The sequence below is a fragment of the Muntiacus reevesi genome, chromosome 12 (assembly GCF_963930625.1).
Source record: "Muntiacus reevesi chromosome 12, mMunRee1.1, whole genome shotgun sequence".
In the NCBI taxonomy this organism is placed as follows: Eukaryota; Metazoa; Chordata; class Mammalia; order Artiodactyla; family Cervidae; genus Muntiacus; species Muntiacus reevesi.
In genome coordinates, this window is record NC_089260.1 from 36,636,498 (window position 1) to 36,780,676 (window position 144,179).

Sequence of the window (144,179 nt, forward strand, 5' to 3'; positions counted from 1 at the left end):
CAGGTAATTCTGAGGTGGAGGAGAGGGCAGGAAGGCTGCCTGAGAGTGGAAGGGGTCTCCAAGCAGAAATGTCCATGGAGTCCAACTCCTGACTGTGAGGGGGAAGGTGAAACCATGGGATTGGACAGTTAGAATCAATGTCTTCAAGAGATGGGCACCCACTGGATGATGTTTGAATCTGGTTTGCCATTAGCTTGTTGCCCCAGGACTGCACGGCTGACAGTCTGCCGTGGAAAATGTCTGGTGCCGGCTGTCTGGTGCTGGCCCAGGTGAGTCAAGAATTGGCAACATCCACTTAGAAACTATGTCCAGCCAGGCTCAAGGATCATGGTCATCACAGTTTCCTGAATGTACTTCCTGATTCCTGCCTCATTCCTCAGCTGAGATTTAGGCTCATGCTCTTACATACCCTGCTTCCATTAAGTCTCCAAGCCACCCAGGTAGTAGCTCTGACCCCACAGCTCTGAGACATTGTCTCTGAGTCCCTCAGGGTTGATTTGGACATCCCTGAAGTAACTATGAGAATTCATGATTGATCGGTGGCTGCTGTGGCCCTAGACAGCATTTCTTAACTCATGATATGATTGAACCGGTGAACTAGAGTTTAATCCATGGTAGGAACATTCCTATGTGCTTCTGCTACTAAGATTGCTTAAATCCTGCCAACTCCTCAATTAACAATAAAAAGTATACTGCAGACTCAGTGGAAATCATAAGTCAAAGGCCAGTATATTTTTGCTCTTTTGTCACAGGCAGAGACCAATTTGTAGAAAAGTCTGGATTTTTAGGGTCAAATTCCTCAGTATTTAATAACAAAGATATCTCTTCCCATTAGAAATGCCAGACCACAAAGAGTTGTACCCTGGGAATCTCACACATCTGGATTGGAAATAAAATCATCAATTGCTCCTACATAGTTGGAGGGCTCACATAATACATATATGAGTACCACCATTCCTCCTCCTGATTCACCTGTAGAAAAATTTTAAACACTACTACAAGGGGCTTCCCACGTGACTCAGAGGTAAAAAATCCACCTGCCAATGCAGAAGATGTAGATTCAGTCCCTGGGTGGGGAAGATCCCCTGGAGGAGGAAATGGCAACCCACTCCAGTATTCTTGCCTGGAGAATCCCACGGGCAGAGGAGTACCGAGGGTTATAGTCCATGGGATCGCCAAGAGCTGGACATGACTGAGTGGCTGAACATGAGTTCTACAAGGTAGAGACTCCACTGGTCAAGATGGACTCTGAGCATCTAAGCCTTTCAGACTCTATTTTCTCAGGGTCAGTGCTGGGGAGTTTGAGTGGTAAAACAAGGATTTTTAATCACATGGGGACAATAAGAAAGGTCCCGTTGTGCAGGTGGTGTGCCTGCTAAGTCGCTTCAGTCATGTCCGAGTCTTTGTGACCCTATGGACTGTAGCCCACCAGGCTCCTCTGTCCATAGGATTCTCCAGTCAATAATACTGGAGTGGGCTGCCATATCCTTCCCCAGGGGATCTTCCCTACCCAGGGATTGAACCCGCATCTCTTATGTCTCTTGCATTGGCGGGTTCTTTACCACTAGCACCACCTGGGAAACCTGGAACCCAAGATTGAGTAAATGGAGCCTGGGGGGAGACTTTTGCCTCTGTAATTTTGTGAAACTTCTCTGGCAGATCCAAATATGCAGCCAGGGCCCGGCCCACTGCTGTAGCAGAGATCATGCTCAGGCCAGGCCACCTTCTAAATCTAAGCCACCTTGTTGGTAGGATGGGTTATTGCTCTTCTCAGTTCTTAGCGTGACCACGGCTCCTGGACTGAGCAGGCCACCTCTGGCCTTAAACCCCCCACAACTAGGTTGCTGAGAAATAGAATCATTTTCTTTGTGAAACAGGTTGAGAGCACCTGGTGGTTTAAAAATCAGTCCTTTCACTTACAGGAAGTCGGCATGAAGGTCATCAGGCCGCAGCAGTGAGTGTCGTCAGCCATTTGGGTCAACCCTGCAAACTGGCAGCTTCCAACAGGGCACCTGCCATGTCTGTGTTCTCTGTCCCTTTCACCCAACTGGCTGTGTCTCTGCCTGCCTGCCCACCTGTCATTCAACTTACTTGTTTAAATTATTTACCCAACAGTTTTAAAGGGGTGCCCTAAGAAAGTATTATCATGCATCTTGGTAAATAGAAGACATGAAGGATAGGCTGCTTAGATTCCTGTTCCTCTGGGTTCACTTACCTGATCCCTCATTCTGGAATGTCCTTACTTGTGCACTTTAATAATAATAATAAAGTTGATTTACAATGTTGTGTTAGTTTCAGGTGCACAACAAAGTGAATTGGTTCTATACACACACACACACACACACACATTTGTTGCTGTTGTTTAGTCACTAAATCATGTGCGACTCTTTTTTGACCACATGGACTATTGCTGGCTAGATTCCTCTGTCCATGGAATTTCCCAGGCAAGAATACTGGAGTAGGTTGACATTTCCTTCTACAGGGAATCTTCCTGACCCAAGGATCAAACCTGTGTCTCCAGCTTGGCAGGTGGATTCTTTACCACTGAGCCACCGGAGAAGCACATATTTACACACACACACACACATATACAGATAGATATAGATTTTTTTTTTCAGATTCTTTTCTCTTATAGGTTATTACAAAACACTGAGTATAGGTCCCTGTGATTTTTGTCCACGTTGGCTTTTGCACTTTCTTGTGTCTCAGGACTGACGTACTGTTCTTTTACTGGAACCCCCTTGCCCACATTCTTCTCTTTACCTGCCATCCCCATTCTTCATGGTCCACTATTAGTGATGCTTATTTGGCGTATCCTGCCATCAGAAATGTAATCTTCTGCATCTGAACTGCTGTAGCGCTTGCCTGCTTTGTCTGAAATTACGATCCCTTTGCACAGCAAGGAAGTGAATGTCTGAGGGGAGGACAGATCTCCTGGTGGTGGCTGTAACTGGTGGCCTAATTCCCATTCACTTTGTAGCAGACTGCATTCTCCAAAATAAGTCACAACAATCATCCCAATCTTGTATATTCTCCCAGAGTCTAGCCATGGAACTATCGAGATGTGGAATTTATGTTCCTTCCTCTTGAACCTGAGTGGGCCTTTGTGACTTCTTGTACAAATAGAATGAGACAAAAGTGAGGTTAAGTTAGAAAAGGCGACACAGCATCTCCTTTCTTGGGGCATGTGCCTTCAGAGCCTGGAGCTGCTCTGAAGAGATCCAGTGACTTGGAAGCTGCCCTGCCAGGCAGACCACGCAGCGACTACATGGAGACAGAGAGAGGTGCTGAGGACCCTGTAGTGACTTGTAAGCAGTCCCCTCCCCTAGAGGATGCCACAGGGAGCAGAGAAATGTCCTCCCTGGCCCCAAGTCCTGCTCAAATTGCAGACTAGTAAGCTAAATGTGATTGCTATCAAGATTGTTTAAGGCATAAGTTTTGGGTGGTTTGCTAAGAGCCATAAGTAGCCAGAACATTGCTTTTCCTCCTTCCTAACCCAGTTTCAGTTTTGTTCGGCTCTCTCACCTGTTCATGCACCCAGCCTGGAGGAAGCTTCGGATACCCCCAGTTCTGGGGGCAGGTGGCTCTATTTGGTCTAAGTGTGTAGGAACCTTTGTCCAATTTCCAGGGATTGTTTCAGGATTCAATTCAGGCCAAAGTACAAGAGAAGCCTTCCCTGGTGGCTCAGATGTTGAAGAATCTGTCTGCAATGCAGAAGACCCAAATTCGATCCCTGGGTGGGGAAGATCCCTTGGAGGAGGGCATGACAACCCACTCCAGTATTCTTGCCTGGAGAATCCATGAACAGGGGAGCCTGGTGGGGTACAGTCCATGGGTGGCACAGAGTCAGACATGACTGAGTGACTAACACTTTAGCTTTCACAAGAGGAGAGGTCTGTTAGGGACTTCTTGGTATATTCTTTGTCTCTCTTTTGGGAAAACTTCTAGAAACTACTTTCTCCCTCCCTAGATTTTCATCATGTGCCTATGTGAGGTCCAGAACCACTGCACCTATATATATCATTACCAGCTTGAGATGAATCTCCATCATGGAAGAGAGCAGAGGCCAAGGGTATCACAAAAGAATGGAGCTAGAACCACTAGATCACATCATTCCTGAAGAAGTATCATTAGGGTCAAGTTTTATGGTGAATCATGCAGATCTAAAGTAACAATAACTTAAACAGGACAGATATTTCTTTGTCACAGAAAAGTGTAGGAAAGCAGGTCAGGGCTAATGTGGAAACCTCCATTCCATGAAGTCCTCAGTGGCTCAGGTCCTTCCAGATCATCAGTCCTCTATCTCTAGGATATGGGCCTTACCCTTAAGGTCTAAGATAGAGGCATCCATTTTTTAGGAGGCTAGAAGGAGGAAGGCTTAAGAAGGCCAAGTATCTGTCTCTTGGGGAAGATTCTTAGGGGCTGCCAAAAACATTTTGGCTTATATCTTGCTGGCTAAAACTTAGTGTGTGGGAATCTGGGAAAGTAGTTTTTATTCTGGGTGGCCAGATGCTCAAGCAATCATGGGATTATATGGTTATGGGATACTGGGAGACAGTTCAGTCTCTGACATAGTGAGGCAATGAACTTCTTTACCATTTAAAATGAGCTTATGTCCGATGTTCTGTTAACTCGTAGCCAAAGAGATCTTGACTAATACATCCTCTTTCTAGTGTATCAATATAATCTAGAATACGTTTTTTTCATCAGTCTGTTTTACCCCGAAGTTCAAGTCCTGGGGACCTTGAATCAACAGAGAAAGAATATTTGTGTCTGTTTCCCTTCGCTTGTCTTATATCTTAAAAAAAAAAACAAAACAAAAAACAACAAGACTATTTGTTTGGCTGCACTGGGTCTTTGTTGTGGCATATAGGTTCTTATAGTTGCAGCATCCAACTCTTACTTGTGGGAAGTAGGATCTCGTTCCCTGACCAGGGATTGAACCTGGGCCCCCTGCTTTGGGAGCACAGAGTCTTAGCCTCTGGACCACCAGGGAAATTGTCTTATCTTTTCAAGGGAGAAAGTATAACAGCATGTGGGTAGGCTAAGTCAAGAATGGAGCAATCTTTTGTATTAAATGCCAGCCTCATCACACTAACCTTGCAGGAGGGCAGGGACCATATCCTGTATTGTTCACTGTCATAGTCTAGCACCCATTTCAATGTCTGGCACCTAGGAGGTACTTGACAAATATTTGTTGAATACATGAATGACTAGTTGAGTTCTGATAGATCGATATAAATTGGCTGTGTTGAAGAAGATTCCAGGGCTTCATTTTGGCTGAAAGTGAAAATGAAAGTGTTAGTCGCTCAGTCATGTCTGACTCTTTGTGACCCCACGGACTGTAGCCTATAAGGCTCCTTTGTCCATGGAATTCTCCAGGCAAGGATACTGGAGTGGGTTGCCTTTCCCTTCTCCAAGGGATCTTCCCAACCCAGGGATCGAATCTGAGTCTCCTATGTCTCCTTCATTGGCAGGCAGTTTCTTTACAGTCTGAGCCACCTGGGAAGCCCCTCATCTTGGCTGAGCCATGATCAATTATCAATATTTGTTGTGAGCTTATGATGAGGATATTTGCCGTTGTTGGTGATTGATGGAGAAATATCTCAGATGATTCTTTATAGCAAATATCTGTTATTATGCATCTTAAAAATATTTATTTTCAATAAAAAATCATCTTTCCCTATACAATTACATTTTTTCTCACATAAGAAAACCTCCCCCAAATAACTTGCCCATGGCAGGAATCAATCAATATTTGTTAAGTATCAGTCGTGTTTTCCCACAACAGTGCCGTGTACTCAGCATGCAATCAATCACCTGCCACTGATGGATACATTCAAATTCAATATTTCTACATATGCCTTCACGCATATTTACCCCAACGAACACCTTTTGAACTTAAAAAAGGATATAGCCAGTACCTCACAACTTTGAGGTTATGCTAAATTGAAGGAGTAACAAATACGAGTGAAGGACTTGAGCCAATAAATAAAAGCTATGTGAAGACGGTTTTTGTTTATTTTCAAGGAAAACAATTCAAAGTATACATATCAAGTTCTAGGAACAAGGACAAGGTCACAAATGTCAAAGTAGTCACCGTGATAAGAAGAAGCCAGTGAGGGACTTCCCTGGTGCTCCAGTGGTTAAGAATCCACCTGCCAATGCAGGGCATGTGAGTTCGATGTCTGATCCAGGGAGATTTCACATGCCATGGTGCAACTAAGCCCCTCCGCCACAAATACTGGGCTGTGCCCTAGAGCCCGAGAGCCACAGCTACCGAAGCCGGTGTGCCTAGAGCCTGTGTCATCAGCAAGAGAATGATCACAATTACAAGCCTATGCATTGCAGCCAGAGAGTAGCCCCTGCTCGCTGCAACTAGAAAAAGCCTGAGCACAGCAACAAAGACTCAGCACAGCAACAACAACAACAACAACAAAACGAAGTCAGTGAGACCCATGGGTGTGACCTGACCTCTCCGTGGGAAGGAGCAGGGTTCTTTGGAACGCAGTGCCTCACGGAGGAGAAAGGGCCAGTCCTCCTCTCAGCATCATTTAGGTACCGTGCATCTAGAATTTCAGGGTCAGAGTTTACATCCATATTTCCCATCTTCAAAAGAGACTCGTGTGAGTGGAATAAAGAGGGAAATGTCCATGAATAATAATGTTCATCATAGCTGATATTGATCAAGGTCTTCCTACGTACTGGGCAATACTCTAGTGATATTATGCTTATGTTTAATTTAGTTTTTTTTTTTTAATGTGGACCATTTAAAAATCTTTATTGAATTTGTTGCAGCATTGCTTCTGCTTTATGTTTGTTTGTTTTTTGGTTATGAGGCATGTGGGATCTTAGCTCCTAGACCAGGGATCAAACCCATACCTCCTACACTGGGAAGCAAAGTCTTAACCACTGGACTGCCAGGGAAGTCCTTTAATTTAGTTCTTATAAAAAGTCCATGAGGTGGCTACTATTACTTTAAGGAACTAGGGAATGTGTTTTGAGTAGAAATTTAGAGCATCATGCATAGCTCAGTTGAGAAATATCAAGGAAGAAGTCAGAGTTGCTGATTCAGGAATACACTGCAATTATTTCAGACAAAGCAGGGTCACTTGTACTTGCCTTAGAATATGGGGAAGTGGTGTGCTTCATAAAAGGAACTCAGGTTGCAGCCTGAAGATGGTATTATACCTGTAGTGGGATATTCCAAACTGGTCCTCAGAGTCTTGCCCTTGTGAAATGCTGGACTGTATTAGCATGGATGGAATAGGCAGTGTCTGAAGGTGTTTTTTCCCTTCAGTGGCATCACACAGGGGCTTCCCAGATGGTGCTAGTTGTAAAGAATCTGCCTGCCAATGCAGAAGACAAGAGACGAGTTCGATCCCTGGGTTGGAAAAATTCCCTGGAGAAAGGCACGACAACCCACTCCACTATTCTTGCCTGGATAATCCCACGGACAGAGGAGCCTGGTGAGCTGTGGTCCATGGGATCACAAAGAGTCAGACACAACTGAAATGCCTTAGCATGCAGCGCAGCATCACACATAGGCTATGCCCCCCACCCCTCCAAGCCTCTGCCAGAAAAACGATAAAGGAGACATAGGTACAAGAGAAATTTCTTTGAGGTGATATTTTATGATCTTCCTAACTCTTAGAAGTTATACATTAGAATATCTCCAACTATGGACATTTTATTTAAGCATTTCCATTTCTTCCTCTTTCTCTCCTTTCCTTCTATGCTTTCTTCCTTAAAAAGAAATAGGTTACAGTGCTGAGAAGAGACCTGGGAGCATATTAGGCAAATGCATTCTTGCCATCTTTCCCATCTTTATGATTTTTGTATCCATGAGTTACTGGAAAGAGACAGAATGTTACAGAAAAGTTGACAGAATTATCTTAGTGGTGGTGATAAAGAGGAGGCAGCAAGTAACAGAAAGTCTCTTATAAACCCTCTCGCTACGAGCAGCTCTTCCATCAGACTACATTCCCACGTGCCTAATTCTCCTTCTGCCTAGAAACTTCAGGAGGAACCCAGACGGTATTTTAAACAAATCTCCGACACTGAACTCTGTGATGGAATACTTCTGCCCAACAGTCTGGGAAAACTCCCAAGATGATTACAAGGATGAGGGCAAGACCTGTGGAATTTGTGTCATCTGGTTTGATTAAAGGCAAGGCCAGGACGGTCCTTGCAGCCCAGTTCCCTTTTCTTGAGGGAGCTCTGGGTTACTCCAGGCCAGTGTCTGAAAGTCCTTGGAGAATGTCTAAGTTGCTGTGGTCCATGAGATGTTAGATTGTGGAGGAGACTCAGCGATGGAAAAAAAGAAGGCACACATGATCAGGAGCAGAGGAAGTCACTTAACCCCTAGGAGGTAGAATGCTGGCTGAGTTTAAATCTTGCTCTTACCCTTGAACAGTTCCTCTCCACTGTCCCAGCATCAGCTAATTAACTGACCAAATAAGGGCTGGGGTTCCTTCTCATGATAAGAACTCTCGATATTCTCTGGTGAAGATATAGAGATACTAACATAAGGTGGTATTGGTACCACAGGTTCACAGGTCTTTGAACTAAAATTCATATAAAATGAAAGAGTGATTTGAACAAATGTATGAGATTCTTAAATGACTAAGGGGATAGATCTGATACTAACAGGAACTGAGTAACACAGAAGGGACGGTTGTGGAAGCAGAGACTTGCCTCCTGCCAAGTGACGTGAAATCAGGAATTCAGTATGAAGACAATGGGCTACTGAAATTATTTTGGAAACAGCTTACCAGCAGCCAAGCACGTATTAGGATCTCCTCGCTTCTGCTGTTTGGACCTCTAATCATTTGAGATCAGTATCTCCAAAGAAAGTTTTAAAATGCTGACCGACTTTTAGGACTCTGACTCTCTGACCCCTAGTGGAGAGAGGAAGGGGTGACCTTGAGCTATTTAGCAAGGCTTTGATGTCTTATATGCTCAAATGGCAACTGCAAAACTTGGTGCTCTGAATGAGAGCTTTCTGTAAGAAGAGTCAGAATAGTTAGGGGATTCAATTTTGGCACTAAAATTGCTTTCATTCCTGCAGGTTTTCCTCTGGAGATCTTGTACATTTCAGGAGCACTCTAAGGATTTGAACATTGGCAATAAAATCAGATCTTCTTGAAATCTACAGTGTTTCCCCCCAGTGATCTCAGTACTATGCCTGAGTCGTTTTGCTTTTTTCTTTCTTTATCTGCAGGCTTAATGTGACTTGGACATTTTCATTTTAGGAAAACAGAGTCTGTGTCAACCAGGGGATGTGCACGTTGTCAGGGGTCCTGGGGGCAGAGTGAAGTGCTGATTGACGGCCCATCTGTGGCCTGGGCCAGGACTGGCCCAGGGACAGGTGAATTTTCACAAAAGTTGTTTGAAGAGCTTGCTATGCTCATTTCCAGATTGTTCTTTAGGCCCAGTTCTGGTTTTTTCAGGGCTCCCCTGGTGGTTCAGTGGTAAGATTCTACCTGCCAATGCAGAAGACTCAGGTTTGATCTCTGGATCGAGAAGACTCCCCTGAAGAAGGAAATGGCAACCCACCCCAGTATTCTTGCCTGGAGAATCCATGAACAGAGGAGCCTGGTGGGCTGTGGTCCATGGGGTCGCAAACAGTCAGACACGACTGAGCAACTGAATAACAACCGCACCAACATGGTTCTTCAGATTTTAAATGCAACGTGCCAGGGCAGCTCTTCATTTTCCCCAGGCCGTGTTTTGTCTTTGGCACTAGGAAGGCCCCATGGCCTCCATTCAACCAAGAATCTAGATTCATTTTTCTTCCCCCCTTCTTCCTTCTCTGTCCCCTCTTTTCCTCTTATCCTTCCCTCCTTCCTTCTTTCTCTCTCTTTCTTTCCTATAGTCAGCATGCCTCAAACTTTATTCATCTTAGAGGTGAAAATCTGTAACCTTTTACCAATGTCTCCCCACTTTCCTCTGATATAGTTTCCTATATTTAATTAACTGGATAAGTTTCAAACTGGATTAATGACTCTTACAGCCTCTAACTTTAGCTAGGTTTCCAAGTTGAAACCTGACACTGATTCTATGATACAGGTAGTTAAAGTGAAAGTGTTAGTCGCTCAGTCCTCAGTCGTGTCAAACTCTTTGGGACCCTCTGAACTGTAGCCCGCCAGGTTCCTCTGTCCTTGGAATTCTTCAGGCAAGGATACTGGAGTGGGTTGCCATTCCCTTCTCGAGGGACTCTTCCTGACCCAGGGATCGAACTTGGGTCTCTTGCATTGCAGGCAGATTCTTTACCACTAAGCTACCACAGAAAGCCAATGATACGGGTAACTGAGAGGCAATGGGGAGGAGTGGGAATTAACTTCTGTGGAGAATTCAGAGGTTGAGAAGAATAATTGTGAGTCTGACACCTGGGGCTCCTCTGAACTGAGGAAGGAACTTGTGATTCTTGTCCTGGCACATTGCATTTAGACTTTGAAACCATTGATTCTGCCCCACCACCTCCCAAATCAGAGGGGTGATCCAGTGATGTCATTTCTGCTGGGAATCTATAGTGTTTTTTGTTTTTTTTTTTAAAAGAATTGATTCAATTTTCAAAATAGTGTAAAGATTTCTTTTCATCTTCCTTTCTTCTTCCTTTCCCTCCCTTCCTTCTTTTTTATCTCTTGCCAATATTTCCCAATGTAAAGAATCCAAGAAAGTTATTTCTTCATTGAAAAGTGGAGGATCTGCCCAAATTATCCATTACATTTTATGATGCTCTGGGTGCTCATATTTGCAACACATATATTGCTGTGTTATGGTGCCTACCATGGATTGTGAGTGCAGACATTAAGAAAAATTGCCTTTTACATTTATTCATTTCATAGTTCTGCCATCTACTGCCTCAGCTTCCACATTTAATAAGCAAAAAATAGAACCTGGAAAAATGTGGTGGAACCAGGCATTTAAAACTCAATGTAGCCACTCAGGGGGACTATAAGTCTGTCTCTGGCAGCAGAGGCCTTGCCTTTGACACTCTTGCCCTGAGGAATCCAGGTTACTGTCTCACATAAGTGACTTTCATTCAACTTTGTGGAAATTGGTGCTGTTAGTCTCAACTGACTGTCTCCCTTATTCTACTGTGCCTTTTTAGAAGGAAGGAACTGTGCCTTAAAAAGACCCCCAAACCAAAACTTCAAGTCCCCCACACTAGATATTACATAACACAATAATTAAACTATAGCATGATTTATGCTCAGTAAGTGATGAGAGAGCTGATCTGGGTGGGGTGGGGCTGTGACGCGTCTTCGTTGCCATGTGGTCTTCTTCCTACTTGTGGCTTAGTTACCCTGTGGCATGTGGGAATCTTAAGTTTCCCAACAGGGATCGAACCTATGTCCCCAACATTGGGAGAAGGATTCTTAACCATTGGACCACCGGGGAAGCCCCCAAGAGTCGACTTTTAGGTGTATAAGCAACTCTGGGTGCTTTTGAGAACACACACACAGTGTTAGATAACCTGTTTATTCTGCTATAATTTTAGACAAATGACAGAAGGACACCAAGATAGTTACAGCTTGAGCTGTAACCATCTAAAATGGGTGTGACTAGCTTGGGTATCATTTTACTTATAATCTCATGTTTTAGAATTCCCTGATGGCTGCTTATTGGCATTTCCCTGTAGAATCGTCCAGAAATCTTCCAGCCATGAAAAGCTAGTGCGTGAGCTTCAGCATTGAGCGAGCTCTATGTACAGCCTTGCTCGGATGCTGTATGTGAAGGGTGACCAGGGCGGAAGGAAGAGCAGACACCAGATAGACTGTCACAAGGCAGCTCTTTGGCTTCTGGAACCTACCATCTTGCTGGGTGAATATAAAACACACGCAAATGCATCCCTGCTCACCACCTGCCCATGCATATATGACTGTTGACTCATTCTTAGCTCGTCAATAACCCCAAGAAGCTGTGTTGAGGGTGTTAGAATATGTTTTCTCGAAGCAGTGAAAGGCAAACTCAGTTTTTCCAAGTGGAACTGGATTCCTATCTGTGTGGCTGAATTTTACACATGCACACACACTCATGGTTTTCTTGGGTTAGGGTGGGTCCCCTTTGGCCTTGTCTGAGGTTTGTCACATTCTTTCACACAAACAGTGACAACTAAAGATATCAGGTTTTCCTCACAGCTCCTGGCAGCCCTGCAGCTTTCAGCAGGTGTGGTTTCAATTTATATTTAGTCCCTTAGATACACTTAGCAGGCTCTTTCTCACCTTGAGGTGAGTGAGGGTGGAAGGCCGTACTATAAATCTCCTTCCTGAGCGAGTTCTCTGGGAACCACTTCTAAGGAAGTGGTAACGCGTGCAGTAATTTCTACCAACAAGTTCAAAGCAATTGCAGACAAAGCCCCATTGATCTCAGCTTGCCTTTTCTTGGGAGGAAGGTGGGGTATCCTATTTAAAAGGAGGGAAACTGAGACACAGGGGTGAAGTTACTTTCTCAAGGTCGTGGAGAGCTTGTGACAAGAATAGATACTTCCAACAGGCTGCTTTCTTGGTTCCAGCCTCCTGTCTCCAGCTTGGGTCCAGCAAGACAGATTTTGATGTGGAGTGGGTTTCCCTCATATTTTCCATCTGGCAATGAAAGTAAGCTCTCCTTAGCCAGCCTACTTCCCTTGGAGTCCAGGAAGAACCTTTACAGTTTGGGGCTTTTGCTGAATAAAATGAAAAGATTTGATCTAGGAGATCTGATTGCCCAGCTAGTGGGGCATCTTAATAGCTGTGTGATCCTGGAAAAGTCATTTGGCCATCTGAGATTCAGCTCTCTGTGTCAAATGGAGATGCAATATTTATGACAGAACAGGGTTTCTGTGAATGCCAAATGGGATAATACACCAAAAAGTGCTTTCATTAAAAAAAAAAAGATTGTTTGTGTTTATTTTTAAAATGGAAAATATCATACAAACAGAAACATATACTTATTAAATAGTAACCCACTTGGGAGCATGAACATTCTGTAGGAATTTATTTATTTACTACTCACTTCCTTTGCATTTCTTGGAATCAGGATTCTTCCAGATTCTTCTTAGTCACCCACTGACCTTCACTTTCCTGAGTGAAGTGTTTTTGCCCAGAACTTGTCCAGGGCTTTGTCTCCATGTTCAGTCTTCTAGAAGAATGCGGCTTCTGTTACTTTTCAGTTCTTCGTGGTTACAATTATTCATTTGTATTTTACAAAAAGAACAACCCCGCTCCCCCAAACCCTTAAGACACATGTACATTGTAACAGATCAAACTCTACCCAGAAATCATATAAAGAAAAAGTTAATAAATTTCCATTCCCTCTGCTCTCATCCCATTCCAGTAACCAAAATTAGCAAGTTATTGTTTATGCTTCCCTTGCAATCATTATACTTAAGCAAACGCATTCAACTGTATATGCATAAATAGAGGTTTACCGCCTTTATACAGAAAGGGGATCACACAATAAATATTGCTCTGCAACTTGCATTTTGCTTTAATACATAGCATATTCATTTAAATGTTTATATTCTTTTTAATGGAATATGGGATATACAATATTTCATGGTCTGAATATAGCATCATTTATTCAGTTATTTTCTTATTTACCTAGATTCAATTTTTCAAGTCTCTCCCCTCATTAAAAATGATGCAAAAAAACACACAATCAAATTCAAGGATCTTTAAATATATCAATGCTTTCACTTTTATGTGATAGGTTTTCAAAAGGGGTGTCATGGGGTCAAAATGATAAATGACAAATTTTCAAATGCCTTTGAAAATTTATGAATGGTGTCAGATGTTTGTCAAAAAGATTGTTTCAGTTCACACCTCTACATGCAATAAGTGATAAAACGTGACTCCATGGTGAACTCCTGGCCAGTATGGATGCCATCAACATTTCTTTTTTTTAAATTTTGTTTTTGTTGTTTACAGTCATGGCTTGTGGGCCCTTAGTTCATTGACCAGCAATTGAACCTGCACCCTCAGTGGTGAAAGCATGGAGTCCCAACCACTGGACCATCAGGGAATTTCTATAATTAACATTTCTGATGGGCTTTCATGTGCACTTTCTTGGTTATGGATGAATCATTTCAGTCGCTCAGTTGTGTCCGACTCTTTTCGATCCCATGGACTGCAGCATGCCAGGCTTCCCTGTCCAGGCTGAATATATACTTCACCCATCCAGTATATTGATAAATATACTTTTGATAAATATAAATATATATTTTTGATAAATATACTTTCATTTCCATTTCTGTGAAATTGCCATTCACGCATTTGCCCTTTTTCTATGGAAGATTCCTTTTGTATTGAAGTTAACTCATCTGCCATATGTAGTTCAGATGTTTTCTCATAGTCTGCTGTTTTCCTTCTGCTCTTATTATGGTGTCTCTTGCCACAGAGATTTTTAAAGTAATCACTCTACTTCCCTGGGACTCAGATGGTAAAGAATCACCCTGGTGGCTCAGATGGTAAAGAATTTGCCTGCAATGCAGGAGACCCTGGTTCGATTCCTGGGTCAGGAAGGCCACCTAGAGGAAGAAATGACAACCCACTCCAGTATTCTTGCCTGGAGAATCCCATGGACAGAGGAGCCTGGCAGGCTACAGTCCATGGGGTCGTAAAGAGTTGGACATGACAGTGACTAACACTTTCACTTTCTCTTATGTACTGTGGTTCTATGATCCTGCAGTATCTCTGTTTTTTCCATTCTTCTGGAATGATTCCTTTTTCACTTATTTCCTTATTTTCTTCCTCCTCCATCCCCTCTCTTCCTCCTCCTCCTTCATTTTGCCCCTAGCTATGAATTCTGCCCCCTTAGGTAGAATCTCAGATCAGGAGATTCTGAAGGTCGCTCCTTCAGAATTTGGAACACCTATTAATTCTTTGTCATTTCTCACCTTCCCACTGATGACATTCTTGTCTCTATCTCTAGCCTTAGGCATTCAGTTGCCCATCAAACATCTCTACTTGGGATTGCTCTCCCTCACCTCCCAGACAACTTGGGTAAGAACACATTCTTTGTTTTAACTCTCCAAACCAGTTCTTCACACCAACTTCCCTGAATGTCTCAGTACAATTAGTTCTCTGTCATCTGGACTTGAACCTTGGGGTTCAGCTTCAAGTCTTATAGCAAAGCACCGATCTTAACTCTGTCAAAGCCAATCTTTCCCTCTCTATGCCCAAATTCCCCCCTCCCTCCGTCTAACACCTGCCACTTTGTGAGGAAGTACTTTTTTACAGGTAGGTTATTCTTCCCATCTGGACACAATGTTTGGTGTCGTGTATCAGAAAATGATTTTGGAAGAGTGAAGACATACTTCAGGGTGAAGGTTGCAGGCACAGGGGTTCCGGACAAGAAATCTCACTGGTAGAATGAAGTCTCATGTGATGTCAGTTCCCTGGGGAACAGGTGGACCACATCAATCTGTGGAAATGAGGAAGGAGCTCCTCTAACAGAGAACTCTAAGTTAATGTCTTGGTAGCCGCTCTGTATCATGTGTTTTAAAGATGCTTTTACCACATAGAGCAAATTAAAAGGTGCGGATCTCAAGCGAGTGGTACACAGAGCTATCAGCTCTTGGAGTGAGTGTGGTGGTCAGAGAAAATCATGAGGATGAGGGCAAGCTAGTTAGAAAAGGATTGGAGACTTGTGTTTCACAAGTGAGATTACTTTTCTGAGCACTTGTTCTGCATTTTCACTCTATTCTCCCTTCCAATTTAGTAAAGACTTTTATAGGGGTTGGCTTGCATCAGCACAGCAAAGGGATAGAGCCCAGCTCCCCTGGAATCAGCATGCCAGTCATAGTGGGTGGGCTCAAGGCAAGGGACCAAGTCAGATCACCTACAGTACTTGGGAGACAAGGTAGTGAAATGGCTGCGTAGCCAGACCCCTGCCCCATCACCAGCTGGCTGTATGAACTTTATCAAGTTACTAGAAATTTCTATGTCTGTTTCCTCACCCATAACATGACAATAACAATAAACACTCAATTTGGTTGCTGGGAAGATGAAATATATTGATATACATAATGTGCTTAGAACAGTACCTAGCATATAGTATTATATCAACCTCTCTTTTCCACCAGGAATCTCTACTTTGGGTACTAAAGTTTGGAGGTTCTCTATTTTACTTTCTTAAGTTAAATGACATGCTCTCATATTCTTCATGCATTGAAAAATTTCCTAACCTGCCATTTGCCACTTTGATCCAGATTCTCTAAACCATGTATTTCACCTTATCACCAGGATACTCTTCCTCAGGGCCCAATTTTAACATGACCTTTCTGTCTGTGATTGGATTCAAAGACAGAATGGATTCTTTCTGTCGGTGAAACATCAGCTTTTTTCTTCCCCTTTGCTTTGTTCAGGGTGGTCTCATATACTGTGTTGTTCCTACCTCTTTGTTTTCATTAAGAATATTTCTTTACCTGGAAGGTCTTTCATTCCCCAGCTCTTTCCCTCTTCCCTACCCCTCTTCCACAAACTCTATTGGTTCTTTTGGATTAATCTAGTACCTTTCCCAAGAAGTATCCTATGGCCACCTCAGCTTTCAACTATTTATGGGTCATCTCCACTAGCTGGTTCACATACACCTTGATCTCAACATACTTAGACCTGAAATCTTTATCCTCTATTCCTCCCATTCATTTTCTTGCAGTTTTTCTTCTATGGCTGCAAGCCAGGATTTCTATTGTGTGAAACTGAACTCTCCTTCCCTTCTGCCCCCACTACCGTTCTCACCTCCCATCATAGTTCAGTTTTACCTTGACTTCCGCCCATTAAAGAGCCACCATGCCATTTCCTAAGTCTGTGCCTTTGTACACTTATTTCCTTCTACCTGGAAGACCCTTCATTCATGAGTCTATTTGGAAAACACTTCCAAGACTCTCCTTAAATGCCACCCTTTTGGTGGTGTTCTCAAACTCATCTTAAGCATTATATATTTGTCTAATCTATCTACTATTTATCTTTTTATTTATCAATAATTATAGGTATGTGTAGATACTTATCTATCCACAAGTAGTTCAATCTTTAAAGTAATAACAAGTACATTTATTACTACACAGGTAAATACACTACACTGAAAGTGAACCATGTGTTTACAGGTCTACATCCCCAACCAGCCTGAGTTCCTCATGAGTGGGACTGTGGGTTATTCATATTCTTCTTGTTTAACACAATGCTTCATATGTTATAGGTAGTCCATTAACCTTCATTAAATAAATTAATAAACAGAGGGACTTCCCTGGTGGTCCAATGGCTAAGACTCTATGCTCCCAATGCAGGGGGTCTGAGTTCAGTCACTAGTCAGGGAACTAGGTCTCTCAAGCCACAACTAAGACCTGGCACCACCAGATAAATAAATAAAAATATTTTTAAAAAGAATGGTGAATGGGACCCCTCACTCCCACTTTTTAAGAATTTGCATGCCATAACTAAAGATCCCACATGCTGCAACAAAGATTGAAGAGCTGGCACAGCCAAATAAATATTTTTTAAATTAATAAATAGAATGAATCATTCTCTTTACACCTAGAGTGGAAAGTCTGCAAGGGCAAGCACAGTGCCTTTTATATACACTCCTGTACCTCATCCATGTTTGGATCTTAGTTGATGACCAACAAATACATATTGACAATCCCCATTGAACTTCACCATACAGAAATAGAATCTTTTGTATTGCTATTAACAAATGTTTTTGTGCATGTACGTCATGCTCTTATAATTAGATCTAAGTTCCTTCAGGGTAAGGACAATATTTTACACCTTGCTATCCCCACAGTGATTCAGGCAGCGCTGTTTAATGGACATACATGCAAACGTGCTCAGTAGCTAAGTCATGTCCAACTCTTTGTGACGCTATGGACTGTAGCCCACCAGGCTCCTCTGTCCATGGGATCCTCCAGGCAAGGATACTGGAGCGGGTTGCCATTTCCTTCTCCAGGGGATCTTCCCAATCTAGGGATCGAACCAGGGTCTCCTACATTGCAGGTGGGTTCTTTACTGCTGGGCCACCAGGGAAGCCCTGCTGTTTAATGTGTGTCTATTAACTGAATAACCAGGTAGCAAAGCCTGGATTATTTCTTGCCAACTCTTACGGCTTTTTATTTCCTGAAACAGTATGTGGTCTTTCCCATGAATGCTGCCTAGTGAAGAAGTTGCTGAGACTTCTGGGACAACCTTCATTGGGCCAAGCAGGGGCTCTGAGCTCTTTACAAGGGCTCTGATGTGCCCTGACAGGAGTAACATCGCTGGGCGTCTCAGACAACACACTCTTGGAAGCACCTGGTCATTGGCTTCTGCCAGGAGATGGCAGCGCTCCAGGGCCTCTTCATTCTGGCTGGCAGCGAGTGGAGTGGGTTCTGGGCAGCCTGTCGGACTTGGGTCGCCATTTTCTGTTCTGCCTCAGCCAGCAGAGCCCTCCTCTGCGCTTCCTTATCTGCCAAGCAAAAGTGATAATTGCTTCTCATCTACCTCAATGAGTTATGATGAGGCTAAACCAGACTATTCAGCACGAAGGAAGCACGCCTTGGAAGTGCTTGAACAACATCAATGCGGAATAGACACCGGAACATTCCTTCTCACCTGATATTAATACCTGCTGTGACCTAGTGTGGAGTGATGAAAATTATAAATGATTAGGAAGTAGAGATTTGTTCCATTAGATAAGGGTAATTATAGAATTATGAATATGAAATGCCTATTTTTTCTTCCGTTTTAATACATTTTAATCCAATTACAATATTTGTCATCTTTGGTGATTATATATTTTATTAGTAATGTGAAAGGAATGAATAGCATTTTATGTCCACTCCCTTTATATTTTAATAAATGAGACAGACCCAGCAGGTCCCATACAAAATGAGTGTCTGGGTCAGAAGAGTTGTCACACGTGGTCAGATACTGCCCTCTGGTGGTCTAAAATGATCTCACATTTTCTCCAGAAAACAAAAATACACTCACTCCAAAGGGGAAACATACAATACATCCTAGCCTGAGGGATCTGAGGACCCCTCTCTGCCTCTCCTCCCTGTCACATACTTGCAACTTCTTTCTCTATTGTTCTCCCTATTACACCATGTTATTTACACCATCATAACTTGTTGTAGTTTTTATTTTTATATATAAACATTTATAACTTTTCTAATTCCAATGTAACTTTGCCACAGCTTTGAAGGTTAAGGAAACGTTTATTGAGCATCTGCTATGTGTCGGGCTTTGTTACCACCTCTGATAAGAGGTGGACAACTTTATCTTATGTATCCCTTTATTCTAACAGAACATGAACCTCATCCTTTTCATGGCCATTTCCCCAAGTTGTATGATTGTATGTATGTATGTTTTTACTTATTTGTTGTCAGTCTCCCCTCACAATCGTGGAGATCCATGGAAACAAGAATCCCATCTGTTTTACTCAGTATTGTGCAGTTAGCAGCTAGCCAAGTATCTGGCACTTAATATTTCATCAATAATGGAGTGAATGGATACAACTGGAAGAAATCATTTTAATTGCAATGTGTTAATTGTTTTTGTTTGCTTGTCTTTCTGGCTACATGGTGCAGAACATGGGATCTTAGTTCCCCTACCAAGGACCGAACCAGGTCCCCTGCAGTGGAAGTGCAGAGTTTTAACCACCGGACTGTCAGGGAGGTCCTGATAATTGTTGATAGAAGCAAACAGAGAGAGTTACAGAAGCTGAGAGGTGAGCCAGCCAACGTGGGGAAGATGTGTTCCAGATAGGTTCCTAAGGAAACAGCGGACATGTGAGCTACAGAAGGAGGCGGTTAAGCAAGCAGAGAGATCTACCTGAGCAAAGGCACGAGGCTGAAGAAGAACCACAGCTCTATGAGTTGTGATTATCAGTTCAGTCATTTCAGAGGCACCATGAATAGGACCATCAGGGGCCGGGGGGCAACTGACAGCCATTGTCAGATCATGAGATAGCTACATCTGCTTTTACTTTTTAAAATAACTTTTATTATTATTATTATTTTTCCCAGATTACAAGGCGTGCCAGATCTTTGTTCCCCACAGGGATCAAACCTACATCCCCTGTAGTGAAAGTGTGGAGTCTTAACCACTGGACCACCAGGGAAGTTTCTACATTTGTTTTTTAGGCAGATTATCATCTGGATGTCCTTACAGCTGAGGACCAGGTTCTATTCATGTATATACACAGGGCTTGGTGAGCAGGAATTACTCTCTAAATATTGAATGCAAACAGGAATCAGTAAGAACAAGGAGTAAGAGAAGGACAATCATGAGGATGATTAATGCAAGTAGAAAATAACCGAAGAGAATGGGCACAGGGTCTGTGTGTAGAAGAAGGAGCAAAAGCGGGAGAAGTCATGTGACAGTTTTCTCAGATTGTGTAAACTCCATGCTAGATCTTTAGCGAACGTTTGCTGAGTGAATCAGTGAACTGTAGGGCTCATTACCAGAGAAATAGCGAGCTGAATCTGTTGCAACTACAGACTGTGCAAAGTTTCATTCCACGTTTATCATGCGCCAGGCACCCGGCCAGTTGAATTAATCGCGTTCTACCTTAGTTCTCAGTTTGGTGTTCTGCTCGTTCTGTAGTGCCTTTGTTGGATATGCCATTTAAAGATGAGACCATTGATTTGCTTATGGCAATCCACTCCACTATTCTTGCCTGGGAAATCCCATGGACAGAGGAGCCTGGCAGGCTACAGTCCATGGGGTCGCAAGAGTAGATTAAATCACCACCAACCTACATTTTGTAATGTTTCAACTGTGAGATGAATGTGGGGAACCCCCTGAAATCTGGGTTTAACTTCTAGAAGTTGACCCCTACTTTAAAGTTTTGAAGATTTGTTCTGGATGTGTCACCATGAAAATTGTGTTTTGGCTTCTTCATAGTGTAGGATAGTACCTTAAACTCATAGACAGGACAAAACCCATTTTGTAGAAGTTTTCTCTCAGTGTTTTCCCTTTGCAGAAGCTAACTGAAATTCATGGGTCTTCTAATAAATATATTACTTGAGAGTAAATTCCATTGCATGGCAAGACCTTTCTAGAATTTATTGCAGTTTCTGGAAGATCTGAAAATTTAAGAGTCAAGTGCAACAATTTACAAGAGTTTTAGATTTTGTAAAATTTTAAAGAATCATCTGTTCTTACTGAGGTTTCCTGTATTCTAAAATTTAGTGAATTTTTTAATGATAAGATAGTATGGAAGGAGTCTGATAAGAGGCTTGGAAAGAAGCTTGATTTGAACTCCAGAGAGTTTCTCTTTTTAAATAACACTTTTTTTGGATACCATTTTCTGAAAAGTTCCAAATGGTTTTGAAATGGGCATTATTGGTAAAAATTCAATCAGAAACCATTTTAATTATGTCAAACAGAAAGAGATTTAAGGGAATTTGGTGTTTTCCAGAACTTTGGAAGGGCTGTAAGAGTGAAAGTCAGAGGCACTTTAGCTGTGTGGAAGAGAAAATTAAGAAGTCATTGTCATCACCCAGGAGGTGGGAGATGACAGGAAAGGCCAGTGTCCATGGTTACAGTTGTTCTGAAGTAAGGCATTGTCAAAGAAATGTGACTACTACAGAAGTCACAAGTATGACTGCTACAAAAACACGATTACTACACATTTGCTTAAGCCCACGTGTGTGTGATTGCTAAACCACTTCAGTCATGTCCAAGTCTGGGGCCCCATGGACTGTAACCTGACAGTCTCCTCTGTCCATGGGATTCTCCAGGCAAGAATACTGGAGTGGGTTGTCATTTTCTCCTCCAGAGGATCTTCCTGACCCAGGGATCAAACCCATGTCTCTTAAGTCTCCCACACTGGCAGGCAAGTTCTTTAGCACCGAGCCACCAGGAAAACCCACACATCCACTGCCAATTCCAGGGGGAAAGAATGACTTCTACTTCCCTTCCACCTTCCAAATCTAATGCAAGGACTTATTGACAGAATCTATAGAGTACCAGGAACTCCGCTGGCAAAGAAGATAGCAGTGTAGTTCACAGGCTTGTAGTTCCTGGGGAAAGCACAGAGGGGTGAGGACAACACTAAATGATGTTAGACAATACCAAACATATTCGTCAACAATAATTTAGCAGAGCTAAATCTTACTGGCTCCTTATATTGACAGAGTATATCCTTGAGTGATTTTCTCAGAAATTGGGCAATACCTTTTATGAGTTCTTACATGAATGAAAATATCTTTAGTTTTCCTTTGCATTTGGTTGGTCATTGGATAGATATAGAACCCTACATTGTTTCCTCAAAACTTTATAGATATTTCTCCTTTATCTTTTAGCATTCAGAGTTGCCAACAAGGAGTCAGAGGCAATCTGATTTTCACTCCTCTGTAGCTAGGTTATTTTTAACTCTGTTGGCAATTTAAAGGAATGGATGTTTACGATTTCAGCATTTGTGTGGGTGCGGTCTCTTTGTATTTAGCCTTTAGCACTTGGTACCTTCCGTTTCTTGACTCGTGTTGCTTTGTGCTCAATTGTTCAGTCTTGTTCGACTCTTTTGCAACCCTATGGACTGTAGCCGCCAGGCTCCTCCGCCCATGGATTCTTCCAGGTAAGAATACTGGGGTGGGTTGCCATTTCCTCCCCAGGGGATCGTCCTGACCTAGAGACAGAACCTGTGTCTCTTGCGTCTCCTGCATTGGCAGGCAGATTCTTTACCACTAGTGTGATGTGGGAAGCCCTATAGTGCTAGGAAATTTTCTTCTATTATTGTTTTTTTTTTTTTTTCTTATTTCCCATACAAACTGCTCCCACTCACCCAAGTAATCCAGAAGAGCTCTGAGATGAATTTTGGAGTCTTCAATCCATCTTCCTTCTGTCCTTTCTTTTGCTGTCAAATAAAAAATCATTGCCAAGACTGATGCCAATGAGCTTACCTTTGATATTTTCTTCTAGCAGTTTTACGTTCAAGTTTTTAATCTATTTTGAGTTGACTTTTGGTGCAAGTTAAGGTCTATTTTCACCCTTTTGCATGTGGTTGTCCAGTTTCCCCAGTACCTATTATTGAAAATACTATGCTTTCCTCATTTTATGTTATTGACTCCTTTGTCATAAATTAACTGACCATATGTACATGGGGTTGTTTCTGGACTGTTTTCCTGTTCCATTGGTTTGTTTTTATGCCAGAAGCGTATTGTTTTGATTATAACAGCTTTGTGATATAACTTGAAATCAAGAGATATGATGCCTTCAGATTTGTTATTTTTTCCATAATTACCCTGGCTATTCAGTGTCTTTTGTGGTTCCATACAAATTTTAGGGCTATTTGTTCTGTTTCTGGGAAAATGTCATTGGAATATTGCAAATGTCATTGGAACTGTATTAAATTGGTAGCTTGCTTTAGATAGTAAAATGAATGTGTTTCTTCCTCTTTAATTTTTTGGGGGAAGAACTTGAGTAGAATTTATATTAATTATTCTTTAGATATTTGGTAGAATTTGCCAGTGAAGCCATCTGGTCCCAGGCTTTTTTTTGTTGGAAGGTTTTGATTACTGAGTCAATCCTTATTTGTTATTGATTGGCTCAGATTTTCTTTTTCTTCATGATTCAGACTTGATAGGTGGTATGTTTCTCAAAATTTATCCATTTTTTTCTAGCTTGTCCAATTTGTTAGGATATAAGTTATTCATAGTAGTCTCTTATGATCTGTCGTATTTATTGTGTATCAGTTGTAATGGTTTCTCTTTTGTTTATAATTTTATTTAATTGACTCCTTTCCCTTTTTTTCTTGGTAAGTTTAGGTAAAGTTTTGTCAATTTTGTAAATTTCTTAGAAATGTTTTTGCTTCATCTGATAAGTTTTGGTATGCTGTATTTTCACTTTCTTCTATTAAAAAATTTTTTTTGCCTCTATATCCTTAGGACTTACACTGATTGCTTTCATTTGAATACATAGATGACTTGCTGCCTAAAGCTTAATAAAGCCTAGAAAGGAGAAAGAAGTCAGCTGGTCTAGATGCTCAAGATGAAAGTGAAAGTGTTAGTCACTCAATCATGTCCAACTCTTTAGCCTCTGTAGCCTGCCAGGCTCTTCTGTCCATGGAATTCTCCAGGCAAGAATACTGAGTGGGTAGTCATTCATTCTCCATAGGATCTTCCCAACCTAAAGACTGGACATGGGTCTCCTGCATTGCAGGCAGATTCTTTACCATCTGAGCCACCTAGGAAGCTCCTCCATACACTCTGAATTAAACACCCTGATGCCTGGTTACCTGGCACCTGTTACCGCTTGACTCTGGACTTAGTGCTCCGCTTAGCTGCACCTATCTTTGAAATACATGCCTTCCTCTAGCTGAATTTCTCTACAGATCTGAGTTCAACTAGCCTCTGTTTTTCAAAGGTTGCTCAAAATTTCTGATCCATTTCTAGCACTTCTATTTTCCATTATTGCAATGGAATTACTTTATCTTAATTACCTTTTATGCCATTTCACAAATTTTGGGCAAAAACAATGAGAAATGAGTGCATCCAATCCTCCATCTTTCTCTAATGGCTGACTTTTTAACTATGTTTTCTTAAAAATAATTGTTCTTTAAACCATTTATGCTGTTGCTCAAATTAGAGGAAACCACTCTTTGCTTTTAGAATTGTAATTAAGAAATAATTTTTGAAATATGTCTATTCAAAGTGTTACCCTAGATTCATAACACAACAATCTGTTCTGCTACATTATGTGCAGACCTGCCCAATGTCTGAAAAATCAGCTTGTTAATCCCTTGAGATTACCTTTGCTTCTGAGTTTTATTTTGTTTTTTTACCCTCCAGAATTTAAAATGTCATTAGTCAGGTTTCTGCACTGAACTGTGAAAGGAGGAAATGAATCAAATCATTCCCTTTGTTTCATCCATTTTCATTCATTTTTTCTCACTCCACAAATGTTTTTGGGCTTCTGTTATAAACCATGCACTCTATTAAATGTTGGGGAGAGAGAGTTATGATGTTTTCCAGAAAATAAAGAAACTAAGATTGTCACATAGATTATAGGGTTGTAATGATAAAAGATGAAAGCAGTGAGACCAAAGGTTTATAAATTATACTAGGGCATTTGGAATAACTTAAAGGCAATGAGAGTCCATCAAAATATTTTAAGTGGAGAAGTGACCCAATCAAACATCAAGTTTATGAATTTCCACCTTGACTATAGTACATAAAACAGATTAGAGTTGGGTAAGATTTTTTTTTGCAAAGAATGTCCTATTCTTACACTTTTTTTCTTGTTCTTCTCTTGCATTTGCGCTTAGACCATTTTACAAAGGTATTCCTAGGTGGCTCAGTGATAAAGAATCCAGTGCAGGAGATGCAGGTTTGACCCCTGGATGGTGAAGTTCCTCTGGAAGAGGAAACGGCAACTTATTCCAGTATTCTCACCTAGAAAACCCCACTGACAGAGGAGCCTGGCAAGCTACAGTCCATAAGGTCGTAAAGAGTTGGACATGGCTGAGTGACTGAGCATGCGCACACACCATTTTACAAAATTGAAACCCTGACAAAAGAATAAAAACTAGTTTAACAAGAAGGTTGCATGTGATTTTGTAATAGGCTTTCTATAATAGGCATTCTACAATCGCTCATGTTGTCAATGCAGGAGACACAAGCTCTCTCCCTGGGTTGGGAAGATCCTTTGGGGAAGGAATTGGCAACTTGCTCCACTATTCTTACCTGGAAAATCTCATGGACAGAAGAGCCTGGAAGGCTACAGTCTATGGGGTCACAAAAGAGTTTTCATGACTTACCGACTAAACAACAACAACAAAAATACATTTTCCCACTCCTTTTGTGATAATATATAACTAGGTTTGATTTGTAGCTCTGGACTAGAAATGATGTTTCTTTCTTCCGTAACCATCAATTTCACATTAATGCAGCAACATTAAAAGTTGCCCAGAGAGGTATTACTCAAATGTTAAACTCTAGGGGAAATCTTTGAGTCATTTTTTTGCTCCTTATTATTTTCAATACTGTATAATTTAGTAGTTAACTGTTCATCTCCCAATATATAATAAAAAGGACTTATAGGCAGAATATTGTGGCTACATGTGTGTTTGTTAATGAGTAAATAAATAAATTACAGACAAAATTGTTGACGACTGCTTTAATTTATAAGTGGTTCTTATTGTTGGGTTACATGTTGTGTTCCTTCAGCAGATTGTTTATTTTACTAATATGTTTGGGCTTTGTGGCTGCAATAATTGTGAGTGGAAATATATTTACTTATACCCTATTCTATACAACAGACTGTTCAAAAATGGGAAAGGAGTAGTCAAGGCTGTATACTGCCACCCTGCTTATGTAACTTATGTTCAGAATACATCATGCCAAATGCTGGACTGGATGAAGCACAAGCTGGAATCAAGATTGCTGGGAGAAACATTGATAACCTCAGACTTCCCTGGTGGCTCAGATGGTAAAGCATCTGCCTACAATGCAGGAGACCCAGGTTCAATCCCTGAATTGGGAAGATCTCCTGGAGAAGGAAATGGCAACCCACTCCAGTATTCTCACCTGGAAAATCCCATAGACGGAGGAGCCTGGTAGGCTACAGTCCATGGGGTCACAAAGACTCGGACATGACTGAATGACTTCTTTCTTTTTTCTTTCTTTCTTTCAGATATGCAGATGACACCACACTTATGACAGAAATCAAAGAGGAACTAAAGAGCCTCTTGATGAAGGTGAAAGAGGAGAGTGAAAAAGCTGGCTTGAAACTCAAGATTCAAAAAACTAAGATCAAGGCATCCAGTTCCATCACTTCATGACAAATAGATGGGGAAACAGTGGAAACAGTGACAGACTTTATCTTCTTGGGCTCCAGAGTCACTGCAGATGGTGACTATAGCCATGAAATTAAAAGACACTTGCTCCTTGTAAGAAAAGCTATGACCAACCTAGACAGCATATTAGAAAGCAGAGACATTACTTTGCCAGCAAAGGCCCATCTAGTCATAGCTATGGTTTTTCCAGTCGTCGTGTATGGATGTGAGAGTTGGACCATAAAGAAAGCTGAGCACCAAAGAATTGATGTTTTTGAACTGTGGTGTTGGAGAAGACTCTTGAGGGTCCCTTGGACAGCAAGGAGATCAGACCAGTCAATCCTAAAGGAAATCAATCCTGAGTATTCATTGGAAGAACATGCTGAAACTGAAGCTCCAGCACTTTGGCCACCTGATGTGAAGAACTGACTCATTAGAAAAGACCCTGATGCTGGGAAAGACTGAAGACAGGAGGAGAAGGGGATGTCAGAGGATGAGATGGTTGGATGGCATCACTGACTCGATGGATGTGAGGTTGAGCAAGCTCCGGGGTTTGGTAATGGACAGGGAAGACTGCCGTGCTGCAGTCCATGGGATCGCAGAGTCAGACATGACTGAGCAACTCAACTGAACTGATACCCTACTCTGTCCCCAAAATCACCATAGATATTTGTATATGTAAATATGACTTCCCAGGTGGCTCAGTGGATAAAGAATCCACCTGCAATGCAGGAGGCATGGGTTCAATCCCTAGGTCAGGAAGATCCCCTGGAGGAGGGCATGGCTACCCACTCCAGTATCCTTGCCTGGAGAATCCCATGGAAAGAGGAGCCTGGTGGTCTATAGCCCATGGGGTCAGAAAGAGTCGGATGTGACTGAGCATGCATGTATATGTAAATATAATCCTTCATTGCTGGCAGAGAGGTGTTTCAAAACTAAATCTATAACAAAACTTATATAACAATCAAAGTGGTTCAGGTATAACTATAAGATGTCTATCAAATAGCTCTTTGTGATGAGTTTAAAGTTCATGATAGAAAAGTTTGCATTTTGATTACTTCTAGATAAAAATAACCAAAGTAACTAATACTTTATAAATAGTATATACTACTTCCTAGAGGTTAGGTTTCCCTGGTGGCTCAGATGGTAAAAAACCTGCCTACATTGCAAGAGACTTGAGTTTGGTCCCTGGGTCAGGAAGATGATCCCCTGGAAAAGGGAATGGCTACCCACTCTAGTGTTCTAGCCTGGAGAACTTTATGGACAGAGGAACCTGGAGGGCTACAGTCCATGGGGTCGTGAAGAGTCAGACATGACTGAGCAACTAACACTTTTACTTCACTTTGAAGTTGCTAATCTTTTTTAATTTTCATGATACCTTAATAAGGTTGGTACTATTATCATTCTCCAAATTATATCTGAATAAACAGAGAGAGACGGGTTAAGCTGCTTGTTGTAGGTTGTAGGTTTTGAGACTGGTACAGAACACCAAGGGAGTAATAGTGAGAAGTAGATCTGTCCAGGGACTGATCCCTGGGGGAGCTCCAACACCTAGACGTTGGGTAGAAGCAGAGGGTCCCACAAAGGAGATGGAGAAGCAGCAACACTGAGATAACAGGAAAGCCAAAATAACTTAGGGCGGCAAATGCCAAGTGAAGAAAGATGTCATAGTGGAGAGAGTCATCAGTTATGTCAAGTAATAGGTCAGATAAGATGAGGGTTGAGTATTTACCATTTTGCGTCTGGCATCTGGAGATCACTGATAACCTGACCAGAACAGTGTAGATGTAGTAGAATGGAGGTAAAAGCCTTATTGGAGAAGGTTCATGAGAGAAGAGGAGACACAGGGTAGTGAGGGGACCCTTAGGAATTTTGCTGCAAGATGGAAATGTCAATAGCTAGTGGGAAAAAATCAATAAAAATTATTTTTTAGTGGGAGAAATAATAGGCCATTTGAATGTTGAAATTGTAGAAAGAAAAACATGATGAACTAGGAGGGAGAGGAGAGAATACCTGGAGCGATCTGTCTGAGCTGGTGAGAGGAGGTGGGATCTAGAGCACAGATGGAAGGACTGCCTTTGAACAGCTCACCTGTAGTAACAGACAAGACGGCTGAGTGGAATTGTGGAAGGTGGAGTGAGGTGTTAGTGGGAGTGTGTGGAAATGATCGTACAATTATTTCATCCGCTCAGTGAAGGAGACTTATAAGCTAAGTGTGAGGACAGGTAAGAAGAGGTATTTGAATTTTCAGGTGGTTTGAGAGAGTATAAGAACAATAAACTACTGTGCTTAGAACAGATAGCTAGTAGGAACTTGTTGTATAGCACAGGTTGCTCATCTTGGTGCTCTGTGTTGACCTAGATGGGTGGGATGGTGGGGGGATGGGTAGGAGGGAGGTCCAAGAGAGAAGGGATATATATATATATATATGCGTGTGTGCATGCGAAGTAGCTTCAAGTCATGTCTGGCTCTTCGTGACCCTATGAACTATAGCCTGTCAGGCTCCTCTCTCCAAGGAATTCTCCAGGCAAGAATACTAGAGTGGGTTGCCATGTCCTTTTCCAGGGGATCTTCCCAACCCTGGGGTTGAACCTGACTTTCCTGTGTCTCCTGCATTGGCAAGCAGATTCTTTACCACTAGGGCCACCTGAAAAGCACAGATATATGTATAGTTGATTCAGTTTGTTGAAAGGCAGAAAGAAACACAACATTGTAAAGCAATTATACTCCAATTAAAAAAAAAGAATAAAGCAGGAGAAATAAAGTGTGATTTCTGTGGAAAATTAAGGGCTCACTTGGGGTTCGTGTTCATGAATTTAAAGAAAGACCAGTGAGAGTAGCTGTGTGGTATCTACAGCTGTGTTCCTCTGCATGGGTCCAAGCATGGACTAGATAGAATTAATTTAGCTAGCATGTGAGTCTGGCCAACTGAGAACAACATATTAAGGGAGGGAGTTGTAGGGAGGTGTAAGGTAGAGATTGCAATAATTGCTCATGGAAAATAAGCTGGTAAAGAGGGAAGGGATGACTAAGGAAGGTAAGGAACATGGAAAGGTTCCATCAAGGATCTGGAGTCTCAGAATGAGTGAAAGATAGGAGCTCAGGTACCAAAGGGATTGGACTGGAAAGATAGGAGGTGGTGATCAAAGAGTGGGATGGTAGAATGGAGATAATGGGGGGATTATGATTATTGATGATAACTGATAATATGATTATTGATGAGGTCTAGGAAATATCCAGTAGACTGAGTGACTGAGGAGCAAGATCACTAGAGGAGGGAAGGTCAAGGGCCTCAGCAGAACGTGGGAAGTTCATCCGGAAGGACCTTACCATTAACACAGAAGTAGAGTTGAAGAGAGCAACAGTGATCCAGGAAATGAGGGAAACACCACCTGGGGGTTAGTAGTGAACGCTAGCAATGAAGATAAGAGGTTAAATAGTCTGGTGACATGAGATGCAAGGGGGCATCCCAGGTGGCGCTGGTGGTAAAGAACCCGCCTGCCAGTGCAGGAGACGTAAGAGACCCAGGTTTGATCCCTGCGTAGAGGGCATGGAAACCTCCTCCAGTATTCTTGCCTGGAGAATCCCATGGACAAAGGAGTCTGGCAGGCTACAGTCCATGGGGTCTCAAAGAGTCAGATACAGCTGAAGTGACTTAGCACGAATGCCCATGAGATGCAAATGTGGGTGCTTTAGGGAGGAGTTAGAATGATCTGAAAGTGGAAAACAAGAGCACAGTCCTTGAGAAGCCTACAGGGGAAGCAGAATCCTCAGGGGAGAGAGGGAAAGACATTGTTTCCACTGGGACTTTCCACTGGGAAAGACATTGTTTACTTGGGGAATTTAAAGCCTAAAAGGAGACAATGCTCCTACAGTACTCAGCACAGAAACGCCAGGGATTTTTTTTCTTTTTCTTTTTGTTACCAAACCCTGAGAACTGTGCCGGTGCTGGACTTTCCCATTTTGGAAGAGTTCAGTTCAGTTAGACTCCATTTCCTGAGGAACAAATGGTAGCTTCAGGCTTCAGAGCCCGGGATGAGCTGCTGACCGAAGTGGCATGATTAGCAAACAGAATCAAAAGCCTACGTGATGTGACCTGTTGGGACCAGTGTTGGTTTCATTGGTGCCAGTTGCTGAAAGTGTTACCATTAAACTCCTATGAAGGAGTTGCCTCTGAGTGATTTTATTCTGTTTTTCCTCTATGTGCATGCTAAGTCCCTTCAGTCAAGTCCGACTCTTTGAGACCCTGTGGACTGTAGTCCACCAGGCTCCTCTGTCTATGGGGATTCTCCAGGCAAGAATACTGGAGTGGGTTGCCATTCCCGCCTCCAGGGGATCTTCCAGACCCAGGGATCAAACCCTAGTCTCTTATGTCTCCTGCGTTGGCAGGAGGGGTCTTTACCACTTGCACCATCTGGTGTTTAAAATTTTTCCCTTTTCTGCAGAGGTTTATTTTTCTGATCATCTAAAATGATCTTTTTTATACCTAAAGCTTAATTTCATGCTCAAATAATTTGAAACCAAGAAGAAACTGTTAGACCATGGAGGAAGGAAAGAAGATAAGTGCTGACGTAAGCCAACCATTGTGGTAAGGATTTTCCTCATTTGAATTCTTTGATTCATTTGCTCATTCATTCATTAACTCACCAAAAGTGTGTGTGTGTGTGTGTGTGTTTGTGTGTATGTGTATCGAATCCTTGCTAAATACTAGGGATTCAGCAATAAAATAGACAGAGATTCTCCTCCTTGGAGGAGCTTATGGTTAAATGAGAGAAACAGCTAAGCAAACAGAAATTATAATGGGACATATGTTATTAATAATTAAAGAATATTCAGTAAGCACTACATACACTGTAAAGATCCTTTACATTGGTTCATTTAATCTTGTCAGCAGTCTTCTCAGATGCTATGTTAATCATCTCATAATAATGCTGTTATAAACCATTTCAAACCTCAGTGGCTCATGACCATAAATATTTACTTCTCTTGCATTTTTTTTTCTACTTTAGACTATTGGTCAGCTGGACTTAGCTCCAGGCTTCTGACAGGATTCAGGTCTGCTCATGTGTCTCTGTGTTCTCCCATTTATAGCAGTTCTTCCAGGACATATTGAAGCCCTCACTCATGGCAAATCCATTAGTACTCCACTGGTCAAGGTCTGATGCATGGTCAAGCCCAGCGTCAGCAGGTGGGGGATGTCCTCTGCCTCCTCCAGTGAGAGTTCCTGCAGTCACCAGGTGAGAGTGAAGAGTTGAGGACAGTGATTCGATCAAGCGTAGGTGCTGACTATTGTATCATCCCCAGCTTACTGGTGAGGACATTTAAAGTAAAGAACTTAAGCAACTTGCCCAGGATAAGTGAGCTAGGAACCTTAATCCTTGGATCCCATGCCCTTGACCACTACACTATTTTGCACAGGCTACTTGGGGAGGACATAGGGGAGGTGTCTTACCAGCCTGTAGAGGTATAAAGTGTTTAAGCAGGATCTGTAGGAAAGGAAGGGCCTGGAGCTGATCCTGAGTAGGATATGGCCTGACTGGCAGTTTCTATCTGGTTTAGCAGTGAGTGGGGTATGGGTAGTGGTGAAAGCAGTTTCACTGGAGAGGTGAGAGCAGAAGGCAGGTGGGTGGGTTAAATGGTACATGGGAGGTGTCGAAAGAGAAACAGGCTCTGGAAGCTTGGCTAAGGTGGGTAGGAAAAAAAATAAAACAACAGGATGGGAATAAGATAGAAGATTAGCATTTGGGTTTTTTCCTTCAGAGATCTGAAAGTTAGTAGAGAGGTCCTGTTGGATTAAGGTTTGATCTCTAGAATATCCATCACACCCTTGCCCTTCTGTATAAGATGGTCCTGCTGGATGGTGGGAGGTGAGGAGAGAGGAGTTGAATGTCACTCAAAAAAAGAGGGAGAGGGAATGATTTCAATGAGTGTGTGTGCTTTTGCATGTAACATGTAGTCCACCTCAGTGTCTGTCTTGTAGACTACAGAACTGAATTGATACATTTATTTAATTGGCATTAAATACAATAAATATGAGGTAACATGTATATTGCAAGCAGAATTGAAAAGACTTTCTTGAAGTCCCCATTGCTTGAAATGGAATCCTACACAATATTCCAAGCTCATGGTAGATTAGTAAAACTTACTCCTTCCTTTCACACACAAAAGGGTCTGCTGAAGCCTCAGTCATGGAACTATGTGGGTTCAGTTCAGTTCAGTTGCTCAGTCGTGTCCAACTCTTTGCGACCCCATGGACTGCAGCATGCCAGGCCTCCCTGTCATCAACAACTCCCGGAGTTTACTCAGACTCATGTCCATTGAGTTGGTGATACCATCCAACCATCTCATCCTCTGTCGTCCCCTTCTCCTCTTGCCTTCAATCTTGCCCAGCATCAGGGTTTTTTCAAATGAGTCAGTTCTTCACATCAAGTGGCCAAAGTACTGGAGTTTCAGCTTCAGCGTCAGTCCTTCCAATGAACATTCAGGACTGATTTCCTTTAGGATGTACTGGTTGGATCTCCTTGCAGTCCAAGGGACCCTCAAGAGTCTTCTCCAACACCACCTCAAAAGTGTCAGTTCTTCGGTACTCAGCTTTCTTTCTTTCTTTTTTTTTTTATTAGCAATAATCGCGCCTCGGATAAACCTCATTGGCTACGATACTGCCACTGCGCAAAGCTAGTTTTCTTTATAGTTCAAGTCTCACATCCACACATGACTACTGGAAAAACCACAGCTTTGACTAAATGGATCTTTGTTGGCAATGTAATGTCTCTGCTTTTTAATATGCTGTCTAGGTTTGTCATAACTTTTCTTCTAAGGATCAAGTGTCTTTTAATTTCATGGCTGTAGTCACCATCTGCAGTGATTTTGGAGCCCCTCCAAACTAGAGTCTGTCACTGTTTCCACTGTTTCCCTATCTATTTGCCTTGAAGGGATGGGACCAGATGCCACAATCTTAATTTTCTGAATATTGAGTTTTAAGCCAATTTTTTCATTCTCCTCTTTCACTTTCATCAAGAGGCTCTTCACTTCTTCTTCACAAGGGTGAAGGTGGTGTCATCTGCCATAAAGCTGGTGTCATCTACATATCTGAGGTTATTGATATTTCTCCTGGCAATCTTGATTCCAGCTTGTGCTTCATCTAGTCCAGCATTTCGCATGATGTACTCTGCATGTAGGTTAAATAAGCAGGGTGACAATATACAGCCTTAACGTACTCCTTTCCCGATTTGGAACCAATCTGTTGTTCCATGTGGGTTAGGATTATAACTTTTAGAGGTAGTTCGTATATGCATGCATATGAAGCTTTTTGCACGCCAGAATTCATACAAGGATTTTTTTAATTGGAGTGTAATTGCTTTACAATGTTGTGTATCATACAAGGTTTTGAACTTCTACTTTGTTATCTTTTAAAACAATGCAGGTGACTACAGCTCAAAATAAATCAATGAAGAAATTCAATTTGCCTTTCAGTATTTGAGATAAATAGTTCAGTAGGTTAGGTCAGGTTTGCTTCCCAATATCATAGCTTTAATTGGTTTCTTTGACATGTAGGATTCAAATGAATTGAAAATATGTGAGCGACTTGAAAGTGGTTGAAACATTCAATTTTGGACCAGGGATGATGTGCCTGGCTAAGAGATGCGTTATGTGATTGTGAAAAGAATTTCAATTCATTACTATTTATTAGTGAATAACAAGTAATCTCAAAGTTAAAGGGTCATAAAATAAAAAGAGCTCATCCCATTCCTGATATGTGTGTCTCACAGATGGGAGCTGTGTTCTGCTTTATCTTCTTCCATGTCACCGTAGGAGGGAGAAACCAGGCATGGTGAATCGTGACTTTAATTTTAAGGTTTCTGCCTGGAATAGGCACAAGTTACTCCAGCATATATTACACTGAGCAGAGCAAGTCACACAACCACACCTCACTAGAAATGTCAGGGAAGCGGAATCAATCCCAGAAGGAAAGAAGCCAAAAAGATTTAGTGAATAGCACTAATGACAAACAAATGGAAGATATCCTACTTGTCATTAGCACTATTCTCTGATTCTGACTGTGGTCTGGACTGCAGGTGGCCATGGCCTCTGCTCACCCCTCCTGATTCTCTTTCCATTTTTCTGCACTCTGCTCAGCTCCAGAGGCTGACTTCTACGCAATGCATCTCCTGGGCTCTCTTGCCCTCTGGTTTCTCATTGAATTTGACCACTGCAAGTCTTTGGCTACAGTTTGAAGAGTTAAGAGAAGAAAGATGCTGCGATATCTATTCTATGGATCCTTCCTTGCTGGGCTGCATTTGTTAGAGGCTGAATTCTTCTCTTCAAGGTCAAAGGCCCTAATCAGACAGGCTTCTTCTGTAGCTACAACTGTCTCTAGTCTTCGGATGGAAATGGCTTCTCTCTGGTGGTATACCCAAGGTCCTTCACCACCCTTTGTTGATTTCTTTTAATATGTCCACATCCTCATAAAAAGAGAATCTTCACTAAATACATGTCATTTACCCTTTATAGTATACTATCTGTTTCTTGCTAGGGGGTATGATCAGTAAAAGTGTAATGACTCTTGGATCTACGGTTTTGGTGGGCAGCAGGCTGGCTAGGAGCTGCTCAGATTCCACGGAGGGTGGAATGCCCCAAGGAGAATGAAGGAACAGGAAGATCTGCTTAGGTGACAGAGCAGAGCCATGGACTGGGAAGTTCCTCTCTGGGAGCAAGATAGAAGCAAGGAGTGTTCCCTATCCTCAAGGACAAAGGAGCCTCTCAATGACTGGTCAATAGCACACCAGAATTTCTATCATCAGTGAATGCCATGTGTTCCCTATTGTTTCCCCTTTGAACAAGCTTATTTATTGTTGATTATCTGTCCCCATTTCACCGTTGTATATTGAATGTGTTAGGGGAGATAAGCTATCTTTTTAATTTATTTGTCTCTGGTCAAGAGGACTCATGTCCACATCTGTTGGAGAGGGTACTGTGCATCACAATGGACATTGAGCTTGATGTCATGGCCAAATGTGACTTAGGGATTTTACATCTTAGGGACAGAGTGAATGTGTTTACATGAAGGGAGAAGAGTGAACCAGCTACTTGGTGAACAGTAGGGTGATAGTCATTGGTGCTGGCTTTCCTTCTGAGCTTATGATGGAATGACACTTTCCTGCTCTTTGGCATTAAATGTGGTTGTATCACTTACTTGGTAGAGCAAGTGGTAAAGAGTCTACCTGCCAATGCAGGAGACACAAGAGATGAAGGCTCGATCCTTGGGTTGGGAAGATCCCCGGAGAAGGAGATGGCAGCCCGTTTCAGTATTTCTTGCCAGGAAAATTCCATGAACAGAGGAGCCTGGTGGTTTACAGTCCAGGGGTTGCAAAGTCAGACACGACTGAGCACTCACATGCCACACCATCACTTACTTTGATCAATAACTTGTTCTACTTCTGGGTGGAAGCTTTAAGAGAACCAGTGTGTGAGTTGACATGTTTAAGTAACATTCCAGATATGGGTCACCCCACAGGTCTTTGGCCCCAGAGTGAGGAATACAGCAGAGAAGCGTCCTCCATGACTTACGTTGAATTTGTACAGCTGGAGTAGGAAATAAATCTTTGTGGTTTTATTTCACTGAGATTTGAAGGATTTTTTTTTATCACAGCTCTATCTAGCCTCTGCAGACTCATGTTGTAGGGAAGATGATTCTAGACGGAGTACAGTCTATGCATGGAGGCCAGAAATTGCATGTCATTGGTATGCCAGGATGAATAATTTGGTGTCTTAGGAGAGTAACGTACTTCAGAAAAGAAAGGAATGGTGAGAACACTTTAATGACACTTACAGAAATGCAGATTTTATCCTGATGATAAAGGGGAGGAGGTAGGGGATTATGGGAGAGATTTGATCAGAGTGTAGAGGAGGTTACAGATTGGAGCAAAAGAGACTTATTAGTTGGTGGCTTTGAGAGTCTAATAGTATCCAGGTTAGGGTGGTGGTCATGGAAGTCGAAGCGCAAGGAAAGAGGAGCAACTTGGAGGTCAATCTGTGCTACTTGATGATCATTTGGAGGTGTGTGGTGGGGACAGTGAAAAATCAAAGATGATCTGAGATGATTTGGGGGAGCTTGGGGATGTTAGTTTGCTTTAGCATCCATGTTTTCCTTAGTAGTTTTCAGCAAATTGCCTGATTAGAAATCAAGGACGATTGCTTCGTCTTATCCTGGGAATGATCCTTTATTGCTATAGTCAAGAGTGGCACGTCTCCCCCTTCTCATTCTCTCCTTCAGTGGGAGGAGTGGTGGCAGGGGTGGAGTATGGTGATCAGCACACTTTTACCTTTGCCTTCTCCTCTGAAATGTTGTAAAGTCTGATGCACCTGATCCAGGGAGGAGAATCACATTTACCAGTCCTCTACTGTTTCACACATTATTGAGACTAGAAGAGATGCGAGGAGGGTGAACGTTCAAATCAATGAGATTATGTGAGTTTTCTTTAAAGAACATTTCAAAGTCGTATGCACAATTTAAATGTAGTCCTGAGGAAATCAAGACTCCATGAAAAAAAATCTGTAAGTGTAACCAGGCAAATAAACTGTGCATATTTCACAAAAAGGCACCATCTCTAGAAAGAGCTCCTAGTTCATCTCTTAAAGGGACAGGAGTATCTTCAGGTGTTTCAGTGTGTGTTAGTAGCTCAGTCATGTCCAACTATTAGCGATCTCATGGACTGTAGCCTTCCAGGCTCCTCTGTCCATGGGGATTCTCCAGGCAAGATGGGAGTGTGTTGCCATGCCCTCCTCCAGGGGATCTTCTCGACCCAGGGATTGAACCTGGGTCTCCTGCATTACAGGCATACTCTTTACTGTCTGAGACACCACAGAACCCTACTGAAACCACATGTTGTATGAGAGACACAAGACCATTGGTTCCCTGACCTCACTTGTCTCTTAACCCTACTTCAGACCCTAGGTGCCTTCTTTCTTGTTTTAGTATTTTGCAAGTGTAGTTGTTCATTTTTTCTTCTTCTTGGATTCCTTTGTGTTCCACTCCCACTCTTTTGAATGAGATCGAATGTTTCATTTCATGGCCACCCCACTCCCCAATGGAACATGCCCTGACCGAAATAGATGCTCTGTGTGGCTGCCACCAAGAATCTCCACTCCCTAGGTCCATTTCATTGCTTGTCTTGGGCTTCCCAAGTGGGTGTGCAGACAAGGAGCATTAGTGTCCTTGAGACCTAGGGACTTAGTGTCCTAGGGACCGTGAGAGAGTGCACATCCCCAGGCTTCTACAGATTCCAGGAATCAGAAGCTCACCTGTTTTTCTTTTAAACTAACCTTCCAGATAGGACTCTGAAGCATAAATGAAGCTGAAATGAGGACCATTGGTCTAGGGAAGTCCATAGAAATAACCTGTCTGCTCCATTGTGGTGAGATTTGGGGATGGTCTGCTGATGAACTAATTACTGGTAAGGAGTTTAATTGTGAGAAGTGGATGTTGGGACCTGGAGCAAAATCACTATCCCTCTCAGGGCCTCAGTTTCTTCATCTTGAGACTAGGCAGCAGGCTGGCTGGCAGCTCCAGTTTAGGCACCAGAGAGGAGCACCAGGAGTTTGTTGATCATTTCTAATATTTCAGAAAGCTTCAGAGAACTGATGGGATTAAGCTTTCCCTCAATATGTTTCAAGAACTGAGCACTTCTGGGCTAAAACAAGTTATGAGACTATGAGCTTCTCGCAGTGATTTGTTTTCATATTCCCGGGGCTTAGTCATAGGCTCTGACCCAGTGGAAGCCCTTCAAGTAATGTTTTCCAAACTGAAATAAAAATCACTGTGAGAACTCATAGATACAGAGAACAAATGAGTGCTTGCTGGAGGGGAGGAAGTTGGGGGTGTGTGAAATAGGTAAAGAGGACTAAGAGGTACAAACCTCTAGTTATAAAACAAATAAACCACAAGGATGTAACATATAGCACAAAGAACACAATCAATAGTACTGTAATAACTTTGTATGGGGACAGATGGTTACTAGACTTTCTGTGGTGATCATTTTATAATGTATGCAAATGTCAAGCCCTTATGTAGTACACCTGAAACTAACATACTATTGTAGATCAAACTGTATTTTATTTTATTAAAGATAAAACTGTATTTTAATAAAAAGATAGTAAATAAATAAGGGAAAAGTAACACTGTGAAAATGCAGCTTATTTTCTGCTCATCAGAAGCTCTGATTGATTTCAAAGGAAGGTCACGGAATTCATGTTTTTAAGGATGCGTACCAATGGTTGCAGTATTAGATTCCCACAAATAAAGGATATTCAAGATAGGGACCAGCTGGCCTCCACCTTAAACTTGGCTTGTTAGCACTCCTATGGCTGAGAGCCCAGTTTGCTTATTCATAAGTCTGTGCGGTTTCAGTTATTTATGATTTTCTGCTGAAACTGGATGTGGTTCCTTTGGTCCTGCAGGATCCATCTGGGTCACTGACAGGCCCCCTGCTGTGTCCGTGTGTGCAGTGTTTATTGGCAGTGCAAAATTCAGCAGGATGGCGGGGAAATTGCATCTTAACAGGCTGCGGAAGGTGTCCAGAGGCTGCGTGGGAGAATGTGAGGCTGTTCCAGGAACCTTCCAAGCGCTCTGAGAGACTTACTGGTCTGAAACTGGGGTGTCTCCTTCAATCTTGACTGTTTTCAAGGGGAACAGATTGAAGACTTCTCCCGCTGTGTCGGGCTGTCAGAAGGAGAGAGAAAAGTGACGCTTCCTGCTGCTCTAGAAGGGAAGTGAATCCGCAGGGGCCCTGGTTTCCTCCAAACTCTAATTATTGTCTGTTTCTGAGACTGTCTAATCCAACAGCCACACTTGTAAAATCTGAACTCCAGGGTCAGACACGCAGAGGGGCAAGAGAAGAGACCAAACCTGTATTAGTTCACAGAACTCCAATTCTTTATTAATCACAGCTTGCTCACAATGACATACAGGAAAATAGCACTAATGAAGAGTAAATATGCAGGCAGCAACCTTCAGGAGTTGGGAGTTGGGGGAGAAACGACTTCAAAACTGCGATAGGTACTCACGGTGGGTATTTGGTGATTCTCTTAGTTGGCACAAACGCCCTGCCTAGCCCCCTCGACTGCATCAGCCCTCACAGATGGAGTAAATTTTTTTTTTTTTAATAGGCAGGAATGCCTCACACTGGGGAAGAAAGACCAGCTTAAGTGAAAATCCGCAGTGTTTTTGATTGTGTTTGTGTGTGTGTTTGAATGCAACAACCAGCTCACAGTTTCCAAGTGGAAAAATATTCAGTAGCATCATGTACTTGTACTATAGGTAAGAGCTTAAAATGAACATCATCAATCATGGCATCCACAAATAAGCCACCTGACACATTAATTCATTCCATCAAAAGAACTTAAACTAGAGAACTAAGCCCACTTCATGAAAAGCGATTTCACGGCTGCTTGAACCATTTGGGTTGGGATTTGTGTTCAGCACTCTAAAAGGCTCAGCTTTTTGCTTCTACCCAGATTGATCTCAGATCTGTCTTTTTCATCCATCCCTTTCTAAAGCCAAAGCACATTTGTAGCACATAATCCAGTAGAAGCAGAAGTAAATGCTACAAGTAGTGGTGTTACTTAGCCTGGTTTTGTAGTTTCTAGGCAGTTAGTAGATTATGAGCGAACAAACGTGGTGGTTTGTGTGGAGTTATAATACCTGTGATCTAAGTATGGCCTCAGTCAAGTCCAAAGATTACCAAGCTGTCTAGGTCATTAGGCAATGGTGGGTTTCTAGCACCAAAGACTGTCTACTGACCTCATTTTTCTGTTGGAATGTAAAGGGCAGAGAATGGAGTCAGACGTGGGGAGCTTCCAAAAGAACAGACCTAGCAAATTCATTTGAGTGGAAAGACACATCGAAAGCCTGTTACAGGGCATGTACGATTATGAAATAACTTGCATAATGCAATACTTGTATTTTTTAACAAAAATGTAAGTATTTACAAAATAAGATCCAAGGTATTTTTTAAACATCAAGCAAAACATTCTGCAAAGAGACCGCATTGATTTTTTTTTTTTATTTTTGATTCTGTTTTTTTGTTTTTTATAATGAGTTCTTTTTAAACCATGTCATACATTTCCCATACTGATATCGCATGATCCATTATAATATAGGCAGGGGGATTTACTAATGGTGGGGCGTGCCATACCCTCCGTCGCTTCAGCCAGACAGTTCGACCTGCAGCTCCTTGTTCCTGCGCACCTCCGCTGCATGCCTCTCCTGGAAAACACCAGAGGGAGGAGAGACGTCACAGCCTTGCGGGTCCACATAGAAGGAGAGCCCGCCCACTAATTTACATACTATGCACTTGACAGAAAGTAGCTCCTCCTCCCCAACCTCACCTCCTTCCCATTTAGTGTCTACCTTTAGGAGCCAACGTCCTCATTTCACAAGAAAGTAAAACATGGAACCCAGTAAGCATCTTGTCACAGAAGACCATGAAAGACTAATAGTGTCTCTAAAAAAACTATCCCTGTATTTGATTAAAATAGTGATCAAAAGATCACATGATTAAGACAATTTTCTTTTTCATTTTTTTCTTTTTTGATTGAGAGAATTTTGACTCTAGGACTGTCTAAATCTAGAGAACAGTAATAAAATACCATACAGTATCCTCTGTCTTTTAAAAAATTTGCCATTGTATTTGATTAAAATAATGACAAAACGATCATATGGTTAAGAGAATTTTGACTGTTAGGACTTCTGTATAAATCATCAGAATAGCAATAAAATAGCACACTGTTTTCTCTATTATTTTTGACGGTCTTTTTCCTTTTCCCTAACACTTTAAGGGATTTATAATTGACAATGGACACTTTGGGAGGATGAGATGTAGGACGAAGACCCTATGTATGCTTCCTAAATTCTTAACTTCTAATCAGCCTTTCAAAACTTGAGTCCTCCAAATGATCTCTCCAACCTTACCCTCTACCCTTTTCCTACACCTACTTGATCTCTTAGTTTAATGGAACTGTCATGAGATTTTCAATTGTTGAGATTCCTAGTCTTTCATCTCCATCCTCAGGAGAAGACTCTTTAAATCCCTGTAGTGGTTGTCTCTTTCTTCATGAAGATTTTCATGAGACTGAAAACTGTCTCACTTCTCATTTGTAAATGTGCATAAATCTTCTCTTTCACGGGGCAGCCATTTTATTCTAACCTGTACTTTGGGCATTGCTGCTGACGGGCCAGGGCTGTATTTTTTCAGTTTTATTCCATCTGCAGGGCCCAGCAGAGTGTTTTGCATATAGTATATGATCAATGAATGTTTGTTTAAATGAGAAACTGAGCTACTAAACTTATTAAACTTTCTAAGGAGGGAGTTGATAGGCAATGTTATTTTTAGTGGAATGCTATTTTTAGTACATCATTCTTCTGAGCACATGATTTTGCCTATTATTGTTTATTTTCCAAGTTATGTCTGACTCTTTTGGGACCCTGAGGACTGTAGCCCACCAGGCTCCTCTGTCCATGAGATTTTCCAGGCAAGAATACTGGAGTGTATTGCCATTTCCTTCTCCAGGGAATCTTCTCGAAACAGAGATTGAACCCACATCTCCTGCACTGGCAGGGGGATTCTTTATCACTGAGCCACTGGGGAAGCCCCTTGTGTATTATAGGGGCTAACTAAGTGTTGGTAGGTATAATTAATATTCTAAACAGAAAAATAAATGGTGATAATAATTAGTATTTTTCAATTTTAATTTAGCCCCTTGCCTATTATAGGAGCTAAATATTTATTAAATTAAAATTTAAAATGATAATTATTACTATTATTTATTTTCTATTTAGAATATTATTTATATTACTATTTCCCCCCTTTAGCTCCAGAAATTTCTTGTAGCTCTACAAATTCCTTTAGTTTAGGGATTTAGTTGACCAGCCATAAAGTAAATCTTATCATTAAGCTCTATTGATCTCAAGAAGTCTTTCCTTATAGATTCTTTCTAATACTCAGCATTTACTAGTCACTTAACATGTACCCGTTCTGTATAAGCACAGATTTTACCTGCATTAATTCCCTTGATTGTCACAACAATCCTGTGATGGAGACTCTGTTATGGCTCCCATTGTACAGATGAAGAAATTGAGGCACAAAAAGACTAAGTCACTTGCCCAAGATCACATAACCAATAAGCAACAGAGCTGAGACTTAAACTCAAAGAGTCTGGCTCTGCAGCCAACCCCACCCCTCAACCACTGCTATGTAGTCTTAGTGTGAGTGTGCAGAGAAAATTTCATAGTTTTGTGGGAGAAAATGTGTCTTTTCCAATGTAGGTTCTGGGAGAAAAAGGCATATATATAGCCATACACTTCCTTCAAAAATACAGAATTACAGTAAGCAGCAAGTTGATTCTAGAGAAAGAGTTTAAAAGCAATTTTATATAATTGGTTTAAATGAGCTTTTTGTCTGCATTCAAAAGCCATGAAGAGAAGGGAAAAAAGCATGCATAGAGAAATCATGTCCTGTTTGGAAATGTCACGGGGGAATTAGCATGGATGCAGCTGACTCTTCCTTCTTTTTGTTCTGCTCTGATGAGGAAAAAGATGCTGTAAAATCTTTTTCTCATGCAGGAAGAAACTAATTAGTAAGAGCTCAGTTCTGACAAAAATTGAGAAAAAGCCTAGACCATCACTATGCTAGGAAAAAACCAGCTTCAAGTCTAAAGATTCGTGTAAATCCAAATTTACAATATAACAGGAAAGATTATAATTAGTATTATTAGGCTACTTTGGAGCACACTTCTTACTCAACTTAAAAAATTAGTTGTAAAGAAATAGATTTTGCCATATGAGAGAACAAATATAATCTGTGAACTGAAAAAATAAAAAAGAAAAACAGGAAATTTAAATGCTGTGCTCTGAGGAAAAATATTGTTTATCTTCAGGTATTTTAGTAAGTCTGTTATTTGAAAATTTTATATTCAAATCATCAAATATATACTTAAAATTGTAATGCAATTCCATGTAAAAATATGGGAGAATCAAACAGAGATATGCAGTGGGCTTGTCATTTTCAGCATAGTCTGTTTTTTCAATCAGCAAAATGTTGGTAATTGTCTACAAGACTTTCTAGAACTAACACCCCCAGAAGATGTCCTTTTCATCATAGGGGACTGGAATGCAAAAGTAGGAAGTCAAGAGATACCTGGAGTAACAGGCAAATTTGGTCTTGGAGTACAAAATGAAGCAGGGCAAAGGCCAACAGAGTTTTGCCAAGAGAATGCACTGGTCATAGCAAACACCCTCTTCCAATAGCACAAGAGAAGACTCTACACAAGAACATCACCAGATGTTCAATACCAAAATCAGATTGATTATATTCTCTGTAGCCAAAGATGGAGAAGCTCTATACAGTCAGCAAGAACAAGACCAGGAGCTGACTGTGGCTCAGATCACGAACTTCTTATTGCCAAATTCAGACTTAAACTGAAGAAAGTAGGGAAAACCATTAGACCATTCAGGTATGACCTAAATCAAATCCCTTATGTTTATACAGTGGAAGTGACAAATAGATTAAGGGGATTAGATCTGATAAAGATTTCTGTCATTATAAAGGAGGCAGTAATCAAGACTATCCCCAAGAAAAAGAAATGCAAAAAGGCAAAATGGCTGTCTGAGGAAGCCTTACAAATAGCTGAGAAAAGAAGAGAAGCTAAAGGCAAAGGAGAAAGGGAAAGATATACCCATTTGGTAATTGTCAGAAGACATTAAATCAGAGGTTACTTAGGCAACTGTGATACTCTGAGAAAGCTCATCAAAAGGTCAAGTCTATTCTTTGATAATATTCATTTCATTATTGAGCTTGTCATACTTGCCAGGCATTGTCAGACACACTGGGTTAGACAGACTGAAACAGATCTAAAATTACAATGTTCTCTGCAGTTTATCCCCTCCCTCCCATCAATATAATAGTGTTTTACCATGGAATGCAACTATTCCTTTGATATGAAAAATGTGTAAAAGGTAGTTTTAGGAAAAATTCTGATTCTGTGGAGAAAATGTGATTAGAGAGATTTCTGTACTGGAAGCTAAGAAATGTGAGGTTTGGGGGGTTTTTTTGGTTGTTCTTTTTTTTAACCTTTTAATATCCCTTTTCCTTTCTAGTTATCAAATTTAAACAAGTACTTGAACTAGATGACCTAGTATATCAATTAGAATCCATGAAATCCTATTATGTGAATATTTAACTGCAAGATGAGATATCATCAAAATCCTTCTCTTTAATAATAACTAAGAGAGGTCAGGAGTGAGTCAGGAGGAAAGGAAAGTATTTTCATTCTTGAAAATGATGCTGATCATGGGAGCACTATAAACTTCCAATGTTGCTGCCAGTCTGCTTACTGTGCAGAGTTGGCACAGGTTAGTTTTAACTTAGCATAAACGTTCGGAGTCAGAGAGACTTGTTCAGGTTCTGATGTCCTTAGCTTTGTGATCTTGACTAAGTGGTTTGATTTCTCTAAGGACCGGGTTCCTTAGATGTGAAATGGGGATGACTACAGGATTTCCTTCTGGAATTAAATTCCATAGTATGTGCCAAATACCTGGCTTACAATGAGAAATCAATGAAGGATAGTTTTAATCCTTTTTCCTTTCATGATTCATTTATCAGACATATTTTGTAGGAAATAGTTATACAGATGTCACTTGTGAGTCAGAATGACAACCCCCCCCCCAAAAAAACCCAAATATCAGATAAGAAGGATGAAAGATTACAATAAATGGAAATTGATAATGGTTGAAATGTCTACCTAAACAGTTATCTGTTATCAAAATTATCTCTGAGATAAAAAATCAAAGAATCTTACTCTCTTAAAAAACTTTTTATCTTTTTAAACTAAGTCATATTAGTAACACCATTATCACTAAAATAGTAACTATAATGCTTTCACTTGACCTTTCATCCATTGTTAGAGGTGAAAGTATCAATTATATTGAAACAGTGTTTCATTTCTATACTTTGTGGTTGAATAAGGTATAGTAGTTGTCAAGGAAGTCTGTTTTCTTTTCTTTTTTTTTTCCTTTCACTCCTAAACACCTACAACTCCTTCAGTATTTGTTACAAAGTTTCAGGCTGGGAGGTCTTGGCACTGGCTAGTGAATGACCCAGTAAAATTTTGAAACCAAGACGTTTTACAAATTGACTTAAGAGAAGATTTCAACAAGATTCATTAGAAATCCTCTTAGATGACCTGCTAGGTTAGTTAGTATTCCCCATTCCCTTCATGTTCCTCATCCTATCTCCTAAATCTAGCTATCATCTACATTGTGTTGTTTGGTTGCTAAGTCATGTCCGACTCTTTTGCAACCCCATGGACTGTAGCCTGTCAGGCTCCTCTGTCCATGGGATTTCCCAGGTAAGAATACTGAAGTGGGTTGCTATTTCCTTTCCAGGGGATCTTCCAGATCCATGGGTTGAACCCAAATCTCCTCCATTGCAGGCAGATTCTTTACCGCTGAGTCATCGGGGAAGTCTTAATGAATATAGGTATTGTTAAAATGATTAGACCTGCCTTAACTGATTTTTCATGATTAACTATTCACTTCAGTTCCTGGCTGGGTTTGATAACAAAGCTGCTACTACTCATGATGCCTAATGTGTCAAACAGTGAACTTTCTGAGGGATATAGTCTAGTGCATGAGGGGAAGAAAGAAGTGTTGGGTGAGGGAAAAAGGGTCTCTTATCCTCTCTGCATGGTGTTCCCCCTCCCCCTCTTTTTTAGAAATAGAAATTCAAAGAATAAGAACATTTTCAATTTCACCTCAGTGTTTGTCATAATCCCCAAGTAACATTATTGTGCCCTGGGCATGACTGTTTATATCAATTTGAGTGACAAAAACATATCAGCCTACTGTAGGTCTTTGTGGCACAGATATCTTTTTGTCCACAGCCTCCTCATTTGACTCTTTTCTGTGTAAATGGGAGTGTTAAGATGTAGTGCTAAGGAAAGAGAAATGGAAACTTAGAAGGAGAGTAACATTCAAAACTGTACTGAGCACAAAGCTAATATGTGTCATAATATGTGTTTGGTAAATGTAGCATCATTACAACTACGTCTATTATCATTAATAATTCTTAACCTAATGATTAATAGTCATGAGGGTAAGTTCTCATACAGGTGATAGTGGAAATGGTGGGAGGCAGGAGGAATCCTGGGAAAAGAACAATGAGAGAAGAGGGAACCATGAGCTAAATTATGTATGTATGCATTGATGTGTATGTATGTATTCAAAAATATTTGTGCAGTTCTTCCTCTGTGTCAAGCAGCAGTCTAGGTGCTGTGTGTTCAGTGGTGAACCATATAGACACAGTATTTCCCTAATATTACTTACATGTTGGAGCTTTTATATTTTTATGGTTGCTCATTTATTTAATAAACAAATAGTAATATATGTAAAAAAGAGTGTAACATTATTCTTTGAAGGAAGAAAGAACACTTTTATGGAACAAAGATGAAAATATTTCAAGATAACTTATGACAAAAAATAAAACATTTAAGAAGCCTTTAACTCAGAGTTTCTTAACTTTGGCTAAATGCAAGTATCTACTTTGTTGTTCAGATACTAAGTCATGTCTGACTCTTTGCGACCCCATGGATTGCAGCATGCCAAGGCAGGCTTCCCTTTCACTGTCTCCCAGAGTTTGCTCATGTCCATTGAGTTGGTGATGCCATCCAACCAGTGTCTCCTGGTAAGCTTTGAAAATAATGCTGATCTCTGGGTTCTCCCCCAGATGATTACATCAGAAGCTCTCATTTAAAAGAGCTCTTCAGGAGGTTCTAAGGTACAACTGGAACTGCTTTTGTTTTAGGCTTTCAGCTAAAGGCTTTGAGGGGCTTCCCTAGTGGTAAATAATCCTCCTGTTAATGCAGGAGTTGCAAGAGACGTGAGTTGGATCCCTTGCTTAGGAAGATCACCTGGAGAAGGAAATGGAAACCCACTCCAGTATTCTTGCTTGGAAAATCCCATGGACAGAGGAGTCTGGCGGGCTACAGTCCATGGAGTTGCAAAGAGTCGGACACAACTGAGCAACTGGACATGAGCTTTGTAAAGGCTCTGAGTTAACGTGGCTGGGACTCTGAGAGGCTTGTGGGAATTCATGAGCGAAGGACACGGAGGACACGGTTGTAGCCACCACTGGGGGACAGGTTCTGTTCATACACTCAGTTCACTTCACTGAGGAGGAGGGGGCTGAAGTCTGGGTGGGAGGCAGATTGTTGCAAAACCTCATGTGGAATTTCATCATGTCTCTTGGCTGATTGGTAGGGCCAGGGAAGACTGTCAAAACGGTGGGCAATTAAAATGTATAAAAGGCACTTAGTGTGGTCACTTCATGACAGCTTACTAAGAGGTGCCATTTCAGTAATGACCATCTTTTGATGTGGGAGATTCCAGAAGAGCTTATGTTATATTGGTAGTTTCATACAGTTTCAGTATTATTATTGACCCTCTTTTTAATTCTAACTTCACTGTAGTAATTTCAATCAGACAAAAGGCTAGCTTTTGGCCATAATAAAAAAAATTTACTTTTTCTTATTTTAGGAAAAAGGAAAGTAGTTTTAGTATATACAAACATATATAGCATATGCAAACAAAAAACAGTGCATTTAAAATACATCAAATGGAAGTAAAGTTGGTATTCTCTAAGGAGTATCTCCACTTTACTGAGAAGATAACAGATCTTGGCTGTCTGTCACTGGTCAGAGGTTCCATTAGATTTGAAAAGTGTCACTAGCTGTGGAATACGGGAAAATGTGGCCCTACAGACGATGTGAGCTGCACAATTCAGCACAAGATAGAAAGCTGTCAGCCGAGATTTATATCAGAACAGACTACAAACCACTAGTTCTCAGACCGGGCTGTGCACTAGAATCATCTGGAGAGTTAAAAAAAAATATGGTTGCCTGAGTCCCACCCATGGAGATTCTGCAGCTTGATGTAAATATTAAGAATTCCATGGGCTGAATATTTATAGGACAAATTGCATGTATTCTTGCATATATGTATAAACGTATGTATGTATTCTGGGTGACAGTGGTAAGAGAAAAAGGAGTTGGTGGAAGGGGGTGGGTGGGTGAAGATAAATATGCAGAGAAAAATAAATTGCCCGTTAAAAACCAACACTTCTGGAAATACTAGTTAAATATGCAAATTTTATGACCTCTTTTACAATTGAAATCAAGAAGGATGTGCTGTGTGTTTGAGTGTGTGTGATTTAAAAAAAAATAGTAATGCTCCTGGATTGCCGTGGAGTGAGATGAATCTTGCACTGGAGATTAGAGGTCTAATTGCCAATCCTGGATAAGATCAGCATGCCCCATTCCTAGCAATGCCATTTTATTTTATTTTTTTAGGGCCTAGGATGAGAGAGGAAGGTTGATTCACAATTATCCTGAATAAAAGATATTATAGTTCTGAGAGAACAATTTCCAGAGGATCTTCAGTACTGCTCATCCTGACTGATGGGGATGGCAATCATATATTCAGACTGATGAGAAGAAAAATACCAGGGTGCCAGATCTGTGGGTAATGAACTTCCTCTACTGGTTTTCCATGTTTTTTTTTTTGAAAGTCGCTCAGTCGTGTCTGACTCTTTGCGACCCCATGGACTATCCTTTTCATGGAATTCTCCAGGCCAGAATACTGGAGTGGGTAGCCTTTCCCTTCTCCAGGGGATCTTCCCAACCCAGGGATCGAACCCAGGTCTCCACATTGCAGGCAGATTCTTTACCAACTGAGCCACAAGGGAAGCCCAGTTTTCCACATAGATTTTCCTACATGGGCTTTCCACTATTCATAAATATTCTGTCCTCTTTTGACAAATATATTTTTCCAAATGTATGGAAACATGTCCAAATATATTTTGACAATAAGTTACATATTTAATATTATATATTAATTAAACATTAGACAAAATATTAAATACATTATTTTATATTATTATTTTTATAATAATAATATTTTTAAAATATTCATTATATTATTATGTACTATTGTTTATATGAAATAGTTAACATTTCCAATTTAATATTTTTCCAGTAGGTGAGTTTCTAAGATTTGTACTGAAGCGTTTTATATATTTGAAAAGCAGTGATTGGCCTCCCTCAGTTTATTCACTACTGGAAAACCTGAGAGAATTCCACCTGTAAGTCACACTTATATTCCTCAACCACACTGCAGAGCGGGAGACCCTGCCTATGGGGTTAGGTGCCTTCCGCACCTGCAGCAGTTTGATTAAGTCTCTGATGCCAGGTATCTGAGAATTCACTCGCTGTGTGTTGCATATGAATGTGCATCTGCTTGGTTCTCTGTTACGATTACCTTTTCCTGCAGACGTTCAATAATAGCAGCTAGATTCGCCTCACGATTTTCCTTGATTTGTTCCATCTTCAGGATCAGCTTCTCCTCCGCCATCTTGCTGAAGTTGTTGTTCTCCTCCAAAGCCTTCTGGAGGACCTCTCGCTCATGTTCCCGCTTCTCTGCCAGTTGTTTCAGCACCTGAGCCTCCTGAGACTAGGGAAGAGAGACATCCATCTCAGAACCATCACAGCCATCTCAGAACCACCCAGACAGAAACCTGGCGGAACAACGGTCCACTGATTCAAAAGAGCATTCTTTTCAAATGAATAGTACTTCTAACCTTGAGCATTATTGTCAATTCCCTTCTCATCTTCATGCCTTTGAGTTTTCTGTAGAATATGTGAGTTGGGAAAAGTGGTGAGCTGAATTTTCAGCTGTGAATCTTTTGGACAGACTTTTAAAGAAGCATTTAACCCTGCTGGAAGAGCTCTTGTTTGTGTTTTAATGAGTTGCTGCTAAGCATTTATGCAACAGGGAATATAGTAATCAATCAGTGGATGACAACATCCATGAAAGCCTGGGGAAACTAGGCGAGGATTGGGGCAAGTTCTCATCTTTTCCCTGCCTCACTGTTTTTGATAAGCTGCAGGCTCCACCTTGCAATGAGCCTTTCAACTTTCCTCAGTAAAACTGTCAAATTCACTTTCTTGTTTTATTCTGCACTTACATGCACCCTTTCTTCCCCTGCACCAAACAGTCTTTGGTGACTTGTGAATACTGCAAACTTCATGGCCATGTGGCCACAGACAACAAAAAGTTCTTTTATGGACCCGTTTTGAACATGCCAAGGCCACGTGGGTCATCTTTGAAACCCTGAGATTGCTCAGGGATTACAGAAGAATCATCAGAGCCCTGTGTACCCCATTCCCTCACACCCCCCACATTCTGTGCACTGTAATTCTCCTGCAGCATCAGGAAGCTATGTTAACAATTATAGGGGTGCTTGGTAAATACACAGAAGCCTAGTGTCTACCTCAAGATTCTAACTCTGTGGTTCTTTGGTGAGACCCAGGGATCTGTATTTTTGATTAGCATCCCCTGTGATTGTAATGCTGGCAGTTCAGACTACTTTTTGAAAAACACACTGGCATGGGCTTTGGTGTCAGGCCTGTGTTTAAAAGTCCTATGTTGGTTGCCCTGGATATATTAACATCTTTCCACATTCTTCTTTTCCTCCACAATCAAGCAGCTAAGAGAAACCTTACCCAAGACTGAACTATCCAGGTTTAAGATTAAATTATTACACATCCATCATTCTGGGATAATTCCTTGGGATCAGCTGGTCCTCTGAGGTGAGCCTTCATAGGAATAATTGTACATGTGAATATCTAAACAATGGTAGATCAAAAATATTCCATGGGCTAAGTATTGATTACCATTAAAAACATTAATAGATATTTCAGTTGATGGGAGTGGTTGTGGGACCTTACTGGAGAGACCTTGATGTATAAAAAATCTGAAGTCTGAGAGGGGAAGAAACTTCTCTTCAGATAAAATTCTACAGGAATAGTAAAATCATATAACCTTAGGAGTCTTTGTGGATGTGTTTATTCTGACATTTACCAGGAATATATCTAGTGACTCACTGGAGATTAAACAGACAGTTTTGGGACTAGCCCCACTTTTTGTTTTAACCCTGTAGTAGTTTCACTGACATCTTCAGTAGACCCAATTTCATTCTTTCTTTGTTACAGCTTGCAAAAATCTAATATGAAAAATGATAAAAATATGAATAGAAATTCAAGATCTAATAGAATCCTTCTGGAAGAAACAAAAAATATTTTCTAGTTTATTCATCCTCCTGCCTCTAGGTGGGACTATTGGTAAAACATTCTACATTGATTTTGCTTATCTCTTGCTACCAGGATTACAGAACTGTGACATGGGGCAAGGGAGACTGGCTAAACGTGTGTGTGTTTCAAGTTTCTCTCTGAGAAAAGTCTTCATGGGATGATGATGATTATTATTATTTGCATACTGGTAAAGATAGTACCTATTTCATAGGACTCTTTGCCAGCATCAAATGAAATAATGTTTGCAAAGTATTCAGCATAGGGTCTCATATCAAGTAAGTGCTGAGCACATGGCAGCCATTATTATTGAAAGTAAAACTCAAAACACACTTGTGACTGGAGCTGATGGCAGCTGAGCTTCCTGCTACAACTAAACTCAAATGTAGACTCTCGGTCATCTCACATGTGCAGATTTGTTCGAATTCCCCTGGTTATCGCCAGTTAGTGCAGTCAGTGTCCTCATGGTGCCAGTCAGCCCTTCCCTGACTCCTTTGTCTGCTAGTACACTGAACGGGGCTGCGTTGATAGAAACTGTCACAGTTAAGGAAACATCACAAAAAAGTGAGAGGAAATGACTTGGACTTTTCATTTCAGAAAGTTCATTCCATCTATATAACCTCCAGTCCAGAAAACCTTGTAGAGGGAAAGAAGTCTGGGTTATCACAAAACTAGGGTGCAATGTATCAAAGAATTAGAGATAAGTTTAGGGCCTCACATTTCTCTTGTATGGGGCAGAAAACCATGTGGCAGCTTCAGGAAACCAAAGAAAACCAAATCAATCAAGATAAAGCAAAACAAAGCTTAACTTTTCAAAATCTGCTGCAGCAGTGCTTTTAGATTGTTTTCTCTGACAACAAAGTCTATCAGCCAAGGCTGCTGAAGGCAGTAGATATGTGAACCTTCAGCTCAGTGAGTTAGTAAGTTCCTTTCCCCCCCACCTCCTCCCATAGATCAGAGCTTCCAGCGCTGCCCAGAGAGGGTCTACCTGGACTTCTTTGTGTCCATTTCTCACGGAGAGAGTTACCATAGACAGTTATCAAGAGGCAATTCTGTCATTTCTAGTTTTAATAGTTATCAAGAGGCAATTGCATCATTTTTAAATTTCAGATGCTTACGTTTGGAACTTTGCGAAATTGCATTGTAGGTTGAGGTTTATAGTTGCACTTTTACTTTTCTTTTATGAAAGAGTTGAAAGCAGCCAGGAGACAGCAGGGGAATAGCATGGAGAAGGGAAGGCTTTGGCATTAAAAGGGTAGTAGAGCAACACATTCCTTTTCAACTCTGTTACCGGAATGGGACACATTTGGTCTGTGTGAACACAATTTCCCACGGGGCCCATGAACAGTAATGGAGGGAGGCTTATTGCCCTGAGAGGAGTGTGGCATTTGGCTCAGTTTGAAATGCCTCAATTAACAGTGTTAGTACTTTTGCAGTCCTTGGGGCTAAATGAGATTACCCAGCCTAGGTGTCAAATGCATTTCTTTAGTTCAATTAATGGGGTGAAGCAGCAACAGAAGGTAGAATAGAGCGTTCTCATGTGAGGCCGCTGCTAAATGGAGACCTGCCAAGCTGGGTCAGGAGACCCTTCAGGCCTGCTCACTTCTGTGGGGCCATTCCTTACGCCCTGGAGGGGTTGTTATAGCCACCATTGCCTCCACTGAGGTGTTCGTAGGACCTCGTAATTATATATGTTTCAAATATAGGATGAGAAGATTATGGAGAGAATTCCTCACTGAGAAAATGTCTTTCTCCCTATTTTGATCCTTCCTCATAAATACTCAACTCTTAAATTCTTCCATGGAGCTAACAGACCTGAGGGCCTCAAGCTCAGTTTCTAAGATTTCTGGAACTGCATTGCTGCAGAAAGTCATAATTCTTCCTTCTTACAAAGCCCGGCATTCAGATATCACTGCCTATAACTTTTCTAACTTTATTCCTGGGGATAAATAGCTTCTTTCATGAATATAGCTTAATCTCTCAATCACAGCCTTGCTGGTTCTGATTCTAATATTTCTATAAAGGAGAAACTAAGCATTTAGTCCAGAGAACTGCCCTAAAACATGACATGAAATGAGTGTGAGGACTGAGAACACAGAAATGGAAGCACTTTCCTTAATTTCAGTAGAAGTGAGGATTTTGCTACATGGTTGAGTGTGTGTGGGGGTGCTCAGTCATTTCAGTCATGTCTGACTCTTTGCATGCTTCCCTATGGACTATAGCCCACCAGGCTCCTCTGTCCATGGGGATTAATTAGGCAAGAATACTGGAATGGGTTGCCATTCCCTCCTCCATGGGGAACAGTAACTCATCTTCCCAGCCCATGGATCGAACACATGTCTCATGTCTCCTGCACTGGCAGGTGGTCTGTTTACCACTGGTGCCCCTGGGAAGCCCTGGTTGAGTGGGTATTCTTGTTTCATTTCTTGCTTGAGCACATTAGCAGAAAGGAATCTTGATTGCCTGATGGGGAAGCTGGAGAAGTGGGATTTGTTGAAAGTTGTTAAAAATAAATTGCTTAAGGAAAAAAGATCTGACCCTGGAGAAACATTTCTGAATAGCACGTACCTAATGTTGAAGGTCATAGAATTTTGGAAATAGAAAATGAGGGCATGATAATGATCAGCTGGTATAATGCAAATGTCAAGGCAAAGTATTTATAGAACTAAGACATCCAGCATGACGTTCTGGGAGATGAAGGGATGGATGGTCTCCATATTGCTATTGTGATAGTGGAGGCTCGTTAATGATGAACAGCCTATTCAACGCATAAACTTCCTCACACTGAACTCGGTACCACTGAAATAATTACAAGAGAGGTATGTGAAGGGAAAAATAATGAGATAGTGAGAAGAGTTATTGTACATTTAGGAACACTTTAACTATATAATTTTCCAAAGAGGTTCATTACCATTTCTTATATTACTGAGTATAAGCATTTAATTACTACATAAATGAAATGAAAGATAAATTTGAGTTAAGTGGTATAATAAAACTCATTTTACTTTGTGTACACAGAGGAGATTTAAGGCTATAGCTTAGAGAATGCTAGTGTCTATCCCTACATGTTCTGAAGTAAACATATTCTAACTCATTATGTTCCTGTCCCCTTGCATCATTGAGCTATATTACTATTCCTTGCTTTCTAGAACCATTTATCAGACATTAGATCTCCTAGTTCTTAAGTGCTTTTGTGGTAGTAGGTTAGAGGATGTGTATCTAATTATTTGCTTTTCCTATTAACAATGAAAAAACAGTATTAACCCAGCTAAAGTCACAAATGAAGCCTGGTTAAATATGATGATTGAATATAATTATGTAAAACAAGAGAGTTTACTATTCACTTTGTGTTGAAGAATCAGATGTATCAGATTAAATTTGAAATGATTAAAATCCAAAGACCTTTAGAATGAGCCCTTTGCCAGACTCTGTAATGCATTCACTGTGGTTAACTCCCAGGAAAAGAATCACAGAAGGGGGGAGGGGGGGCACTCTACATGGAAGGGATAACATGCATGAAGAGTCTGTAGGCCACGTGTCATGTTCTCTAAGGAGAAGAATACTTCCTGAATGTTGAATTGTGAATAATCTAATCCTTTGACTCACAATCCATTGTTATACAAAGCACCCCTTCTTTTTGTGACTTCGACTTGAGTTGCTGTCTGCAATGTGAGATGCCCACAGACAGAAGAGGCAAGCCTATCAGATTTGGTGACAAATAATCCACTTTGAGGCCATATTATTAAGAATAAGCAACACGACTTTCTTTCAGAGCTTCAGTGACTTCGGAGTTGATAATGCCGATATCGTCGGTGTGCCAGTTATAGCTTACTGGAGTGGTTGAGGGGCATTCTTTGTAATTTAATCTATGTTGTCATGAGATTTTATAATGTCATCCAATTCCTTAAATATTCATCATTTTTTTATGATATTAATCTTTTTCAAGCTACTTTTAGTTAGGCTGAACTATTTATATATGTTACCTATCAAACTGTTCTTATAGCTTGATAACTGGTATTTTACAGTATTTGAAAATATTCATGAAATTTATGTAACATTTCAATATCTGTGTAAATGAGAAAATTTATAAAATCATGAGTGTACTAGACTGTCATCTCTGTGAGGCTGGGAACTAGGTATGTTTTTACACAAATGTATCTCACACTTTCACAGTGCTTGTGATATGCCTTTATGTAGAGTAACTCTTCTAAATCACCAGTAACTCCAGAATGTAGGTCCTATTGTTAGTTTTGTTTTACAGATGGACAAAATAAAACAGAGAGAGGTTAGTGACTTGCCCAAGGTCACATAACTAGTAGGTGGTGAAACCAGGCTTTGACCAAAGGCATTCTCTTAACCATGTGTTCTTAACCATGATGTTTTTAAAGATATTCTTAAACACTATGCTTGGCTTACAATAATCATATAATTTATTGTTTAAATTGAGATCCTTATGCAACTGAGACAATATTGATATCTGCACAGCAGGAAGCAGCTGGAGTTGTCCTGGGCCAACTGGGACATAGGGTTGACCTAGCTCTGTTGCCTTTCACTAAATAAATGTTTGCTGTGTAAATAAATAAATGGATGGAGGGATGGATGACTGGAGTGTTCATATCATTTCATCCATGTGGGTAAGCTGCTGGATGGAATATTTAACTTCAAATAATGAGCTTTATGTTGACTTCATGAGGCAATGTGCTCTGATGGAGATGAAGACTGATTCTCAGAGATAATCAAAGAAGGAAGAAAAAAAATCAGGAAAAGGACTTCTTCTCTTTATAATAACCTTCTATCAGCTCACCAATGGAGCATTAATTCTGGTTCAGAGGAACCTGATGGGAGGAGCATTTAATGTAGTGACCAGATGGTCAGTGCTGCCATAGTATCAACAGATGGAGGGAGGAGTTGGGGAAACTGCCAAAGCACTGAGCACAAAGTGAATTTAAGCCCACAGGGAGATGCCCCAGAGGCAGCCCTCCAGCTCTAAATCCAGCAGTCTCCAGCAGCACAGCCTAGGTCACCGCTTCCCAGATGCGGTCCCTTGACTCAGGTCCCAGGAGCAAATCTTTCAAGAGTAACAATGGAGGGGAGTACCAATGAGTATCAGTGTTAATAGATCAGTCATGTCCAACTCTTCGTGACCCCATGGACTATAACTTTCCAGGCTCCTTTGTCCATGGGATTCTCCAGGCAAGATTATTGGAGTGGGTAGGGGACCTTCTCCACCCAGAGATCAAATCTGGGTCTCCTGCAGGCAGACTCTTTACTGTCTGAACCACCAAGGAAGCCCAATGGAGGGAGAGAGGTCCCATAGCCCTTTTGTTTTAAAGGCCATATCAAAAATCATATTTCACCTTTGTGTCTATATTTACTTTGAAGTAGAATTATGTCAGTGTAGTGAGTTAATGCTTATTTTATGATATTCAGTAATATTAATTGGTAGTTATAGATTGAAGGCAAGAGGAGAAGGGGACAACAGAGGATGAGATGGTTGGATGGCATCACCGACTCGATGGAACATAAGTTTGAGCAAGCTCTGGGAATTGTTGATGGACAAGGAAGCCTGGCGTGCTGCAGTTCACGGGGTCACAAAGAGTCGGGCATGACTGAGTGACTGAACTGAACTGATAGATCGCTTTGATCATAACCATGACAAAAGGAATTGTTTAATACCTATTTAAATGTCCTGTTTGGCCGGTGGAATCTTTACAAACTTTTAGCTTGTAGGAAAGGAAATGAACTAGGGCAAAAAAAATGTTGCTGGTCACTAACTAGGTTGGACATCTATGTATTTTTGAAAGCTTTCAGTGACTCCTCATTTCTCAGGTAAAATGGAGTTTGAGCACCTAACTTGGCATTCAAGGCCCTCCACAGTCTCACCTCACTACTCTCCAACTCCTTACCCAAGTCCACTAGATCAAACTGTTAGGTCTACCCACTGCCCTGGAAACAGACTTTCTGCACTCTACCTCTGGGTATCCTTAGTTCTGGAACCATTCTTTACATCTAGAATGCTTTCATGTCTTCTCTATTTATCTAAAACTATTTTTCTAGTCACTCAGGTTTTAAAAGTAGACATTTCTCTGTAAAGATGCTGTGATTCACAAGGAATGAACTGGTTTTTATCTTTCTAATGACCTCCTTTTTCATTTGAAGTCAGTCTTTTAAAAATGCTACCTTCTGACCTCAATTTCTACCATCTCCCCTTGCTCCTTCTGCTCTGCCATTCTGTCCTCTGTGTTATTTCCAGAACAGTCCTAGCAGATTGCTACCTCAGGACCTTTGCACTTGCTCTTCTCTTTACTTCAAATTCTGCCCCCAGAGAAGAGTCATGTGGCTTACTCCTTACCTTCCTGCCTTTTTTCAAATGTTCTCCCTCACTCCCTTCATGCTTCCTTTCAAATGTTCTCATATTCAAGAAGCCTTTTCTGACCACCTCATATGAAGAGCACTTTTCACCACAGAACTACAATTCCCCTCTGTCCTCCATTATTTAGTACCATCTTATTGGGTTGGGCATGTGACCCAAGACAGGTCACTGAGACTCAGCTCTATAACTTTTGTTAGAACTATAAAGAAAGAGAAGCTCTCTTTCTGCTGGAGTTGCTGATTTGTTAGAAAAATAATTTGGGACTGACTGAAATAAAAATTCCTTGATATTGAAACCAATTAGTTGCAGAAAGAAAAGAAAAATGTAAAAAGAAATATCAATCTCCTGGATCAAGCTGATTTTTAGTCCCATACTCTCTTCTGCTTTGGCTAGTTGGTGTTTGGTTATATGTTTGACTTTAGTAACTGAGATATATGCACTTGCTTTTGGAAGATAATTAGAAGTTCTTCAAATGAGTGCTAATTAAGTCAGCACAATCCAATAGAAAAAAAATCAATTAATGATTTCTTAAGTTGGCACTTTCTGTTAATTAGTTACATTTTCTTCTAATTTCCACTACCAGGATATAATCTATATAATAATTTTTTGCCTTGCAAATTTTAATAAGAGCAGAAATGTGAAGGAATACTGATGTTTAAAGGGTTCCAAAGAACTTTTTTCCTGGGTGTCACAATGTTGAAAGATTACATTTGTAGATGTCTTTTAGTCACTCAGCCAATTTTTAGTTCAATTTAATTATTTAAATGTAAAATTGCTGATAATTTATTGTCATCAGGGCACATGAATTTTACCATAATCAGTAATTAGTTAACTCAGGGAATTTTATGAGAATATCCAGTTAATTTTGGTCATCTCTGTGTTATTTTTCTTTTAATATTTTCCTTCTAATTAAATATGCCAGCAACACCTTAAACCATGATGTTGAATTTTCATCTCTAATTTTCAATTTCAGCTCAGTGAGTGACTTTGAATTCTAATCAAGTCATAGCATCCCTATATTTCAACCTATATCCTATAACTATACCTGTTACCTATAAGATGCCAATGCTTTGGAGAACTTTAAATTACCTTTACTGTAACATGTTCTCTACTACTGTAGTTAGTTATTAATATCTGTTGGAGACAGACTTGAAGGACTGTAACTCAATACTTTAATTCAGTTTTACTATGAGAACAAAGTTATAAATGACAGCAAAAAGTCTGATAAATTTTTCTAAAACAACTTCCTGTATATATACATTTGGGTTAGTAGCTTAGTTTTCTCCTTTTGAAATCCAACTGTGTAACAACAGCAATTGATCAAATATGATAAATAATATGTAAAATACTCATTGGATGTTAAGAGAACTTCACGAGTAAAAACTGAAATTGTGATCAGGATTGACTCAATATAGGAAGATTTTCCAACTATAAAGGTTAAGACAAAAAGTAGCTTTGGGTTCAGAAAATTTAATCAAGGATTTACAATCTTTAAGTCTTGTTATTTGATGATCTATGGCAACCCACTCCATATTCCTGCCTGGAGAACTCCATGGACAGAGGAGCCTGGGTGGCTGTAGCTCATAGAGTCTCAAAGGGTCTGATACAACTGAAGCGACTTAGCACACATGTACAGGTCTGTGCATTTGTGTGACTGTGTGTATATGTAGGTATATATAAGCACATAAACTCACACACACATTCGGGTTTGCTCTGCACTCCCTGTTAGAGAATTCAGGTTTTAGGAAAAGTGCTATCTTCATTTGCTTTGTAGGTATCCAACACAGAAATGTTTAATTTATTGGCTGACTTTTTACAGACATCTAAATGAAATTTAAAATTATTATAAATGCCATTCCCAGTCACATCATAAGGTCATGAATGCAGCATATTCTTAGTGATATGGTTCTAAAAATGTATCATGATAAAGTCAGTGAAAAGTACAACATAGTAATTTCATTTGAATTAATCAAGAGCATCTTGATGGGATGGACTTCCATAATCACAAAACTGGTCCACCCATATTCAAGCATAATTTCCGTCTCTATGTACATAGTCCTTGGGGCTTCTGAATGTCTTCCATTTTTAATACCCTTGGCTTTTTTTATTCAGCTGATTGTGGAAAATTAAAGATTTAGTTCTGTAAGGAAAAACTCTTGGATACAAATAAAGACCAATGGAAAAAAGAGAAAAAATCCATCAAGGCTTAGATATGAGTGCAGGAAGATACTCATAGATTCCAGAGAGGGTACTGATCTTGGATGAACCAACTTCAAGGATAGGGAGTGAAGCCTAGGGGACAGGGGCAAGCCCCTGGGGTGAACAGCATTTCTGGGCAGGAAACATCTCAGTGGGGGTATCTGGTGCTTTTTGGTTCTGAGGAAGACCATCCACCATGCAGACTCCAAGAGGGAGGGCTCACCACTTTGGCCCCTCGCCCCATGCAAACCCTGGAGGCATCTTGTCTAAGGCTGTGCTTTCCTGACAGTGAGGATAGGCTAAGGCAGGGAGGCTTTTTATCAAAAGCGACCAAGACAGGGAGCGGGCACTAAAGCATTGAAATTCGGTGTCTGAGACCTTTGGTTTTAACTACCCTCTAAGCAGCAGATTTTACTTGACCTAGTCTGGATCTATGTCTAGAAGACCTACATGTGTTGGAATAGTGCAGGTTCAGGCATCATTGTCTCTTGGAGCTTCTGCTAGAAGTGTGTGTGTGTGTGTGTGTGTGTGTGTGTGTGTGTGTGTATGTGTGTGTGTGAAAAAGGGAGGAGGCGGGGAAGGGAAAGAGAAGAGTAGAGAAGGCAAGAAGGGAGAGCAGAATATAAAAACCTGTGGATATTGAAGCTCCAACTAAATCTTAATTTATCTACTTAAAAAGTAATTGTAATAGATAGCAGAACTATATGTAACTTTGTTCTGTATTTTCCAGTGTTAAATAAGTGTTAGTTCACTCAGTCATGTCCAACACTTTGTGATCCAACCAGCCTATAAACCTCCAGGCTCCTCTGTCCATGAGATTTCCCAGGCAAGAATCCTGGAGCAGGCAGCCATGCCCTTCTCCAGGGGATCTTCTTGACCCAGGGATTGAACCTGGGTTTCCTGCATTGCAGGCAGATTCTTGACTGCATGAGCCACCAGGAAAGTCCTCTATTTCCCGAATCTCCTATAAATGTGTTATTATGCTTTCATAATTTAAAAAACAAACAAAAAAAATCTATGGAAAAGTTACCTTTCTTCTTTCCTCTGCAGCCTCCAGTTTTTTCTGGATCTCCTCCAGGGACAGGTCTTTCTTCTTGGGAGAAGCTAAAGTTCGTGGAGCTTCTGAGATGGGAGATGGTGGTTTTAAGATCAGCTCAAAAGCCTGGCCGGAGGCACGCTTGTTGATTTGCTTCACTTCCATATCTGAGAGAAGAATATTTGAGAAGGTTAAGCATACAGAACACAGGCACACATTTACTTAAATAATTTGCACTCTGGCAATTAAAAGTAGCCTTGTTATTCTGATGAGGATGAATAAAATGCTACATGTGATCATTTGCTCTACCTTATTTTGAACATATAAGACCTCTTTCTTTAGTATATTTTTGGATCTATTTGAACTGAATTAATATTTACAGTGTTAGGAAATTCAACAATGTCCCTAGGGAGTTAAATCATGGTAGGCATGCCCAGAAAACCATTAGCCTGACTCAATTTTAGATTCAGCTTTATTTTCCTCTTGAATAAGCACGAGCCTCATGTGAAAATCAAGTAGCAAAGATTAAGGTTTATTTATTTTTTTGGAAATCACCATAGTTGGAAACGTTTGCATACTAATTAATGAGAAAAATAGCAAAGTCCTCCAGTTCTCACACCTAATCCTATGGTTGGGAATCACAGGAGCTGGGTTACAGCTCCCTGAATGGCTGGAAATACTGGGTTGGCCAAAAAGTTTGTTTGGGATTTTCTGTAAGATGTTACTGAAAATCCAGAACAAACGTTTTGGCCAGCACAATTTTCGACCCATTCAAGACTAATGTGCAGGGTTTTCTACTGGTTCCTGTTTTGCCTTCTAGTGAGTCTGTTGATCTGAGTCATCAAGCAGCATAATGTAAGCCCTGGGGAGGACACTGTGATGGGAGCCCCTGTCTTCAAGATGCTTACAGTCTAATGAAGACAGTAAGGCGGAGTCCCACAGTAATGCCTTTGCCGGTACTTTGTTGCTACTTAGAATGCCTTCATCATTCCCCAGCTGTACACATGAGCTGGTGGGGGAAGAGGCATTGTGGTGGTTATCTAATTTATACACTCTGTATTTTTAAACAATATTTACATTCAATAACTGCATAATATGTATAATAATTCAAAGGGAAAAACCCTGAAAATAAATGTCTAATGTGATTTAAAATATAAAAACATAATTTATAAAATAAAATAGAGTGACAGCTAGCATCTGCTAGGACATTGGTGCAATTACACAGCTCACAGCTTAGGGAAATATACTGATTTTTAAAACTTATTAGATAACTCTCTTTTTTTCAGATGAGTGCTTTTGATTTTCATCCCCAGACTGCACCCCTCTCATTTCAGCCCCCTATTTCTTGTCCTGTCCTCTGAACCCACCCAAATTTAGGCTAGTCTCTGTTGTGCATCACCATCTTTCAAGTATTTGAAAATAGTTACGATCTTCCATTTCAATTTTTTCCCCAGGTTAAAACATCCTCAGTGTCCCAAAATGATACTGTTTTTAGATCCTTATTGCTACATCACTCCCTAATCTCACAGGGCTTGCTAATTTATTAATGTCCCTTGAAAATTGTGGCAACCAAGCTGTCCAGGTTTCCAGGCAAGTTCTAACTAGAGCAGAGCAAAGAAGAAATATCACTTCTCTTGATGTGACTATTGGCTTCCTTTAAATTCTTTTAGCAATCTGATGAGTGCATTTTGAGGTTGTGGTCTAGAGTGACCCCTGGTGAACAGGAACTGAACTTATTCAGATCTATGAATGTTGACAGATCATATGTGTGTGCTCAGTCACGAATCATCTCTTTGTGACCCCATGGACTGCAGCCCACCAGGCTCCTCTGTCCACGGGACTCTCCAGGCAAAATTACTGGAGTGGGTTGCCATTTCCTTCTCCAGCGGATCTTCCTGATCCAGGGATTGAACCTGCATCTCCTGCATCTTCTGCATTGGCAGGCATGTCTTTACCACAAGCACCACCTGGGAAGAGCGCTCGTATAGACAAAGTCAATTCAACAAGTATAATAAAAATGATGTGGGTTTTTTCACAATTATAAAAATATTCAAAATCTTCGTGAAGGCATCCAAATTTGTACTTATACTTTAAGTACAATTCTATAAAAAATATGTAAACTTATGGAAAAGGATTTCAAGAGAACAACGGCAAACAAAAATCACTTTGTTTGATAAAGTGATGGGATTTTAAATGGATAGAGTTAGAGACTCCAAAATCAGAACTTCCTGAATTTGCATCCATATAGTAATCCCTGGGTTGGGAAGATCCTTTGGAGAAAGGAATGGCAGTCCACTCCAGTATTCTTGCTTAGAGAATCCCATGGACAGAGGAGCCTGGCAGGCTACAGTCTGTGGGATTGCAAAGAGTTGGACAAGACTGAGCGACTAACACTACTGCTACTACTAGTAAGCCCTTCTTACTAGTAAGCATGTGATATTAGGAAGATGAATTCACTTCTTTAAGTTTTCATTTCCTCATCTAAAAGATGCAGATGAAAAGCACCTTTCTCACAAGACCATAGTGAAATTAAAAGATAAAGGATACTTGTCCAAATTAATCAAATTACATACATTAAATATGTGCAGACTTCTGTATGTTACTTCAATACAGCAGTTAAAAAAATTAAATTGTGAACCTGTTCCAAAAAGATTTATAAAGGATACTAAATGTAAAGCACAGGCTTTATAAATGTAAACAATTATTATTATTAATTCTTATTATAATTGTTGGTCTCCAGGAAATGCTTGTTATAATGTTGTCTACAGTAAATATTATCCAGTACAGAAACACAAGACAAGGTTAAAGACTTTGGGAATTTGAAATTCTCTACCAATTCTTTAAGGAAATAGTGCATGAGCTATGGTAAATTGTCTTTCTGACTTCTAAGACTCAGCTTATATACAACTTCTGATTTTCATTTCCCCCTCTCCAGTCCCTAAGAAGGCAGACACCATCACTATCTTCTGTGTCCTACCAGTAAATGTGTATAACCTCTGTCTTAACCTCACTGTGCTCCACTCACTGGCTATCTGCATGTTGTAATTCTCCTCTCCAAGGCCATGAGTGCCTGGAAGAGGCCTTGGCTGTACTTGTCATTGGTGCCTTCCTGAGCCATAGTCATCATTGAAGCCTCAGTGACAACACATGGCGACACATTAGTGTCTCAGAAGAGCAGTCCAGTGTATTTGTTGACTGCATGAACTTATACAAAGTAAGCATGGGCCTGCATTCTAATGCGAATTTGGTTGGAAACTGAACTTTATTTGCATGAAAGGCATTCCTTTGTGAAACAGTTAATTCATATTCATGATGGTTATGCCATAATAGAATCAATTTGGAAGAAAAACTCCTTTGAGTCCTGGAATATTTTAAAAGCAGAGAAGCAGTTAACTGCCATCCATCCCTTCGCCTTACCTGTAATGTATTTCCTTACACACATGGAAAAGAAAAAATTGTCATGAGCCAAACAGGTAGACAAACATCCTTCATTTTTGCTACACATATAACAGCCCCAAACATTTTGATAAATGGACAGAATTAAGTGAAGATGGATTTCCCCGGTGGTGCTAGTGGTAAAGAATTTGTCTGCTAATGCAGGAGATGCAAGAGACGTGGGTTTGATCCCTGGGTCAGGAAGATCCCCTGGAGAAGGAAATGGCAGCCCACTCCAGTATTCTTGCCTGGGAAATCCCATGGACAGAGGAGCCTGAAGGGCTATGGTCCATGGGGTCACAAAGAGTGGGACATGACTGCACTGAGCACATACACATCACATCAAGTGAAGATGGTATTCTTGATAATAAAGGCTACCATTCTGAATGCTTACAAGAGGACAGGCTCGGTGCTAAACGTGAAACCATTTAAATGACACAAACTTGCATTGAACCATTTAAATTCCACAAAAACACTGGTAGGAAGATACTAGAGTTAAATAAGGCTCAAAGAATCTGAGTCACCTACCCAAGATCAGGCAGATAGTGGCAGAATCAGGATGGTCATCAAACTAAGCAGATTGAACCAGAATAAATCAAACCAAAAGGTTTTCACTGCAAAATAAGATTCATAGCTATGCCAATCATTCAGGATTTTCATTTAAAATCCTCTTTATCTGGACTTCAGTCATAAGTCAGTTTTATTATTGGAACATATTAGGTTGTTGAGATGCATACAGAAAATATGGGGATTTTATAAAGACGGTGCGTACTAAGTTGTCTCTGTCGTGTCTGACTCTGCAATGCCGTGGACTGTAGACTGCAAGGCTCCTCTGTCCACGGGATTTCCATGGCCAGAGGAGCAATAATACTCCAGGTAATAATACTGGAGTGAGTTGCCATGTCCTTCTCCAGGGGATCTTCCCAACCCAGGAATCAAACCCACGTCTCTTATGTCTCCTGCATTGGCACCAGTGCCACCTGAGAAACCTTTATAAAGACTACATTAAAGCATAAACTGTTGGTGGCTGATTTTCTTTCCTGAGTTTTCTAACTATAAAGCATTTTCTTGCAAACTGTGATCTTCTCTAATTATAGCTTAGTGTATTATGTTATTTGCAAAGAGAAGCTTTGAACATATTGCGGATGTTGATATGCTGGATAAGATGGCTAATAACAACTCAGCCATCTTTCTTAAAAGACATGAATGTGCTGTCATTAGCATCATACTCATATTGTTTTCAGCAAATAGCAATCAATAAGACCCATTAGCGAGACCCGGCAAGTCAATAGCAAGATCTACAAAATATTGATTTCATTATATGAGGAGCTGTGAGAGAGAAGCAACCACATCCAAGCTTTTTAAGCTGGTTCAGTCAGCAGGGGCATTTTGTAGGCAACTCACCATCGTAAGTATAGATGTTGATGTTGCGAGGTTCCGGGTAGAAGCAAGAGCAGATCAAGGACAGCATGGACAGTTCCTTCATTTTTTCCTTGTAGGCTGAAACAAACAGCTCAAGATTAGCATGTCTCATTTCCTGAATTTCTTCTGAATGCTTCATTTCACCTGAGTAATTGTTATAGACTCTTGTAGAATGAAAGTTGGCAGGGACTCTCTTTCACAAATTCGATGGAAACAGAACTCTGGGGTGCATATTTCTTATTAGAGAGGACATAAAATGCAAATTACTGCAGGTTAGGTAAGAAGTTAGGGGAAGGGAGCTAGAGAAAGAAAGGAAGGTAGAAGGAATTGAGATACAGCAAGGTAGGAGGGAGAGACAGGAAAGATACGGAGGGAACGGAAACAGACAAAATGGACAGATAGGTTCATTCTATACACGTGTGCACAGGTCTGTTGTATGTAAGTCAGTTTCAGGAGGTGTGCTTTGTTAAATCTGAATGGCGACATATTCATTTGGGAAGAGGCAGAGAACTCATCAGGACAAGTGTTAAGCAAATACATCTTCCAGGGACCAGTGTGCTGTCTTCTCTTCATCCCCAAGTGCAGTTTCATTTATCTCTCTTTCCACATAACAACAAACCTGGACCGGATATCTGATAAGGATCTCCCTTCCTCTCTGCACACTCAGTTCGGATGCCAAGCAGCTACAGGGATTCGAACCTCCTTCCTCCTTAATCCCTCCCAACCCTTATTTCATTTTTCCCTTTTCCTCTCAAGAAGCCTCCTGCCTAGGTGACTGTGGGGACCTCTTATCACTGCTGGCCATCACTGAGACAACAGACGGGGATAAGGAGGTGGGATTCTCTAAACTTTGTTGATTCTTAATTCTCAAGAGTAATCAATTAAGGGAAATGAAAGAAGAATCATAGAGAGATTTTGGTCACTAACTCATGCGAACGTATAAACAGATGGTGAGGTCCTAACATATTGAACCTCACAGGGACCTAGTGCCTCTTGGCAGGATCTTCTGATGGTTATGCATCCCATGGGAGAGGAGTGCCTTGGGAAGGTGAGAACTCGCAGAAAACTGTTTGGGCATTATTGCCAGGTGCATCTGTGGTTAGCCAGAAGGAAATAGATTCAATATCTGGATGCTTTAGAAGTACACAAATTTAGGTTGGGAAGGTTCTAAGAGGTCATTTAGTCAACTGTCCACCCACCTTACCATCAATTTTGCAAATGAAATGGACCACAGAGGCTGAAGTCATATATGACTAGTGACCATGTTGGGGTCTTGATAAAATGTAGTAAATCAAGGTCTTAAAATTGCTAAGAGGATTCTAGCTCTACTTTCAAGATGAGCTTTAGTGTGTTAAGAGGGCTGGACATGCTTGTGAAATTGTCCAGGCAAGAATACTGGGGTGGGTAGCCATTCCCTTCTCTGGGGGATCTCCCCAAACCAGGGGTTGAACCTGGATCTCCTGCATTGCAGGTGATTCTTTACCATCTGAGTCACTAGGGAAGCCCTGTGAACTGCATACAAAGGTCAAATATTGCCATATTGCATATGGCTCAACCTAACACACCTTGAGCCTCTCTCTAAAAGAACCTCCCTCCCTATTTAGCTTATTTCTTTAAAATAAGCAACACAATTTGCCTTGTACCAAAACAGCTCTGCTAATACCCATTCTCAGAGATTTTATTGAATGCCTTTGGAATTTTAGAAGGCTGAAACTATATTTCTTTGTCTTATGTGTCTATTTAGTTAATAAAATTATGTCCCTTATAAAGGTTCAAGCCAATCTTCACAAGGATGTCCAGCGTGAATCACAATATCACATGAGAACATTCTCAGGTTCAATGCGTGTAATTCCATGAGCTGATTAAAACCAAATAGCAAAGCTTTGTAGCTTGTAAGTCTTTTAGTAAGAGGATGCCATATGGTATCTGAAATACTTTGCAAAATTAAGCATGTATTAGAAGCACATATTAAAGATATCAACCTTATTAAGGAAGGACAATCCAAAACCAAAATAAAAGATATTTTGTCTAGGAAAGGGAACCCTCCTTCATTGTTGGTGGGGATGTAAACTAGAGCAGCCACTGTGGAAAACAGTATGTATGGAGTTTCCTTAGGAAAAAAAAAAAAGAACTACTATATGATCCAGCAATCCCTCTCCTGGGCATATATTTGGAAAAGATGAAAACTCTAATTGGAAAGATATATGCCTCCCAAAGTTCATAGCCGCACTATTCATAATAGCCAAGGCATAGAAACAACCCAAGTTCTCATCAACTATATATATATATTACATTATTCTGATAATATATATTATATATATAATAAAAAAGAATGATATATTGCCATTTTCTGCAACATAGATGGACCAAGAGAGTATCAAACTAAGTCAGAGAAAGACAAATATTATATGATATCACTTATATGCGGAACTTAAAAAATAATACAAATGAATCTATATACAAAACAGAAACAGTCTCATAGGCATAGAAAACAAATTCACGGTTACCAGAGTGGAAAGGAATTGGGGGCAGGGGTAAATTATAAGTATGGGATTAACAGGTACAAACTACTACACATAAGATAGACAGGCAACAAGGCTTTACTGAATGGCACAGGGAACAGTATTCAATATATTGTAATAAACTATAATGGAAAGTAATGTGAAAAAAATATAATGGAATCACATTGTTGTATACCCGAAACTAACACAATATTGTAAATCAACTATACTTCAATTAAAAAAAAGACTTTCCTTCTTACAGCGGTAACAGATTAAAGGTGTAGAAGAAAAAGATTTTCTGCAAAAGAAAATACTCCTCACCATCAGTCCTTAGTTCCTTGGAAATGCAGTTCACTAATTTTCAGGAAGGTCACTCACTGCTCTAATTGTACTTGATATGGGTGTACACGTTGTCAGGAACCAACACGTTTGGCGCCCATGTGTAATGTATAACTGACTGATAGAAACACTTGTTCTTTCTTCTCTGAGGTGGTCTGGGGACAGCCCCAGTTTGTGGGTGATTTCTTTCTTAGCATCCTTCTTTTTCACTGGGGTATAGTAGCTTTAAAATGTTGCTAGTTTCTGCTGTAAAATTAAGTGAATCAGCTATATCTATACAGATATCCCCTCCCTTTTGGTCCTCCCTCCCTCCCCCATCTAGGTCATCACAGAGCACCGATGAGCTCTCTGCTGTATATAGTAGGTTCCCACTAGCTATCTGTTTTACACATGACAGTGCACTTTGATTATTTCTAAAAGTCAGGACCTGTGACTCTATATGGCATGATTGACTCTGTCTAGCAGTAGATATGGCGTAGAGTTTCACTCCTATAGTTGCTCTGAATCCTGCTGCTGCTAAGTCGCTTCAGTCATGTCTGACTCTGGGCGACCCCATAGACGGCAGCCCACCAGGCTCCCCTGTCCCTGGGATTCTCCAGGCAAGATCACTGGAGTGGGTTGCCATTTCCTCTTCCAATGCGTGAAAGTGAAAAGTGAAAGTGAAGTCACTCAGTCGTGTCCAACTCTTTGCGAACCCATGGACTGCAGCCCACCAGACCTCTCCGTCCCTGGGATTTTCCAGGCAAGAGTACTGGAGTGGGTTGCCATTGCCTTCTCTGTTCTGAATCCTAGGGAATCCCTTAAAGCCAGTTGAAACCACAACCCAAGCAAATTCTGATGGTTGCCAAGTAGCAAAGGCAGACTGTGAAGGGTCTCTTCCTCCCTGGCTCCATTACCCACTTTCCCCCAGGTGACACTGCCCTTTCTAATCCTCTCCTCTCATCTACATCCTTCCCAAGATCTGAATCTCAACTCAGATCCCTGCTCCTCACTGTTTCCCTCTCTCAGGGCTGCTATCCACATTGATCTCCTATTATCCTTAGTAGGCTGTGATACCTAATCTTTATTATATTGTTCTACTTGATTATATACTGCTTAGGCTCCTTCACTGGAAGGACTGATGCTAAAGCTGAAGCTCCAGTACTTTGGCCACCTGATGCAAAAAGCCGACTCATTGGAAAAGACCCTGATGCTGGGAAAGATTGAAGGCAGGAGAATGGGGTGGTAGAGAATGAGATAAAGATAGCATCTCTGACTCAGTGGACATAATTAGAGCAAACTCTGGGCTTTCCAGGTGGTGCTAGTGGTAAATAACCTGCCTACCAATGCAGGAGACATAAAAGACACTGGGTTTGATCCCTGGGTCAGAGAGATCCCCTCAGGGAGGAAATGGCAACCCATTCCAGTATCTTTGCCTGGAGAATCCCTTGGACAGAGGAACCTGGTGGGCTATAGTCCATGGGGTTGCAAAGAGTCAGAGATGACTTAGCAACTGAACAAGACTCCTTCATTACTACTTTTGATGTGTACTTTTTGTTTACTAAACTAAGCTCTTTAAAGGCAAATGCTGCATCTTACTCATTTATAAACTAATTTACAGCATAGTCCTGAATGGAACAGAAGGCAGTTGCTTTGTGAATCATTGTTGGCTATTTTGTTCATTGATTTTGAATGTCTCTCAATTAAAAAGTGTTTATGGTTACTATCCATGGTCAACAGTTTCTGTGAAGCATTATGAAATTACAAAGAGATATAATGTATGTGTCCTCATTCTTAAGGAGCTTTCAAGTCAGGGAAGTGAAGTATACAGATGTAAAAAGCGATAGTGTGAAACTCAACGTGTTATTTGCTCAGTCATATCTAACTCTTTGCGACCCCATGGACTGTAGCCCACCAGGCTCCTCTGTCCATGGAATTCTCTAGACAAGAATACTGGAGTGGGTTGCCATTCCCTTTTCCAGGGGATCTTCCCAACCCAGGGATCGAACCCTGGTCTTCTTCATTGCAGGCAGATTCTTTTAACATGTGAGCCACCAGGGAAGCTAAAAAGTGATAGAAACACATGCAAAATAAGCTAAGTGTCAAATAGAGGCACAGATGAATCGTACTAGAAATTCAAAAGAACCTCCAAGTCCTGGGTTTGTGGAGAGGGTGGTCAGGAATGACATTTTAGTTAGAGTTGCCGGATTTAAAGCAAATAAAAATACCAACATCTAGTTAAGTTTTAATCCAAATATTGCATGGGACATACTGAAAGCCATTCTATGCTTTTCTGAAATTCAACTTTAACTGATTATCTTGTATTTTATTGGGTTCACCAAAAAGCTTATTTGGGTTTTTTTTATAACAAGTTCCCAAATGAACTTTTTGACCAATTCAATGTATGGCGGCCAGAGCCAAATGGACTGTAACTGTAAGCCTGAGTAGAGAAGACGGAAGCAAAGAAGAGAGAAGGCAAATTTATTATTGTTGACATGGAAATGGTCTTCTAAAGAGACCATATGGAAAACTTTCATGGGTGGAACAGTGAGCTCACTTAAGTATGAATGAGTCAGCTCATTCCAGGGAGCATCTTTCACTTCCTAATCTTTGTGAATGGCATCTCAAAGACTCTGCCACAAAGGGGTGTTAGAAGCTGTGCCCTCATAGGAAGTCTTCTTTGAGGTCAGTTGTGTGCCAGGATTTTCGGTAAGATGTTTTGAATTTTTGCTCATGTAAAAGGACGGTTGTGACTTAAAACATTATATTTAAACAAACATGAATATATACTAAAATGTTAGTGTTTTAAGAATTTTAAATGTGTAAATTTAAAAGAAATTTGAACGTGAGAGTTTGATCCCGCCCTTAGGGATATTTACTTCTCTTGTGGCTCAGACGGTAAAGCTCTCCTTAGACTGATTTGGCCATTTTATTGCGGAAAGACACAAGGAGACGCACTGAATAAAGTTAAGAAACAAGTCTGTCTGCAATGCAGGAGACTTGGGTTCGATCCCTGGATCAGGAAGATTCCCCGGAGAAGGAAATGGCAACTCACTCCAGTACTTTTGCCGAGAAAATTCCATGGACGGAGGAGCCTGGTGCAGGCTACTGTCCATGGGGTCGCACAGAGTTGGACACGACTAAGCGACTTCACTTTTACTTTAGGAATATTTATGTGAGAAAGTTTGAGAAGCACAGAGTTGGCATTGGTTTGATTTTCGGTTAAGTCCTGGTTTGCCTGTATCACCCTGGTTAAAGCCCATTAATGACATCCTCTTTCACGGTTGGAAAATTTGTCTGTTACAAGTCATCCTAGCAATAGGCAGCCGTTGAACATTTTGAAAGTGGAATCACCTGATAAAAGGCTCTTCTTAGATCTATTTGGCCATTTTTTTCAGGAAAGACACCAGGAGACACATTGAATAAAGTTAAGAAACAACTGAATCAAGTTCAGTAGAGAATGCAGTGTGACTTTGGGAAATGGTAATGCAGAGGAACTGAACTGAACTGAATGCAGAGGAAAAGGAAAGAGAAGATGCGAGGGATTTTATGAAAGGTGAATTGATAGAAATTTGGAGTCAAGGGTAGATGGAAGAGGGTGAGAAAGCCTCATGGCTGGGTAGCCAAGGGAAGCTTTCCAGAGAAAGTGTTGCTAAAACTGAGTCCAGTAAGATAAGTTGGCTTTGCAGAAAACAGACCATGGGTTGAAGTACTGAAATATATATAATTTGGGTAAACTTTTTTATTACCAATAAAACAAATCCCAAGCAAGTGCAAATGCTATTAGAAACATGTTATTAAGATTTCACTATTGAAATTTCACCCTTTGAATTGACAATCATTTCCTTCATTGGTTTTTGGAAGTCAGCATATATTAATCTTTTCGCTATGCTCAACACCAAACAGAGTGTGCATGCTTGTAAGGATGTGGGCGGAGGCAGGTAATTCCATATAATAGTTTTCATTGTTGGCTGCATTTGCTATTAACTATTAATGTTTTCAAGTAAGTGTATTTCTCTAGTAAATTCATTTAAAATTCAACCCACAAGATGTATAATGATTTTATAGCAATATCCACTTAACCTAATGGTGTATGAACACATAGTTTTTCCATTTTTTCCAAGTGGCTACAATGAACTCTGAATAACAGCAATGTGTATGGTAAGTCGCTCCAGTCATGTCTGACTCTTTCTGACCCCATGGACTGCAGCCTGCTGACTCTTCTGTCCATGGGATTTCCCAGGCAAGAATACTGGAATGGGTTGCCATTTCCTTCTCCAGGGGATCTTCCTGACCCAGGGATCAAACCTGGGTCTCCCGCATTGCAGGGAGATTCTTTACCATCTGAGCCACCAGGGAAGCAGATGGTAAAGAATCTGCCTGCAATGCAGGAGACCTGGGTTCAATCCCTGGGTTGGGAACACATAACATTTATATTATATATGTATAAAATTGTTTCTCCCATTCTTCTAAATATATATCAGACTCTAGCCCTTTGCTTAAACTTTCAAATACATCTTAATTTTATACATATTGTGTTTCAACAAGAAAATGATGTATATTATTCATGGCAATATACTGCATTGCTTTTGAAAGGTCCAAATAATTAAAAATGAGTTTTTAAAAAACATTCAGTTTTGCATTTCACCTGGCTTGTGTGGGAGTGGCCATCAATATGACTTCTCATACTCACTTTGTTATTTGACTTGGAATCAGCAGTATCACAAAAATATTATTTGCTTACTCATTCTGAGAAAAATTTTATTTGACTCCTCAGTTTTGGCTAAAGCTGAGTGTAAAAAAAAGTGATATGTATTAGACTTTCTATTAACACATGATAGCCAGCTATGGAATGCTCTGGAAGTATCATTTTATACTATTTTGGGAGGAAATACTTCATCATCGCTGAATGGGCTGCTTGTGTGTGTCCCCACAGGACAGTGTTCTCAACATCTGTGTGAGCAGACATTCAGGGCATTGACCACTTGGCTATGGACTTGTGTTTCAGGGGCCCTGACGAAGGAAGCTCAGGGTCTGTTAGCACCTTCCTTTCTCATGTTTTTCCTGTGATCATCTTAGTCCAGCAGAGGGTTTTTGTTTTTTTTTTTTGCAAGTCCTAAAATACACAACTTGGAGTCAACCTAGATTTCTTCTTTTGAAAGGTCTCTAGGCAGAAAGTAATAAAGGGCCAAGGTAGATGATATACAGAATGTAGGATACAGTTCCCTAGCACTGGTTTCACAGCAAGCATATTTGTATTGGTTTCTAAGAGATTTCATTGACATTTGAAGCTTTCCAATTTGTTACATATAAACAGTAAATTAAAAGCACTTCTTTCTTTGGGGGAAAGAAGCCTAGCATTTCCAGGTAGGGGAATCTTTAGAGTCTGGACAATGGGGGTGACAGTTGAGGATATTCTTGGTAATACTCTGGGTGCTGGTGACACAGTTTCAACGACACAAAGGGAGAAACAAGGTCCTCGGCTAATCAGTTCTAAAAAGACTCAAGATTTATACCCACAATCATTAAACACTGAACCCACACTCTACCACTGATCTCCTAACTGTCTTCTTCTCTAGCCCTCCTGTTTTCTAAGTCTTCAAATAGGTGAGAATCAGTTAGCTATAAGCTCTTTTTTTTGATGCTTTATTCATGTCATAAATTAAGCTCGTGCTGCTCACTTTAACTTGATTTTAATTATATCGTGTGTGTGTGTGTTGCATTTGGTAGTCTGATTGTTTTGGGGTCTTAGAATCTCAGATCAGATTATTTTCTAAAACTCAAATTTATCATCCCATTTAGAAATACTTTCAAGAGCCCCATCACTGATTTTCCTCTTGAAGGATGAAATGCATGAAAATGACTTTATTTAAAACATTTGCATACTATATTGGCTTCTATTTGGGCCCTAAAAAAACTTTGCTTGATGAATACATAATTGAGAACTTAACATTTACATGAAAAAGAAATCTCAGATTTTTCAAGATCTATTTTAACATCCCAGAAGATCTCTGATATGAGGTAATGTTCTAGATATTTCTGCCATGATGATGTAATGCTAATTGGTTTAGAATAAATATGGATTCAGCTGGTATTTATTCCATGCACATCTCCCCATAAGAATTATGATCTCCTAAGCTATAATAGCCACAGAGGTTTTGAAAGGTTAATATTTTGATCAGCCAAAGCAGCATATTTTTTTTCTGTAGGAATAGATATAAAATCAAATCAAGGGACATTTAAGAAGGTCAAAGCTGTACAACCCATCACTGGATTTTACAGAAGCATATGAGACTCTTAAATTTCAATTCCATTGGTAACTGGTCAAACAGTTTTAACAAGGAAAAGAAACTGGGTGACCTGATTCAGTCCCTGGGGTCAAAACTGTAATAAAAGCAGTAAATTGTATCAACTTGGAACTTTACCTTACTCTTACATGCAAGTCAAACATCTGCTGAGTTTAATGAGAATTTAACCATGCAGGGTGCTATTCTTTTATCTTCTCCCGTGATGAAAGAAATTCTTGTAGTCTTACATGGAGACCAAACTACACTGTGGTTTACACAAGGGTAATGGAAGCACTTTATTTTGTCTGCAAGTCAAGATTTTATTACCAAACCTAATTTTAAGTATCAAAGGATATATTTTTCTTAAGTCTTCAGCAGTAGTCACAAGCCTAGGATGATAGCTAAATTGGTTGGGACTACAATGAGAGAAAACCAGAGTGAAAGAACAGAGTCTGTTCATGTGACTGAGTGAAGTTTTCATAGAGCAATGGGTTTTTTTCTCCCTTTTTTCCTCCTCTTCCCTGTGGTCTCCTAAACCAGAAAGTGTTAGTTGCTCAGCTGTGTCTGACTCTTTGCAACCCCATGGACTGTAACCCACCAGGCTCCACTGTCCATGGACTTCTCCAGGCAAGAATATTGGAGTGCTTTGCCACACCCCTCCGCAGGGGATCTTCCTGTTCCATGGGTCAAACCTGGGTGTCCTGCATTGCAGGCAGATTCTTTACCATCTGAGAACCAGGGAAGGGCCCTTCAGGGGCTGCCATGATGTTCTCTGCATTGTGTCTCCAAAATGGCTAAATGTGACACCCAGCTCATTTAAATCTTGTCCTATTACTTTTAAACTTTTGACTGAGAGTAGAAAAATACTTTGTACCCATTCTTAATTCAGCAAAACTCATACTTATTATGCAGACTGACTATGGTATAAATTCTAGAATCAAAAATATTGTGTCATCAATGAGAAGGATATTGCTTTCTTTATTCTTTTTGTTGTAACATGTAGCCTTTCTCTAGAAAATAAGCTCTGGGTTCCCCTTCCCATGGATTTTAGAATTAAGTCTGACTATGATTCATGTTTCTGAATTGCAAAAGGAAGTATAAAACTGCATATATGGTGAATTTCCTATTATATTCTCAGTCCAAGCAAGAACTTTCAGAAATGAAAAATGCAAGACTTTTCTGACAAGTGAGAAACAAAAAAAACTAATATAAGATTCACATAACTGTATCTCACTTAATAGGCCAGTTGACTTTTCTCTTGAATTGATCAGTGGTTTAGATGCTGAAGATACAATGAATTCAAAGGGAGTCCTCTCTGTCATTACAAGATGGAGGTGCCTATCTTCAGGTAATGAAATATGTTAATTTATACAGAACATTAAGAAGAAAACAATTTTATTAAGCAGGGATTCTGCAGTAATTTGTGCGGCAATTCCTATTAGTTGCGTGTGTGTGTATGTGTGTGTGTGTGTATGTGTGTGCTCAGTTGCTTCAGCCATGTCTGACTCTTTGCGACGTTATGGACTATAGCCTGCTAGGCTCCCCTTCCCATGGGATTCTCCAGGCAAGAATACTGGAGTAGATTACCATGAGCCACCTGGGAAGTCCCCTGTTAGTTATATCCTGATTTAATTCCTCTACCAATCTGAAAATTTGCTAGAAGTTGAAAGCATAGTTCTTGAAGTTTTCACACAAACCTCTACTCCCTTGGAACGGTGGAATGTTTCTATGCATTTGAAGAGTTCCATGTTGTTGTTTTAGTTCTGAACGGATCTTAAAAAATCCTTACTACTTGTAATAGTTACTAGCATCAACTGAGAATAAAAGAAGCATTTAACTTACTGGTATTGTTAAATACTACTTAATAAGTTTCCATTGACTAGAATTCCTATCTGGGTAGTATACAAACTGTATAGCAGTCTCCTAAAATTTTTCTTCAGAAATGAATGGTATATAAATGATTAATAGACAATATTTCAGGAAAAGGCCAAAAAAAAGCCTCATATAGGAGCCGGTATTTTGCTTGCTTCTCAAAACCTAAGGAGAATTCTAGAGTCTCAATGTATGTAACATTTACTCACTAGTGCTCTAAAAGTTGGATTTTCAAAGCAATTTTCTCAGAGTTCTAGTCATCCATTCAAAAACTGTGTATTAAATGCCTAGGTAACTGGAGGAGGGAACAAAACCTGAGCAGTCAGGTAAATTTCTTCCCCTCAGTGAAAACAAATCTTGTGACCTTGCTAGTCACACTTAAGTAATATGTCCTACAGTCATTTTGTGTCATAGAGAATAGAACAAACAAATATATATTTAAAGAAAAACAGAAAATAGACACATCATCAAAATTTAGAATTCCTACCAATATTAAAAGGCAATAACTGAGTGATACTCTTCTTGAATATCTCTGGGAATGGATGAAAGTATCAGAGCATTTGAAATGAATGTGAAGTCTCTTAATGGTACAGCTTCCACTGAGTGATTACCTTCAGCATCCATTTTCGAGGCAGCCAAACAGTATGGAAGGAATTTTGAGGTTAACCTAATATGCCATGGAAATTGCTTTCTGTTTTGAAAATCAAATGCTACTTCCTCAAGCTTGATCATGTAAAGACTCATTTTCTGAAATAGGATTCTTTCCATCATATACTTGAACTTATGTAAGTATAATTTTCTGCAAGGGATGAAAAGCAATATAAAAAGCAAATAAGTAAAATGTCAGAAGCTTCTGAATTCCCCAGTCAATTTTGGGTCATGACTGTTACAAGCAAGATCAAAATATAAAAGGCAACGTGGCCCAAGAGAAGTTTTCTAAGTTTTCTTTCTTTCACATCTTTTTGTTTCTTCTGGAAATAAAAGCTCTTCTAAGAAATGGTCATTTTCAGTGGCACAAAAATTTTATATGCCTATACTAAGATAACTGTAGCTTTGTTAAGTTATTGTTCTTTGCATGAAAAAATATCCTTTTGCCTTTTTTTTTTTTTTTTTGGTAATAAAGCAAATGGCTACAGAAAGGCTAAAGATACTGAAATTTGGGTTTTGATTATTTGAAATAAGCAATATATGTCACGAAAAGTCCAGAAATGTTTAAAAACTAACTGTGTTCTCTTAAGGGTGGATTTCACAACACATTTAACCTATAAGATACAAATAAAAATAACTGAGTTATCAGGAGAGTTTGTTCATACTTTGAGGAAATATATTATTACTGAGGAAATAATGTAACAAAACATTATTATGTTCTGGCTATGCATTGTTTTTCTGCTTCTATGAAATCTGGTTGACTTGAATTGGTGAGCACTATTTCTCAAAAACTTACTTTAAGATCATCAACATAAATATTATTAGGTCTGCATTTTGCTTAATGCAATTGGAATCACTAGCCACAGCATCTCAGAACTGGAAGGAAGAGCAGAACTTTGAAGTGGTCTCAGAACTTAAGATTTTTATGTTAAGACTTTGGAAAAGCTATTTAATTTCTCTGGACTTTTTTTTTTCCTTCTCATTGATAGTTAGTATTCCCAAGCTCTGGAATTGTATGATTCTACAAATTTAGCAATTTTGTCTTTAAATGGATTAGCTTTCTCATTACCTGCTGATTCATTCTTTTATGTTTTCTCCACTAAGGGTTTCCATTATCTACCTTCTTTTAAACAAATTATTTTAAGATATTACATTTTTAAAGAAAAGGAAAACTTTCTCTTCATATTTTTGCTTTGTAATTTTTCCTCTTACCAAAACTTCATATTTAATAATAAATATTTACATGATAGGCACAAAAAGTTATATATAATGTGATTCATAAAGCTACTCATGGTTTGAATTTCAAATTGTCTAACTATTTGAGCAAACAACTTTACCCCATGCTACATGGAAGATCAATTTTTGGCTTTAAATCTGTATCTATTTTCACAATGAGGCAGACTAGGTGATGCATAAAATGTAAGGTTTTGGATGCCATCTGGAGTTCTTCTTGAGTTCATAATACTCATTCCTAAGATATGAGAAAGATTACATATCATTATAACTGGTTGAGTGAGATCAGAATAAACTAGCATCTTATTTTCTTTATGTAGCAAGTAGCCCTTGACTTGGTCATAAACATTCCTAATTAAAAACCTGAAGGCAAAATGGTATCAAGTTTTTGACCTGTATAAATAAATATGAATTGAAATTTGGCATAATAAATTGTTGATATTATTTTAAAAATCACAGCTTGGTAATACATAATACTTAGAGGCACAATATGGGATTTCCTTTATGTTCTGTTTTCTCTAGATTTGTTCAGCCTAAACACATTCATAAAAAAGTGTACTTGTGGTTTGGGATATTATTCACAAGTTCAAAGAAGTGTCCGAGTAATAATATATAGAGCAGGACAGAGGATCTGAATACTAGGTTAAGGTGAAAACTCAGAAATGGCTCTAATGGTTGTGACTTCTGAAACACAGGAGGGACTCAAAATTGATGGTTTCCATTGCAAAGGGCTTTGAGTCTCTTCTCCTTTCAAAGCCACAGGCATATTCCTGGCTTGTTTCATAAAGCTTAGCCATTATTCCTCTACTGTTGTGTTTGCTGTTAATCATTTCTTCCCAATAGTATTTAAGGTTTGAGGGTGAGAGACGGTGTCTTATTTAATGTGTGTATACAGAGTTGTGTGAAGCAGTTGCGCTCAATTGCTCAGTTGTGTCCGACTCTTTTGCAAGTCTACGGACTGTAGCCCGCTAGGCTCCTCTGTCCTTGGGACTTTCCAGGCAAGAATACTGGAGTGGGTTGCCATTTCCTTCTCCAGGGATGTGCCAGTTAGTGTTCTATAAATGCTAACCTTTTGGTGGCTGAGCAGGGAGGAGCTGCCACCAGCTGCAAATGACACCAGCCTTTCCCCCCACTGTTTCCCTGTTCCCCCCCCACCCCATCTCTCTGTGGCTCAGCTGGCTTCCCCACAGAGAAGAGGTGAAGAGTGGGGGATTAAGAGCCCAGATGTTGGACCCAGACTGAGCTCATTGATTCTCTCCAGTAAATTGACTAACTTCCTTTTATGCTACAGACAGGAATTGCTGTGCTTTGCAGTGGCCTGCTTCTGTCACTTGGCCCTTATCCCACAGCTGTAACTATGGCGATAGTTTCAAATGGTGCTAGTTAGTAACACAATAATTGCTCAGTTTCCAGGCAAAATTTAAGCAACCCGCTCAGCCTGTCTTTCATGTCAGCTTCACAGCTGGTAATCACATCCCTCTATGTAAGGAGAAAAAAAGAGGTAGGTAAATGTTTCCTCTGCATTCATTTATGGTTCTGTTGCTTTTCTGGGCTTCTCCGGTGGCTCAGTTGGTAAAGAATCTGCCTGCAATGCAGAAGACCCTGGTTCGATCCCGGGGCTGGGAAGATCCCCTGGAGAAGAGAATGGCAACCCACTCCAGTATTCTGGTCTGGAGAACTGACTGCCAGGCTCCACTCCACGGGATTTTCCAGGCAAGAATACTGGAGTGGGTTGCCATTTCCTTCTCCAGGGGATCTTCCCGACCCAGGGATTGAACCTGAGTCTCCTGCATTACAGGCAGACTCTTTACCAGCTGAGCCACCAGAGAAGCCCATAATACTGACTAAAGATGAATAAATATTACCTTGGCATAATAGAAAAAATATGATTAAGAACTCAAGACTTATGCTCTAGTTCAGGATCTATCCAACTTTAACAAATTTATTAAACCTTCTAAATATGAGTTAATCCAAAAATGGGGGTAGGATAGGATATCACTGTAGATTGAATTAAATGACGTTTCGTGAAACCGAAGTGCTAACTAGTACAAGATATTGCTATAAAGATTAATCTTCTCTAACTTGTTCTTTATTTTTTGACTTTTGAAGTCCTGCAGAGTGTGGCTATAGTGAAATGCTGTGGCACCTTTCTTCTTGTAATTCTGAGACTTCTCTTCATCCTTATCTCATAATTACTGAACACAGATGGAGCCCCTGCTGTATCCAAGGGAGGCTGTAGGCTGTGTTGCCCACACAGGTTCCAGGGTCATATTGATTTGTTTCAAATCCTAGCCCAAGCACCTACCAGCTGTGGGTGACTTGCCCTCCCTCCCTTGCTCACCTGTGAAATGGGGATGGTAATAATCTTAAGGTATTTGGCACAGTTTCGCTACACTCAGCCCACTAAATACTCAATGCACATTAGCCAACAGTATTATTACTGCCAGCCGCGAGGGTGCGGTAGGGGAGATGAGGTACAGGAAATGAGGTTCTGGCCTAAAAGAAACCCTTAGTATAGTTGCATATAAGACAAATAATGTCTGTAGCAAAACACGAAGTCAACAACCACTCTTGGCAAGGCAGTTGGAGCAAATAGAGAGAACTTGAGACCTGAAAGCTGCCTCTGCCCTGAACAATGTGTGTGACTTCCACAAAGTTACAGAACTTTCTGTGGCTTCTTTCCTTCCTTGTCAAGCGGGGATAATGAAACCTGTTTAAAAGTTGTCATAAAAATGAAATAGGAAAAAGGGCAGAGGGGTATGTGACGTGTCACTGGTTTCTGCATAGTAGGGAGACAATAAATGACAAGGAATATGACAACCACAAAAAGGTGCTACCAGTCAGTATGTGGCTAATTGCCAAGCGCATTGCTAGATGGTAAACCTGTCGAGTTCACAGGAAGAAAGATCAAGGAGAGCTAGATGTGAAATTGATTTGCAAAGCCTGCTTACTTCTTTTTGTTTCTAGGAGACCAAAATCTTTTTCAGAAGCAGTTCTGAGAAATCTTATTTGACTTAGCTGACTGGTCCTTATTCCATGTATTCAATAGCGTTCACTTCTAAAATTTATCAAAAGTGATAAAATGTTGGCTACTTGTTCTCAGCAGCAGCAGTAGTAGGCATTTATTCTTTTCAGCCATGTAAGCAAGTCATAAAATTCATTGCTCTCTCCCAATTTATATATTTTTCTGCAGTTCTTTTACTGACAATGAAAGTGTGTGGGTGCGTAAGTCACTCAGTCATGTCCAGCTCTTTGCAACACCATGGATTGAAGCCTGCCAGGCTCATCTGTCCATGGAACTCTCCAGGCAAGAATACTGGAATCTGCTGCCATTTCCTTCTTCAGGGGATCTACACCACCCAGAGATTGAATCCATGCCTCTTGAATTGCAGGCAGATTCTTTACCATCTGAGCCACCAGGGAAACCCCAACACACACACAGCAGCAAAAATGGGTATGTGTTTATGCTTTTCAGCTCTGCAAGTAGGTCATAAAATTCACTGTTCTCTCCCAAGTTACATTTTTCTGTGACTCTTCTCTTGCATATGTTGGAATGTAGCTTCCTGCAACTCAAAACCAATACAGACTGCTACTGTGTATGCTTAAAAAATTCATTTTAAGAAAAATTACAGCAGATGGAATCCAATTCTTTCAAAGCCGCTTAATTCAATATTTCTTCAATGTCAATGCTGAGCTTATAAAAAATTTTCATCCTAGATACTGAATTGCATTTTCTTTTATTTGTTCTACTACTAAGCTCCTTTTAAAACCAAGTGTTCTGTTAATGGAAGAGATGTAGGTCTTTTCTCTGTACTTTCGTGTTTTGGTTAGGCATTTGGAACTTTGACTTTTTAAGGTGAGAGAAGATCTACATTTTCTTTACAGCCGAACTTTTCTACTCAGTGTAATATATTATGACCTCACGAGTGTTTAAATTGTATTGATGCTTTCATATAAAGCTCCTCCTTTGTCATTATTTCTTGTTTATGAGAAGGTAGGAGTATATTTTATCACCTGCATTTTATGGCCTATAAATGTGAACAATATGGGTTATTTTTATATGTATATGGTAATCATCAACAGTATCTAATTTGTAAAAGGACTATACTACACTTGTAAGTGTAAACATATTTCTATTAATATGCCTGCAACTATGTCATAAATATAATTTCAGGTTTATGTACCATATATTTATATGAATTGATGGTTTGGAGGCAAAACAAAATAGTGCCCCTTTAAGTCAGTAGTCAATTATGATCCCTTAAGTCTCTGTAACATCAGATGTCAGATGAATGCTAATCTTACTTATTTATCTTAATTATTTAAATAATAATATTTCACTAATATTTTACAATGTTTTACTGATCAGTACTTGGAAAGCTACTGATTGGAAAGGCATTATTTTCATGAATGACTTGGAGAACAATACCAAACTGTACATTTCTGTATCTTTTTCCCTACCAGTTATCTAAGGAGTATTCTGTTTTTACTGCTTGGCTCTAATTATTTTTGTTGTGCTTATTTACTAATGGGTGGAGAGTAGGAAGGTTAAATTGGTCCAGATAAGAAATATTTGGTTATTCCTGAAAGAAAATATCTAGCTGAAGGATGGGTGTTGAAAATGGAAGAGAGCAGGAGAGTTCCAGGTAGGGAGGAAATTGAAGAAACAGGAAAGAGAGATTATGAAACAGTCAAGTGATGTCAGATTTGGATAAAATTGATGGGCTGATAAGATTTTAAGAACAAGAGACTCTGTGTGTGTGTGTGGAATGTGATATAATTTCCCCCAAAACTGATAGGCTAATAACCTTTTTAAGAACAAGAGACTGCTCTCCCAGAAAATTCAGTGAAGACTTCTACATTTTAATGCTTCTAGAATCAGTTTTTATTTCTGTTGAATATGATATTTTATGTTGACGAGCCTTACTAGGTAGTCAAGAGGGTTAGTTTTATTGATGCTATATGTATATTTGAAGGAAGATGAGATATGAAATATAACAGGGAAACATGAGATGAGAAATAAATTCAAAAGAAATGGATTGGATTGGCCAAAAAGTTTGCTCAGGTTTTCTCTAACATCTTATGGGAAAACCTGAATGAGCTTTTTGGCCAACCCAATACTTTTGATTCTGGCATTTCCTGGAATGAATTTATCTTAGAGATATATGATATTGGCATCTGTTTCATAAATATTGTTATCAGTTCTCCCTCTACCACAAAGAATTATTGAGTAATGATCATTTCCTAAATTCCAAGTAATTCTAGTAGATTTGTTATTATATGTAAAATTTACAAAGTAAAAGAATTTAGTTGTTTAAATTAATATTTTTGTTTACTGTTTTCATCATCCATTTAAGGTGTCAGGGAAGGGGATTATTATTTGGATTGTGAAGTCAAAGTCACATAGTCATGTCCAATTCTTTGCAACCCCGTGGACTGTAGCCTGCCAGGCTCCTCTGTCCATGGAATTCTCCAGGCAAGAATGCTGGAATGGGTAGCCATTCCCTTCTCTAGGGGATCAAATCCAGGTCTTTAGCATTGCAGGCAGATTCTTTACTGCCTGGGAAAGCCACCAGGGAAGCCTGTGGTGGATCTGGATTATGAAGTGCTTAATATTGAATTGTTTGCTTAATCCTCTCAGCAACCATGTGATTTTCTAAAAATCAAAGTATAGTTGATTTCCAACACTGCAATAGTTTCGGGTGTACAGTATAGGGGTTTAGTATTTTTTCATATTATACTCCATTACAGTTTATAAGATAATGGCTGTAATTCCTTGTACTATACAGTATATCCTTGTTGCTTACCTATTTTACACATAGTCGTTTGTAACTGTTCATCCCACACCCCTCATTTGTCCCTCCACTCTCCCCTTTCTCCTTTGGTGACCATGAGCTTGCCTTCTATGTCTGTGAGTTTGTTTCTGTTTTGCATATACACAAAAAATATCATTTATCATTTGTACTGTTTTTAGATTCCACATATAACTGATATCATACAGTATTTGCCTTTTTCTGTCTGACAACAACTGTGTAATTTAGTGGTATTATTTTTCCCTGAGATATATTGTGTGATATAATTGAGAAAATGGCAGTATAGAGATGATAATTCACTCAAGGATTATCAGATAGTGAATAGATGGGGCAAGATTTAAAACTATGTCCATCTAACCCCCATATCCACTTCTGATCTGCCAGAGGTGTCTTAACAGTCTTTGGGTGTATCTCTGTGCTTCCTAATTGATGGTCTTAGTGTATCATGTACTGTCTTGTAATAATATTGCAGGGTAGTATAGTAAAATCGTTAAAATGGTGGACACTTCTATTTATAGTTATAAGCTAGTATTACTGGTTATTTTTTTTTTTTTTGTATGTTCAGGGGTCTGTTTTCTTTAAAAGACTAAATTCTCCAATGGTGAGGACCATGATTATTTATATTTTCACAACACCTAGCATAGGTTTCAGAATGGAGTGGGTGCTTGAATCTATTTTAATTAATGCCATTAACCATTAATAACTTTAGACTAAAGGCAAACCCACTCAATACCTGCCTTTCTTCACTTGTGCATATTTCATTACTGGACAGGAGAAAGTGCTAAACTTTATTAGCTTATTTAATCATATATTATCATAACATATCTTATATAGATGTAATATATATGATATACATCATAGATATCATATCTAATTTAATTCTACCTAATACATATAATATTAAGATATACAATGTATATTAGATATCTACATCTTTTTTTGAAGTATAATTGACTTTAATATTATATTAATGTCAGGTGAACAACATATTGATTCAATATTTTTACACATTATAAAATGATTCCCACAATAAGTTTAGTTACCATCTGTCATCATGTATAACAAAGTTATTACAATATTATTGACTATATTACCTATGCTGTACATTATATCCTTGTGCCTTATTTATTTTATAACTGAAAATTTGTACTTAATGTTTCTCACCTATTTTGCCCAATCCTGCACCCCCTCACCTATCTATGAATTTCTATTTTGTTTTGTAGATTTCATATATCAGTAAAATCATATACAGGTCTAATAAAGATGTGTATTTTTACTAGACCTGTGTTCTAATAAAGAGTTATGTATATAAAGGTCTAATAAAGATATATACATATCTTTATTATACATATATAAATATGTATAATAAAGATATGTATATTATATATGCCATATATATATGTTATATATACTATTACATATATAATGCAATGTGTTCTGGTTCTGTCTCTAAAACTTATCACATGTAAACTTGCTTAAGTAAATTTTTTGAGCATTTTTAAACAGAGTAACCTGTATATTATGCTCATTTCATAGGGACTATTTGCAAGTTAAAAAGGATGGAGTTTGTGAATATCTTCTGAGAACCACAAGGTCCCATACTGCTGGTCATGCTAATTCTTCTTTTGAACATTTTCAATATTCTATGTTTATCTGCTTCTTTTTTTAATTCTAAAAGGAAAAAGTAGGTCAGAAGTAGAATGAACAGATGATTTTTAAAGTGACAGGAGTCTGGGATCATGTAACCTGGGCATCAAAAGACTAGAATCAACTCGTGATGTTTCACGTGTTTGAACAACTACAGTGAGAGGGATGCTAACCGACACTGCTCAGATAAAGCTGAGACTTAAATGACAGTAGACATTAGCGTATTAGGGAGAAAAAGAACCACGGAGTAGTCAAGACAAGTCTGAAAGTTCTGAAGCAGGGTTCCAAGGCAGCTGCATAGCCTGCCTCCAATGGCTTGACATGATCGGTGCCCCTCCCCGTTAGAGTCTAGAACTGTTGAGAAGTAACATCTTGATATGATATTCTCATCTTCTCATCTCAGTTCTGAAACAGTCAGTACTTTATAGATTGAACTTTATCATGTGAGTTAGGCTTCTATTTACTAGAAAGCCCAAACTGAAAGACTGTTATTAGGCTTAAATGTAATCAGTTTTGTTCAGTGGAACAAAACTGGCTCCATTATTGTTGCTGTTAAAGGGAAAAAAAATCTTCCAAGATAGGGAGTAGAATGAAAATCTAACCTTTAAAATACCTTCTTGTACAAGTATTTGTGGAACTAAGTCTAGATGAATTTCATCAAATTCTTTTTATACTGATATAGACATACAACCAAAAGATTGACAGATTCATATCACTGATGATTTATTATTATACTAAGTACTTGTGCTAACGAATGATAAACAATCTGACATCCAGAGAACAATTATTCTGGAAGAATAACTGCTAAATAAGCATTCTTATAGCCACCACTTTACAATTTAAAAAATCAATTCCAGAAAGCATTACATTTAATGTACTATACAAGAACTATAATTATCTATTTTTGGTCACAAAAACAAATTTTTGGAATCTTATAATTTTTCAAAGTATTAAATATTTTAAACTGGAGGTCAACAAAATTACAAATGAGAAAAACCTTAAAATTTTGGTTATGGTTTTATGGTATAGTGTGTGGCTTCTTTTCTTAAGTACAATTCCTCTAGAAGCTATATTTCCAGATGACTAGCAAATTGATTGCTGAGATGCATTAATTAACCTTTACATTCACATAAAAGTGTTTTGCAAGAACAAATGAACACAAATTGTTATCTTTAATCACGACTAATAAAAATGGGCTATATAAACACAGATTTTACTACTGCAAATGTCTCCTTGACAAATGACAGGACCTGATTTTTTTATTAAAAGATAATTAAAAATGTTTCACAGGGGATTCAGAACCTTCTCACATCATTCCTGCCTGCCTGCCTGCTTTTGAGATAACAGGATGGAGAAGTCTTCAAGTAATGTCTAATGGTTATACTAAATGTGGATACCATTGCTGTATCTCTCTTTTAGCTCTAGACTTATTTTATAAAACAAAATATTAAAATTATACATCTAGGGCCTATGGAGACAGCTGAGAGTCCATTTGAAATGTGTCAACCAGGATGATACTGATTAGGTTAAGATTCTTTTTTTCCAGAAAAAAATCATTGTGTCCACATGAGAGGTCCCCGCTGGGCTCTTAGCTGAGCCTTCAGAAAGCCGATGGTTTCATATGTTCCAGCCCCCACGGTCTCATAGCTCTCTTCCTCCAAAAGCCTGAATCATGGCAATTACTGTAATAAGCCCCAGGCCAGCTATTATAATGAGTCATTAATTTGAAGGTGTTTCATCTTCAAGGTGCTTCTATGCTCAGAAAGGATGAGACCATTGGGCCTGTTAAACAAAATGGCGGTATCACTGGTTCAAACCCCATGATGAGAAAACCTCTGACATGTAAGGTTACTCATTAAAGATGAAGATTCTGGAGCCTGAACACCTGGGTTCGAATTCCAGGTCTGAGTAACTACGTGACCTTGGGAAAGTCATTCCTCTTCTCTGGGCCTCGGTTTCCTCATCTGTAATGGTACTGACTTTTGAGGATGCCTGGATAGTGAAATGTGTGAAGTGCATAGTGTCCAGCATGTTATATACGTAAGGATGAAATCAATAGACTAAAGTAATTTCTTATAGACACTCTGAAATTTACTTTTTTGCCAGAAGAATGACTCTTGAAAACAACCAGCATCATAGGAGAACTATTGATTGAAGGACCAAGCAGGAAGCTTTTTTGGCTCAGCTTTCAAGGGCCACTAGCTTAGATTTTTTTGTTATGTCTTGATGAATTACAACATACAGCTATCAAGACTGCTAGGATTAAATGTTTAAAACACGTATTACTTTAATAATGCTGTCTTCTTCCTTTTGAAATGTACTAGGAGTTGCAAAAATTGAAAGTTTCCTCGATTTTGAGGGACCCTAAAATGACAGGAGGAACAAAGGAAAGGATAACCTTGAGGCTTACTCCAATTTCATGGAGAAAAACAGTGTATTGTACTATATCTCTGGTCAGCTTTATTTTGAGACCATGTTTTTAATGCCCTATTTGGGAAATAGTAAAGCTATAATCTGAGATATTTCATGCATGGTATCATTTCTATGCATAGTATTTCATGCAGAGTATCAGGGTAGCATTTCCAGAGATGTGGTCATGTTTGCATGGTCAGCAATCCACTGTGTAGGAGGATTGACATAGGGTATCTTTGATGATATTCCTTGATGGCACATTTCTTTACCTCTAGGTCACCTTTTTAGGAAGTCAGTATTTAGTAACAAAAGTCCCTTACTAGTTTACATAGGCAGATAACACACACATAATTTGTTTTCAAATATCTATCCATACTCAAAAGATTATTAATAATTTGCTAATATGGTATCCAGGAAGAAATGCTCTTAGATGATTTGGTAAGTGATAAATGCAGCTGTATTGAGAGACAATTTTAGTGCTGCTAGATCCTCTTTGTTAATTTGTTTAGTGTGTGGAGTACTGACAATGAATTAGTCAAGGTGGTAAATGGGGTTACAGACTTTTGCACAACATTCCACAAGTGAAAGGTTCTGAATTGACATTTTTTTCCTGCATATTGTTTTGGGAATGACAGGAATGAGCATTATTGATTTGTCATCCTTCTTAACTGTACCACAAGTCACATTTCATTCTTATACACACAGAGGTACATACACATGCACAAATTCTTATTTCCACATTCTCCTGAAGGTCTTCTGCTGAGTCCTGCAATCCGAATATATTTTAAAAGTCCAATTAAAAGAAAATGATGGCACAGAACACATAACTCCCAGAGGAATAAAATCCCTAAGTGTATGAGATTGGAGGTGAAATATTTTGTAAAGATTGCCATAGACTTGAAAATGTTAGGACATAATGTCAGAGCTTACTGTGGATGGTACACATATATCACAGTTTTATATTTCTTAAATCAATGTATTTGGTGGTTAGAACCAGCATCTTCTGGGAACTTGTTAGGAATGCAGAATATCTGGCTTCAACCAGACCTACCATATTAAAATTTGCATTTTAATGAAAGTCAGGGGTAATTCACATGCACATTAAATCTGGGAGCATAGTAATATGAACCAATTAAATATTTTATGGTTGGACTATAGTTACATGAAATAGAAAAAGAATTCCCTACCAATGCAAACATTTAAAAAAATCCAATTTTGATAATCCTAAAAATTGGCTTATGCTTATCTGCTTCTTCTTATTTCATTAAAATTAACATCAATTTTCTGCTAAACTAATAAAACTACTACAAGGGAGTACTCAATAATTATTGAAAGCTAACAAAACATTAGATTTAAATATTCGAGCTGAAATCACACTGGATTTATTTAAAAGAGATATCCTTTAAATGGAAAAAAAGCTGAAAAAGTAGGAAACAGCCAATTGTGGGGGGGTGGGGGTGGGGGTGGGGTTGCGGGGTGGAGCTCTCTCAGTACCTGTCTGCTTTAGTCACTAACTTGCAAGATCCCTGAAGGTGGAGAGTGACATTAAAATGAATCCACAACAACGAGCACATTTTAAATAAATGAATAACTAAACAATATTTTTGTTTAATTAATTTATTTAAACATTGAAACATTCTGTACCTATATAATCTTGATATTACTACTGACCACTGTCTACTATGTATCCACTCCCCAAATAACATAAATGACATTACAATAACAATGTAATGATACTAGAAAAGTAAAATCATCAGAGAATTAACCAGGACCTATACCTACTTCCTGAACTAACACCTACTTTCAGATTGTTAAAATGGCTCATTTCATGTCTCCTTGAAAAAGTGCACAAACTCTTTTCATTCACTAGGTTAAGCATGGCATTAACTTATCCAATAAGCAAGTGAATGCTTTTACAATAAATAGCAAGTTTTTGAAACAGGGCTTAAATAAGCAAATCTCCTTTTTTGAGAACATGATTTCCCTCTAGTGGTGTGAAAAGTTAATGCAGGCACCAAGCTTTTCAGTTCAAAGAATCAGTAAAGAGCCTTGGTTCTGGAAACATCTGGGTCGCTGGCTAATTCTGTATTTTTTTTTCCTTTTTTTTAAAATTTCTTGTGTTTTTCATATAAGGTCACAGGTTGTGTGACAACAGAATAATGTGTGTTTGTCTAAGACCACAAGAGAAACTAGAGTGAATTGGAGTTAAATCAGCTGCCTGGGGTGACCACACCCAAAAAAGGTAGCCCTCGGCTCTGAGACCAGCTTCCTCCAGCCTCTGTGAGCAATGAGCTGGTGGGAGTGGGGCTGGGGTGGGATGGGTGTATAGTTGGCTGGAATAAAAAACACAGTTATTGATAAGTCAGGCATTTTCTTAAAAATGGTTTGGATTTATCAATGACAAAAATCCTCAATTAATTATGCAATTGATTTATCTTCCACTTCATTTTTAATTTTACAGATTTAGCTTACAAATTCTGCTTGATAGCTACAACTAGATAATCACAGAATTGAGTATTTATTTTGATCCTAAATTACAGGGAGGAAAACTATTTCACTGCATGAACCGGCTTTATGACACTGGGAGAGGACATTTCCTGAATCAGGGGAAAATGTAACCTCTTCAGCATTTCACCACTGAGAACGAGTTCTTTGATGGAAGACATAATCTGTCAAATGCTTATTCCATGATCTATCCATTAATAATTAAAAAATATGAAAGTAAGCAAACGCATTTTGAATGTAACAATACAATTCAGCTAAAAATGTTAATGATTAAGGGCAGAGACAATTGCTCTAACAATAAAAACACTCCTTTTCTCCTTAGGATAATTTAGTACAAATCTGTAAGTCACACCACAAAAGCATGGTTAATTTTAATTAACTTTAATTTAAAAGTTGTAGATTTTAATATGCCAAACCATCCAATCTTAATTATCACTGAAAAATTTATTTTCTTTCAGGTAAGACAACCACCAGCAAATGTATTAATTTATATCATTAAATCATCTACTTGCCTTTGGCTACACTGGGTCAATAATGCTTAATGCAGGCTCAGCTTACTCGCCTGGTATGAACTATACATATAAGATTAAATGATAAGCTACTGTTATTTCTTTTTCCATCTTATCCTAAAATTTTGACCAAATTCTCCTCTTTCCACTTCCAGTTATTTATGTATCCATTTAGAAGGTGTCCACTTCATTAGAGAAGATAACAGGGAGTATTATATGCACCTAGTACAATCATGCTGAATACAATAATTGTTTAATGAATCAGGAGAAAGCATCCGCCCTGGTGATTAATTGATTATGCGTTGCAACTGGAATGATTTCAAAATCCATTATTTTAATAATGCAGAGGTTGTACTTCTTTTCCTGATTTGCTTACTCATGGCAGAAAGGGCCCTTGCATTTGTCGTATTTGGGGTGGAATTTTTATTAATGGAACGATGGCTACCGTTTCACAACCCACGTTTCTGTGCAAAATTGAAGTTTCGAAAACAAAAAAGAAACCACTAAAATTCTGTGCATAACCTACGTTGAAATGTTTATAGATATGGCCTATAATACATAGGAATACAAGTGCTAATATCATAATATTTCAATTACATATGCATATTGCAGCCACAAACAATTCTCTGCGGAGAATATTCCAGCAATCTTTGGCACACAAGCCCTGCCCTTAGCAAGTACCTTCACTTATGAACATAGAAAATCCCTACAGCAACCAAACATTTACTTGTTTTATAAAGTATAATTAAAGAAGAAATGCATTCTTTTCTGGGGGGGGGGGTGGGAACAGGAGGAAGAAAAGCTAGCGCAGCAAGGGTTAATCCTCATTGAAAAGGGATCATTCAAACCGTTTGAACAAATATGGCACCTGAGTCATCAAACAAATAATAATTTGAAATAACAGCAGTAATACTGATGATGGTGATGAGTTTGCAGAAGCCCTCCTGCAGCAGAAACCTCTCAGTGGGGGTGCAGAGCGCAGAGCCAGATCGCCCCCATCCCCCATTCTCAGACCCTTTCCCGACTTGAGGGCGAAGCGCGACTGTGGGGAGCTGGGGTAGCTCAGGACACTGCGTAGAAACCGGTCTCCTGGGCTGCACCCGCGGGGGCGAGCGCCCAGCTCCGGGGAGGGGCGCGCAGGGCGCGGCGCGGGGCTCTGCAGGGCTGGCTGCGATCCACGCGCCTGCTCGCCAAGTGCGCCCCCACCCGGCCAGCCGCTGTCGGGTCTGCGCCCCAGTTGGGAAGGGTGGGGCCGAGCCCTCGCTCCAGGAGCGAGGGTCTCTCGCACCAAGACCACCCAAGGGGTCTCCACCTGAACAGGGCGCGAATCGTGTGCTTCGGCTGGGGGAAGCGATCCCAGGCTCCCTGGACTGTGGGAGGGCAAGAGAAGCGCCCCCCGCACTCCTGGGAAGGGGTCACCTCTGCGGCCCCGCGGCCGGCTGGGGTGGGGCCGCGCCTTTGTGTGGCCGGGCGGGGCTCGAGCCGGCCTCTCTGCGGATACACTCGGTGGGCTGGGAGCGGCTCCGAGCCCGGACTCCGAGCAACGCCCGAAGTCTGCGCACATCGAGGGGCGTCCTGTCTGTTCTAGACGGCCGGGCTGGAAAAGAGGGCTCTAGGACTGCAGATCGCTCTAGGGCCCCCTCCCCAAGCCCCCTTCCCCTTTGCCAAGAATCTGAGCCGGAGGTCTGCCCGGCTCCGCCTGGGAGGGTGGGGCAGGGCGGAGTGGTCCAGAGCAAACCTCTTTCGCCTCTTTCCCCTTCTCCGCATCCCGCTCCGGGGGAGGGGTGCTTCCAGCCGCCGCCCGAGCTCCAGCCCCTCCCTGCCTGTCCCCGGGGGCCTCGGAGGGGCCCTGGAGGCGCAAGACCCAGGCGCTGGGGTTGGAGGCCTTGGATCCGGAACCTCGTTTGGTGTCTGTCTCTTGATACCGGCTGAGCCTATGAAAACTGCGGATATTTGGCCCTGTTTGACCTACAAAACTGTTATATCACTCGGCTCAGTTAAAGACCTTGACCTCTTTTGTATCTGTATTATGATGTGTACTCATATCTAGCTTCCAAAAGGTTTTCCCCCCACCGCTCAAATGCGTGAAAGAAGAATTTATCGCATTTAAGTCTAAGCAACCCTAGGTGATGTGGTTTTGAAAAGAAAAATGTTTAACCCACTTTTCTCCTCTTCCCTCTACAAACAGAACAATGAGGCCAGGGTGCGGAGGGCGGGGGCCACGGTCAGGTCTCGCTCGGAAGCCGAGGCTGGGAGTCGGGAGCGCGAGGCGCGGGGCGTGGCGTCGCTGTCTACCCAGGGCTGGCTCCGGGCTTCGCGCTGCGCTCCGCACCCGGGCCCCGGGTAAGCCGGAGAAGCTGCACCCGGGGCGGGGCGGAGGGCGCCGGCGCGGCGCGCTCAGGGTGGGGCAGTCCGCATTGTGTGCCCCGCGCTGCAGGTGCCTTCCCCCCACCCCCGCGCGACGGCTCGTCTTCACACAAAGAAACCCCACCCCAGCGCCTGCGAAACCGCGGTCCCTCCCTAGCCGCGCGCTTCCCCGCCCCTGCAGCTGCCCACCCGCGCCCTCTTTGCCCTCCCGACTTCTCGCTCCATCCCCTCCCTCTCCCTAAAACAAAGGAGTGTAGGTCTCCCCGCAACCCCGCCCCGCGCCCTTACCTCCCCACACCGCGCCCCAGGACTAGCGGTTTTTGCCACCAGACAATACCATAAAATTTGCCCGGTTCTTCACCCGCCTCCCCTCGTCTCCACCCATCTTTCAAACAGCCTAGATGGGACCACTTGGACTTTACATTTTTCTTTTTCCTTTCTCCCATCCCATTTCCTCTTCCCTATTTTCTTACTTTCTTAATCTTTTAACTAGAGAAGAAATAAAGGACGTTACAAAGCACTTTCCAAAATGCCCCTTAACCCCATTTAAGGCATATAGTTAAGGTAGCCCCCTCCCCCAACGGCTAAGCCTTAATTTAAAATATGGAAACAGAATAAATTCACTCCCCATGGGACGGCAACTTACCTGCTTCCACCTTAAAAAAAAAATATCCTTAGCTTTAGATTTTCAAAGATCCCCTCTTTGCCCTCCCTCAAACCCCGGAGCTGCCCCCATCCTTCCCAATTCCTATGTTACCAATAACGTCTTTTCTTCTAGAAAATATCTCCGAATGCCTTCCAAGCTGTACGAGAAAAGGTAAGCGGTGGGCTTCAGGTGGAGCCGAGGAAGAACGAGGCGCGATGCCTTACCCATTGCCGTCTTAGCCATTGTAGGGATGTGCGGATGCTGATGTGGCGAAGGCGGAGGGTCCGGCTACAGCAGCGCAGAGAGCGAGAGAGAAGACTGAATAAGGCACTGAGTCTGCAGAGTGGGGCCGTGCGAGAGAAAGAGCAAGAGGCAGGAGCCCATGAATAATTATCACTCAGAAGCTCAAGCAGATTGGCTCCCAAGGTCCCCTGACATGACTCCCGCAGAGTCAGAATCTCCAAGCATTAAATATTGATCGGCCAATGGTGCTGGAGTACAAAGTACCAGAATGCAGTTTGAAGTGGAAATCAGTCCTTCCCAGGCAGCTCCCCCCATTTTGGGGGCCTGATAGTACAGTCCAAGTAGAGTGGAGCCTTAGCCCAGCATCCTTCTAGGAGCTAGCAACTGGGCTGTACCTACCTAGGAGCCAGGAGGCTTGACTTGATTCGTACTTGTTTCATTGCACAAATAGACACAGGAACAAGGAAAGGGTTTCAGAGGCCTGAGAAGTCTTCACAACCTGCTGACTGTTGGAAACGTCTATTTAAATGTTGTTTTTACTTGCTCGTGTTTTCTCTTTCACCTTTGGCCATGTCTTTGGTAGATTCTAGTCCCTCAGGGTGACCCCATGTCTGGCTGTGGTGACAGTTTAAAGCAGAAAGGCACGATTGTCATTTGTCTCCCAGCAGCTGAACTTAAATGTCTCTGGACTCCTGGGGATCCCTCAGCAGAGCAAGGCCTGCGGCTTTCTACTTTTGGCACCAAGAAAGGGGCTGCTGGGTTGTTAGGGAATAGGGACAAGTAGTTATCGTCTCCCTGGGGACTTTGGGAAGAAGATGCGAGTTACCGTCCTGTCCAGCGGGTAACAGGGCAGACCCAGACTGACTGGCTGACTTGAGCATTGGAGTAGCCACAGGTGGGTGGATGCTATGGTGCCCTGGAGATATAGGATTACACCGGTTGAAACCTCAGTGACCTTTCCAGGGCTCTAAGGAGAACCCTTTATACTGAAAGCTTAGTGGAGTTGAAAAGTATGATCTGGAGCAAAATTTTTTCCCTGAGATCCAGAGTCGCTGTTGATACAGGGCAGAGAAAGGTGCATCCATGTTTCAGACTGAGCAGTGTGAGGACCTCTGAGACCAGGTGCAGACAATGATTTTTGATTATGAGCCAGATATTCATTAATTCCTTCCTACTCACTAAATGAATGCCATTCATTAATTCATTCTTTCTCACTTGACTTCCATGAATATTCATTGAGCATTTACCATGTACCAAGCTCTGAGGACATAGCAGTGAGCAAGATTTTAGGACTTGTTCACATGGACCTCATGGACCTTTTTTTTTTTTACATTTATTGAAGTATAGTTGAATTGCAGTGTTGGGTTTATTACTGTTGTGCAACAAAGAAACTCAGTCATATATGTATATATATATATACAGCTATATATGTACACACACGTATATATATATATACATTTTTATATGATTTCCTTTATAGTTTATCACAGCATATTGAATATAGTTCCCTGTGCTATATAGTAGGACCTTGTTGTTTATCCACCTTATATATACCATTTTGCATCTGCTAATCCCAAGCCCTCTCTCCTACCCTCTCCCACCCATCTCCCCCTCAGCAACCACCAGTCTTATTCTTTATGTCTCTGGTTTTGTTTCTGTTTCATAGACAGGTTCATTGGATTCCTATTATGGTTTTTACTTTGTTTTTCTGACTGACTTCACTTAGGATGATAATCTCTCATTGCATCATGGAGTTTTTAATTATGGTTAATTTAACTCTTTTGTGACTTCACTGAAACTTCCTTAAACCTAAGTCCATCAAGGGTCTGTGGCTTTGACATTTGAAAAATAGACAAATAATGTCTAATTCTGTTGTATTTTAAAGCTAAAAGATTAGTGCATGGTTGAAATCAGATACACATACAAAACTTTGGCAAGTTTTAAATTTTATAGAAATGGTTAGAATTTTTCTCATAAGCTATCTTATGAGATAAGTTTTTTAGCAGCTTTCTGTCAAACCACCTTTCAATTTCTTTCTAGCCTCATGAACAATATGCAGTTTTGAATGCATAACACCATTTGAAATTAATAGGGTACTCTCCTTGGTGCTGAAATAAATTTCTTCCTCTCCTATTGTAAGACATTTTTAACTCTATGGATATCTTGCTGAATGATAGAAAGCTACAGGAGCACATGCAGTTCTGACCTGCTGAATCATAAGGAAAATAAAAGATAGAGTAGAGATCAATAAAATCATTTCTTGAACAGGAAGATTAGAAGTTATTCTTCCTGTCACTGTACAGGTCTGTGACTATGACACAGCAAGAGAGCAATATGGAAGTTGGCAGTGTCTGGAAATAAATAACCTTTTCCTCCTTCTTTATAGTCATCTCCCGTTTTAAATGTGAGAGCTGATTGCTTCTCAGCGAAGTAGTTACTAGTCATGAGATAAGCGATTTCAGTAGCTCTGTATGATTAATATCTTTAAAGTGTTCCTCTTCTTTCCACCACGCCCTTTCCCCTTAGACTGTGTGTCATCCCTACCCATTATTAGAATCCTTGGAGAAAAGGTCCCTAAATCATGGTGTTAATGCCTTTAACAACCACCACTAGCAGCTGAACAAGATCTACTGCACTTTTGATCACCATCAATAACACAAAATAAAACACTCATTGTACAGTCTAATCTCTCAATCTCTGTTGAACTTTACATACTGATGGATAGGAATATGAGATGGAGGTCAATATACACAGAGACAAGTGTCAAATGTGTAAATCTTTTCTATTTCTGACTTTCCAGATGCTAGGTACTTAACCTAAAGTTATGTATTATTTTCAAATAATGTCAAGCAGGCCGGGTAGTAGGTTAATATGACTTACTACAGAATATGGGCTTCCCAGGTGTCACTAGTGGTAAAGAATCTACCTGTGAATGCAGGAGACGTGTGTTAGATCCCTGGGTTGGGAAGATCCCTTGGAGAAGGAAATGGCAACTGCTCCAGTATTCTTGCTTAGAGAATCCTATGGACAGAGGAGCCTGGCAGACTGTAGTCCATAGGGTCAAAAAGAGTCAGACACAACTGAAGTGACTTGGTACTGTACAGCACCCAGCATTGTAGAATATAAAGATAGGAGACCGTCATCAACTGGCTAATAAAAACTAAGTTCAAAGAACTGAGTTGCATCAATTATTGTTTTGTATTTTTTTAGCATAACAATGTCATAGCGATGTTTTAACATAACACACCATAGCCTGAGAGGATAGGGGCAAAATAGGAACAGAGAAATTATCTCATAATCACTAGTTCAGTCATTACTCATTCTTTTGTTCTACTAATGCATTCAGCAAATATTTAATGAAATTTCAGGCTTTTATATTCTGAAATCAGCTAATTTTCTCCTTATTGTCTAAAATTTTAAAATATATTACAAAAATTATGAAATAAATTAGCTGCCATCTCTTTAAGAAAATGTTGCTAATTTTGGAGGATGATTGTTATGCTCTATATCACTTAGAATGCTTTTGGTTGCAAAGAATAGAAAAAAAATGCAAATTGACTTTGATAATAAAAGGGGGTTGGTTGGCTCATCTAACTACAAAGCCTGAGTGGGTCTCAGAGGTCAGAAGATAAGAATCAGTTTTCCTGGAAGCAAATGGTTTTGATGGGGATGTTTTTGGTGTTTAGTTGCTAAGTCATGTCCAACTCTTTTGTGACCCCATTAACTGTAGCCCACCAGGCTACTCTGTCCATGGTATTTCCCAGCCAAGAATACTGGAGTGGATTGCCATTTCCTTCTCCAGGGAATCCTCCTGACCCAGGGACTGAACGTGCATCTCCTGCATTGGCAGGCAGGTTCTTTACTACTGAGCCACCACAGAAGTCCTTGATGGGGATGGATGGATACCAAATGAAACAATAGGTACTAGATCTATGCCATGCAGATAAAGACAACAATTCTTTTGTTACAACATTTGGAGTAAATTGAAGGGTTGCCATGTGTCAGCTGCCTAAACCACCATGGGTATTTAATAAGTTATAGTTACTATGTTTTAGTTTTCAATACATTTAAACTTTTAAGGTTAAGTACTGGGTAGAGACATTACTTTGCCAACAAAGGTCCGTCTGGTCAAGGCTATGGTTTTCCCAGTGGTCATGTATGGATGTGAGAGTTGGACTGTGAAGAAAGCTGAGTGCCGAAGAATTGATGGCTTTGAACTGTGGTGTTGGAGAAGACTGTTGAGAGTCCCTTGGACTTCAAGGAGATCCAACCAGTCCATCTTAAAGGAGATCAGTCCTGGGTGTTCATTGGAAGGACTGATGTTGAAGCTGAAACTCCAATACTTTGGCCACCTCATGCGAAGAGTTGACTCATTGGAAAAGACCCTGATGCTGGGAGGGATTGGGGGCAGGAGGAGAAGGGGACGACAGAGGATGAGATGGCTGGATGGCATCACTGACTCGATGGGCATGAGTTTGAGTAAACTCCAGGAGTTTGTGATGGACAGGGAGGCCTGGCATGTTGTGGTTCATGGCGTTGCAAAGAGTCGAACACAACTGAGTGGCTGAACTGAACTGAGTGTGTATCTTTAGATCCCTTTTAGTGTTTGGCTTCGTGATTCACACGTTCAGTTCAGTTTGGTCACTCAGTCATGTCCGACTCTTTGCGACCCCATGGACTGCAGCATGGGTAGATAGTCAATAAATGTTTGTAAAATAACAACAGCTTTCAACACTGTTGAAAATAAATCAAGATGATTAAACCCAGTGAAGCTGTAGCAATGCTTTCAACCACCTTTCATTGCTTAGCTCATCTAGGGAGCAGGTACTAAGCTGTTTACTATTGTATCTTTATTCATATCCTACCCCACTCCCAAATGGACATAGAAGGATAAAGCTCATGTTAATAGAAGATCCTTGGTAATTTTTAAAATCTTTAGTAGTAGTCAGAGGAAGTTGTGAAGATCAGAAGTGTGCTAACAGAGATTTAATTACTGTGGATTTTGGTGTATTGTGTATTATCTCTTCAAGGAGGCCTGAGGTGTTGATATCTTTCCAAACTGAAGAGAACAGTTTCTTTGGAGTATTTAACTGATGTCATCTAGTATACTCAGGTGATTTTCTGCTAAGAATAAGCTGTCTGGGAAAGAATCTTAAAGTAATTATTAAAAGTGAGTGAGATAGGAAAAATATTGTGAGAATTGAGTTAATTATTTTGATTGAAATTTGGTTGATTACAAAGAAAACTTATGAAAAAAGTCATAGAATTTTTTTAGGTAGTTGGAAATTCAGTTAAAGCTGAAAATATCTAGAGATGTACCTAAAATAGTAACACATGAAAAAAGTTAATTGGCTAACATTTTGATGATTTTGCCATATCCTTGTAGATTAATGAAAAATGAAAAGGATTTGACATCCTTTATTATTTTTTGTTTTGTTTTTTAAAAAATTTTAATTTATTTATTTGGCCACACTAGGTCCTAGTTATGGCTTGTGGAATCTCTAGTTAAGGCATTCTAACTCTTAGTTACAGCATGTGGGATCCAGTTCCCTGACCAGGAATTGAACTTGTGTCCCTTATAGTGAAAGCCCAGAGTCTTAACCAGTGGACCACCAAGGAAAGTCCCTTATTTTTTATTTTATATTGGAGTATAGTTGGTTTACAATGTTGTGTTAGTTTCAGGGGCACAGCAAAGTGATTCAATTATATGTATACATGTATCTATTCTTTTTCAGGCTTTCTTGATGGCTCAGTTGGTAAAGAACCTGCCTGCAATGTAGGAGACCTGGGTTTGTTCTCTGGGTCAGGAAGATCCCCTGGAGAAGGAAATGACAATCCACTCCAGTATTCTTGCCTGGGAAATCCCATGAACAGAGGAACCCAGTGGGCTACAGTCCATGGGGTCACAAGAGTCGGACACGACTTAGCAACTAAACCACCACCACATTCCTTTTCAAGTTCTTTTCCCATTTGGTTATTACAAAATATTAAGCAAAGTTCCCTGTGCTACACAGTAAGTCCTTATTAATTATCTGTTTAAATATAGCAGTGTGCTTACATCATTTACAACTCCCAGTCTATCCCTCCCTTCATCCTTCCCCTCTGGTTGCCATAAATTTGTTCTCCAAGTCTGTGAGTCTGCTTTGTAAGTTACTTCATTTATATCAATTTTTTAAGACTCTGCATATAAGTGATATCATATGATGTTTGTCTTTCTCTAACATACTTTTTTATGATAATCTCTAGGTCCATCATGTTGCAGCAAATGGCATTATTCCATTCCTTTCAGTGGATGAATAATATTCCATTGTACACACATACCACATCTTCTTTATCGTTCATCTCTCAGTGGACATTTAGGTTGCTTCTCTGTCTTCGCTATTGTTAACAGTACCACAATGAACATTGGGGTACTTATATCCTTTCAAGTGATGTTCTTCTCCAGATACATGCCAAGGAAGGGGATTGCTGGGTCATATGGGAGCTTTATTTCTAATTTTTTAAAGGACCTCCATACTGTTCTCAGTAGAGGCTATACAAACTTGCATCCCCACCAACAGGGTAAGAGGGTTCCCTTTTCTCCACATCCTCTCCAGCATTTATTGTTTGTAGTGATGTGATTTAAAAGAACCACCGATGTGGTTTATTTAAAGGGAAAGTCATTCCAAGGAGGGAGTTTATGTTCCTTATTAATGAAAATATATATTTTTTCATTATACATGTATTAATGAAAACATAATGAAAATATATATTTTCATTCAATGAAATCTATATTGTTTGGTGAGTTATAGTTGATTCTGCAGTGGTGAATTAACATACCTTATTATTTTCCTCTTAGATTGGTTATTAAAAGTGGAGAATGCTGGGACTCGCCTGGCAAGTGGTGAAAACTCTGCACTTCCAGTGCAGGGGGCATGGGTTTGACCCCTGGTTAGGGAACTTGGATCCCACAAGCTGCACAGTGTGGCCAAAACAGGGAAAAAGAAGAATGCTTAGTTAATTATTATCTCCTTTTTTGTACCTATGATTTTTTTTATGTCCAAATGGGACTGATACGTATTAGTAATTAGAATAATTTACCCAGAAGCAAAGTGACTTATTGAAATTAGGAAGTCTTATTGATAATTTTATAATTGAATTTTTTGGAAATGAATTTACTTTGATTGTAAGAAGGACTTAATACAAATTTAATAAGTTGAATTTTTACATTAAATTGATAATGTTGAAAATTATTTGCTATCTTGACAGCAACTACTGTATTGCTTTCCTTCTTTCTGTGAGCTGATTTACAATTTGAGTCCAAGGAGAACATTAGTAGGATACCACTGAAGCTGGGAAATTGATTCCTCTTGGGATCCCACTCAGCATTTTAACTTACAATACTTTAGTGAGAACACAGTGGAGACAATATTGAAGTGCCTGGAAGAGAAATCTAGGAGAAGTATGACTCACTCCATTTATCCCACAGGCCTTATTTTTATTTTACTTTTTAAATAGAAACCTCATCATAAGCATTGCACTATACATACAGGAAACCTTGGTTGCCTAAGAACTTGGTCTTATTTAAATCACATCTGGAAGGAGGGGGAGGGGGAATTAGGAAAGAGAAAAGAAAAAGCAATTTACTGTACTGCCTTCTGAAGATATTTTTCCAGAAGGGATAGTTAGGGAGTTTGGGATCAACATGTACACACTGCTATATTTAAAATTGATAACTTCAAGGTCCTACTGTATAGCACAGGGAACTCTGCTCAATGCTATATGGCAGGCTGAATGGGAAGGGAGTTTGTCCACGGCTGAGTCCCTTTGCTGTCTGCCTGAAACTATCACAACATGTTAATTGGCTATACTCCAATATAAAATGAAAAGTTTAATTAAAAAAAACAAAAAGACAAAGATACTTTTCCACTAATCATTTATTAACTCATTCTCTTATCCTCTGAACTTCCCCCACCCCATCCTGCTTTGTTATCAGATGGAGTTGAATTAATAGACATAGAATTTTTAAAAGTGATTTCATTAAGAATTCATTTTGACTGTAACATTAACCTTGAGTTCTCATATAGACAGTAGAATCTCATTCTGTATTTTCTCATCTTTTTACATCTTGATGGAGTCGTCCTTTTTTTCCCTTGCAACTGCTTCCTCAATCATAAGGTAAGTAATTACATCTAACTTTTCAGGAATTCAGGTCAGTGACAAGGGAGAAACGTGCAGGTTTAGGTAGCAAATGGTGCCTGTTGTGGCAGAAAAAACATTTCCCACAGTTTTGCTCTTTGAGTTAGAAAATGCAGGAAATGTCCTCTTTTGGAAAAAAGGATTTCAAAGTTAAGAATATTTTTGTGATGAACAATTTCAAATGGACACAAAGGAAGAGAGAGCAAATAATGAACTCATGTCAATCAGGTTAATAAATGGTCAGAATTTCCTTGCTTCTGTTATTTTTCTTTATTTTTTCCACCTTTGTTGGAATCTTTAAGAGAAAATAGACATTATTTAAATTTTCTCTTGCATACCTAAGTAGGTATCTCTCTTAAACATATGAACCTTTTCTTACATAAATGCAATTCTAATACCACACTTGATTATAATGATTTATTGGTAACATGTAATACGTGGCTCAGAATTACATTTTCATGATTGCTTTGAAAATGCCTTTTTATAGTTTATTTGCTTGAAATGGGACCTATGGTGCATGCATTCTATTCAGTTTCAAGTTTCTCAAATCTCTTTTGATCTGGAGCAACCCTCCCTTCATTTAAAACAGTCTTTGAGTTATTACAGAAACTGGGTTAATTGTCCTATGAACTATTTTCCATTCTGGATATACCTCTTTGCTGCTATGTGGTCATTTAACTTTTTCCTGAGCTTCCTGTAAATGGAAGTCAACTTTTGGGTCTTGATTAGATTGAGGATCATCTTGCTAAAGAATAACTCAGATGTATTCAGTTTAATTAAAAGCATAGATGATATTTACTCATATGTGATGGAGATCAATCATGGAGACAAAGCAAGGGATGGTTTTATTATTTATTTATTTGGCTGAGCCAGGTCTTAGTTGCAACATGTGGGATCTTTGATCTTATAGTTTATGCCTGTGTTATTAGTTGTGGCATGTGGGAGTCAACTCCCCGATCAAGGATTGAACCAAGGCCCCGTACATTGGGAGCATGGAGTCTTAGCCAGTGGCTCACCAGGGAAGTCCCAGGAATGGTTTATTAAAAAAAAAAACAAAACACAAGCACCTGAAAATAAAATATTGTTTTTGGCCCTTAGGCAAAGTGATTAGTTAATATTTATTGGGGGGAACATTTTCCTTGAAGCAAGGCAGCCTTCATCAGGGACTGGCAGTTACCAGTGAAGGCCATTTTAGTTATTTATGAGTTTTCTGAGAAATTCTGTGACTGAAAGTGGTATGTCTTATTTCTGGATATGACTACTGCTGAACTCTTGGCTAGACTTCTGCTGAACTCTCCTTTATTATTAAGGTAAGACCGCACCATTTCTCTATTAGAGTAAGTTGGTCCTCCATTTGGTCAAAGTTACCTGAATGAGCCATAATGGGTTCAGTCTTTTTGATAGAGTAGCATCAGCTGAGTGTCAGCCTGGCATAGTGACACTGTGGTAATTTTTAGGCACCTGCATATCATTCACTTGAAAAGGCAAGGTGAATCCTAACTATCAAAAGAAATATTTGGAATCCCACTATTTGTACCTAGATTTTAATTGGCCTAGAACCAACCAGGAGTGTAAGGCTAATGGATCAGTTTAGGCAAGCTTAAAAGCCGTGTGCCTGTTCCCCCCTCAAAACTAGTTATTCCACTTTCATGGATCACATATTTCAGTCTGAGGAAGAAATCCTCATGATGTCTGGTGTCTTGAATCTTTTCTGATGAGTTACCATGTGAAGCTCCCCATCAAAAATATGAGAAGAGGGATTTGTTTAGAATCCCAAGAAAGGCAATATGATTTTGTCAAAGTGTAGATCATTTTTGAGGTCCATCTAATTACAGAGGAAAAGTAATCCCTTGGATGTATATTGTTGTTGTTATTTAGTTGCTAAGTCGCTGTAGCCTGCCAGGCTCCTCTGTCCCTGGGACTTCTAAGAGGATTTAAAGATAAATCAGTTCATATCAGTTGCTGCTTGATTGCAATTAGTCTAATTGCAAAGAACAAGCATTCTCAGTAGATTTAAACAAGCCATGTGATGGTTCTGAATTAGCTTATGACAGAATAGTAGAATCATAACTTACATTGTTACATCCCATGGGTGACTTTGAGGTCTGGATATATGTGACGGCAGTAATTGTGGGAGACCTAGAGTTTACTTCTTCCCTGGTGGCTCAGATGGCAAAGAATCTGCCTGCAATGCAGGAGACCAGGGTTTGATCCCTGGGTTGGGAAGATCCCCTGGAGAAGGGAGTGACAACCCACTCCAGTATTCTTGCCTGGAGAATTCCATGGACAGAGTTGCCTGGTGGGTTATAGTCCATGAGGTCGCAAAGAGTTGGACACGACTGAACGACTTTCACTTGAATTCAATTGAAGCATGTGTGTTAACACTTTTTAGAAGGGTCTGGACCAGGTAAGAGTTTCCACAATTGGCCATGTTGGCAGGTGTGGCAATTGTCTGTTTCTGCAAATTTCCGGTTTCTGGGGATGTTTTAGGGAGCCCACGATTTGATCTCTAATGGGAATGGATACTCAGATCATAAGGTCCTTAGTGGAGAAGGCAATGGCACCCCACTCCAGTACTCATGCCTGGAAAATCCCATGGACGGAGGAGCCTGGTAGGCTGCAGTCCGTGGCATCTTGAACAGTCGGACATGACTGAGTGACTTTACTTTCACTTTTCACTTTTATGCATTGGAGAAGGAAATGGCAACCCACTCCAGTGTTCTTGCCTGGAGAATCCCAGGGACAGGGTCGCACAGAGTTGGACACTACTGAAGTGACTTAGCAGCAAGGTCCTTAGTACATATGTGTTGAGAAATATAAATCCGTGGGTTGTGTGTTTCGGAGTTTAAGAACAGCATTAGTGATGAGAAACACTTGAAAAGGTCCCTTTCAATATAGTTTTAAGACTAACTTTCATTGCTGTCTTTCTCTGTATAACTCAGCCTACTCATTGTGCAATAATTAAAGCCTGCTAGGTGTGTATTAGGGCTTCCCTGGTGGCTCAGACGGTAAAGCGTCTGCCTACAATGCGGGAGACCCGGGTTCGATCCCTGGGTTGGGAAGATCCCCTGGAGAAGGAAATGGCAACCCACTCCAATATTCATGCCCAGAAAATCCCATGGACCGAGGAGCCTGGGGTCTACAGTCCATGGGGTTGCAAAGAGTCGGATACGACTGAGCGACTTCAGCTCAGTTCAGGTGTGTATTCACTGGAATCTCTTTAGGAAAAGCAGTCTGTACCTATTGGGTGTGACTCTGCATAGAATATAAGGTTTTAAAAACAGCGGAAAAGATCAGGATGTAATAAGGATAATGTTAGTCAGCAAAAACGTGAGAGTTTATGGGGGTTTTGTAAAGTAGATTATACCATAATTAAGACTAGGATAGGCATGCAAAAAATTCTGATAAATTCTCTTTTCATTTTTAGCCTATTAAAAATATTTTCTAATTTTACTTGTTTTTGCTACTTAGATACAGCCATCATTTAAAAGTGGACACTTGATTTCCAAATATATTAGATTTTTAAAGTATCTTTGATACCAATTTCTCATTCAGATATTTTCTCATTTAAATGATTTCTTCTCTGCAATCATCTGTGGTTTTCAGTCTTATAACTTTATTGATTTCAATGGCTAAATCAAAGATTTCTCTTGGTAAATGTCACTTTGCACTTGAAGATATGTGGATTATTTCCAAATACCTTTTGATATTGATCTCTTATCATAATTCCACAGTGAGAAGAGAACAGACTCTGTATGATTACAATACCTTTACACCATAAAATTTTTACACCTTGTTTTATGTCCCTAGATATGTCCCAGTGTCTCCTAATTTACTGTCTATGGGAACTTAAACAGAATGTGTATTTTACAAATTCTTTGTTGCTTTAAAAATTGTATAAATCTTCATTGGGTTGAACTGGTTCATAGGTCTACCATACACTTCTACTTCTCTGTACATTCACTCTTAATTTTTGAGAGTTTGATATTGAAATTCCAACTAAAACTTGTAATTTATCTACTTAAAAATAATTGTAATATATACTGGTACTATTTAAAAAAAAGACTAGGATAGAACTTTAGGATAAGGAGGATTAAACTCTTCTGTGCATATTAACTGTTCTGAGTTTAAATATTATTAGTCCAAAACCTTGAAATATAGTGATATGATTATATATCTTCAATCTAAAGACAGCAAAACTCCCCCTCTCCCCCCATCCCCCCACCAAAGAAAGTAAAAAACCCTTCAAACCTTGAACTTTGAATGCACTGTTTCCTGTAAGTGTAGTAAGAGTGAAAATCCTGGAATCTCTTTGTATATACAGTAAGATTGAAAAGCTAACTAAATGTACTATTGTTGGAGTCAGACTTGTCTTTGTAGGAAAAAGGAGATATAAATACAGAATTGGAGAAGGTAGAGAAGAATACTGTGGTGTTAGATTCTCCCACATTGCAGGCAGACTCTTTACCATCTGAGCCACCAGGGAAGCTCCCGGATTGGAATTAGGGATATAAGAGTTCATAGTATAAATGAATTTATACTAATTCATGATTTGAAATATACTACATTTATGATGAAAATCTGTATTTCTTCGTTCTATCCACTGAATGAACTTAGAAGCAATTATACCCCTGTGTAATACTACCTGGATTTTGGTTTTGAAAAATAATTCTCCACTACAAGGAACTAGTGCAGGATGATCTTGTCAAACTCACCTTTTCATGTAGTCAGCATGAGAGTGCAATCTAGATACATGGGCAAAAATATTCCCTAAGGGTTCACATTGAGGGGACGTAAATTTATTGATATTGTAGAGAACAAACATTCTAGGTAGAGTTAAACAAACCATGTAATGGTTTCTGAAGATCTTAGAAATATAGTTGACTCCATGGCTGGGACAGAAAAAATTTGAGATGAGTCTGAAGTACTTCATTGTGTCAAAAACTGAGGAAGTTCTAAAAAGAAATGAACATTGTAAAAAGGACTCTGGAGGCAGTTTGAGGGGCTCTTGATGGGACATGCTTATCAACACAAATATATCAGTATTAGATAAGAACTTATTAAATAAAAAGCTCTTCTTTACCATAGAGTGTTATAGAGTTGGGAAAAAAAATCACCAATCTGCAACTACCATAGTGATAATTGATTTAGGCAAGAATCATTAATAAATGCTAACATCACGAGGTGAAAGTGTGATGGGGACCAGATAATTAAACTGCGTCAGAGTATTTCCCCACAGATTACTTATTAAGTACAAAGGGAATATCGATAATTTTACATGGAGAAACCTTGTTGATGCCATCTGAACCCAGTTAACATCATTAGTAATGTGATAAACTAATATCCTCTGATTCTAGATGTGTTGCACTGAGGACACGACATGGGTTACTTTTGTATTCCTGACAAGCATGCAGAAATTAATTGTGACAAAACATCAAAAAGCCTGAGTTCATAAACAACTCCCTGCATTCTTAACAAATATTAATGTCATAAAGACAAACACAGGTGAGAAACTGCTCTAAGGAAACTAAACAGGAACTAAAGAGACACTACAACTAATTGTAACAAGTGATTCTAGATTGAATTCTGGATCAGGAAAATAATATGTGAAGGACACTGATTGACTGATTGATAATAGTGCTTACTGAATGAGCACGAGCTTGAATGAATTCTTAGCATACGACTGTGTAGTCGCTAAGCTGTGTCTGACTCTTTTGTGACCCCATGGACTGCAGCTCACCAGGCTCCTCTGACTGTGGGATTTCCCAGGCAAGAATGCTGGGGTGGGTTGCCATTTTCCTCTCCAAGGGATTTTCCCTACCCAGGGATTAAACACGTGTTTCTTACGTCTCTTTCATTGGCAGGCAGGTTCCTTACCACTAGCACCACATTAGGAGATAATTAATATGTTGTATTGTGATATCATATGAATATCGGGCTTTCTAAATGTGATGACTATATTGTGGTCATGTAAAAGAATGTTCTTGTTCTTAGGGGATAAACACAGAATTATTAAAGAATAATGGGTCATGATATCTACAACTAGCTTTCAAATGGATCAGCTTAGTAATTATTAAAGAAAAGAGAGAAAGGAATGTGTAAAATGTTAACAATTAGTGAATGTTGGTACAGGGTATACAGGAATTAATTGAACAGAAATTAATTGAATTGTTCTTTGCTATAAATTTGGATTTAAAAAATATTAAAATGTAAAAAAAATATCATTAATTCATTTTACTTCTCCAGGGCTTTGAGGCTTATAGGTCAAGTTTTGTTTTAGAGGAAGAATCTTGTATAGATTCTTGAGCAGTGTCATCAACAAATAATATATTGGGGCTTCTGTGAGAACATTAGTCACAACAGGATGGCTCATTATGGAAAACTGCTAATTTTGATTTCTTTTTTCTGCCAGCTTTTTTGAGATATAATTGATGTATAAATTGTGTAAGTTTAGTGTTCAATTTATTGATTTGATATATAAGATGATTACTACCACAAAGTGTTAGGGAACACCTCCGTGGCATCACATAATTTAATTACCATTTCTTTTTTGTAGTATCAAAAACCCAACTCTGCATACTGAATAAAGTTGAAAGTCTATTGAAAGACTTTTGACCTGTGAGTCAGGAAACTCAGTGCTGTGGTAGCAATGAATTCCAAGATACTCACAGATTCAGGAGTTTTTGCAAGGTAAGCATGGAATTTATTTGGCTTTTTCAGCTAATTAGTTCCCTAGTGGTTTTCTTCCCTATTTGAATCAGGATAGCTGGGTGAGAATAAGGAAGTTCCAGGATGGCGTGAAAAGATTTGGTGTTTGCACCGAGGAAACCAGATCTCAAAGAGACACGTGCACCCCAATGTTCATCGCAGCACTGTTTATAATAGCCAGGACATGGAAGCAACCTAGATGTCCATCAGCAGATGAATGGATAAGGAAGCTGTGGTGCATATACACCATGGAATATTACTCAGCCATTAAAAAGAATTCATTTGAATCAGTTCTAATGAGATGGATGAAACTGGAGCCTATTATACGGACTGAAGTAAGCCAGAAAGATAAAGACCAATACAGTATACTAACACATGTATATGGAATTTAGAATGATGGTAACAATAACCCTATATGCAAAACAGAAAAAGAGACACAGATGTACAGAACAGACTTTTGGACTCTGTGGGAGAAGGCGAGGGTGGGATGTTTAGAGAGAACAGCATCAAAACAAGTATGCTATCAAGGGTGAAACAGATCACCAGCCCAGGTTGGATGCATGAGACAAGTGCTCCGGGCTGGTGCACTGAGAAGACCCAGAGGGATCAGGTGGAGAGGGAGGTGGGAGGGGGGATCGGGATGGGGAACACATGTAAATCCATAACTGATTCATATCAATGTATGACAAAACCCACTACAGTATTATAAAGTAATTAGCCTCCAACTAATAAAAATAAATGGAAAAAAAAAAGATTTGGTGTTTGGAAACTGATTGCTGTCCTCTGATAATTTCCGAGAAGTTATAAATTCCTGTAAAGTTTGTTTAAGATTCCATTATGTGTTTGTGCTGACCATCTCCATTTCGTTCCTGTCATAAGTGTTTGTCATTTTAGTTTGGTTCTATGGTGGTGAGAACATTTAAGATCTAATCTCTTACCAAATTTCAAGTATATAATAAAGTATTGGACAATGGTTAAATATTCATGGAATTCACCTTTACCAAGAAGGGAAAGTGAGGTAGCTGGATTTAGATTCGAGTGCGTTTGATTGAAGGGGATGATAGAGGATGAGATGGTTTGATGGCATCACCGACTCGATGGACTTGAGTTTGAGCAAGCTCCAGGAGTTGAGTTGGACACAACTGTGTGACTGAACTGAATTGAGCCTTTATAAGCCAATCATGGAATAGGATCTATCAAACTCTGAGAATTTATAATCTAGCTTATTAATATTCTCTGGAAAGGACAAAGTTTTACCAGTAAAGTACTTCATACTCACTCAATGGAAAAACATTATTGCATTCTCAGAAAAAATTGGGATTTTTCCTCTTTCATTATGTACTATTTCTCTGAACTAAGCAAGGGGTAGCTCAACTTTAAGTTTTACTAACATTTTGTTGTTGGCTTGAATTGCTTTCTTTATATCTTGATTTGGTTCTTTCTGTGTATTTCTATGGGATTCCTATTTCTTTTCTGAAGAGAGGAGAAAAAAATCATGCATTAGAGAATTTCAGACTTTTCAGGAGGTCCTGAATCTTCAGACAACCCAGAAGCCATAAATCCAATTCCAACTGCATATTCTTGTCAGTGCATTTACCCAGTTGTACAAATAATTAGAGCTTTTTGTTTTTCAAGTGATGTGAATGTTTATATTACTCCCTTATTATCCTTACAAAGTCTGTAGGATTTATATTTAAGTTTTATGTTTCATTCTTGACATTGGTAATTTGTGTCTTTGCTCCTTTTTTTTTACTTAATCATTCTGATTGTTTGTTTCATTTATTTTCTCTGTAGTATTTTCTGCTTCTTATCTCATTGAATTGTACTTTTCCCCTTTATTATTTCCTTCCTTCTGCTTGACTGCAGACCTCAGGAAAGGCTACCTGCCCTGGAGCTGACTGACAGTTATCAGGAAGGCCTTTTTAGCTATTTTCAAAATACCCTGTGACTGTGGAATGTGTGTGGTATGTAGATATCTGGGTAATGGCTGCTGGACATCTGCTTTTGGTGTCTCCATCATAGTTAAGCCAGGAATGCCTCCTTCCCTTCATATTGATTCCCTCAAACTTTTTGTAAGAATTCCTCAGGGATAGTGCTGTGTGTCCCATGTCACAACACATTAGGGTATATGGATTGTCTAAGTTTTTGTGATGCTAAGATTGATCAGTGGGTTTTGGGTGGTGGTAGCCTGATCCCTCCTTGTAAAGGTCCTTGTCATCCAATGATTTCATCTGTTGATGATGTTTGAATGAGTTATTTCACTGGAGTCATAAAACATCATTTAAAGAATTTTCTACTTTCTATATTGAGGAGGGCATGGCAACCCATTCCAGTATTCTTGCCTGGAGAATCCCGTGGACAGAGGAGCCTGGCAGGCTGCAGTCCATGGAGTCACAAGGAGTAGGATACAAATGAAGTGACTGAGCACACGCATACACACTTTCTATATCACAGTTCTATACTTTCATCCACACTATTCCATAAAAGAGAACTTTGTCTCATTAAGAGGGAAGATTTTGAACCCTTGACATATACTTAGTAGAGTGAAGGCAAGATGGAACTTAATTTTATAATTTTCAACTGAAATTTTTTGCAGTAAGTATTTATTTTTTGGTTTTTAAAATTTATTTTTAATTGTGGGATAATTGCTCTACAATGCCATGCTGGTTTCTGCTGTACAGCACTGTGAATCACCTATGAGTAAACATGTCTCCCCTCCTTGAGCCTCCCTGCTGACCCCCATCCCACCCCTCTAGGTCATCACAGAGCACTGAGCTGGGCTCCCTGGACAGTACAGCTGCTCGCTGCTAACTATCTGTTTACATGCGGTAGTGTGTATATGTCAGTGCTCCTTTCTCAATTTGTCCTACCCTCTCCTTTCCTCACTGTGTCCACAAGTCCTTTCTCTATGTTGTGTCTCTATTCCTGCCCTGCAGATAGGTTCGTCAGTACCCTTTTTCTAGATTCCACATATATGCATTCATGTACAATATTTGTTTTGCTCTTCTTGGTTTACTTCACTCTGTATAAGAGGCTCTAGGTTCATCCACCTCACTATAACTGGCACAAATTCGTCCCTTTTTGTGGCTGACTATTATTCCATTGTATATACATATCACAATGAAGTAGGGATTTTTAAAATGCTGTATATTAACTAGGTTTCATATTTTCACTTTATTATTATTTACTTGTTTTAAATATATCTATATTCAATATGTTTTGAACAGCTACGCTCATTGATATATTAACTAATCAAATCATCTCAAATTTGGCCGGTAGCCACTCCTTCCTGTTGGCTCCTTGACTTTTGGAAATGATTCTTTGACTGATAATTTCCTTGCTTTTTGGCACAGTAAAATTTTCATCTTGTATGTTTCCAGATTCACATTTAGAATCAGCTATTTCTCTGAAGCTGCTAAGATGTTTTAATAGCAAATGGCATTTAGGAACCATAATCTAGTTGTTAACTGTGTTCAGTTCTATTTGGTTTTATTGGTTCTAGGCCTCTTCAGTTCTGTTGGTTCTAGGCCTCCTTGGTGGACAGAGCCAGGAAATTTGCATTTTCCAAAGTAGGGAAAAATCAGGAGTTTATAATGATTTTTCAAATTCAGATCAAACATTGAAATAATTTAACTTTTTTGATTTTATACTTGTACTTTTTCTGTTATAAGAAGTATTTTACTATGTAATACTATCAAATTTAATTACATATTTACATATACATATATAATTTAAAAATAAAACTACCAGTAAGTATACTACTGTTAAGATTTCTTTTAAACTTTTTATTCACAAAATATGTTATACTCAACTAAATATGAAAAGTTTAAAAAATGTGGAAAGCAATTTCTTTGGTGTTTTCTTGTGTCTCTAGCGTGATGTACAATTAGATTCATGCTGTCACATTTTTTTTCATATTTAAGGGATCTTACTTCAATTCTAATTTCATTGATCCTCTACCTTCTCTCTCTTTTTTAAATTGTTGCTCATTACAAGTTTACTATCACAAATTCTTACTTCAAATGCAGTTTGCCAAATAAATATGAATTATTTTCTTATATAAAAGATAGCATACCATCTATGTTATTCTGCATTTTAAGCTTCCACCTAATAATAGATTAGTGTGTGTGTCAGTGTATGTTATGCATCAGTGTATCGGTGTATGATATGATCTTCTTCAATCCTGTTCAGGACTATGTAATATTTAATTTACTATAATTTATGTAATCAGTCCCTACTGATGACCATTTGAGATGTCTGATAACCATTGAGGTTTTGGTATTAAAAATAATTATGCAATGAGTAATTTTGTATATAAAAAATTCTTAATTTTGCCATTTGTTGACAGATACCTATAAGTGGAATTGCTGAGTCAAAAAGAAAGCATAAATAATTCTAGTTACTGCCAAGTTCTCTTCTACCAGTGTTACCTCTTTCTGTATTCTCACTGTCAAGGAGTTGCTGTGTCACAATAAAGGAATACAAGATCAAATTTTTGGATTTTTGCCAGTCTTATAGGTGAGAAGTGATATCACAATAAAATTTGTTTTATGATTATGTTGATAAATTCATATGTTTCATTCTTCTTCTATGTACTGTTTGTTCACATCTTTTGCCCATGTTTCTATCTGGTTGTGGTTGTTTTGCTTCATTTTTAGAATATCTTTGTACTGTGAACTGTCATCCTTTTGTAAATTGTATATCTTTTCTTAGTATATATTTTGCCATTGTTTATGATATTTTTTCAATACAAATCTCATATTTTAGTGCAGTCAAACATTATTTCTTTTATCGTTTCTGAATTTTGAATGTTTTCCCAATTTCCAAGTTGTAAAGAAGTTCATCCTTATTTTATTTCCATATGATATAATTTAAAAATTAATTTTTATATTTTAGATCTTTAATTTATTTGATGTGAGTGTGAAATGAAAATTCAATTTTATCTTTTTCCAAGTGTTTGCCTTTTGTTCCAACACTACAGAAAAATGTCTATCTTTTCCTCACAAATTTGCAGTGCCACCTTTATCATATATACTTTTAAGGGCCAAAAGTTTATACAAACTTTTCTGGTATCAAAATTAGGTGTTCTGTTTAATAATATGCCTTCTATTCAAATAACTTCAACTCAAACTCATCCTTAAATTTGGCTTATTTAAATGCAAATAGATTAAAAACAGAAGCAAAATTTCCAAGATGTTATCCTACACCCTACTACAAAGATGTATAAGGCATGGACTTTGTAATTAGGAGCTTATAGTTTAATAAGAGAGATGGATATACAAAAAGACTATTTCAATGTATTTTTCCATATAAAGCATTTGTGTCATGTGTGCTAAGTTGCTTCAGTTATGTCTGACTCTTTGTGACTCCATGAACTGTAGTAGCCTGCCAGGCTCCTCTGTCCATGGGATTCTCCAGGCAAAAATACTGGAATGGGTAGCCATGCCCTCTTTCTGATTGTTGGGGGTTGGGGGCAGGTGTAATTTCCTTGGTTCTGTCTCATCACAACAAAAATTTGAAGCGATGTACCAGTGTTACAGCCCTCAGATGGACCGGTGTTACAGCTCTCAGATGGAACAGCACTACAACTCCCTGTTACAGCTCAGTTTTATTTAAAATAAAGGAAAATACATCCTTGAGGCGTGAGGGCATGCTGACCCAAAAGACTCGAAGAGAAGAGAGAGAAAGAGAGAGAGAGAGAGAGACCCCCCCACCCCAGCCCTTTGGCTCCTCTTTTTATATGTTTTTTCTCCTCCCCCTGGGCCTGCCTTATGTAAATTGGGCTAGCCAGGAGTGCTGTTTGTTCTACCTGAGGTCTCCTCGGACCTTCCTTGGTACTATTTTTTTTTTTTTTTCAGTTTCAGCAAGTAGTATTTTTATTTTTATTTTTTTAAATTTTTCAGTGGGTTTTGTCATACATTGATATGAATCAGCCATAGAGTTACACGTATTCCCCATCCCAATCCCCCTCCCACCTCCCTCTCCACCCGATTTCTCTGGGTCTTCCCAGCCCAGTAGGCCCGAGCACTTGACTCATGCCTCCCACCTGGGCTGGTGATCTGTTTCACCATAGAATATTACTCTGCCGTTAAAAAGAATTCATTTGAATCAGTTCTAATGAGATGGATGAAACTGGAGCCCATTATACAGAGTGAAGTAAGCCAGAAAGATAAAGAACATTACAGCATACTAACACATATATATGGAATTTAGAAAGATGGTAACGATAACCCTATATGCAAAACAGAAAAAGAGACACAGAAGTACAGAACAGACCCTTGGTACTATTTTTGCAGATTTTTCCATTCCTTGTCTTTTAGCCACCACCATTCGGGACTCCTTTATCCTATTCCGACTACCTAACAAGAGGATCTTCCTGACCCAGGGATCGAACCTTGGCCTCCTGCATTAAGGGCAGATTCTTTACAGTCTAAGCCACCAGGGAAGCCCAAAGCGTTTGCAAAGATGTATTAATATATGTGGACTTGGAGTTTTCAAAAACAAGATGTATAGAAACTATGAAGACAAAACAATTGTATTTATTTTATGCCTACTCCTTGATTATTATTGATCTTGTTTGTTCATATTTTCAAAATAGCCCTAACAGACTGATTGAGTGATTCAGTGATTAAGAACAATATGCAAATAAGAAAAAATTACTGGTGTGAAAGGCAGAACACAGGGTTGATAAATTCTGTGGGTTCTGGTGAAGAAGAAACTCTGCATTTCATATTCAAGGCCAGGGTGCTTTTTGAAAACAGAGAAACTCTGAATTCTCTCTGTATCTGAATGTTTTCCCACCTAGGCAGAGGTTTCTACCCTTTGGTGAATCGTCAGCCCCAGGACCTGCAATATTGGACTAGATGGAATAGTTTCTAACCATGTGGTCACCTGGACTTGCTTTCTGCCTGCGCTTTTTGACTTTTAATTGACCCCCTCCTCCGCTTTTGAAGGTTTAAGAGGACTTTCATTATTGGGAAAGGGTAGTTCTAATTTTCTACTAAGAAGGTCAATTAAAGATCAATTTTATTCCTTCTTGCTTGGCATTTGAATGATTAGAAAAACTTTTCCTCATTTGTCAGATGCTGAGGAAGCTAACTGAAGGATGGATTCCTGGAAGCTAACTGAAGGAGGGATATGAGCTTGTTTCCTTAATGTAGACGTTGTTCCGGAAGAGCTGCAGGTAAATGAATTTCTCCTTCAGAACAAATGTCAATTCCAGACTAGCATTGTATACTGAAACGCTGCCCTGGGGAGAGAGGTGAAAGCGAGGAATGTTAAAGAGGTGTCTTCGTTAACAGCCTTAAGTGGGAAATAGCATGTCATCTCAGTCAGTGTCATTTCCAGGTCCTGTAAGGGGATTATTTATGGGGAGGGGTTATATGGCAATTCATACATCATTTGTATCCACATCTGCCCCCTAGGTTTGGTAAGATGGATTTAGAGGTTTAATTAAAAAAAAAATATCACTTTCAGCTCTTCTTTTGCAGTTTGGCTGATCTCCCAGGTTGATGTTGTATTTGTATTCATGGAATTACTGTATTTGCTCCCTTAAAATATAGTAGAGGAGAAAACTGAGAATATCCCACATATCATGGGATGAAATAAAATCATGAGAATTAGAGTGGAAAGAAAAATAAAGTTGGCTACTTAGCTACAAAATAGGACTTGTCTACTTTCACTTTCTGATATATTCTCATCAGAAGAGGACACAGAAGCCTATTGTTTCTCAAGAGCTTCCAAGTCAGCTAACTCTTTTGATGTTTAGCTCAACAAATAGTAAAGTATAGCCACTTTATAGGCTTCCTTGGTGGCTCAGACAGTAAAGAATCCACCTGCATTTCAGGAGACCTGGGTTCAACCCCTGGGTCGGGAAGATCCCCTGGAGAAGGGGATGGCTACCCACTCCAGTATTCTTGCCTGGAGAATCCCGTGGACAGAGGAGCCTGGTGGGCTATATAGTCTGTGAGGTCGCAAAGAATCAGACACGACTAAGAGACTAAACCCGTGTGTGCACACGCATACATGTGACTACTTTACATTAATAAGTTTTGAATGCTCACTTTGTACTAGGAGCGAGAGACTTAATCTATATATTACTTAATTTGATTTAACCCTCATGTTAATCCTATATGATAGAGATGATTATCCTCCTTTTACAGATGTGAAATCTATGGGCTAGGAGAGTTTAATACTATGTGCAAAATAACAGAGCTAAGAGATATATAAAAGTTCCTTAGATGACTAATGGGATTGTTGCATGCTATAAGTTGGTTGTATGTGTGTGTGTTAGTCACTCAGTTGTGTCTAACTCGTTTAGATACCATAGACTGTAGCCCACCAGGCTCCTCTGTCCATAGAATTCTCCAGGCAAGAGTACTGGAGCGGGTAGCCATTCCCTTCTCCAGGGGATCTTCCTTCCCCTTGGATCGAACCCAAGTCTCCTGCACTGCAGGTAGATTCTTTACTATTTGAGCCACCAGGGAAACCCTCGTAAGTTGGTTACCAGCGACTTACTACACAATTTCCTGTGGAATCAATGTTGTTCATCATGCTTATGTACTAAGACCAATCTGTAGAAAAGTTCATAATTTTGTTTTTTGTAGTCATATTCTCAGACTCATGAATGGTGCCTGCCACTTACCAAAGCCCACTAAAATTAATTTAAGCAAAAATGGAAATATGTTAAAAAGATACAGTGACCCAGTGAGAGGACTGACTGATTTGATGGGTTTGATCTCAAACCAGTTAATCCTAAAGGAAATCAACCCTGATTATCCATTGAAAGAACTGATGCTAAAGCTGAAGCTCCAAAACTTTTGGCTACCTGATGTGAAGAGCTAACTCATGGGAAAACACCGTGATGCTGGGAAGATTGAGGGAAGGAGGAGAAGGGGACAAGAGAGGATGATTTGGTTGGTTGACATCACTGAGCCAATGGACATGAGTTTGAGAAAACTCTGGGAGAAATGAAGGACGGGGAAGTCTGGTGTGCTGCAGTTTCATGGGTCGCAAAGAGTTGGACATGACTTAGCAACTGACCAACAACCACAATAATGAAGTGAAGTCAGACACCACACCTGAAGTGGAAAGTCATTTTCGTCCATTCCATCATTGCTCTCTGTCTCCCTCCCTTGGGTTTACGTGGTATCTCTGCTCTTTCTCTTTCTCTCTCTTGGCCCCTTCATTTCCTTCTCCTTAGCAGGTTGACACTCACTTGTGCACATAGTAGAAAATGTGTGTGTGTTGTGAGTGTGTGTGTGTGTGTGAGAGAGAGAGAGAGATGGAAGAGCAAGACAGAATAATGATTTTTTACTATCACTTTAGAATTGCAAAGTTGAGGCTTCCATTTATTATCACTCATCATCTGAGTTTGTCTCTGATTTTTAATAGAAATTCAGCAATCTGCTTCTTCCAAATATTCACACTTTAGAGCTTGTAAATGCAATTACTTATAGATTTATTTTCTCTGAAGTTTATGACAAAGCCTTTTGAAGTGTTGTCTGTTTATTCCTTAATTTCCTCATGAAAACTGCCTCTATAACTTCATCTTTCTAGTGTCTTGAATTACTCTCCTCTACTACCTTTGGAGGTATGAAAGTTCCTTCATTGTGAGGTGTTTATTCTCATCTCTTTTTATTCCTTTGGGCAATTTCACTTTTTGCTCTTTAAAAATGCCTAATTATTTACCCAATTTAAATAATTCATCTCACCTACTAGAAAGTGGGAGTTCAATACATCTCAAACTTGTATTTCTGAAGTTAGGAAATTTATATAAGAAATAGAACAAGGAAATAATGAAATTATGCCCCATTTATTATAGTGACACAGTGAGATAACATGTAAAAGTCCTGACTATGGTCGTTGGCACGTAGAAATCACGTTGTATGTGGGTGTCTGTGTGTGTTGCCTTATCAGTGAGGAGCAGGTGGTCTAGTGGTTAGGAGTCTGGCCTCTGGAGCTATACTGACTTGGTTCAAATCCAGGCAACATCATATAGTAGCTGTGACTTTGAGCTACCTTCCTAACCACATTGTATGTAGTTTAGTCATCTGCAAAATTGAGATAACAGTACCTATCTCAAAGTGTGAGAATTAAATGTGATAATTCAGAGTAAAACTCAAAGGGCAGTAGTACCTGATATTCATAATTACTTGGTAGATATTTAATTATTAATATCATTTAGCAGATAATCTACCTTCCCCATCATTTATAGTATAATATATGAAGGAGAAAACTGGGTTTCTATTTCTGCATGATATTTCATGGCCTCTATACATACATTATCTGATTCTTTACCAGCTTTGCCTGAGGGATTTGATCAGCCCAGAGGGGAAAAAATAAGACTTTCAGTCTACCTTGGGGTGTCCTCAAGAATCTATTTTCATTAAAAAATTTCCAAGTTAGAAAAAAGGTAACCAACTGAACATTCTTGAAAAGGATTCAGGATTTCCAAGACCTGGTTTACCCAGAGATAACCTCAATTTCTGCAGCCATGCTAAGGATAGCAGCAATTTATCTCGCTGCCATGCTCTTTCTCTATTTTAATATAAGTAACTTCTTGTACAATCTGCATTTTACCCAGGCCTATAAATCTGGATGTCTCTCAAATTCTCTCATGGTAATATGGAAGTCCACATGTGAAAGACATTAAAAAGCCCAGCAAGGAGCTTCCGTGGTCGTCCAGGGGCTGAGGCTCTGTGCTCCCAATGCAGGGGGCCTGGGTTCAATCCTTCGTCAGAGAACTAGATCCCATATGCCAAAATGAAGATCATGCACACAGCAATGAAGATTGAAGATTCTGTGTGCCACAGGCAACTAAGACTGGCCTAGCGCAGCCAAATAAATGTTAAAAAAAAAAAGCCTAGCAAGAAGACTGCAAAGAACTATGCTGTGGACTGAATGTATCCTAGTTTGTTGTTCAGTCGCCACGTTGTGCCCGACTCTCTGGGACCCCATGGACTGTAGCTTGCCATGCTTCGCAGTCCCTCACCATCTCCGGGAGTTTGCTTAAGTTCATGTTCAGTATCCTAGCCCCCACACTCCCGATCCATTTGTCGAATGAACAAATGGGCCTAGCTCCCACAGGTCATGATATTAGGAGGTGGGTTCTTTGGAAGGTGATTAGGTCAGGAGACAGAATCCTTATGATTGAAATCAGTGCTCTTATAAAATGCTTCAGAGAGATCCTTCTCCGATTCCTCCCAGTGAGGATGCTGTGAGAAGGCGCCATCATGAAAGAAACAGGAAGAGAACCTTCATCAGAATGTGATCATGTTGGCGCCTTGACCTGGAGCTTCCCAGCCTCCAGAACCGTGGGAAATAAATTTCTGTTGTTTATAAGCCACCCAGTCTGTGGTGTTCTGTTACAGCCACCTGAACAGACTAAGATGGACTATAAATTGGGCTTTGCCTGTAAGCATGTCATAAAAAGTGACAACTCAGCTGTCACTTATTTATTTCTTCAATAAAGCTTCCATAGGAAAAGATTTATTAAAAATTCAGAATATAGCATAGTTTCCTCAAAGGATAGGAACATATTGACAAATGATAACAGGTTTTGAGCATAGGACACCTGAGTGAAGTACATTGAACTCAGCCAGGAGATCTGAGGTAAAGTCACTCTGACTATAGACACTCCATGTGTCTTACATGAGATGTCACTGCCAGTTCTTCATAACTGCTCTGTTTCAAGCATAACATAATTGGAAATATGAAAAACTTTGGAAGTTATTGGCTAAGTCATCCAGGGTTATGCAGATTATTTGACTCTTGAATATTTACCATGCGCTTATGGAAAAGTCACTTAGACTTTTAATATATATGTTAAATGGAAATATTTACAAACACTTATTGTGAAATATTTGACAGCTTTGGCAATGTATAGGTCCAGGCTCAGATGCAAATGAGTTGAGAGCTTCTAATTACTGTCTTGAGAAGACACGCCTTTAAAGAAAATGGGGTAAGTGACAGCTTAAACATCCTATTTTAAAATCCTATGTTTTGGAAAAGCATTGCATCTCTTTGCGAAAGATAATAGTTCTAACTTGTTGGATCAAATAAATGCAATTTGTGTCTTTCACTGTCAGAGGTTGTAGCCTATAGATATACACATAGCGTTAGTGCAGGAAAATTACTCCCTTATTGTATTTGAAAAATGAACTGAGAGTAAGGTCAAAGCACAGAGGCTGTTTCCTCTGTAGTAGGAAAGGGGACTAATCACATAATTGGAAGAGACTGAAATGGAGCCTTTGAAGAAACTGACTTCCTGATAAGAATTCAAATCAGAGAACTGAGTAGGTCTTAGGGAAGGCCCTCTGCAAAGCAAGACAGCGTGCATCTGGGTATACATCTTTGTCAGGCCTGCCTCACTTCTTTGTTGTTTTAAGAAATGTATTTAGGATTCAGGTTGTATTTAGGAATCAGAAGTACAAAGTAGCGCATTCAGTGGTCATGTGCTCAGAAGTGTCCAGGAAATTCAGCAATGCACAGTCACAGGCCAGGTAAAATGGACCCAAAGGTGATAGGGGTTCAGGAGGGTGCACCTGTTGACCAGGTGTGCTGACACGGAAGTGCTAATGCATTAAGGCTGCCAGGGCTCTGCACAGTTATGCAATGCAAGGATAACGCCAAACAGGCTGAGGCACACACACACACACACACACACACACACATACACACACACACACACACAGAGGCCAAGAGCAGCCAAGCATAATAATGATAGGGCTAGGGACTTTGGAAATGGCAACCCACTCCAGTATTCTTGCCTGGACAATCCCTTCGTCAAAGGAGCCTGGTGGGCCACAGTCCATGGGGTCACAAAGAGTTGGGCATGACTGAGCGACTAACACAGAGGGACTTTGAGTTGAGGAATTACAGAATGAGCATCTCACAGGTGCCCACCCCTCCCATTCTCAGTCTCCGCCCCTGTTGCACACAAGACCCCAAGGGAATCAAACAGAGGCCATGAAGCACAGGCATCAAGGGCATGATGATCACTGGCATGGCAGCGTGGCTGTTGTTGGTCCTGTTAAGGTGCTAGCCTGGCGGGCTTAGGGTGCCCGGAGCACCCGGACACAGGGCCCCTTACCCCCGTTCCCCCTTCCACGCCGCTCCAGCTTCTGGGGAACCTGTTGCAGCTAGTTGGGACGCCTGGACCAGGTACTTCTGGAGGTGGAGGTGGCCCTAATGGGGGTGGGGTGGGGGCAGCGGGCAGAATTCTGGATTCGCAGAGATGGGACTGGAGGCGGGAATTTCATTTCTCTGAATGAACACGGGCTTCCTTGGTGTCTCAGATAGTAAAGAATCTGCCTGCAATGCAGGAGACTTGGGTTCCATCCCGGGTGGGGAAGATCCCCTGGAGAAAGGAATGCATACCCACTCCAGTATTCTTGCCTGGAGAATCCCGTGGACAGAGGAGCCTGGTGGGCTAAGTCCATGGGGTGGCAAGGAGCAGGACACGATTGGGTGAGCAACACTGAATGAAGATGGAGCAGTGTGCTCGTGAGTCCTGAGAGAGGCTGAGGCGCCTGGGGTCCTGCCTTCAGGGATAGAAGGAGACTGGGGGTGGGGTGCTTCCTTCCAGGACATTGGTTGTTAGGGAAGAGGAGACCGCGGTGGGCAGGCAGGCCTGCAGGGAAAAGGGGCGGTGGGCTTGAGCTCTTGCCTCAGGACAGCGTCCTGCTCCATGCCTTCCCCTTACTCCTGGGTCCTGCGGGAGCAGGAACTGGGGCAGACTGGTCCCAGGGAAAGGCGAGCGGAAAGGTCCGTTCTGTTGAAGGTGGGGAGGTGTTGAGGACCTCGCCACCTAGTTCTGGGGGGCCAGGGGGCTGGGGGACCTGAACTGCTAGATCTTGAGGGGAGAGGATGTGGTGTTGGACTCCTGGGTCTGAAGGGAACTGGGGGTGGGGTTCCAGGGTCTCAGCTGTGGAAGAGCCGGGAGCCCAGACCAATAGGCTGGACACCAGCTCAGTGTAGCTCTCCAGTGTGGGCTGGGCCCTGCCCTGTGGTGATGCTATGCAGCTCTTCAGCAATGTTGGGCACATCAGTTCAGTTCAGTTGAGTCGTTCAGTCATGTCCGACTCTTTGCGACCCCATGAACCACAGCACGCAAGGCTTCCCTGTCCATCACCAACTCCCGGAGTCCACCCAAACCCATGTCCATTGAGTCGGTGATGCCATCCAACCATCTCATCCTCTGTTGCCCCCTTCTCCTCCTGCCCTCAATCTTTCCCAGCATCAGGGTCTTTTCCAATGAGTCAGCTCTTCGCATCAGGTGGCCAAATATTGGAGTTTCAGCTTCAGCATCAGTCCTTCCAATGAACACCCAGGACTGACCTCCTTTAGGATGGACTGGTTGGATCTCCTTGCAGTCCAAGGGTCTTCTCCAGTACCACAGTTCAAAAGCATCAATTCTTCTGCACTCAGCTTTCTTTAGAGTCCAGCTCTCACATCCATACATGACTACTGGAAACACCATAGTTTCGACTAGATGGATCTTCATTGATAAAGGAATGTCTCTGCTTTTTAATATGCTGTCTAGGTTGGTCATAACTTTCCTTCCAAGGAGTAAGCATCTTTTAATTTCATGGCTGCAATCACCATCTGTAGTGATTTTGGAGCCCAGAAAAATAAAGTCAGCTACTGTTTCCACTGTTTCCCCATCTATTTGCCATGAAGTCATGGGACCGGATGCCATGATCTTAGTTTTCTTTTTTTCTTTTTTCTTTTTCAGTGGGTTTTGTCATACATTGATATGAATCAGCCATAGAGTTACACGTATTCCCCATCCCAATCCCCCCTCCCACCTCCCTCTCCACCCGATTCCTCTGGGATCTTAGTTTTCTGAATGGCACATCAACGTTGACTAAAAAATATAGTCACAACTTGAAAGTAAAGAGTTGGGAAAGTGTAGGACTCCAAGTCCAGGAGACAGCATCTCAGTGATATGGTTAGTTTCTCAGTCATGTCTGACTCTTTCCTACACCATGGATGCAGCCCACCAGGCTCCTCTGTCTGTGGAGATTCTCCAGGAAAGAATACTAGAGTGGGTTGCCAGGGAAGATCCAGGAGATCGTCCCAACCCAGAGATCGAACCCAGGTCCCCTGCATTGCAGGCGGATTCTTTACTGTCTGAGGCACTAGGGAAGCCCAAGAATACTGGAGTGGGTAGCTTAACTCTTCTCCAGGGGATCTTCCTGCCCCAGGAATCAAACCTGGGTCTCCTGCATTGCAGGCAGCTTCTTGACCAGCTGAGTTACCTGTAAGAAAACTGCTTCAAGGAGGCAGGAGGGGGAGTCCGGCTATATACAAGTTTGCAACAAAGGGAACAGGCAGTCTGAATAATGATGATCAGGTATCAAGTTAAGGAATTTAGCCTTCTCTGTGTGGGAAGATGCAAGTCTCTTCGCTCACTGAATTCTTTCCTTTCAATATGCACCTCAGCTATCTGGGGCCAAATCCTATTTCCTTGTTCACCTTATGGAGTGGCAGATGACTGATTCCTGTATACCTTGAGCTCCTCAGCAATCACCAAGGGGGGAGGTTGGCGGCATCTGCTGGATTGCAGTTTTGGGATCCCTCATTCACATTTGGAGACCAGAAATCGCTGATAGCTGTGACATTTCTTGTGTATTAATATGGTAGGAGATATTTTCATTTCAAATCAGTATCACAGGCAGGTGATGTTTCTGGCTGTGGGGTTGTGGGGTCAAACTCTTCACACCCTTCTTGGTGGTAAGGCTCCAGAGACCAGGACTGCTTCATTTTTTAAAGCAAGTTTATCACTTAGAGCAAAGACTTAAGCTGAACCCACCCTTTGTACTCCGACACTGAATTAAATCTCATCTGTGGAGTTTTGGGTGAAGTAGAAAAAAGAACCTTATTGCTTTTCCAGGCAAAGGGGGGCTACAGTGGGCTAATGCGCTCTAAACTGTGAGTCCTGACCCAGGGGTTCTTGTTGGGAGTTTCATAATAAATGACCCAAAAAGACTGCTTATGTGCTCAGCTCGTGGACATTCTTCTGATTGGTTGGTGGTGAGGTAAGTGGGGGAGTCAGCATCATCAAGCTTCTTGTTCCAACTAGTCTTGGGTCGTTTGCTTGTGGGCGGCATACTGTTAACTTCTTCCACCTGGCTGGGGTTTCAGTGCCTTCAAAACAGCTCAAAGATATGTATTATTACACACGGGATTCCCTGGTGGCTCAGATGGCAGAGTCTGCCTGCAATGCGGGAGACCTGGGTTTGATCCCTGGATTGGGAAGATCCCCTGGAGAGGGAAATGGCAACCCACTCCAATATTTTTGCTGGAAAATCCCATGGATGGAGGAGCATGCCAGGCTACAGTCCACGGGGTCGCAGAGTCGACCCAACTGAGCGACTTCACTTTCATTTCCTTTCATACATATCCCTTGAGGGGAACCAGAACCTTGCTCCAAGGCAGAATTATTGTTTCTTGATTGTTCCTCCCTTGTTTCTGCACCCCTTCCCTAATTAGCAACTATTTGAATTGCCCACTGGAACTCAAGGGAAGTCCTGGAGGCTGAATGAAGCTTACCCTGAAAGCAAGAAAATGGGAAGGGGAGGGAAGCGTGTGCACAGAAAAACTTTTATGCCCAGGAGTACCAGGGTCCTGCTCCATTTCAAGATGGGAGTCCAGCTTCCAGGAAAGAAGACCATCATTGCTTCTGAGTGGAATTACTGGGCAAGAAAGCTTGTGGGCCATCTTTCTAGTTGATGCTTAGAAAAAGCATCTCTTTGGTAGGGAAGGAGGAAAGTCCTATGTGAGCCTACTATTTGGCAGCTTCTGGTTTGGGACTTAGTTGGTGGTGTGATCTCTTCTTGTTGTTGTTTAGTTGCTGAGCCTCCTCTGACTCTTTGCAACCCCATGGGCTGTAGCCCGCCAGGCACCTCTGTCCATGGGATTCTCCAGGCAAGAATACTGGAGTGGGTTGCCTTTTCCTGCTCTAGATCTCTCATTACAGCTACATAAATATTGTGAGCCATCTGAGAGAGAAAAAAGCTCCCTCTGGGAGAGGGAGTTGGATGATTTGGAGTCCTCCTTTCACAAACTCTCCAGCTCTGTACCACGAAACAGAGGCTCATGTGCACCTTAGCCTCTGGGACCATTTCTGTTTCCAGAAGGTTGCAGGAAGATTTATAAAATTCTAGTCCTGAAGACCAACTTTACTTTCACCTCACTGATGGGCAGGCCCTGATTTTTTTCCAGAAACCAAGTTTTTGCTGACTTCCTGTGGGCAGGTCCCTGCCTTATTTCAGTAGCCAAGTCCCACTCACATAGCCTCATCCATCCTGGTTCTCTTCTGATACTGCAGCCTTGCCTCACACCATCTCACCCTCCCAGTGACTGGAGTGCAGCCCCTAAGTCACAGCCATCTTGGCCATGTACTTGCTTCCTACTGGTCAGCTTGCTGACCAAGCAAGGTTTCCTTGACACCATGCTCCCTTGTGATGGGGCCACCTCTGAAGTCTGCTCTGTTCTGGACTATAAGAGCACTGATGGCAGAGTTGGCTTCTATCTTGTTCAGCATTGTATCTCTAGGGTCCTGAGTGGTGCCTGGCACATACTAGCAGTCTAATAAGTTTGCTTTTTAGCTGCTAGTATCTGCTTTAGTCATCTGTGTTGCCCTGACTAATCCATCCTACCTAGTTCTGGAGTCTGAGGTCTCACCCTCCTTCTCTGATTGATTCCCAATACTGACATACATAATTTAGTTGCAGTCCCATACTAATTATTATTCATAGGAATAGTTAGTGCTTTTCATCATCAAAATGTCTTCCAATTTTAGTTAATTAATCAACCACTGGTTTGTATGGAGGTGACTATAAAATCTGATATGTGGTGATAAATCATTGTAAAATAGCCTGACAGTTTATATGGAAAGAGATAAATGGAAGTTACTTTCAGATTAACCATTGTAGGGAAGTCAATCTGAGGAGTATGTTGTGATTACCTTTGCACAATGAGTCAAGGATACCTGGGTTCAATCTTCAATCCATCACTTCCCAGCTGACTATTGTGAGCAGGATGATTAACCTTCCATCTCAGTATCCTTGTGTGTGAAATGAGGGTAATGCTAGGATCTACATCAGAAAGCTGTGAAGATTAAATGAAAATAACATGCAGAACACCAAATACTGTGCTTAGTAACAGGGAGGGTTCAATAAATACCTAATGATTGTGTAACTCTATAAACTGCTACTCAAGTCACAATTGCAAAATTTCCTAAAACTTTGAAGTAGTGGAAATTTACTTTTTGGTGCAGTACAAACAGTGGCAGAAACGAGACTTCTTCTAGTTGTAAGGGTGGACTTGAGCAAGTTACTTCACATGACCAGGTTGTGTAGATCCTGGGAAGCATGGTTCACAATATGCAATAGAATGGAAGCCCTTGGAGCTTGATTTGATATCCTGACATCTTAATTTTCTTCTGTATAAAATGTGCGTATTAATGATTACTTTCCAGAGGTAGAAGGATTAATTGAGGCAATGTTTATAAAATTCTTGGCCTAACATATGGTAGGTACTTGAAAAGTAGTTATTATTTTGGAAAAATAAAAATATATTTAGTAATTAATACCATGTACAGAGTTAGCTCTAAAGTCATTTTAGTTCATGAATATTGAAATACATTGTACTTAACTTGGATTTGAAGTAAAACTGTAATTTTAAAACTATGAAAGCCAAGAAAAATTTCCACTTTATAAAAAAAGCAAAATAATCTTCAGGAAAAGGACATTTCCCCCAATTCTTTTCTTCTCTGAATCTTTGGAAGGTTGATGTCTTCTTTGTGTGAGTCTCTCGCTCTGTTGATGTATATAGGTTAGATTTATTTTATTTTGAATCTCTACAATGCAAAACTCCTCTCTTTGATAAAATCCTAATATTTTTGAAATTGAATTTTTTTCCTCATTACATCTGTATTTCTTCTTGACACCGTTACTACCATCTTCTATAATTTAATTTTCAGTTCAAGTTCCTTCTGTTTGTATTCACTTTCTGCATCTCTTTTGCCACTTTTCATCCTGCTCAGACCTGCCAGCTTTGAAATTTGCCCTAGCATCAGCTCAGGTTCAGGGCAGACCCAATGACATCACATGGATGACTGCAGAAAGCCTTAGAAGAAGCTGCATTAAAGTTCCAGAGGGATCTATGGTCAGGCATTTGGGGCAGAGACCTAGCACTATGCTACCCCTACCCAAATTTCTCTACAGTCCTTCCTTCAAGGCCACTGCATACAATTATTGTGTAGATAAGGGCAGTGGCTGAAAGAGTGGGGCATGAAATCCGGCCTGCTCATGACCTACAGAGCGGTGCTCTATTTGTGATGCTATATATACTGGGGGGGTATATGTAGCTTCCTAAGTGGTGCAGTGGTAAAGAAACTGCCTGGCAGTATGACAAAACCCACTGAAATGTTGTAAAGTGATTGGCCTCCAACTAATAAAATAATATTTAAAAAAAAAAAAATAAAAAAAAAAAAATAAATAAAAATATGACAACCATAAAAAAAAAAAAAAAAGAAACTGCCTGGCAATACAGGAGATGCAGGAGACTTGGGTTCTATCCCTGGGTCGGGAAGATCTCCTGGAGGAGGAAATGGCACCCCACTCCAGTATTCTTGCTGGGAAAATCCCATGAACAGAGGAGTCTGGTGGGCTACAGTCCATGGGTTGTAGAGTCAGACATGAATGAGCATGCACTTATACACCTACTAGGAAGAAGGATGTGTTTATCTAATTCACACAAAGACATCATCTGAGTTACCAGGAGATCTGCCTTCTTTTTGGGAATTCCTAGAAATTTACACAAGGTGGAAAGAACAGAGGTCATTTTCTTCCCTTGTGTGGACAAGTTACTCTTTCAGAATGTGTTTTGTACTTTCCCCCTCTGCTCCGTTGCTCATGATTTTCTCCTTGCTTGGAATGTCTTTGCTGCATCTCTTTCCTCACTCCTCACCTTGGCTGTCCAATCGGAGGCAACCTCCAAGTTTATCTTAAACATCATCTTTATGAAACTTTCATGTCATCTTGTGGCAGACACACTCTAAGGTGACTCCCAAATGAGTCAAGTCTTCATATTTTCCCCTCTTAATTGCAGGCAGAACTTGTGATTTACTTCTAGCTGATAAAAGATGGCAGTGGTAATGGGATAGTTGTTGCATGGTTATCTTGAATTACAGAAGATTCTGTCTTAGCAGACTGGAGAGAGGGATCCTTTTACTGACCTTGAAGAAGTTAACTGCCATGTGTGAGAAGGCTTGTGAGAGGGCTATGGTGGCCTCTAGGCACTGACAGCCAGTAGGAAAATAGGGATGTCAGTCCTACAACCTGCAAGGGACTGGATTTTGCCAGCAGCCACATAAACCTGGGAAAGTATCCTGAGCTCTAGACAAGAATGAAGCTTATCCACTGTTTGGATTTCAGCCTGATAAGACACTGGACAGAGGACCCAGCTAAGTCAAGCCAAGACTTTGGCACATAGTGACCATGAGATAATCAATAGGTGTTCTTGTTTTTTCAGGTAAGGCTTTCTTGGGGCCCCTGCTGCATCGGGGGGGGGGGGCGGAGCAAGAACAAGTAACAGTTTCCCTTGCTGGTCACTCACTGAAGGGGGGCAAACTTGTTCCTTCTATGGGGTGAGGGTATAGTTGTTTTAATGTGCACCTCCTTCATGGGAAATAGTATGTAACAGGTCTCTGACTGCCTTCATGATGTATTGTGATATTGTTTTACTTTTATGTTACTTTTGCTACAATATCTATGAAATTATATTGTTATTGATCATTAACTTGTCTGTTTATTGTGCTTGACTTAATGATCCCAGGTTATGTAGAAACATCTAAGCAGGCAATCAAGACATAAATAACAATGCACAAATAACAAAACCACTGGGTTAAGTGACAGCAGTCTTTGTCTAACTCAGAAGATCTGGACAATGCTATCAGTTATCTTTTATTATTGCGCACAAGTGTGTGCATGCTGCATGCTAAGTCGCTTCAGATGTGTCTGACTCTTTGTGACCCCATGGACAATAGCCCCCCAGGCTCCTTTGTCCATGGAATTCTCCAGGCAAGAATGCTGGAGTGGGTTGCCATGCCCTCCTCCAGGGGATCTTCCCCATCCAGAAATAGAACCCGAGTCTCCTGTGTCTCCTGCATTGGCAGGTGGGTTCTTTACCACTAGCACCACCTGGGAAGCCCCACCCACATGCGCATCACAGGAGATAAGAAATTCATGTCATTGTGTCCATTTGTAAGAAAGGAGAGAGATATAAAAAGACATTCTTTGGTAGTTTACAGGGCAAAGAAATGTATGGTAGTTTACAGGGCAAAGAAATGTATGGAGAAAAAAAATACACCCTCACAAAAGTAGTAAACAATTTCTATTTATTTGAAAAGTGTTTAAAATTGCCATGAAGTTTTTTTTAGAAAAAAATATATATAATTTTTGGTTTTTATATTAAGAAAATATAGATTTGTCACATTTGTCCCAAATTGACATCTCGTTTAAAAAAATTAAACCAAGTGCACAGATCAAAATGGTGACATAGCTCATTTCCAACTTCAGACTGCCTCACAAGAAGACCAACTATCCACTATCCACAGGCAAAGTACCATTGTGAAAACCCAAAAAACCCAGAGGTGAGGCTGAAGCACCCCCAGGGACCACAGAGATCCTGAAGGATCTTACCTCAGATGGGTACTCTGACTGCATCGCCCGTCTCCCAGCACTGCACAATAATACACTGAGGGTCTGCGGTTTCTCCCAAGAGCCCAAGGTGGACATCCAGCTTCCTCTTCACTGCTTGGTGCTTCCCAAGAGACCCAGGGATAGCTGGGGAAATCCATGGGGCTTGACTACTGAGAATCAAATAGAAACAGAGAGGGTTGTCAGGGCTTACAACAATTAGCACTGTACCTGTTAGAATGTCTACTATCAATAAGATAAGAGGTAACAAATGCTGGGGAGGATGTAGATAAAATAAAACTCTTGTGCACTGCTGGTACAGTCATTACAGACCGCAGTATAGAGGTTCCTCAAAAAATTAAAAATAGGACTTCCATATGATTCAGAAATGCCCCTGCAATATATATCCCAAGGAAATAAATTCACTGTCTTGAGGATATATCTGCACCCCTATGTAGATATCTGTGTGGATTGCAGCATTATTTACAATAGGCAAGTCATGAAAACAGCTTATGTCCAGTAGCAGATAAATGGTTTGAAAAAAGATAAATGGAAAGAAAATAATGGATAGATATTATCCAAGGATTCAAAAGTAAGGAAATTCTGTCATTTGCAACAACATGGATGAAACTTGAGGACCTTATGTTAAGTGAAATATACCAAGTGGAAAAAGACAAATACCGTATGATCTTACTTTATGTGGAGTCTAAAAAAAAGTACAAAACAAAAAAACTGAACTCATAAAAACAGAATGGATTGATGGTTGCAAGGGTACAAGTGAGAACTGGGTGAAACTGGTCAAAGGATAAAACTTCCAGTTACAAGATGAGTGAGTTCTGGGGATATAACGTATATATATAGCATGGTAACTATAGTTAACAAGAGTATATTGTACATTTGAAAGTCACTAAGAGATTTAATGGTGTCCCAGGTGGTGCAGTGGTAAAGAATCTGCTTACCAGTGCAGGAGAAGCGAGAGACTTGGGTTCAATCCCTGGGTCGAGAAGATCCCCTGGAGGAGGAAATAGCAAACCACTCCAGTATTCTTGCTTGGAGAATCCCCATGGACAGAGAAGCCTTGTGGGCTATAGTCTACAGGATTGCAAAGAGTGGGACACAACTGCACACACACTGAGAGATTTAAAGGTTTTACCATACAGAAAAGTTTGTAGCTTTGTAACTATGTGAGTTGAATCTTTGATCTTTCTGCAGTGTATACATATATCAAACCATTCTGTTACAAATCTTAAACTTATATACAATGCTTTAATATAATGTTGTAATGTCAATTTTATCTCAGTAAAGCTGGAAGACAATAGCATTTCCATAGTAATATTGAGTGACAAAATGACATTATATAAAGTGATATGAATAGTGAAAGAGTCCCATTGATTACAAAGCATGTCCTCCAAACCCCGGGCCTTCCTTTCTTTTTGCTCTAATGCTACTTTGACCAAAGCTCCACTAAAGCAGTTACTGTATTGTATTGGAATTACATATCCATTATCACATGGGCGAGGGTGTGCAAGGATTTGGTGAACACAAAGGGAGAGCCTGTGTTGTGGCTGTCAGCTTGGATGGAAGAATATTGGGCCAGTGATTGTTAACATCCAACCCTTCCACCAGAAGTGAGAGACCCAGTGAGGGTCAGACCCCCACCCACTGGATGGAGGGCAGTGGGGGACAATGGAGAAGGCAGCAGGAAGTATTCATTGCCATGTTCCATGAAAATGAAAAGATGGGTGGATTGGGGATTTTATCTCCCCACCCACAGCCCATTGACTTAAAGCCCTCCTTTAAAATATTTGTTAATATTTTGCAGGTTTCACCCTTGTGGCTCAGTTCCAGAGCAGTGCACCTAACGAAGAATTAAGTTCATACAAATTTAAATATTTAAACATATTTACAATTGCCAGAACATGGAAGCAACCTAAGTGTCCATCAACAGATGAATGAATAAAGAAGATGTGGGACACATATACAATGGAATACTACTCAGCCATAGAAAAGAATGAAATTTTGCTATTTGCAGTGACATAGATGGACTTTTATGCTAAGTGAAATAAACCATACAGAGAAAGACAAATAGTGTATTATATGGCTTAAGTGTTGGACTTCCCAGGTGGCGCTAGAGGTAAAGAACCCTCCTGCCAGTTCAGGAAATGTAAGAGATGTGGGTTCTATCCCTGGGTTGGGAAAAACCCCTGGAGAAGGGCATTGTAATCTACATTAGTATTCTTGCCTGGAGAATCTCATGGACAGAGTAGCCTGGAAGGCTATGGTCCAAAAGGTTGCAAAAAATCAGACATTACTGAAGTGACATAGCATGCACACACACATGTCAGTTATATGTAGAATCTAAAAAATAGCAGAAACTAGTGAATATAACAGAAAAGAAGCATACCCACAGATATGGAGAACAAACTAGTGGTTACATCAGTCAGGGAGGGGGAAGTGGCAGTATAAGGTGGGGGAGTGGGAGTAGTATAAACTACTGGATATAAGATAAGCTACAAGTATGTATTCTACAACACAAGGAGTATAACCAGTATTTTGCAGTAACTATTAATGGAGTGTAATCTTTAGAAATTGTTTAAAAAATAAATAAAATAACAAGATCATTAAGTTTTTCTTTAACCCTATGAAAAGTACCCATAAACCCTCCATACTTCTTTAAATCCTCCTTTTCTCCTCCCATTGACTGTTCAGTTCAACTGGACAACCAACTGCCTCATCTCCTTAGTACCTGCTCTCACTTCCCCACCGCACCACACTTTGCCTCTCAAGTCCAGAGGTACTTCTTCCTATTACATGCTCCCTACACCTCTGCGCTCTTTATTATATAAATTGACTAAGCTTCTTTGCTAAATTGTTGCCTTCTTCTAGGAATATACTTACATTCTGAACCTGTTCTTCCAATTTTCTAGTACCAGTACAGCTCTGAGCACTTGAAATGTGGTTAAGCCAATTTGAGATATGAGGTGTGTATATACATACTGAATTTCAAAGACTAAATGTGAAAAATGATTGTAAAATATCTCAATTTTTCTATTGGCTGCATATTGAAATTATAATGTTTGAATATGTTGGGTTAAATAAAATATATTATTAAAATTAAAAACAAACAAAACAAAACAAGTGCATGGGATTCACCTTTATATAACATTTTCAAAAGGTTATAGTAAGAAAAACTTTGCTTCTATGGTTCAATATTTTACATATTCAAACTCTTTTTTCTTCTGGTGCATAAACCCATAATTTTTCAAATTTTCATTTTGATCATTATAGCCTTAATAAAGGAACCTATTTTATTGCCATCAAAAGGAGAAAACCTCTTATTAACTGCAGAATCAAAAAAGATTATGAATAATTATTCATATAAGCTAAGTCTGCCAGGCAATTACAAGAGCAGTTCACTTTTATTTTTACTGTATCTGCAGAATTCCTCCTCTGACTCTGTTTTTATAGGTCTATGCTTTCAAATATGAAAAATGGCAATAATTTGATTTTCAAATGGAAAATGATAAAGAGAAACCTATGAAAATCAAACATCCAACCAAATGCTTTATTCCAAGGTATATCTTATTTTATTCTTTCTCTATTTAACCTGTTCTATTACTGAAGAATAATTTGAACCCATTGAACCATTTTGATTTAGGGCCATTTGTCAAACTGATTGTGGACTAAATTGGGAAGTAGGAAGTGCTTGCACTTAGCATCCTTTCTGAGCCTCTTGATTCTGTTCCATTCATCTATTGTCCTCAGACACTTGGGGACGGTCCCCCAAGTGGGGGAGGTGACTCTTGATTCTTCCTTCCTAGATACTACCTCACATCAGAGGTTTCCTCCCTTCCAGGAAATCCAAAGTTACTTGTATCTAGTCTCTTTTCTTCATCAGTTTATTAGGTAATAGGCTGGCAATTCAAGTAAGTAAGTTTGTTCAGAGACGTTACTGGCTTTTTCTTATAGAAGGGCAATAATTCTTTATTTTAGATGCTATTTTAGGGTTTGCCAAATACTTTCCCATGTATCTCATTTGACATTCAAAGAAACCTAGGAAGCAGAAATGTCTTTCCCTCTTTTGTTGTGGAAGAAACTGAGAGGTCAAATGACTTCATCAAGATTACGTGACTAATTAGAGAATCCAAGACTCTTGATTGCAGGCCTTTCCCTTTGACTATAAGATCCCTGACCCTGGATAATATATTTTTAGCCAAGGAAGATGCAGTGTAACTTCAAGCATTATATTAAGCAAGTGGGAGTTTATTATTAGAACAATCACCTTGTTACCCCTCAGATCATATCACATTGTTAATGTCCTCCTTTGCTTTTCCTGGTTATTCTTATGTAGCAGTGTGCATGCAATTTCCTGTGATGTTAGGATTGATGTATACGCACTACTACCTGTAAAATAGCTAGTGGGAACCTGCTACAAAGCCCAGGAAACTCAGTTCAGTGATGCTCTGTAATGATCTGGATAGGTGGGAGGGGAGAGTGGGAAGGAGGTCCAAGAGGAACGGGATATATATGCACACACACACACACACACACACACACACACACATACACAGCTGATTCATTTAACTGTACAGGAGAAACTAAACTATAGAGCAACTACTTCAATAAAAAAACCCCAAAGCCTATGTTAGCACCCTATCTCAGATTGAATGAATTAAAATTTCCAATAGATGGGGAATAAATGGTAGTTTTAAAAAAAGTTCACTGGTGATTATTATGCCTGTCTCAGGTTAAAAACCATTAGCACAAATCCTGATAAGTAATTAATTTTTCTTGTCTTATAGATCTGGTCTTAGAGGCAATCTTGGCCCAAACTCTTTGACTCATGGTAGCACCATGTTCCCTGGCAGCCTTTCCTGTTCATGATATGAGGTGAACGGTAGTGGGGCAGGTGTGTTGTGATCAGTCTACCCACCGAGTCATAAACTAATCTACACTGAGACTGCTTCCCAGGATCCCACTGTTAACAAATTAGGAAATGGAGTTAACTATATGGATCACTCAGATGGCAGGATAGGAATTGAAACCATTTGGAAGTTACATATTTCTATCATTTTGGCACTCTGTAAGCCAATTTAGAAGACTAAGGGTTTGCTAAACAGGGTCAGTGGTGATATAAATGCAATTGGATCAGACTGAGAATGAACGTAATGCTCATATTTTAATTTCCTCATTTTCTTCCAATTAGAGCATTGCTTTGTTTACCATAACTCTTCTTTACCAGACTTGTTAAATGAATGCTACTTATTTCAGAGGATAATAGGTATTAGTGTTATCACTTATCTATTGCTGTGTAAGAAATTCTATAAAGCTTATTAGCCTAAAACAACAAAAGTTTTTTTGCTAATGATTCCATGAATTCCATTCAATGGGTCATCAATTTGGGCAGGTTTTGAGCTCTGCTGGGTTGTTCTCATTGTCTTCCCAGAGCCATTCACTTATCTGTAGTCTTCTAGCGGCCTAACTGGGACTAGATTGTCTAAGATGGCCTCAACACAAGGGAGGTGGTTAGTAGACTGTCCAGCTTGGGTACTCTGTTCCACTCCAAATGATCTGTTTAGTATGCGAGTTCAGGATCTTTCACATTATAGTCTTCAGGTCCCAAATGGGCATGGGAGAGAGAAAGCTCTAATGTACAAGTACTTTTGAAGTCTTTGTTTATCTCATGCTTGCTAATATCTCATTGGCCAAAGCAAGTCAGATGGCCAAGCCGAGATTCAAAGGTGAAGGAAAAAAACCCCCAAAAACTTCACCTCTTGATAGTGCATGTATTATGAGAGGTTATCTTTGCAAATGACTGACCCCAGATAGAAAAAAATTTGTATATGATTATTTAAAACCTAGAGAAATCCAAATGACAAATAGCTTAAGAATAAATAAAGTAGCACAGAGAAGCAGAGTAGAAGGTTATAAAATAAATTGAAGCATTTATTCTCGACATTAACAGATACAGATTTATGTAAACATTTTCCTAATATCATTCAAAGTTTGCTTTTTTTTTTCCTTCCCAGAATGGTTTTGTCTACTGGGAAAGATTATATTAAACATCATTTAAATATTTAAGCCCTGAGGCATACCAGGTCATGAATTGTATTAATTTGCAAAAAAATGAAAGTTTGCATAAATGGCCAAACATAATTTCCATCCTAGAATATTTTATCATAATTAAGAAATATCATATTAAAGTGTGAGTGGATTGCTCAAGCGAACTAGAAACATGTCACCAGTTCAGTGCTCTGACTGTGAAATGAGCAGTACTTACTCTTGAAAACTTCACTCAAGTAATGAGGGACATTAATTCTGAGCAGGGTTTCAGTTATTGCTCTGAATTTAATCTGATCTTTTAATTCTTCTGTGCCAATAAAAAATTCATGGTCTTGGTTTGATGTGTCGCATGTTTCTGGTAAGCACACACACCTTGATTCTAATTTGAGGTACATTTAAGAACAACACAGGCAGGAGAAAATGCTTGATCTTTCTATAAAGTACAAAGTACATGACCAAAGAGAGCTCATTAAAGTAAAAAAACACCTTATGTGAAATTTGATGGGCGTCTCTGCCTAACTCTCCTCTTGTGATCATCCACTTACTTTGAAATTAAAATATCACAAAACTACTCCTTTTTATCTCTATAGTTCCCAAGCTCTGACATCATCCATTTCTGTCTCTCTGGTTTATCCTTTTTCTTGCTTTCTCCACACCTCAATACTCATTTTAGTTCAGCTTACCCATTAATTCCACTCATGGGCTGTTCATGCCTGTCCCTTAGCTATCTTCTCCCATGCTTTTTTATGTGAGATTTAGTTCATTGCTAGAAACTTTCCTTCATCTTCAGACTTTCTTTACTCCTTCAGTGGAAATGTTGCTGTTGTTCAGTTTCTCAGTCATGTCTGACTCTTTGTGTGACTTCCTCAAATAGCACTATAGATATAGACATAGGTATAAATATAGACACAAAGAGGCCAAACCAGTCCATCCTAAAGAAGACCAACCCTGAATAGTCATTGGAAAGACTGATGCTGAAGCTGAAGCTCCAGTACTTTGGCCACCTGATGCAAACAGCTGACTCATTGGAAAAGACCCTGATGCTGGGAAAGATTGGAGACAAGAGAATGGGTTGGGGGCAGAGGATTAGATGATTAGATAGCATCACCAACTAAATGGACATGAATTTGAGCAAACTCTGGGAGAGAGTGAAGGACAGGGGAGCCTCGTTTGTTGTGGTTCATGGAGTCTCAGAGTTGGAGATGACTTAGCAACTGAACAGCAATGAAAACAACAACATGGATGTATAGATACGTATAGAGATGATAGATTTTTTGCCTTCTTTTGAGATTCTTGTGAACTCAGAAAGGCTTGACCCATTCTCTGCATTTCAGTGCTTTTTGCATTTCAACTGTTTCCTGTCATTGCTTCTTCTATATGCTACTTCTCATATTCAGTTCAGTTAGTTCAGTTCAATTTCTCAGTCATGTCCAACTCTTTGCGACTCCATGGACTGCAGGATACCAGGCCTCCCTGTCCATCACCAACTCCCGGAGCCTACTGAAGCTCATGTCCATCGAGTCAGTGAAACCATTACAACCATATCATCCTCTGTCATCCCCTTCTCCTCCTGCCTTCAATCTTTCTCAGCATCAGGGTCTTTTCAAATGAGTTAGTTCTTCGCATCAGGTGGCCGAAGTATTGGAGTTTCAGCTTCAACATCAGTCCTTCCAATGAATATTCAGGACTGATCTCCTTTAGGATGGACTGGTTGGACCTCCTTGCAGTCCAACGGACTCTTAAAAGTCTTTTCCAACACAGAGTTCAAAAGCACCAATTCTTCTGGCGCTCAGCTTTCTTCATATTCCAACTCTCACATCCATACATGACTACTGGAAAAACCATAGCTTTGACTAGACGGACCTTTGTTGGTAAAGTAATGTCTCTGCTTTTTAATATGCTGTCTAGATTGGTCACAACTTTTCTTCCAAGGAGCAAGTGTCTTTTAATTTCATGGCTGCAGTCATCATCTGCAGTGATTTTGGAGTCCCCCGAAATAAAGTCTCTCACTGTTTCCACTGTTTACCCATCAATTTGCCATGACCTTAGTTTTCTGAATGTTCAGTTTTAAGCCAACTTTTTCACTCTCCTCTTTCACTTTCATCAAGAGGCTCTTTAGTTCTTCTTCGCTTTCTGCCATAAGAGTGGTGTCATCTGTATATCTGAGGTTATTGATATTTCTCTCCCCAATCTTGATTCCAGCTTGTGCTTCATCCAGCCCAGCGTTTCTCATGGTGTACTCTGCATAAAAGTTAAATAAGCAGGGTGACAATATACAGCCTTGATGTACTCCTTTCCCAATTTGCAACCAGTCTGTTGTTCCATGTGCAGTTCTAACTATTGCTTCCTCACCTGCAAACAGATTTCTCAAGAGGCAGGTCAGGTGGCCTGGTATTGCCATCTTTTTAAGAATTTTCCATAGTTTGTTGTGATCCACACAGTCAAAGGCTTTGGCATAGTCAATAACGCAGAAGTAGATATTTTTCTGGAGCTCTCTTGTTTTTTTGATGACCCAACGGTTGTTGGCAATTTGATCTCTGGTTCCTCTGCCTTTTCTAAATCCAGCTTGAACATCTGGAAGTTCATGGTTCATGTACGTTGAAGTCTGGCTTGGAGAATTTTGAGCATTACTTTGCTAGTGTGTGAGATGAAGGCAATTATGCAGTAGTTGGAGCATTCTTTGGCACTGCTTTTCTTTGGGATTCGAATGAAAACTGACCTTTTCCAGTCCTGTGGCCACTGCTGAGTTTTCCAAATTTGCTGACATTGAAAGCAACACTTTCACAGCATCATCTTTTAGGACTTGAAATAGCTCAACTGGAATTCCATCACCTCCACTAGCTTTGTTCATAGTGATGCTTCCTAAGGTCCACTTGACTTTGCATTCCACAATGTCTGGCTCTAGGTGAGTGATCACACCATTGTGTTTATCTGGGTCATGAAGATCTTTTTTTGTGTGGTTCTTCAGGTATTCTTGCCACCTCTTCTTAAAATCTTTGCTTCTGTAAGATCCATACCATTTCTGTCCTTTACTGTGCCCGTCTTTGCATGAAATGTTCCCTTGGTGTCTCTAATTTTCTTGAAGAGACCTCTAGTCTTTCCCATTCTTTTGTTTTCCTCCATTTCTTTGAATTGATCACTGAGGAAGGCTTTCTTATCACTCCTTGCTATTCTTTGGAACTCTGCATTTAAATGGATATATCTTTCCTTTTTTCCTTTACCTTTTGCTTCTCTTCTTTTCACAGCTATTTGTAAGACCTCTTCAGACAACCATTTTGCCTTTTTGCATTTCTTTTTCTTGGTGGTGGTCTTGATCACTGCCTCCTGTACAATGTCACGAACCTCCGTCCATAGATCTTCAGGCACTCTGTCTATCAGATCTAATCCCTTGAATCTATTCGTCACTTCCACCGTATAATTGTAAGCAATTTGATTTAGGTCATACCTGAATGGTCTAGTGGTTTTCCCTACTTTCTTCAATTTAAATCTGAATTTGGCAATAAGCAGTCCATGATCTGAGACACAGTCAGTTCCCAATATTGTTTTTGCTGACTGTACAGTCTCCATCTTTGGCTACAAAGAGTATAATTAATCTGATTTTAGTATTGACCATCCAGTGATGTCCATGTGTAGTCTTCTCTTGTGTTATTGGACGAGGGTGTTTGCTATGACCAGTGTATTCTCTTGGCAAAGAGAACGCACTTCTTATATTACTCTCTTCATATATCTTTCTTTAATTTTTTTTATTGGAGTACAGTAGCTTTACAATGCTGTGTTAATTTCTACTGTACAGCAAAGTGAATAAGCTATATATATATCCCCTCTTTTTTGATTTTCCTTCCAATTAAGGTCACCATAGAGCATTGAGTAGAGTTCCCTGTCCTCTATAGTAGGTTCTCACTAGTTATCTGCTTCATACATAGTAACTCTTCATATTTCTTACCTCCCACTAAATAGTGACTTTAATATCCACAATGATTACGAATTGCTGGATCAAAGTTCCTTACTCAGTATAATGCCAGTGACCCTAACTTCCATTTCCTCACATTGCTCTTATTACTCTCATATCCTGGATTTTGCCATTACCAATCCAGCTCCATCCTACAGATTGCTGACTTGTTTTTATCTGCTACTTAGCAGACATTTCTTCACATTTACTAAATCTTACCCTTACCTTTTTCATGGATAAGCATTCTCTCTTTCCATCTTCACCCTCTTTGCATAAGTTGGTGCAGTAGAAAGAGTAAGAGGCAGAAGGCCTGGCTCAATCTTCTTCCACCACTTGGTACCTGCATGACCTTAGCTGACTTCCAAGTTCTTTGGGTTGTAGCTTCTTTTTTTGTACGATGGAAGCAAAATAAAAACCTATTTCACAAGATGAAGTGAATTCTCGAAGGACTGAGTTGAAGATTATTGAACATATAAATCTTCTTGAGGTTATTGTTTGCTGTTATAAGAACAGAAGAAACATAACAAAATATCATAATGAGTAGTCATCTAGCATGCCCAGTCATATTGTAACTATAAAATGATGACATCTTTGTAGGTGTGTGTTGGGAAAGGTCGTCAAGAAGATGTGACCATAAAATAGATAACTAGTGGGAATCTGCTGAATAGGACAGGAAGTTCAGCTCAGTACTGTGATGACCTAGAGGGGTGAGATGGGAGGGATGGGAGAGAGGTTCAAGGCTGAGGATATGTGTATCCATGTAGTTGATTCACTTTGTAGTACAGTAGAAGCTAACACAGCACTGTTAAGCAATTGTACTCCAAGTGAAAAAAAGATGTACCCACTGGTTTGACCTGTGAGCTGAACCTGGTTTTGGAAGACTGCTCACTCCCCAGCCTGCCCTTGGAATGTGTGCCCCATCTACCTTCCCCTCCCTAGAAGTTACCCAAAGATACAGTTTTGAGACAGTACTGTGATGTTTCAACTATCCAAACTGTGTATATGACTGAACCTTTAAAGCCTCCATACAAATTTGTAAGATTTGGTGGGGGCATGGAAATTTACTTGTCTTGAGGATGCTGAAGACAAAGCTGCACAAATAAGTTCCCTTGCTTGTAAAACTTGTCACCTACCAATGTGGAGTGATTTGCCTCTTTCTTTGGTTTTTCTCTGCTCCCCATGTATGGGGGCAGATTTCAGATGGTGTCCAGGAAACACCTAAGAAGGTTGCAACCAATAGCTTATGGAAAGTTTTAGGAAGTCTGACCAATGTAGGTCTGACCAGGGTCTACTATAGTCTTTGGTGAGTATTAACTGAGCTACTATTTGTAACATATTTGAACACATGGATTTATATACCTCTTTGACTTTCTGTGATATCATTTCTCAGCAACTTCTGTTTCATCTTCTTTTGCATCTAGGAAATGGCAACCAACTCCAGTATTCTTGCATGGAGAATCCCATGGTCGGAGGAGCCTTGGTATGCTACAGTCCACGGGGTCACAAAGAGTCGGACACAACTGAGTGACTTCACTTTTCACTCACTAATATAATGTTGCTCAAAAAGTCATTTAATGGTGAAGTGATTTATTATATTGAAGATTCATGGTATTTCAACTGGGCTTTCATCACTATGTTTTTTTCTCTTGCTTGTTTCATAGATCAGTTCTTCAGCTGTCACCCTTCTCTCCCCAGGCTCCCACACCCTTCCTCTTCGTTCAGGCCAATTCATCTCATGAAGTGGATTTATGCCTTTTAATTGGATTCAGTAGCTTTGAGGCCTTTATTTATTATTATTATTTATTTTGGCTGTGCTGGGTCTTTGTTGTGGTGCACGTGCTTCTCTAGTTGTGCCACATAGGACCTAGCTGCCCATGTGGGATCTTAGTTCCCTGACCGGGGTAGGGGATTCTTAACCACAAGACCACCAGTGAAGTCCCTGAAGCCTTTATTTTTAATTAATGGAGTATTATTACTATTGCTTCCAAGGTGAGTCATAGAGGCAAATTTGAGTCCTTTGCCCTTTAATTATTTGTACATCCAATTACTTACCAAATACCATTTTAGCTCATATTTTTCTCGTCATTAAAATTTCTGGTGTGCTGTTGCCCTGGGTCAGGTTCTCATAACCTCAACCTATCCTTAGACAGTTCTAGCTGTTTCTTATCCAGTTTG

At 40.0% G+C, this 144,179-nt stretch overlaps 1 protein-coding gene and 1 pseudogene across 1 annotated transcript; both read right to left on the reverse strand.

Moving 5' to 3' along the window:
* Window positions 1-33,336: 33,336 nt before the first annotated feature.
* LOC136145328 (U4 spliceosomal RNA) lies at window positions 33,337-33,413 on the reverse strand (annotated as a pseudogene).
* A 6,277-nt stretch (window positions 33,414-39,690) lies between these two features.
* STMN2 (stathmin 2) lies at window positions 39,691-95,502 on the reverse strand. Its single transcript, XM_065903005.1, has 5 exons — window positions 95,378-95,502; window positions 66,378-66,473; window positions 61,533-61,705; window positions 50,102-50,293; window positions 39,691-40,999 (listed from the first exon to the last, which is right to left on the reverse strand). Exons 1-5 carry the CDS (start codon window positions 95,394-95,396, stop codon window positions 40,940-40,942), a joined length of 540 nt encoding a protein of 179 aa, XP_065759077.1. The 5' UTR covers window positions 95,397-95,502; the 3' UTR covers window positions 39,691-40,939.
* Between the last annotated feature and the right edge of the window lie 48,677 nt (window positions 95,503-144,179).

Coding starts and splice junctions, on each gene's coding strand:
- STMN2 (XM_065903005.1), bottom strand. Junction 61,706..66,377: donor CAACATCTATACTTACGATG/GTGAGTTGCCTA, acceptor TTCTTCTCTCAG/ATATGGAAGTGAAGCAAATC. Junction 41,000..50,101: donor TTGAACGTCTGCAGGAAAAG/GTAATCGTAACA, acceptor GGTGTTTTCCAG/GAGAGGCATGCAGCGGAGGT.